This window comes from Taudactylus pleione, unplaced genomic scaffold, assembly GCF_031769625.1.
Source record: "Taudactylus pleione unplaced genomic scaffold, aTauple2 ptg000393l, whole genome shotgun sequence".
NCBI lineage: Eukaryota > Metazoa > Chordata > Amphibia > Anura > Myobatrachidae > Taudactylus > Taudactylus pleione.
This window is the reverse complement of record NW_028284794.1, coordinates 9463181-9584443: the sequence shown is the minus strand read 5'-3', so window position 1 is coordinate 9584443 and position 121263 is coordinate 9463181. Positions and strand designations below refer to the sequence as shown.

The 121263-nt window shown below is 49.8% G+C and overlaps 2 protein-coding genes across 2 annotated transcripts; both read right to left on the bottom strand.

The window, feature by feature from the left end:
* Positions 1-26304: 26304 nt before the first annotated feature.
* LOC148507465 (2-acylglycerol O-acyltransferase 3-like) lies at positions 26305-76425 on the bottom strand. Its single transcript, XM_088446109.1, has 9 exons — positions 76401-76425; positions 73951-74025; positions 68392-68484; positions 64960-65067; positions 62918-62988; positions 60202-60406; positions 53801-53975; positions 53199-53401; positions 26305-26459 (listed from the first exon to the last, which is right to left on the bottom strand). Exons 1-9 carry the CDS (start codon positions 76423-76425, stop codon positions 26305-26307), a joined length of 1110 nt encoding a protein of 369 aa, XP_088302235.1.
* Positions 76426-85852: 9427 nt separating this feature from the next.
* Positions 85853-97311, bottom strand: LOC148507464 (2-acylglycerol O-acyltransferase 2-B-like). Its single transcript, XM_088446046.1, has 6 exons — positions 97218-97311; positions 93727-93905; positions 92971-93175; positions 87840-88014; positions 87550-87749; positions 85853-86007 (listed from the first exon to the last, which is right to left on the bottom strand). The coding sequence occupies exons 1-6, from the start codon at positions 97309-97311 to the stop codon at positions 85853-85855; spliced, it is 1008 nt and encodes a 335-aa protein (XP_088302172.1).
* Between the last annotated feature and the right edge of the window lie 23952 nt (positions 97312-121263).

The window sequence follows — 121263 nt, the reverse complement described above, 5'->3', positions numbered from 1 at the left end:
GCAGCCAATTTCTTTATCCTTTGCGTATGCAGCATAGCGCATGCGTGTGATCGGATCGCACTGCAACCACATTGCGATGGCACTCACAAGCCAGCGAACACGTAGAAAGTCAGACTAGCTGCAAGTGGTCGATGGTGGCCGATGTTCCCGATGTGTGCGCTGGTCTGCGTTGTGCGTTGGCAGAAGAGGAGGCAGTAGATATTCACAGATGCAATTGCGATTTGAGCTGAATCAGGCCCAATATTCGCCTCATGCGACTAAATGCTTCTGGCCGACGCACAGCGGAGTCGCCCCAGCCCTGTGCATAGGCTACGGTATACATTTATAATTTTGCAAATACGGTGCGGGAAGGAGAATCTGAAGCAGAAATGGAAGATTGCATTGCCGGATAGTCGCAGCCGGCCAGACGGCCTGAGTGACTGCGACCCCATGCATGTCTCATCGTCCTAATCCAGATAAGGGGACCAACGCCATACATTGGGGTCTATTCATTAAGATTTGCGGTATTGAATTGTTACTTATTACTATAGATCGCATCACTTTGATGCCGTTATACTTTTGTATACTTGTATAGTGTAGCGATATGTCCACGGTAGGCGGTCCAGTCTTTTCATCTTTTTTTCCGCGCCTTTGGGTCTTTCTTTCATCCCCCGCATTTTCGGGATTTGACCGCATTTCTCCCGTTGCTGCAAACTCTGCCTGACTCAAAGTATAAACTACTGTATAATGATATAGGGCTGGCCATCGACAGTTATCATCTATCGATGGTTAACCACCGATGGCTGATGATTTTACCACCTATGGACCATATCCAATTAGAGGCAAAAAGCCGTAATCAGGAAAAAGTTTCACCTTTTCGCCTGGTCGGAACTTATCTCCAAATTCAAATCCAGCTGGAATTCGCCTAGGCGGAAACTCAATGCCATGTAATAGGCGAAAAGTATCTTCTATGAATAGCAAGAGAAAAGTGCAAAATCTTTATTTTGGGGTGCAAACATGGGGAAATTACCCAGAACCCTTGGCACAGACCCCTGAAAGGGCAAATCTTGAAAAAAAATTAAAAAAAATAAACCAAACACCCCAAAACAGTACTTTCATTTTTGGGACAAAAAAGTAAAAAGTGGGGAGACAAGCATAAAAACTAGCGAAATAGACTGCTCGGGGGTCTGCAAGGATGGGTCAGGTGTTTTTGGGATTGCAGGTGAAAAGCGGGGACACGCATGAAAAGTTTTCGCCTCTGAAACAGACGAAGGAGGCAGAAATGTTGGACAGGCGAAACCTCTCTGACTTTTCACCTCTAATTGAATACGGGCCTATGGCGGTGGTTCATCACCATTGATGGCACAAAGCCACACCTCAGTGTGGCGCCAGGGACACAGAGCCTAGCTCCGCCCCCCATGTCCCCACCTCTGATTGGCACATTGCACTGTGACTAAGGGATGGCCATTGGTGGGGCGAAACCATCGATAGTTCCCCACTTATGGTTTCCTACCATCGATGTTAACCACCAATGGTTCCATCAATGGTGACCCTCGATGGTTTTACCACCGATGGCCATCCTTATAGTGATATGAAGCAGACTGTTGGCTGTAATGCTACACAGCAGGACTATTGCCTTCTCATTTCTGCAGCATTTGGGGGTCTATTCTTCATTACTAAAATAATATTTTCTGTTAATTAAGTTTTCAACTCGCATCGAGTTCAGCCTCAGGCCTTCATTCAGAGGCGGCCGTACGGTCTACGACCGCACGACCGCCTCAATGTTTGTCAAGTGCGTATGCGCACGAGGGAGCCGGCTCCTTCGTGCGCATGCGTGAGACCCGCTACGACCGACAGCGACGGTCGTAGCGGGTCTCTTTCCAAAGGGGGCGAGCTGTCGATGTTGATTGACAGCTTGCCCCGTTTGGAAGGCGGGCCGGGGGGGTGGCAGCCCAAACGGAGGCGTTCCCATGGGAACGCCTACCGTTTGGGGGAGGCCCCACTGACATCACTAGTGATGTCAGTGGAGAGCTTCCAGCTCTGACAGAGCCAGAAGCTCTCCGGGGCTTACGACAAGTGAGACCCTACCTTAGGGTCTCGTCGTAAGCCCCGATGGTCACGATGGTCTCTGACCATCGCGACCATCACCCTAGCGGTCGTTAGAGCTGTGGGTGTAAACCCACAGCCTAACGACCGAAACAGAGGCGGGCGGTCAGGATGCAAGCGGCCGCCCAGTTTCTGAGCGACCGCTTGCATCCTCCGACCGCCTCTGAAGGAGGCCCTCAATATCGGAGGTATTCATCATACCTAGTTTACATAAGTATATTCCGGCTGGATCTTTTGGCGTCCCTCACATGTGTAGGGATTTAGAGGGTTACATTTTCAGCACACAAGGTAACCGGCTGATCAAGGTTTTGCAGCTTAAGTAGCAGACGGTAACGATGCAAACTAAGCAGACGGGTGACTTTGCATATGTCTCTGGGAGGCATCCAGAAATTGGCACAGTAGATGCCCATGCAAGTACTGAGGCTGCTAGAACTATGACTATCATATCATCTGTAATTCCATAAAAACTCTGGGGTCTATTTACTAAGCCTTGGATGGAGATAAAGTGGATATAGATAAAGTACCAGCCAATCAGCTCTTAACTGCCATGTCACAGGCTGTGCTTGAAAATTGACAGTTAGGAGCTGGTTGGCTGGTACTTTATCTATGTCCACGTTATCTCCATCCAAGGCTTGGCAAATCTGTCCCTTCCCATCCCCTGAGTGCCTGGCAGCTCTAAAGTTCTAGGCCAACCGGAAACCCTCTACACTCCCGTTAAAACCACCTCTCCATTGTGGGGCATGCTTCACCATAGATTTGTCAGAGGGGCAAAACCAAAAATCGGAACTGTCCGGCCTAAATCTGGGCATTTTGGATGTATGGATTTGGTGACACATCTAATGCGAATTCTTAGACAAGTGAAATTAAGACAAATAAGACCCTCCCCAAATCAGGATGGTTGAATGTTATGGCGTAGTGGGCAGGTCACTTCTAACACACCTCTGCCTGGTCATCCGATTCCATCTTCCGACTAAATGTACCGACATGTCCATCAATGATCCGATTTTCTTTGGATTATTATCGGACATTGTTGTCATTTTCGGGCCACGCACTCTGGGACGTCAGACATATCGCATATGACGGACAGCGCCATAGCGGCCTTTAAGGCCAGCATTCGATATTAAAGAGGGTATTTATAAACATGAGAGCACAGATATAACAAATGAGGTGCTTGTTTGCCTTCTCTTACCTGTAATAGAGAAATGACTCCTAGAACGGAATTGGTTGCTATGGGTTACTGCACCTGTTCTTCAATCGTTTATATCTTCACCATTTCCCTCAGCCCGCCGACTGTCAAAATTTCCAAACTGAAACGTGAAGGTGTAGTGTCTCTTTAAGCCCTGTGTGAGCAGATGGATCTCTGCTTTCACTAGCTGTCACACTCGCACGGCTCATCAAACTTTTACATACCAGTGAAAGTGGATCCATCACCGACACAGCGGAGGCAGCCATCTTGCCCGCTGAACTGATATGCAACCTAAAAATATTCCAAGGGGGAAATCTGCTAAAGCTCCATTTTCTACCTTTTTTCTTATCAAAATTGCTATAAATGACACAAAAAAAACAATATGTCACGTTCTTACATACAGTACTAAACACAACTAAACACATACAGTACTTGTCTAACCTCCCAGAATGCCTGGGTTATCCTGGACTGGGAGAACAGGGCACTCTCCCCCTAACTGGCCATGACATGGACGGAAAGGGGACTACATGACGCTATTCACAGGCAATTGCGTTATCTTGGATCCGCCCCAGCTGTACGATGGCGTACATGGTAATGTAAACCATGTCACTGAGAGGTCTATTTACTAAGCAGTGTTAGGAGACAGAGTGAAAAGTGATAAGGTACAAGCCAATCAGCTCCCAACTGCCATCTCACAGGCTGTGTTTGAAAAATGACAGGAGCTGATTGGCTGGTACCTTATCTCTTTTCACTCTGTCTCCTAACACTGCTAAGTAAGTAATCCCCTAAGTCGGGTACTCTACAGTTGCATGTTGTATGTCGGAATCCCGACAGCAGTCGGAATGCCGGCTCCAGAGTTCCAACCGCTGACATCCCACCAATAAGTATTAAGCTTGGGGTTAGAGGTTAGGGTTAGGCAGTAGGGGGAGGGTTAGAGTTAGCCTCTGTGAAGGGGGAGGGGGGTTAGGGTTAGTCTCCAGGAGGGGAGTGTTAGACTGCGGGAAAAGTGGGTTAGGGTGATGGTTAGGGGTAAGGGTACTTACCTGCAGGCGCTGGGATCCTGGCTGTAAGGAAGATGCTGTTGCTATTCTGACAGCAGGGATTCCATACCCAACCCATAATAAGCACAGGTAGTGAGAATTACACCCAGCAGACAGGACAAGAGAAGTGGTACTGTGCAGCTGTATACTCATAAAAGATTAGGAACAGGTAGTGATAATTGCATTTAGCATACAGAACAAGAGAAGTGGTACTGTCCCAGCTGTATGATCATATAGTGTACAATAAGATCAGACAATGCGAATTACAGCTAGCATACAGAACAAGAGAAGTGATACTGTACAGCTGTATCATTATATACAATAAAATCAGATACTGAGAATTCTATCTAGCATATAGAACAAAAGAAGTCGTACTGTGTAGCTGTATATTTAACTAAGAGCAGATACTGAGCATAATATGCACACAAAGAACAGGAGAAGTGGTGTTGTGCAGGTGTATAGTCATATAGAATAGCAACTGGCAGTGAGAATACAGATTAAGAGAAGTGGTACTGTGCAGCTATATAACTTTACAGAATAAACATAGGTAGTGAGAATTACATCTAGAAGTAGACAGTGGTACTGTGCCACTGTATCATCATATACAATAAGATCAGACACTGATAATTATGACTAGCATACAGAACAAGAGAAGTGGTACTGTGCAGCTGTATTGTGATATAGAATAAAAGCAGACTCTAAGCATTACATGCAGCATACAGAACTGAGAAGTGGCACTGTGCAACTATATTATCATACACAATAAGATCAGACAATTAGAATTATTAGCATACAGAACAAGTGGTACTGTACAGCTGTATATTATTTATATTGAATCACAATAGACACTGATCATTACATTTACTAGACAGAACGAGAGAAGTGGTATTGTGCAGCTGTATCGTCATAAATGGGCCCATTTATCAATGATTGGCATCCTAGTACCGCCCAGGATCGCATTGCAAATCACAATGTATCATCCGGGACATGCAGGGACACGGGTGATACAGAACAAGAGTAGTGGTACTGTGCAGCTGTATATTCAAATAGAGTAAAAGCAAGCATACACTGAGAATTACATCTAGCATACAGAACAAGAGAAGTGGTACTGTGTAGCTAATCATATATAATCAGAGCAGATACTGAGCATTATTTTCACACAAAGAACAACAGAAGTGGTACTGTGCCGATGTATAGTCATACAGAAGAGCAACCAGTGGTGAGAATACAATAGGTATAAGAATAAGACTAGGTAGTGAGAATTACATCTAGAGCAAGAGAATTGTCACTGGGCACCTAATTGCTTTGCGTCTCTGTCCGCACAGGGGAACCATTCACAAAGTGGGTGACAGTCAGCGTTTGGGGGTGGTAGCGGGGGGAGGGGTTACAAAAACGCAGACCGTATAACCGCCGTTTCATGGGCGTGCATAGATTAGGCTTTGCGATCCCTTTAGCAGCACGGGAGCTGGAGGAACAAGTGGAGGTGACAGAGGTACCAGAGTTGCCTCTGCCCAATTCCAGAGCTGCTGGAGACAATCAGATATATAAAGCATGTATATACAGCGAGAGGGGGGGGCAAGGGTGGGCTGCAGGGGTGAGTGAGTCACATACAGCAGGCTGAGGGACTCATGCGGGGGAGACATCAGAAGGACACAAAGCAGAGGAATGCGACAGAGGCACTGAGGGAGGAATAAATAGCAGCGCACAGAGAATAGGGGAGAGGGACAGCGGGGAGAGGTAGAGACTGAGCATATATTAGCTCTACAATAAAACATATTACTCTGCATTCCTCTGCAGGCAGCAGCAATGGTCACTGAGAGAGCAGAGACGCTATCCCTGAATCATAATGTTATAATCTGTCCCATGGGAACGACTTTTGTCCCAGTTCACAGCCCCGGCTCTCACGATTCACTGAATCAAAATGCTCGGAGTTATAGATGTGCCCGTACACATCTTTACTGCAGTCACGCTAAAAAGCCCCGAGTTGAGCGATATTGTTATCGTTCATATCGTTCATAGATATCGTACGGTGTGTACGCACCTTAGGATGCACCAGGAGACTGCTGACTAATGTGATATATGCGACACTTGTATGTCTGTGTGCGTCTGAGTCTCTGAGTCTGTATAGGAAGTTCTACAATGTAGCGGCCGCAGATTTTTTCAGTCCAAGTTCCGTTGTGCCTCATGTGGTGCATACACACGGTCAGATTTAAAGGACGATTTAAACGATAATGATATAGCGATTATTTTGATTGTTTAAATCGTCCTTTTTTTGCCCCCTCAAACGGCCAAATGATGCGCGGGCACGGATAGCCAATATCGATATCGACCATCGCCCGTGCATGCAGGCCAACCTGGTCGATATCGACCAGGCTAGCCTGGTTACTATAGGGACCCTCGATATTAACGGCATTGTGAAGCAGGGGGCAAGGCCATGATGACACGATTCAGCGTGAATCGCGTCACCGCCCCCCCTCACCCCACTCCAGGGGTTTCTAGTGGTACACTGCTTCGGGGTGGGGGGGAATGGGGTTTCAGCTGGGTCAGTGGCCACCGGGAGGCCTGCCTGCCATCCTGGGGGACCAGGAGCGGCACCCAATTTTTGGGGAGGCTTTCGGACAAATTGGGAGGGTAGGCAAGTATGATGAGGATATAGAGGGTGGGGTACGGAAGATGCGCTCACCCTGTGGGTGCAATGATGATAGGGGAGTGTTTGACTGTGTATGTGGTTGCTAGTGTGTGTGGTGTGAATGAGTGGGGTGGGGTGGACCAATGGAATGACAGAGGCGGGCACAAGGTGGGAGTAAATGGTTTTATTGGAGTAGTCACAGTGCTTCTCCTATATAGTCCCGGGCAACAAGGTGGGTGTGGTGGTGGGTGAGAGAGGTGGGGGGGAGAGAATGGGAAGGTGGGTCGACCCTTTCAGGGGGCTCCTTTCCCTGCGGTTCAATAGACCGGCACGTTACCCCTGGCGGACACTATGGTTGACAGTCTTGGGAGTCTTGGTGGGTGAGGGGGGGGGGAGAGCGAGAGGGGTATGGTGTGGTGGGTGGGTGTAGTACACCTGGCGGTGTTCCGCATATGAATGAAATGTCTCAAAGTCTTGTACCTACAGGTAGGTAAGGCCTGAGGTCGGTAGGCCGTAGGGGTGTTGCGTTGCTGCAGTTCCTTGTTGACTGACTGAAGCTGCTGCAGTGGTAAAGATGAGTAGCTGTTGTTCAAGAGGATCTTCTATTTTGCAGCGGTCAGCGACCGGGTGGTGCTGGTGGTTGTGAATGCAGCAGTGGTGCCGGGTCACTGGGGTGGGTCCCCCAGTGAGAGCCACGGGTGTGGTGTGGATCATCTTTCTGGCAGGTAGATGGACTGCCCGGGACGGGCTTGATGTGTGACGATCTGTGGTCTGTATGGTTAGGGTGGAGGCGCTTGCAGCAGCAAGTGCGGGGGCGATGCAAATGGGACGGCTGAGGCCAACCGGAGGTCCCCGTGGTGATGAGGAGCTTCAGTGGGAATAGGCCGTGGGTCTGGAATGTGGGAGTATGGAGTCTCCAACGCGTTTCGGCAGGGGTTCTGCCTTCTTCAAGGAGGTAAGGAGAATGGTGTTGCAGGTATGGGGTTTAAATCCTGTGTCTGGTGGTGGTCATGTGATGTGGGTGGCCAATGGTGGACAGGGACATTCTTCTTACCTCCTTGAAGAAGGCAGAACCCCTGCCGAAACGCGTTGGAGGGAAGGAGGTAAGCAGAATGTAGTACTCCATAGTAGCTGTGGGAGCAATCCATGGACAGTCAGCAATGTAGCTAAGTATAAATAAAACACAAATGAACAGACATGTTTTTTTAAACAACACTCTTTATTTTCTTGAGCATTGTTAGTGTTACTGTATCTACTACCTTATTTTAACCCGTATTTTTCACTGAACATATGACTTAACTGCGGTGATATGTGTTAAGTCTTATTTTTTTTTTTTTTAAATAATGAATAAAAGTGATATTTTATTATTACCTATATTGTGCGCCTACCTAGTACAACCCATTTGTTTCTTTCTTGTGATTGCTGAATTTACTGGTTGTCCTGGCTGCGCCCCCATATTGAGCAGTTAACATATATTTAATGAGGTCCATATGAGTGTGTAGATAATATATACCCTCTGTACCTCAAATGTTAGGTCTCTATTTATTTATTTATGAAAGCATTTAGTATTATATGTTTGTTCTTATTTGAATGTTATATCTAAACATAGTCTCTATTTATTTATCATAACATTTATTAGTATACGTTTGTTCTTATTTGAATGTCATGTCTAAACAAGGTGCCTATTTATATTTATAGACCTTGTTTAGGCAAAACATTCAAATAAGAACAAACCTATAATCCTAAATGCTATAATAAATAAATAGAGACCTTGTTTAGACATAACATTCAAATAAGAATAACCGTATTATACTAAATTAGCGCCAGCACGGGAGCAATTTTATCTCGCCACAGCCCCCTGCATCTCATAGCAACCTACGCCATGTCACCACAGTCCCCTGCATCTCACCATGACCCCCTGTTTCTCACTCCTGCCCCCTGCATCTCACCAGTGTCACCACTACCCCCACTCCTGCCCCCTGCATCTCACCAGTGTCACCACTATCCCCACTCCTGTCTCCTGCATCTCACCAGTGTCACCGCAACCCCACTCCTGCCCCCTGCATCTCACCAGTGTCACCACTACCCCCACTGCTGCCCCCTGCATCTCACCAGTTTCACCACTACCCCCACTGCTGCCCCCTGCATCTCACCAGTGTCACCGCAACCCCACTCCTGCCCCCTGCATCTCACCAGTGTCACCAATACCCCCACTGCTGCCCCCTGCATCTCACCATTGAGGGATGGACTTCGATACCCAATGGTTACTAACCATCAATGTTTTTGTTCCGATGCTAGTGTTTTTGCTATTTGATGGTGGCAGTTTGATGTTTGCCATCATCAAATGGAAATAATTCGATTGTGTACCTATGGTTGTTTGTTTGTTTTTTTAGTTCCTGATAGCTATGCCTCCCCTGGCTCCTTCCTGCCTACTGTGTCTGCATCAGGGCAGCTTCATAGGTTCATTGGGGGCTCTCTCTCATTCTCTGTCTGCTCGGTCTCTGACTTCCTCCCCTCTCTAGGCTGCTGGCAAGCAACAGGGCACATTGCTATGTCTAATTGACTCTCACTGTCTCAGAGAGCCAATCAGAGTGCAGCCAGTCAGTCACTCATACAGCACAAGTTATTTATGTGACTTTCTTCATTCCAAGTCTCAGTTTCAAATGGTCTCTTGCTGTTTCAGCACCCTAACCAGCTCCTATACAGCAGCTTGGTGCAAGATTTTTTTTCTCCTGTGAATTGCTTTACTAAAATGATCACTGTTCGTCTCCCTTTTGTCACAGATAAAGCTTCCTCGACCAATGCTATATAGAATAGTTAAAACCCTATCAAAATACAACCAGTGGTTTAAGAGATTAGCCAGAATGAACAGACAGACCCCTATACCAGGGACATTATTTAGAGATACTATAATAAATAATGAAATTCAAAGTTGGAACAATTTTGTTATTGTTTTTCAAATTTTTCCCAAGTTCTATCATATATAACGTTTTGTGCGCTACTAATAGACAAACATTTATTTTTTCTTTGCTCTGTATATATGTTTTTTACATTAGTGTTGTCAGTAGGTCGCACCCCCGAACTCATTATACACTTACCCGAGATATAGATGTTAATATGGGGTTACATTATTAAAATATATAATATTCTAATGTGTGCATATGATCCAATTCCTTTGTACCTTTCTATTAAAACACTCAAGAAAGATTAAAATGCTATTACAAAGGTGTCAGACTAGGGGGAGGGGGTTAATTATAATGAATATAAAGGATTACAATAAAAAAAAATTAAATAGACAATTGCAGAACGGAGTTAACAAGGAAAGGCTCAAGGATTACACTAGTGAGGGGATTATAAAAGACTTGGGCATATTTATTAATGAATATAAATTAAAAGGAATAATTGCAAAGAAAGAAAGTGACTTTTTCTTATATTCCAAATGGGTTAGCAGCTACTGCTTTCATGTGCGTGTGTGTGTGTGCATGTGCGTGTGTGTGCATGTGTGCATGTGTGCGTGCATGTGCATGTGTGTGCATGCGTGCGTGCACGAGTGTGTGTGCATGTGTGCATGCATGTGCGTGTGTGCATGTGTGTGTGTGTGCGTGCGTGTCAATGTCCATTTAGAAAGCTGCGGGCCTTGTTTGTGTTTTCAACGTGGCACTGTGTGTGAGTACCTGGCACTATGGGGTATGTGTAACTGCAGGCATTGCGTGTCCGTAGATGTTTGTTTATATGTGTGAAAATGTGTGTATTTATATGTGTGAAAATGTGTGTATGTACCTGACACTATCCATTTTGGTGGCTGTGGGCACTGTTTGTGTATATAAATATGTGTGTAAAAATGTGTGAATGTACCTGACACCATCCATTTAGGTAGCTGTGTGCACTGTGTGTGTACGTAAACATTTGAGTATGTGTGTATGTACCTAGAGATGAGTGGTTCGGATTCTGTGGAATCCGAACCGCTCCGAACATTTGGGATCCGAGTCCACCCGAACCCTGTTCGGGTGTTCACCGCCTGACTCGGATCCCCGTTCGGGGCTGGACGGCGGCCGCCTGATGTCGGATTCTCACTAGAGAATCCGACATCAGGGCTCCTATTGTGTAGGGCAGAGCGCTGTGATAGCTACACAGACACAAACACACAGCCGCCAGAGGCAGCTATGTGTTTGTTACAGCAGCCAATGAGAGTCACACAGACTCTCATTGGCTGCTGCACGGAGGGAGCCGGCTGGAGCTCACACATGAGCTCCGTCTTCCGGCTCCCTCCTCAGCGTGTGACAGCAGAGCGGACGGCGCGGGAGCGGGGATACAGGTAAGTTTTTTTTTTGTTTTTTTTTACTTGTGCAAGGGCCGGGGGCGTTACTGGGGGGGAGTCTGCTACTGGGGGGTTCTGCTACTGGGGATGCGGGGGGGCCATACTACTGGGGGGGCCTGCTACTGGGGGTGGCTATACTACTGGGGGGGTCTGCTACTGGGGGGGCTATACTACTGGGGGGGTCTGCTACTGGGGGGGGTCTGCTACTGGTGGTCCATACTACTGAGGGGCCTGCTACTGGGGGGGGCTATACTACTGGGGGGTTCTGCTACTGGGGGGGTCTGCTACTGGGCGTCCATACTACTGAGGGGCCTGCTACTGGGGGGGGGGCTATACTACTGGGGGGTCTGCTACTGGGGGGGTCTGATACTGGGGGGGCCATACTACTGAGGGGCCTGCTACTGGGGGGCCATACTACTGGGGGGGCATACTACTGGGGGGGCTTACTACTACTGGGGGGGCATACTACTGGGGGGGGCATACTACTGGGGAGGGGCATACTACTGGGGGGCTTACTGCTACTGGGGGGGCATACTACTGGGGAGGGGCTTACTACTACTGGGGGGGCATACTACAGGGGGAGGGGCATACTACAGGGGGGCTACTACTGGGGCAGCCTACTACTGGGGGGGGCCTGCTACTGGGGCAGCCTACTACTGGGGGGGCATACTACTGGGGGGGCATACTACTGGGGGGGCCATACTACTGGGGGGCTGCTAATGGGGGGCATACTACTGGGGGGGCCTGCTAATGGGGGGCATACTACTGGGTGGCATGCTAATGGGGGGCATACTACTGGGGGGGCCTGCTAATGGGGGGCATACTACTGGGGGGCATTCTACTGGGGGCACTGCATAGGGGACCCTACTACTAAGGGGACTGCATAGGGGGCACCACTGCTGGGGGCATTGTGTAAGGGACACCGCTACAGTGGGCATTGTGTAAAAGGGGCACTACTGTGGGCATTGTGTAAAAGGGGCACTACTGTGTGTCGTAACATAAATAAGAGACACTACTTTATGGTGTAATGTGAATCAGGCCCTATGTGCGGTGTAATGTGAATAAGATTGTGCACTGTGACTCCTTGGGCCGTAGCCTACTTTGTAAACAAGTACTGTGACTCTGCTGGGCGTACCCCACTGGATGGGTGCACTACTTTTCATTTTTGCCACTGCTGTGTGGCAATGTGTCATAGATGTGCTTTATACTGTGGTGTCTGTGTTGTTGTGCCGCTGCTTTGTCGCTTAGTAACCAGTCAGCTCACTGCAACCTTTGGCCAATAATGTTGAAAACAATATTATAAGCTGTGATATGGTCTAAATTGACTGGAAATTAATGTTATTGAGGTTAATAATACTCTAGGAAGAAAAAAAAGACCAATTTATGTGATTTTAGCTTTTTTTGTCAATTTTTGTAAAAAAATCCAAATCCAAATCCAAATCCAAAGCCAGTCACCGCAGTTTGGCAAACCCAAATCCAAATCCAAAGCCGGACGACGAATTAGAACCAAATCCGGCAAAAATGGTCCGGCGCACATCCCTATATGTACCTGACCCTGTCCATTTAGGTAGCTGTGTGCACTGTTGCCCTGATTCAGAGCCGGACGCTCTTTCAGAGCGCTCGCTCTGAATCAGTGCCCTCCCTCTCTTTTTTTAGAGCGGCCTCCTGGCCGCTCGCATAGCCGTGGGTGACTACCCACAGCTATAGCGAGCGGCCAAAAAGATGGTCGCGATGGTCAAGACCATCGCAACCATCGGGATTGCGACGAGACCCTTGTAGTAGGGTCTCGGCTGCCACAAGCCCTGAAGTGCGTTTGGCTCTATCAGAGCCAAAAGCACTCCCACTGACATCACTTGTGATGTCAGTGGGGCCGGCCCCAGACGGTAGGCGTTCCCATGGGATCGCCTCCGTCTGGCCAGCTACGCCCCTGGCGCGCCCACCAAAGGGGGTGTGCTGTCACTCACCATCGACAGCACGCACCCTCTGTAGCGAGACCCTTAGCGACGGCTTGCCCGTCGCTATCCGGGTCTCGCGCATGCACTTGACAGAGCCGGGTGCGTCGTGCGCATACGCACTGGCCCAACATCGACCCGCTTGCGAGTGCTCAGGCACTGTGTGTGTACATAAACATTTGTGTATGTGTGTAAATATGTGTATGTAACTGACACCATCCATATAGGTAGCTGTGTGCACTGTGGGCCTGATTCAGAGCCGGATGCTATTTGCTGACGGCCGTTCCAAAAAAGGGGATGGTTATTTAAATTGAGCACTAGCTCTTTGCGGTTTGTTGATGCCTCTATGTCTGAGCGAGCGAACGAAAAATTAGTTCGCTATTTCGTAAATACGCCCCTTTGCCGTTCGCATCACACGTCATCTTCGGTATTTAATAGATTAATCGGGTACATCGAAAGGCATCTGAACTGCTCGCAGTGCTTGTGGTAGGATTTACTTCCCGCTATCACTGTGAGCAGTTCAGGCTAAAAGACAACCAAGTGACGTGGTCGATGACGCTCCTTTACTAATTATGCACACCCATTAAACGCCCTTTTGACCTTTAGGAACGCCTGCGTTCGGATCTCCACTCCCCAGTTTTCAAGCACCTTCCCCTGTTACCACCCACAAACGGTACATTCTGTCAATCAAATTAGCAGCCCCTCGCTGTTTTGCGAGTGCACGATTTCCTACGGCAAAGACTGGTTTGCGTATACGCATTACAAGTTTACAACCCATGCGCATGCGCAGTTGTGCGAACATCGCTCAGAGCGAACGAGCGGCCTCTTACGGGCGGCTCTGAATCAGGCTCTGTGTGTGTACATAATAGGTCTGTATGTGTATGTACCTGACACCATCCATTTACGTGGCTGTGGGCACTGTGAGTGTGAATTCCTGGCACCATGCCCCGTCCTATCTTGGAATAAAATGACACTTGTTTAATCTGAGTCACTTTCCACTTGTCAATAATGAATTTGGAAACACAATCTTGTTAAAAAATAATGACTGATCCCATCACCCGTCCGACTCTGTGCATCTTAGGATACGCACATCGATGAACCGGCAGCCGCAGGACAATTTGTACGGTCTCCATTATAGCTCCATGGAGAAGTCTCAGTACTGTAAGTCACCATCTCGCTGCTCACACATGGAACTATGGGGTGCAGAATAGAAAAGTCACTATTTAGCAGGGTATCTGTATGTAAATAGGTTCATGTGCAGTGGGACCCAATGGCAATATGCACGCAGTACTGGAAGTACTGTGCATGCGTCCAAGTCGCACTACGCACGCGTCCTGGTGAGTACGGAGTCACAGAACAAATTTGGACACAAGAGCCTTTGATTTCAGTAGGTGTACCCTGTATGTAACAGGGGGGTGATGGGCCAGAAGCAGGCGCGACACTAACAGCGTCTGGTTCCAAAGACACAGTAACGCTGACGGACAACACCACGTTCAGACGGAGAAATTGCGTCTGCCATAGGCATCTTTAAATCAGGCTCAATGTGCGGTGTTGCAGACTAGGATCTTTTGCCTCCCAGGATGCTGGGAGTCGTTCCCCAATAGTGAGAACAAGAGATGTGCGCGGACCTTTTGGCAAAACCAACCTCAAGTGTTTTAGTTCTGTTTTGGTTGTCTTAAAATTTTTTATACAATCAGCTAAAATCATGTAGCTTGGGTCTGAATCAGGGCCGGGTTTTTTGTTTTTTAGAATGGCCTCCTGGCCGCTCACATAGCTGTGGGTGACTACCCACAGCTACAGCCAGCGGCCATGATGATGGTCGCGATGGTCAAGACCATCGTGACCATCGGGCTTGTGACGAGACCCAGAGAGATTTTGGCTCTAACAGAGCCGGAATCTCTCCACCGACATCACTTGTGATGTTAGTGGGGCCGGCCCCAAACGGTAGGCGTTCTCATGGGAACACCTCCATTTGGGCATCCACCCCCCCGGCCCGCCCACCAAAGGGGGTGAGCTGTAACTCAACATCGACAGCACGCCCCCTTTGGTGCGAGACCCGGAGCGACGGATTGCCCGTCGCTATCCGGGTCTCGCGCATGCGCTCTGGGCCACCATCGACCCGGTTGCGAGCGCACAGGCCCTGTGTTTGTTCCTATAATATTATTAACATCAATAACATTAATATCCAGTCATTTCCTGTCTATTTTGACCAAATATGGCACCAGAAATCCTGGAGGAGGAAACAATCTCTCGGACACCAGTTTTTCGTGGGTTGTATGAGGAGAAAAAGGCCTGTGGATGCTCTGTGACTATAAGTAGCTACTGTACAGTCCTGTGGTGGGCACGCTGCATTTGCTGTGTAGACAGTACTGCGGCAGTGCCCATTATTTTTGGTACTTGTCATTAACGCCATTATAGGTAGAGGATAATTTACCATTTCTACTCACGTTGCAGTGGATAATCTGAATGTATGTTCAGTGCTGAGAGTGGAATTGTAACCATAACACAAAATAAATTATCTCCAAAAAAAAAAGTGCAAATGTATATATATAAACCTCAGAGATATTAAACTGCATGTGCAAAAATTTTGTTTCCAGAATTTTTTCATTGTCCAGCAAATGCTCTTGAGATAAGTTGACTTGATCACTTAGGAGGCTGTTTCCCATGGACATATCTGCAGTGGCGCATTGCATGAACCTCTTTGGTGACTTCATGGTCCTCATTTTGTGCTGGGGCATCTATTTTTCTACCAAAGTGCTTACGTTTGTGGGGCAAGATGGTGGCACTTCCATGGACTGATGGCAGGAGCAGGGTGGAGCAAGGGAATGGAAGATGAGGTTTAGTTACGCGGGTACCATGGGGCAGTGGAGCTGCCACCCCAGAGCTCTGTGCCTGTGCCATGGCAACGCTCAAACACCAATAGTTACCGCCCTAGTTGAGGAGAAGCCAAGTAGTTTTTTTCAAGCTGAGAAACTTTAAAACTTTATTTTACGGTTGGACTTAAATGTAACAGTCACACTTCTCTTTTCTGGATGGGAATGTAGACAGGCACCTCAAAATGTGCTGGGCAGTCCAGATTGGCACAAGGAATGAAAATAGCAAAGTGGTGGCAAAAATGAGAAGCAAAATGCGTCATTAGAATAAGAACAAATAGAATTCTTGATGCACACTATGTAAATAAAAGTGATTGGACGGTGACAGCAAATAGATCAACGAGATTTAATTGACGTCAGAACTTTTTAGGTCCACCTGTATATGTTTACTACCCTGTATTCTTTACAATGATTGTGCCAGCTTTAACTAATACCGTATATTAGGAATATATTTATTCCACAAAATTGCCATAATCTAATGTGCTTAGTTCAGCTTAAAAACTTTTTCTTGGTAAAGCCAAACGCATCACAAATACAAAATGACCTTCAGGTTATTAAGGTGCGAAGTACCTCCAGTCACTAGTTATCTGGCTTACCCATTGCTTATGTACACAGCCTATTATTCTGCTTATTTAATGACATGGTGAAATTTAAGCAATGTGATGTAACCCTCAGTGACCAGAGTCATTTTTCTAGAGCGGTATTTGATATGTTTGTAGAGCTCTCCGTATATTTGTAGAGCTTCTATATCGCGAAATCGTGCTTTTCCCGTTAGTGAATGAATTGCTCAGAATGATGCATTTATTTTATTTATAGTGTTTGGTAAATAATCCAGGAGTTCACCTTTTGTGGATGGAACTCAAACTTCTGTTAATCAGTGACATGTGGATTTATTGCCAAGCAATAATCTCTCTCCTTTGAATTACATTAGTTATGCTTAGAGTATAAATATATATATAGTTTTAAAAAATGATTAGGAAATACAGGACATGAGGACACAAAGGCTTATAAAAACAAAATTTTGGAGGACAAGGGTTGTATATTGCAGGGCAATAATGTTGGGCAGGCTTCCATTGGGGAGATCTAATAAAGCTTGGATAGGGATAAAATTGTGAGAGTTAAAGCACCAACCAATCAGCTCCTAACTGTCATTTTACAGGCTATGGGGCCTATTCATCAACACTAAAATAAAGTTTTTAAGGACATTTTCCTTAAATAACGTTATTTTGGTATTCATGTAGCCACTTAGCACAGGAGATATCACAGATATCTCCTTGCTAAGTTCCCCTGTGTTAATTTCCACACTCCCCATACATTAGTATGGGGATGTGGAAATTGTGGTATTCATCAAATTCCAAAAATTATAAATTTTCGTAATTTGATGCAGTTACTATTCGCCACTGTGAGGTGGCGAATAGCAGGTGAAACTTACCTGTATCCGCGTGTGCAGGTCCCCCGACGAGTCACTCCGACGCTCTGCTCTGTCCTCAGGCTCCGGAGGCTGGTCGGACATTTGTGCTCCCCAGCAGAGCACAAGAAAGTTTAGACAAAAAAAAAAAATTTTTTCTTTTCTAATCTGTCATGTGGTCTGTACACAAACGTAACGCATCTGTAGGCAGTGCTGCGCATGCGCTGGTTTTACAGATGTAACAGCGCATGCGCAGCACTGTTTCCAGATGCGATAAGGTAGTGTAGGCAGGGAAAAGTATCTATTTCCCGAAAAGCTGTCATCGCAAAAATGACAGTTTTTCGGAATAGATACTTATGGAGAGGTGGAATGATTAATTCCACCTATAATTAGCTAGAACTCCAAGCAAGTTCTAAAGCTAATTATCTCCATCGAATTTTTAGGTTTAATGAATAGGCCCCTATATTTGAAAAAATACAGCTTGGAGCAGATTGGTTGGTTGTTTATTTCTCACAATTTATCTCTCTAAAAGCTTTATTAAGTATCCCCCAATTTATCCCAGAGCAGAACAAACTCTGGGTTCACTTTAGTAGAAGTCACGAGACTTATGTGATCAGAACTTCAGCACCATGGACAGAGGGAGTGAAATACTCACACAGACGTCTATTTATTATCACTTAATTTCTACAAAAGCAGGTGAAAATGACCGAAAATGAAAATTAACATTTCATTCACAGATATCTCCTGCTTACCTTCCTCTTCCGGAATGGCCGCTGTCCCCATACACTAGTATCACTGATATATCCTGCTTACCTTTCTCTCCCGGAATGGGCCGCTGTCCCCATACACTAGTATCACAGATATCTCCTGTTTACCTTCCTGTCCCGGAATGGCCCGCTGTCCCCATACACTAGTATCACAGATATCTCCTGCTTACCTTTCTCTCCCAGAATGGCCCGCTGTCCCCATACACTAGTATCACAGATATCTCCTGCTTACCTTTCTCTCCCGGAATGGCCCGCTGTCCCCATACACTAATATCTCATATATCTCCTGCTTACCTTCCTCTCCCAGAATGGCCCGCTGTCCCCATACACTAGTATCACAGATATCTCCTGCTTACCTTTCTCTCCCAGAATGGCCCACTGTCCCCATACACTAGTATCACAGATATCTCCTACTTACCTTCCTCTCCCAGAATGGCCCGCTGTCCCCATACACTAGTATCACAGATATCTCCTGCTTACCTTTCTCTCCCGATGTGGCCCGCTGTCCCCATACACTAGTATCACAGATATCTCCTGCTTACCTTTCTCTCCCAGAATGGCCCACTGTCCCCATACACTAGTATCACAGATATCTCCTACTTACCTTCCTCTCCCAGAATGGCCCGCTGTCCCCATACACTAGTATCACAGATATCTCCTGCTTACCTTTCTTTCCCGGAATGACCCGCAGTCCCCATACACTAGTATCACAGATATCTCCTGCTTACCTTTCCCTCCTGGAATGGCCCGCTGTCCCCATACACTAGTATCACAGATATCTCCTGCTTACCTTTCTCTCCTGGAATGGCCCACTGTCCCCATACACTAGTATCACAGATATCTCCTGCTTACCTTTTTCTCCCGGAATGGCCGCTGTCCCCATACACTAATATCACTGATATATCCTGCTTACCTTTCTCTCCCGGAATGGGCAGCTGTCCCCATACACTAGTATCACAGATATCTCCTGCTTACCTTCCTCTCCCGGAATGGCCAGCTGTCCCCATACACTAGTATCACAGATATCTCCTGCTTAAATTTCTCTCCCGGAATGGCCCGCTGTCCCCATACACTAGTATCACAGATATCTCCTGCTTACCTTTCTCTCCCGGAATGGTCCGCTGTCCCCATACACTAATATCTCATATATCTCCTGCTTACCTTCCTCTCCCAGAATGGCCCACTGTCCCCATACACTAGTATCACAGATATCTCCTACTTACCTTCCTCTCCCAGAATGGCCCGCTGTCCCCATACACTAATATCACAGATATCTCCTGCTTACCTTTCTCTCCCAATGTGGCCCGCTGTCCCCATACACTAGTATCACAGATATCTCCTGCTTACCTTTCTTTTCCGGAATGACCCGCAGTCCCCATACACTAGTATCACAGATATCTCCTGCTTACCTTTCCCTCCCGGAATGGAACGCTGTCCCCATACACTAGTATCACAGATATCTCCTGCTTACCTTTCTCTCCCGGATGGCCCACTGTCCCCATACACAAGTATCACAGATATCTCCTGCTTACCTTCCTCTCCCGGAATGGCCCGCTGTCCCCATGCACTAATATCACAGATATCTCCTGCTTACCTTTTCTCCCAGAATGGCCCGCTGTCCCCATACACTAGTATCACAGATATCTCCTGCTTACCTTCCTCTCCCGGAATGGCCGCTGTCCGCATACACTAGTAGCACAGATATCTCCTGCTTACCTTCCTCTCCCGGAATGGCCCACTGACCCATACACTAGTATCACAAATATCTCCTGCTTACCTTTCTCTCCCGGAATGGCCCTCTGTCCCCATACACTAGTATCACAGATATCTCCTACTTACTTTTCTCTCCCGGAATGGCCCTCTGTCCCTATACACTAGTATCACAGATATCTCCTGCTTACCTTTCTCTCCCAGAATGGTCCTCTGTCCCTATACACTAGTATCACAGATATCTCCTGCTTACCTTCCTCTCCCGGAATGGCCGCTGTCCGCATACACTAGTATCACAGATATCTCCTGCTTACCTTCGTCTCCCGGAATGGCCCGCTGTCCCCATACACTAGTGTCACAGATATCTCCTGCTAACCTTTCTCTCCCAGAATGGCCCCCTGTCCCCATACACTAGTATCACAGATATCTCCTGCTTACCTTCGTCTCCCGGAATGGCCCGCTGTCCCCATGCACTAATATCACAGATATCTCCTGCTAACCTTTCTCTCCCAGAATGGCCCCCTGTCCCCATACACTATTAATACAGATATCTCCTGCTTACCTTTGTCTCCTGGGATGGTCTGCTGTCCCCGTACACTAGTATCACAGATATCTCTTGCTTACCTTCGTCCCCCGGAATGTCCGCTGTCCCCATACACTAGTATCACAGATATCTCCTGCTTACCTTTCTCTCCCGGAATGGTCGCTGTCCCCATACACTAGTATCACAGATATCTCCTGCTTACCTTCCTATCCCGGAATGGCCCGCTGTCCCCATGCACTAATATCACAGATATCTCCTGCTAACCTTTCTCTCCCAGAATGGCCCCCTGTCCCCATACACTATTATCACAGATATCTCCTGCTTACCTTTCTCTCCCGGAATGGCCCGCTGTCCCCATACACTAGCATCACAGATATCTCCTACTTACCTTCCTCTCCCGGAATGGCCGCTGTCCCCATACACTTGTATCACAGATATCTCCTGCTTACCTTCGTCTCCCGGAATGGCCCGCTGTCCCCATACACTAGTATCACAGATATTTCCTTCTTACCTTCGTCTCCCGGAATGGCCCGCTGTCCCCATATACTAGTATCACAGATATCTCCTGCTTACCTTCGTCTCCCGGAATGGCCAGCTGTCCCCATACACTAGTATGGGGACAGAATTCATCAAGCTCAGAAAATACAATAATTTCGGAGCTTGACTGCGAGATTCACCACCTTCAGATAGTGCTTGCTCCTGTAAAGGTGCTCCCCCACTCCCTCCCTACTGGAAGGAGTCCTGGTTTACGAGGAGGGATCCTTTTGAATCTGAACCTCATTCAAAATGCGAGCGCTTGCTCTGAATGAGGGCGGCCGCATCTATTTTCTGAGCCGGACTCCTGGCCGCTCGCTAGGCTGTGGGTGACCACCCACAGCTTTATCGAGCGGCCAGGTTGATGGTTGCGATGGTCAAGACCATCGCGACCATCGGGGCTTGCAACAAGACCCTTGTGGTAGGGTCACGTCTGCTGCAAGCCCCAGTGAGCTTTCGGCTCTATTAGAGCCGGAGGCTCACCACTGACATCACGAGTGATGTCAGTGGGGCCGCCCCAAACGGCAGGCATTCCGTTGCGAACGCCTCCGTTTGGCAAGCCACCCCCCCCGCCTCGCCTACAAAATGGCCGCTCCTTTTGTAGTAAGCCCTGGAGCAAGAGAATTTCTCTCTCGCTCTGGGGCTTGCGCACGCACAGTGTGGCCGCTGCGCATGCGCAGGGCCTCTACAGTGACCCGCTTGCAAGTGCATCGGTGATTGCAAGCGGGTCTGAATGAGACCCCCAATCCACCCCTGTCCGCCTCCTTCTGCCAGATGCCGGAGCTTTGTGTGCCTGCGTGAACTCGCAGCATGAGAGCTCACTGCGTGCAAGGAGACCTGCAGTGTCTGCGGCTGGTCAGAGATGGTAAAAATGCTGCGAGATTGGCTAGGAACATCGATGGAACCGATTTTTACGCAGAAGAGCGACATTGGATGGATATGACAAAGCAGCAGTGGGCATCTTTATGCTGGCTGAGCTTTTGGCAGACATTAGCTTATTTTCTCAGCTGCGTTCTGTGTGAATTCGCAGCTTTGATCGCAGGATTATGTAACTCCCAAATTGCAAGGACCTTGGACATAGGAAACCCAGGATTGAGGAGATGGGAACTCATCTGACATTGGAATTACCTAATTTATCTCTTTTCAGGTGTTTAAGCCGGGTTGGGTATGAAATACCGGCGACTGTATAGTTCATATCCCGATACCGTAAGCCCGAATGCTGAAGATCCCGACATTGGAGGTAAGTAACCTAACTCTCCCCCTCTCCGCCCCCTTAACCCTCCCTTAGGGGTGCCTATCCCTAACCTCCCTCCGGTGGTGCCTAACCCTAACCTCCCCCCGGTGATGCCTAACCCTAGCCCCCCTACCCACAACCTAAACCTAACACTCCCAGGGGAGTGCCTAACCCTACCCCCCCCCCCGCTGCCTAACCCTGATCCTCCCTGTGGGTAACCCAAAATCCCCCCGGGGGTGACTAAACCTACCCCCCCTCCCCCCCGCTGCTAACACCTAAGATTGGCAGGTTTACCTTAGTTCGGGAAGCCATCTGTTGGGATTCCGGCATTGGGATCTAGATAGGCATTGGGATTTCGACATCTAACTTTAGTCCCGAGTCGGGATTGCGACGCCGGGATTTAGACAGATGGCTTCCCAGTCGTCGGTATTTTGACTACATCCCGTTTAAGCCACTACTCTTCTAGCCCTATATCCATTCATACATCGACCTTGATACCTTTGGGGCTGGCTCTGTGTCGGAGGCATTTCAAGTAGCGTGTTTTAGCATACAGCACATGCGCAAAAGCGAATTTACACATTTTTGCATGTCAGACGGATCTTGTCCCGATCCCTCCATTCGTACGTTGAAGCCCATTTTTGACCGATCCCTTGCGAGTAGAAATTATTACACCTGCGGTATTCACACCTAACTGGAGCAACAATTGAATTGCTCCAACAGGCGCCCACTGGTAACAGCCACCTAGAAAAACAATTGAATCGCCCCTTATATATCTTAACCTTTTTCCATATATTTAATATTAACTCCTACATCAACCCTTCATCCTTTATGAAGAAGTTACCTATAGCTCTACAGTATAGCACCATTTAGACTTTTGCTCAATATTGATTTTATTTTTTATTCCTTCTTCAACCTTCAAACTTGTATCAGCCTTTACCCTCTTATCTTGTCAACCCATAGACCTTCATTCCAACATCATTCCATAGCAGATTATAATTGTTAATAATAGTTTATTAAATGGTCAATATCTTCTGTCATGCTGTACAGAGTTAAGAAATAGGTTGCGTTACATCAATCACTTGACTTCAACGTCTACACAAGTATGTGACAATAGGAGTGGAAAACCTGTCCAAAGAGCTTACAGTCTAACTCAAGAGTCCACCTATTGCTAATCAGACTTTGTTGTGAGAAGTTCTCTGGAGAGTGCGATAGGACAGGTTATAACAGGATCACGATATAGGCTCAAGTCGCTAATTTTTCGAGTTCCAGAAGATGTGTGCAGTACATCCGGGAAGAGTTAGTGGGAGGAAGTATGGAGAGAGGTCTAGTGGATGTTTAGTAATAAAAAAAGTACCTGGCTGTTAGTGTGGAGAGCTAAGGAGGCGCAAGATTAATTTTAAGATCAATATTTTCAATTGCATCCTATGGCAGAAGCCAGAGTAGGAATTGGAAGGAAATGTATAAGTTAGGCTAATAAATGTATACGGTGTAGACAAAAGTGATTGGATACTGAAATCAAATAGATGAATGAGATGTTACTGATGTCAGTACGTTGTAGGTCCACCACGTGCAGTGATTACTGCAGACGCCCTTCTTGGCAAACTGTCCACAAGTTCCTGACAGCAGCAGGCGGTATGTTCTGCCATTCTGCCTTAAGTACAGTGACCAACTGTGACACTGAAGAAGGTCGAGTCGGCCTAGGATGCACCATCACTCCAATTAGTCCCAGAGGTTCTCAATGGGGTTAACATCTGGACTCTGAGCTGGCCAGTCCATCCGGGATACCAAATCTTCCGTATACCAGACCAGCCTCGCCCTGGAAACATGACAGGTGGCATTGTCATCCTAATAAAAACATTGGTTGTTTCCATAGAACTGCAAGTGCATGGGCCTCCCTACAAAGTGTTCTTGTCGAAACTGGCACATTAGTGGCCATTTGGAACTTGTGTGCAATGATATGCATGTGACCATTTCACTTGTGCGGGGGTGTCCAATCACTTTTGTCTACATAGTATATAACAGGCCATTCTGCTCTGTGGTAGGGTCAGAGGAAAGTAGTCTATCCTGGACAAGAGCAGGGCAGGCACCAATATTTTTATACATATCATGTCATGAGAAATAGATGGGTTTAGAGATATGAAAAGCAACTCAGTAAAGAAAACAGATAGTCCTATGGTGGCCTTTAGTATGTTATTAGATATTAGCTCCTCTTATCTCTTTATTCCAATGCAGGGATTTGTCCATGTCAGTAAGTCCCACTCTTGATGAAGTGGCGTCTGCCAGGGTAAACTCTTGTTCAAGATCAAATTTATTCCAAACAAAGTGGTGGAAGCCTCATCAGCTATTGGAAGAGAGACGTACAGTATCATATGGAAAGGTCTACAGAAGGGGTTCTCAACCCTAATCCTCAAGTACCACCAACAGGTCATGTTTTGTGGATTTATTTAATCATGCACAGTTGAGTTCATCTCTTCTGCTGGGTCAGTCATTATCCCACCTGATTCTAAAGACAGAAATCCACAAAACATGACCTGTTAGTGGTACTTGAGTATTATGATTGAGAACCCCTGGTTTACAGACCAGGTGGCCAGGATGGAATAGGCCACAGGTCTTCAAACTTGGTCCTCAGGACCCCATACAGTGCATGTTTTCTAGGTCTCCTCACAAAATCACAAGTGAAATAATTAGCTCCACCAGTGGAGCTTTTAAAATGTGTCAGTGAGTAATGAGTACACCTGTGCACCTGCTGGGGGACCTGGAAAACGTAACCTGTGTGTGGTCCTGAGGACCAAGTTTGAGAACCACTGGACTAGGCCATCTTAAAAAGAGTTGTAGGGAATGACCTAGAACCCAGGCTGTGTATGTCTAGTCCTACAGTAGGCAGAATTACGAACTTGGGTTGCAGCTCGGTAGATTTGCTCTCCTAAATCAGGGCCAGTGACTTTATGATGCCTCTTAAGTCATCTACCTCTATGTCTTAAGGATCATCAAGAGACACAAACTGGGCGCCAAAGGTTTTCAGTTTAATTTTATTGACACCATCAAGAATAGTCCGGACACAGCATGGAAATGCGGTTCTGTAGCTCAGAGTGTAACTGTTTCCTTCTCAAATCCAGTCCTCGGGATCCACAAACATTCAGGTCAATAGAGAGCTGTTTCGAACCCGGGTAATTTCAGAGGGTATGGCCTAATGTAAGGAGACATGGCCACACCTTCTTATAAAAAAAAAAAAAGAAAATAGGGGGGCACCACATGCAAATCCAGGGGAGGTGGTTTGGGGGAGGGGCGATCGCATTTCTCCCCTACTGCAAAGTCAGAGAAAACTGTTCCCTGCCTCCCTGGACCCACCGCATCCCCGCACACAGCAGCGTGTGCTGGGCTGGGGAGACACAGGCTGCTGCCACTGATAGGTTGGGAGTACCCGGGCCCCTCCTTCAAGCCCAGGCCTGGGTAATTAGTTCCTACTCCCGTCCTCACACCCTCTAGACGCGCCTGCTAACAGATCTCCTAGCTGGTGCACAGGTGTATTCATTACAGACTGACACATTTTAAAAGATCCACAACTGGTTCTAATTATTTAACTTGCGATTTTGTGAGAAGAACTGGAAAACATGCACTGTTAGTGTGTCCCGAGGACTAGCTCTGAGAACCACTGGTGTCATCAACCTAGTCCAGGAATAACCCATGTCTGGGCTAATGTAGACCTCATTCAACACTCTATAAAAAGTTTTCCAACTCTGGGTAACTGCTGGATTGTAATGAGATCCTTGCACCATTAGGACACAATCAAGGTAACGAGCAACTGTGTAGCTGACGTTCTCCCCTGTGGCCATAGGTTAAATGAACATATGGAAATGCCACATATAAGCTACATGTAGCTGTATTGAATCCTCATACTCAGTTATGTTTCCCCTAAATGTGGCTCAAGTCAGTAACCATATTTATTTATAACCGCAGAACATCACACTTTTTTCTCCTGCCTGCAGAGCATCGCTTCATCTACCCTACACAACGGGTAAAAGGGTCAGACAATCTGCAGGGTGTCGGAGGGAGATAGTCCACAGGAGACCTTGTACTCATCGAAAAGCTGCTGCAGTCCCTGGATATAGAGTTTGTGATAGTGCGACACTTCCTCCTCTGAGGGGACCGGACAATAGGGGACACGGATGAGCCTGCCCACTGCAGGGAAGAGGAGCAGAGCATTAATCGGGCAAGTCAATGAGAGATAGGGGTTAGTTAGTTGGAATTAAAATAGCACCACGTTCACGGTAGTGGGGATACACAGTAAATATAATAGATATAATTACATTTTGTGATGGTCATTGAAAAATATTTAAAACCTGATGTACTAAGGCCAACAGAGGATTTACCAAAATGCATATGAGGAGGCACAGTGCAGGGTCAGTGTCACATCAGTATTAATTGCATTAATCACGGGGGATCGTGGTAATCATCGTCATCTCAAACTCTCTCTGTGCATGTATGCTCAGCCCTAAACATCGTGCCCTTATATTTACTGAATGTAACCCCTCACCCCCCCCTCGTATATTTATAATCCTCCCTCTTTATTTTATCATCTATATTTCCTGTCTTCTGTCATTTTCTGTCTTTTTCTTGTTTCCCTTCTTCTATCTCATCTGTGTCTATTCCATCTGTTTTTCTTCCACCCCCTCCCATCTCTTAATCCCCCCTCCCTGTCTATTCAACCAGACACCAGCTCTCCCTCCCAGCATCTCTGCCTGTTCCTCTTACACCCCCTCCCCCCTCTCTCACTCCCTCACCCTGTCTATCCTCCCCTCCACCAGCTCTCCCTCCCAGTATCTCTGCCTGTTCAACTTACACCCCGTCCCCTCTCTCACTCCCCCACCAAGTCTATCCTCCCCTCCACCAGCTTTCCCTCCAAGCATCTATACCTGTTCCTCTTACATCCCCTCCCCTCTCTCACTCCCCCACCCAGTCTATCCTCCCCTCCACCAGTTCTCCCTCCCAGCAACTCTGACTGTTCTTCTTACACCCCCTCCACTCTCTCACTCCCCCACCCAGTCTGTCTATGCTCCCCACCACCAGCTCTCCCTCCCAGTATCTCTGCCAGTTCCTCTTACACCCCCTCCCCCCTCTCTCACTCCCCCACCCAGTCTATCCTCCCCTCCACCAGCTCTCCCTCCCAGTATCTCTACCAGTTCCTCCTACACCCCCTCCCCCCTCTCTCACTCCCCCACCCAGTCTATCCTCCCCTCCACCAGCTCTCCCTCCAAGTATCTCTGCCTGTTCCTCTTACACCCCCTCCCCTCTCTCACTCCCCCACCCAGTCTATCCACCCCTCCACCAGCTCTCCCTCCCAGTATCTCCACCTGTTCCTCTTACACCCCCTACCCTCTCTCACTCCCCCACTCAGTCTATCCTCCCCTCCACCAGTTCTCACTCCCAGCATCTCTGCCTATTCCTCTTACACCCCCTCCCCTCGCTCACTCCCACACCCAGTCTATCCTCCCCTCCACCAGCTCTACCTCCCAGTATCTCTTCCTGTTCCTCTTACACCCCCACCCCTCTCTCACTCCCCCACCCAGTCTATCCTCCCCTCCACCAGCTCTCCCTCCCAGCATCTCTGCCTGTTCCTCTTACACCTCCGCCCCTCTCTCACTCCCCCACCCAGTCTATCCACCCCTCCACCAGCTCTCCCTCCCAGTATCTCTGCCTGTTCCTCTTACACCCCCTCCCCTCTCTCACTCCCCCACCCAGTCTATCCTCCCCTCTACCAGCAATCCCTAACAGCATCTCCGCCTGTTCCGCTTACACCCCCTCCCCTCTCTCACTCCCCCACCCAGTCTATCCTCCCCTCCACCAGCTCTACCTCCCAGCATCTCTGTCTGTTCCACTTACACCACCTCCCCCCAATCTCACTCCCCCACCCAGTCTATCCTCCCCTCCTCCAGCTCTCCCTCCCAGAATCTCTGCCTGTTCCTCTTACACCCTGTCCCCTTTCTCACACCCCTACCCAGTCTATCCTCCCCTCCACCAGCTCTCCCTCCCAGTATCTCTGTCTGTTCTTCTTACACCCCCTCCCCTCTCTCACTCCCCCACCCAGTCTATCCTCCCCTCCACCAGCTCTCCCTCCCAGCATCTCTGCCTGTTCCTCCTACACCCCCTCCACTCTCTCACTCCCCCACCCAGTCTATCCTCCCCTCCACCAGCTCTCCCTCCCAGCATCTCTGCCTGTTCCTCTTACACCCCTTCCCCCCTCTCTCACTCCCTCACCCAGTCTATCCTCCCCTCCAGCATATCTCCCTCCCAGCATCTCTGCCTGTTCCTCTTACACCTCCTCCCCCCTCTCTCTCAATCCCCCACCCAGTCTATCCTCCCTTCCACCAGCTCTCCCTCCCAGCATCTCTGCATGTTCCTCCTACACCCCGTCCCCTCTCTCACTCCCCCACCCAGTCAATCCTCCCCTCCACCAGCTCTCCCTCCCAGCATCTCTGCCTGTTCCTCTTACACCCCCTCCCCCCTCTCTCACTCCCTCACCCAGTCTATCCTCCCCTCCACCAGCTCTCCCTCCCAGCATCTCTGCCTGTTCCTCTTACACCCCCTCCCCCCTCTCTCACTCCCCCACCCAGTCTATCCTCCCCTCCACCAGCTCTCCCTCCCAGCATCTCTGCCTGTTCCTCTTACACCCCCTCCAGTCTCTCACTCCCCCACCCATTCTATCCTCCCCTCCTCCAGCTCTCCCTCCCAGCATCTCTGCCTGTTCCTCTTACACCCCCTCCCCTCTCTCACTCCCCCACCCAGTCTATCCTCCCCTCCACCAGCTCTACCTCCCAGCATCTCTGCCTGTTCCTCTTACACCCCCGTCCCCTCTCTCACACCCCCACCCAGTCTATCCTCCCCTCCACCAGCTCTCCCTCTCAGCATCTCTGCCTGTTGCTCTTACACCCCCTCCCCCCTTTCTCACTCCCCCACCCAGTCTATCCTCCCCTCCTCCAGCTCTCCATCCCAGCATCTCTGCCTGTTCCTCTTACACCCTGTCCCCTCTCTCACACCCCCACCCAGCTCTCCCTCCCAGCATCTCTGCCTGTTCTTCTTACACCCCCTCCCCTCTCTCACTCCCTCACCCAGTCTATCCTCCCCTCCACCAGCTCTCCCTCCCAGCATCTCTGCCTGTTCCTCTTACACCCCCTCCCCACTCTCTCACTCCCCCACCCAGTCTATCCTCCCTTCCACCAGCTCTCCCTCCCAGCATCTCATTGCCTGTTCCTCCTACACCCCCTCCCCTCTCTCATTCCCCCACCCAGTCTATCCTCCCCTCCACCAGCTCTCCCTCCCAGCATCTCTGCCTGTTCCTCTTACACCCCCTCCCCCTCTCACACACTCCCACCCAGTCTATCCTCCCCTCCACCAGCTCTCCCTCCAAGTATCTCTGCCTGTTCCTCTTACACCCCCTCTCCCCTCTGTCTCACTCCCCCACCCAGTCTATCCTCCCTTCCACCAGCTCTCCCTCCCAGCATCTCTGCATGTTCCTCCTACACCCCGTCCCCTCTCTCACTCCCCCACCCAGTCTATCCTCCCCTCCACCAGCTCCCCCTCCCAGCATCTCTGCCTGTTCCTCCTACACCCCCTCCCCTCTCTCACTCCCCCACCCAGTCAATCCTCCCCTCCACCAGCTCTCCCTCCCAGCATCTCTGCCTGTTCCTCTTACACCCCCTCCCCCCTCTTTCACAGCCCCACACAGTCTATCCTCCCCTCCACCAGCTCTCCCTCCCAGCATCTCTGCCTGTTCCTCTTACACCCCCTCCCCCCTCTCTCACTCCCTCACCCAGTCTATCATCCCTTCCACCAGCTCTCCCTCCCAGCATCTCTGCCTGTTCTTCTTACACCCCCTCCCCCCTCTCTCACTCCCCCACCCAGTCTATCCTCCCCTCCAGCATCTCTCCCTCCCAGCATCTCTGCCTGTTCCTCTTACATCCCCTCCCCCCTCTCTCTCACTCCCCCACCCAGTCTATCCTCCCTTCCACCAGCTCTCCCTCCCAGCATCTCTGCCTGTTCCTCCTACACCCCATCCCCTCTCTCACTCTCCCACCAAGTCTATCCTCCCCTCCACCAGCTCTCCCTACCAGCATCTCTGCCTGTTCCTCTTACACCCCCTCCCCCCTCTCTCACTCCCTCACCCAGTCTATCCTCCCCTCCAGCATCTCTCCTTCCCAGCATCTCTGCCTGTTCCTCTTACACCCCCTCCCCCTTCGCTCTCACTCCCCCACCCAGTCTATCCTCCCTCCACCAGCTCTCCCTCCCAGTATCTCTGCCTGTTCTTCTTACACCCCCTCCAGTCTTTCACTCCCCAACCCAGTCTATCCTCCCCTCCTCCAGCTCTCCCTCCCAGCATCTCTGCCTGTTCCTCTTACACCCCATCCCCTCTCTCACACCCCCACCCAGTCTATCCTCCCCTCCACCAGCTCTCCCTCCCAGCATCTCTGCCTGTTCCTCTTACACCCCCTCCCCTCTCTCACTCCCCCACCCAGTCTATCCTCCCCTCCACCAGCTCTACCTCCCAGCATCTCTGCCTGTTCCTCTAACACCCCCTCCCCCCTCTCTCACTCCCCCACCCAGTTTATCCTCCCATCCTCCAGCTCTCCCTCCCAGCATCTCTGCCTGTTCCTCTTACACCCCGTCCCCTCTCTCACACCCCCACCCAGTCTATCCTCCCCTCCACCAGCTCTCCCTCAGCGTATCTCTGTCTGTTCTTTTTACACCCCCTCCCCTCTCTCACTCCCCCACCCAGTCAATCCTCCCCTCCACCAGCTCTCCCTCCCAGCATCTCTGCCTGTTCCTCTTACACCCCCTCCCCCCTCTCTCACTCCCTCACCCAGTCTATCCTCCCCTCCTCCAGCTCTCCCTCCCAGTATCTCTGCCTGTTCCTCTTACACCCCGTCCCCTCTCTCACTCCCCCACCAAGTCTATCCTCCCCTCCACCAGCTTTCCCTCCAAGCATCTATACCTGTTCCTCTTACATCCCCTCCCCTCTCTCACTCCCCCACCCAGTCTATCCTCCCCTCCACCAGTTCTCCCTCCCAGCAACTCTGACTGTTCTTCTTACACCCCCTCCACTCTCTCACTCCCCCACCCAGTCTGTCTATGCTCCCCACCACCAGCTCTCCCTCCCAGTATCTCTGCCAGTTCCTCTTACACCCCCTCCCCCCTCTCTCACTCCCCCACCCAGTCTATCCTCCCCTCCACCAGCTCTCCCTCCCAGTATCTCTACCAGTTCCTCCTACACCCCCTCCCCCCTCTCTCACTCCCCCACCCAGTCTATCCTCCCCTCCACCAGCTCTCCCTCCAAGTATCTCTGCCTGTTCCTCTTACACCCCCTCCCCTCTCTCACTCCCCCACCCAGTCTATCCACCACCTCCACCAGCTCTCCCTCCCAGTATCTCCACCTGTTCCTCTTACACCCCCTACCCTCTCTCACTCCCCCACTCAGTCTATCCTCCCCTCCACCAGTTCTCACTCCCAGCATCTCTGCCTATTCCTCTTACACCCCCTCCCCTCTCTCACTCCCACACCCAGTCTATCCTCCCCTCCACCAGCTCTACCTCCCAGTATCTCTTCCTGTTCCTCTTACACCCCCACCCCTCTCTCACTCCCCCACCCAGTCTATCCTCCCCTCCACCAGCTCTCCCTCCCAGCATCTCTGCCTGTTCCTCTTACACCTCCCCCGCCCCTCTCTCAACTCCCCCACCCAGTCTATCCACCCCTCCACCAGCTCTCCCTCCCAGTATCTCTGCCTGTTCCTCTTACACCCCCTCCCCTCTCTCACTCCCCCACCCAGTCTATCCTCCCCTCTACCAGCTCTCCCTAACAGCATCTCCGCCTGTTCCTCTTACAACCCCCTCCCCTCTCTCACTCCCCCACCCAGTCTATCCTCCCCTCAACCAGCTCTACCCTCCCAGCATCTCTGTCTGTTCCACTTACACCACCTCCCCCCAATCTCACTCCCCCACCCAGTCTATCCTCCCCTCCTCCAGCTCTCCCTCCCAGAATCTCTGCCTGTTCCTCTTACACCCTGTCCCCTCTCTCACACCCCTAACCATTCTATCCTCCCCTCCACCAGCTCTCCCTCCCAGTATCTCTGTCTGTTCTTCTTACACCCCCTCCCCTCTCTCACTCCCCCCACCCAGTCTATCCTCCCCTCCACCAGCTCTCCCTCCCAGCATCTCTGCCTGTTCCTCCTACACCCCCTCCCCTCTCTCACTCCCCCACCCAGTCTATCCTCCCCCCTCCACCAGCTCTCCCTCCCAGCATCTCTGCCTGTTCCTCTTACACCCCTTCCCCCCCTCTCTCACTCCCTCACCCAGTCTATCCTCCCCTCCAGCATATCTCCCAACCAGCATCTCTGCCTGTTCCTCTTACACCTCCTCCCCCCTCTCTCTCAATCCCCCACCCAGTCTATCCTCCCTTCCACCAGCTCTCCCTCCCAGCATCTCTGCATGTTCCTCCTACACCCCGTCCCCTCTCTCACTCCCCCCACCCAGTCAATCCTCCCCTCCACCAGCTCTCCCTCCCAGCATCTCTGCCTGTTCCTCTTACACCCCCTCCCCCTCTCTCACTCCCTCACCCAGTCTATCCTCCCCTCCACCAGCTCTCCCTCCCAGCATCTCTGCCTGTTCCTCTTACACCCCCCACCCCCTCTCTCACTCCCCCACCCAGTCTATCCTCCCCTCCACCAGCTCTCCCTCCCAGCATCTCTGCCTGTTCCTCTTACACCCCCCTCCAGTCTCTCACTCCCCCACCCATTCTATCCTCCCCTCCTCCAGCTCTCCCTCCCAGCATCTCTGCCTGTTCCTCTTACACCCCCTCCCCTCTCTCACTCCCCCACCCAGTCTATCCTCCCCCTCCACCAGCTCTACCTCCCAGCATCTCTGCCTGTTCCTCTTACTCCCCCGTCCCCTCTCTCACACCCCCACCCAGTCTATCCTCCCCTCCACCAGCTCTCCCACTCAGCATCTCTGCCTGTTGCTCTTACACCCCCTCCCCCCTTTCTCACTCCCCCACCCAGTCTATCCTCCCCTCCTCCAGCTCTCCATCCCAGCATCTCTGCTGTTCCTCTTACATCCTGTCCCCTCTCTCACACCCCCACCCAGTCTATCCTCCCCTCCACCAGCTCTCCCTCCCAGCATCTCTGCCTGTTCTTCTTACACCCCCTCCCCTCTCTCACTCCCCTCACCAGTCTATCCTCCCTCCACCAGCTCTCCCTCCCAGCATCTCTGCCTGTTCCTCATACACCCCCTCCCCCCTCTCTCACTCCCCCTACCCAGTCTATCCTCCCTTCCACCAGCTCTCCCTCCCAGCATCTCTGTCTGTTCCTCCTACACCCCCTCCCCTCTCTCATTTCCCCACCCAGTCTATCCTCCCCTCCACCAGCTCTCCCTCCCCAGCATCTCTGCCTGTTCCTCTTACACCCCCTCCCCCCTCTCACACACTCCCACCCAGTCTATCCTCCCCTCCACCAGCTCTCCCTCCAAGTATCTCTGCCTGTTCCTCTTACACCCCTCCCCTCTCTCACTTCCCCACCGAGTCTATCCACCCCTCCACCAGCAATCCCTCCCAGCATCTCTGCCTGTTCCTCTTACACCCCCTCTCCCCTCTCTCTCACTCCCCCACCCAGTCTATCCTCCCTTCCACCAGCCTCTCCCTCCCAGCATCTCTGCATGTTCCTCCTACACCCCGTCCCCTCTCTCACTCCCCCACCCAGTCTATCCTCCCCTCCACCAGCTCCCCCTCCCAGCATCTCTGCCTGTTCCTCCTACACCCCCTCCCCTCTCTCACTCCCCACCCAGTCAATCCTCCCCTCCACCAGCTCTCCTCCCAGCATCTCTGCCTGTTCCTCTTACACCCCCTCCCCCCTCTTTCACAGCCCCACCCAGTCTATCCTCCCTTCCACCAGCTCTCCCTCCCAGCATCTCTGCATGTTCCCTCCTACACCCCGTCCCCTCTCTCACTGCCCTCACCCAGTCTATCATCCCTTCCACCAGCTCTCCCTCCAGCATCTCTGCCTGTTCCTCTTACACCCCCTCCCCCCTCTCTCACTCCCCCACCCAGTCTATCCCTCCCCTCCAGCATCTCTCCCTCCCAGCATCTCTGCCTGTTCCTCTTACATCCCCTCCCCCCTCTCTCTCACTCCCCCCACCCCAGTCTATCCTCCCTTCCACCAGCTCTCCCTCCCAGCATCTCTGCCTGTTCCTCCTACACCCCATCCCCTCTCTCCACTCTCCCACCAAGTCTATCCTCCCCCTCCACCAGCTCTCCCTACCAGCATCTCTGCCTGTTCCTCTTACACCCCCTCCCCTCTCTCACTCCCTCACCCAGTCTATCCTCCCCTCCAGCATCTCTCCTTCCCAGCATCTCTGCGCTGTTCCTCTTACACCCCCTCCCCCTTCGCTCTCACTCCCCCCACCCAGTCTATCCTCCCTCCACCAGCTCTCCCTCCAGTATCTCTGCCTGTTCTTCTTACACCCCCTCCAGTCTTTCACTCCCCCACCCAGTCTATCCTCCCCTCCTCCAGCTCTCCCTCCCAGCATCTCTGCCTGTTCCTCTTACACCCCATCCCCTCTCTCACAACCCCCACCCAGTCTATCCTCCCCTCCACCAGCTCTCCCTCCCAGCATCTCTGCCTGTTCCTCTTACACCCCCTCCCCTCTCTCACTCCCCCACCCAGTCTATCCTCCCCTCCACCAGCTCTACCTCCCAGCATCTCTGCCTGTTCCTCTTACACCCCCTCCCCCCTCTCTCACTCCCCCACCCAGTTTATCCTCCCATCCTCCAGCTCTCCCTCCCAGCATCTCTGCCTGTTCCTCTTACACCCCCGTCCCCTCTCTCACACCCCGACCCAGTCTATCCTCCCCTCCACCAGCTCTCCCTCAACGTATCTCTGTCTGTTCTTCTTACACCCCCCTCCCCTCTCTCACTCCCCCACCCAGTCAATCCTCCCCTCCACCAGCTCTCCCTCCCAGCATCTCTGCCTGTTCCTCTTACACCTCCTCCCCCCTCTCTCACACCCCCACCCAGTCTATCCTCCCTTCCACCAGCTCTCCCTCCCAGCATCTCTGCCTGTTCCTCCTACACCCCGTCCCCTCTCTCACTCACCCACCCAATCTATCCTCCCCTCCACCAGCTCTCCCTCACAGAATCTCTGCCTGTTCCTCTTACACCCCCTCGCCCCTCTCTCACTCCCTCACCCAGTCTATCCGCCCCTCCAGCATCTCTCCCTCCCAGCATCTCTGCCTGTTCCTCTAACACCTCCTCCCCCCTCTCTCACTCCCCCTCCAGTCTTTCCTCCCTTCCACCAGCTCTCCCTCCCAGCATCTCTGCCTGTTCCTCCTACACCCCGTCCCCTCTCTCACTCCCCACCCCAGTCTATCCTCCCCTCCACCAGCTCTCCCTCCCAGAATCTCTACCTGTTCCTCTTACACCCCCTCGCCCCATCTCTCACTCCCTCACCCAGTCTATCCTCCCCCTCCAGCATCTCTCCCTCCCCGCATCTCTGCCTGTTCCTCTTACACCCCCTCCCACCTCTCTCACTCCCCTCACCCAGTCTATCCTCCCCTCCAGCATCTCTCCCTCCCAGCATCTCTGTCTGTTCCTCTTACACACCCTCCCCCTTCTCTCTCACTCCCCCACCCAGTCTATCCTCCCTCCACCAGCTCTCCCTCCCAGTATCTCTGCCTGTTCTTCTTACACCCCCTCCTGTCTCTCACTCCCCACCCAGTCTATCCTCCCCTCCTCCAGCTCTCCATCCCAGCATCTCTGCCTGTTCCTCTTACACCCTGTCCCCTCTCTCACACCCCCACCCAGTCTATCCTCCCCTCCACCAGCTCTCCCTCCAGCATCTCTGCCTGTTCTTCTTACACCCCCTCCCCTCTCTCACTCCCTCACCCAGTCTATCCTCCCCCTCCACCAGCTCTCCCTCCCAGCATCTCTGCCTGTTCCACTTAAACCCCCTCCCCCCTCTCTCACTCCCCCACCCAGTCTATCCTCCCTTCCACCAGCTCTCCCTCCCAGCATCTCTGCCTGTTCCTCCTACACCCCCCCCCTCTCTCACTCCCCCACCCAGTCTATCCTCCCCTCCACCAGCTCTCCCCTCCCAGCATCTCTGCCTGTTCCTCTTACACCCCCCTCCCCCTCTCACACACTCCCACCCAGTCTATCCTCCCCTCCACCAGCTCTCCCTCCAAGTATCTCTGCCTATTCCTCTTACACCCCCTCCCCTCTCTCACACCCCCCACCGAGTCTATCCACCCCTCCACCAGCAATCCCTCCCAGCATCTCTGCCTGTTCCTCTTACACCCCCTCTCCCCTCTCTCTCACTCCCCCACACAGTCTATCCTCCCTTCCACCAGCTCTCCCTCCCAGCATCTCTGCATGTTCCTCCTACACCCCGTCCCCTCTCTCACTCCCCCCACCCAGTCTATCCTCCCCTCCACAAGCTCCCCCTCCCAGCATCTCTGCCTGTTCCTCTTCCACCCCCTCCCCCCTCTCTCACTCCCTCACCCAGTCTAATCCTCCCCTCCAGCATCTCTCCCTCCCAGCATCTCTGCCTGTTCCTCTTACATCCCCTCCCCCTCTCTCTCACTCCCCCACCCAGTCTATCCTCCCTTCCACCAGCTCTCCCTCCCAGCATCTCTGCCTGTTCCTGCTACACCCCATCCCCCTCTCTCACTCTCCCACCCAGTCTATCCTCCCCTCCACCAGCTCTCCCTCCCAGCATCTCTGCCTGTTCCTCTTACACCCCCTCCCCCCTCTCTCACTCCCTCACCCAGTCTATCCTCCCCTCCACCAGCTCTCCCTCCCAGCATCTCTGCCTGTTCCTCTTACACCCCCACCCCTCTCTCACTCCCCCACCCAGTCTATCCTCCCCTCCACCAGCTCTCCCTCCCAGCATCTCTGCCTGTTCCTCTTACACCCCCTCCAGTCTCTCACTCCCCCACCCATTCTATCCTCCCCTCCTCCTGCTCTCCCTCCCAGCATCTCTGCCTGTTCCTCTTACCAACCCCCTCCCCTCTCTCACTCCCCCACCCAGTCTATCCTCCCCTCCACCAGCTCTACCTCCCAGCATCTCTGCCTGTTCCTCTTACTCCCCCGTCCCCTCTCTCACACCCCCACCCAGTCTATCCTCCCCTCCACCAGCTCTCCCACTCAGCATCTCTGCCTGTTGCTCTTACACCCCCTCCCCCCTTTCTCACTCCCCCACCCAGTCTATCCTCCCCTCCTCCAGCTCCTCCATCCCAGCATCTCTGCCTGTTCCTCTTACATCCTGTCCCCTCTCTCACACCCCCACCCAGTCTATCCTCCCCTCCACCAGCTCTCCCTCCCAGCATCTCTGCCTGTTCTTCTTACACCCCCTCCCCTCTCTCACTCCCTCACCCAGTCTATCCTCCCCTCCACCAGCTCTCCCTCCCAGCATCTCTGCCTGTTCCTCTTACACCCCCTCCCCCCTCTCTCACTCCCCCACCCAGTCTATCCTCCCTTCCACCAGCTCTCCCTCCCAGCATCTCTGTCTGTTCCTCCTACACCCCCTCCCCTCTCTCATTTCCCCACCCAGTCTATCCTCCCCTCCACCAGCTCTCCCTCCCAGCATCTCTGCCTGTTCCTCTTACACCCCCTCCCCCTCTCACACACTCCCACCCAGTCTATCCTCCCCTCCACCAGCTCTCCCTCCAAGTATCTCTGCCTGTTCCTCTTACACCCCCTCCCCTCTCTCACTTCCCCACCGAGTCTATCCACCCCTCCACCAGCAATCCCTCCCAGCATCTCTGCCTGTTCCTCTTACACCCCCTCTCCCCTCTCTCTCACTCCCCCACCCAGTCTATCCTCCCTTCCACCAGCTCTCCCTCCCAGCATCTCTGCATGTTCCTCCTACACCCCGTCCCTCTCTCACTCCCCCACCCAGTCTATCCTCCCCTCCACCAGCTCCCCCTCCCAGCATCTCTGCCTGTTCCTCCTACACCCCCTCCCCCTCTCTCACTCCCCCACCCAGTCAATCCTCCCCTCCACCAGCTCTCCCTCCCAGCATCTCTGCCTGTTCCTCTTACACCCCCTCCCCCCTCTTTCACAGCCCCACCCAGTCTATCCTCCCTTCCACCAGCTCTCCCTCCCAGCATCTCTGCATGTTCCTCCTACACCCCCGTCCCCTCTCTCACTCCCCTCACCCAGTCTATCATCCCTTCCACCAGCTCTCCCTCCCAGCATCTCTGCCTGTTCCTCTTACACCCCCTCCCCCCTCTCTCACTCCCCCACCCCAGTCTATCCTCCCCTCCAGCATCTCTCCCTCCCAGCATCTCTGCCTGTTCCTCTTACATCCCCTCCCCCCTCTCTCTCACTCCCCCACCCAGTCTATCCTCCCTTCCACCAGCTCTCCCTCCCAGCATCTCTGCCTGTTCCTCCTACACCCCATCCCCTCTCTCACCTCTCCCACCAAGTCTATCCTCCCCTCCACCAGCTCTCCCTACCAGCATCTCTGCCTGTTTCCTCTTACACCCCCTCCCCTCTCTCACTCCCTCACCCAGTCTATCCTCCCCTCCAGCATCTCTCCTTCCCAGCATCTCTGCCTGTTCCTCTTACACCCCCTCCCCCTTCGCTCTCACTCCCCCACCCAGTCTATCCTCCCTCCACCAGCTCTCCCTCCCAGTATCTCTGCCTGTTCTTCTTACACCCCCTCCAGTCTTTCACTCCCCCACCCAGTCTATCCTCCCCTCCTCCAGCTCTCCCTCCCAGCATCTCTGCCTGTTCCTCTTACACCCCATCCCCTCTCTCACACCCCCACCCAGTCTATCCTCCCCTCCACCAGCTCTCCTCCCAGCATCTCTGCCTGTTCCTCTTACACCCCCTCCCCTCTCTCACTCCCCCACCCAGTCTATCCTCCCCTCCACCAGCTCTACCTCCCAGCATCTCTGCCTGTTCCTCTTACACCCCCTCCCCCCTCTCTCACTCCCCCACCCAGTTTATCCTCCCATCCTCCAGCTCTCCCTCCCAGCATCTCTGCCTGTTCCTCTTACACCCCGTCCCCTCTCTCACACCCCGACCCAGTCTATCCTCCCCTCCACCAGCTCTCCCTCAACGTATCTCTGTCTGTTCTTCTTACACCCCCTCCCCTCTCTCACTCCCCCACCCAGTCAATCCTCCCCTCCACCCAGCTCTCCCCTCCCAGCATCTCTGCCTGTTCCTCTTACACCTCCTCCCCCCTCTCTCACTCCCCCACCCAGTCTATCCTCCCTTCCACCAGCTCTCCCTCCCAGCATCTCTGCCTGTTCCTCCTACACCCCGTCCCCTCTCTCACTCACCCACCCAATCTATCCTCCCCTCCACCAGCTCTCCCTCACAGAATCTCTGCCTGTTCCTCTTACACCCCCTCGCCCCTCTCTCACTCCCTCACCCAGTCTATCCGCCCCTCCAGCATCTCTCCCTCCCAGCATCTCTGCCTGTTCCTCTAACACCTCCTCCCCCCTCTCTCACTCCCCCCTCCCAGTCTTTCCTCCCTTCCACCAGCTCTCCCTCCCAGCATCTCTGCCTGTTCCTCCTACACCCCGTCCCCTCTCTCACTCCCCCACCCAGTCTATCCTCCCCTCCACCAGCTCTCCCTCCCAGAATCTCTGCCTGTTCCTCTTACACCCCCTCGCCCATCTCTCACTCCCTCACCCAGTCTATCCTCCCCTCCAGCATCTCTCCCTCCCCGCATCTCTGCCTGTTCCTCTTACACCCCCTCCCACCTCTCTCACTCCCTCACCCAGTCTATCCTCCCCTCCAGCATCTCTCCCTCCCAGCATCTCTGTCCTGTTCCTCTTACACACCCTCCCCCTTCTCTCTCACTCCCCCACCCAGTCTATCCTCCCTCCACCAGCTCTCCCCTCCCAGTATCTCTGCCTGTTCTTCTTACACCCCCTCCTGTCTCTCACTCCCCCACCCAGTCTATCCTCCCCTCCTCCAGCTCTCCATCCCAGCATCTCTGACTGTTCCTCTTACACCCTGTCCCCTCTCTCACACCCCCACCCAGTCTATCCTCCCCTCCACCAGCTCTCCCTCCCAGCATCTCTGCCTGTTCTTCTTACACCCCCCTCCCCTCTCTCACTCCCTCACCCAGTCTATCCTCCCCTCCACCAGCTCTCCCTCCCAGCATCTCTGCCTGTTCCACTTAAACCCCCTCCCCCCTCTCTCACTCCCCCACCCAGTCTATCCTCCCTTCCACCAGCTCTCCTCCCAGCATCTCTGCCTGTTCCTCCTACACCCCCCTCCCCTCTCACGTCCCCCACCCAGTCTATCCTCCCCTCCACCAGCTCTCCCTCCCAGCATCTCTGCCTGTTCCTCTTACACCCCCTCCCCCTCTCACACACTCCCACCAGTCTATCCTCCCCTCCACCAGCTCTCCCTCCAAGTATCTCTGCCTATTCCTCTTACACCCCCCTCCCCTCTCTCACTCCCCCACCGAGTCTATCCACCCCTCCACCAGCAATCCCTCCCAGCATCTCTGCCTGTTCCTCTTACACCCCCTCTCCCCCTCTCTCTCACTCCCCCCACACAGTCTATCCTCCCTTCCACCAGCTCTCCCTCCCAGCATCTCTGCATGTTCCTCCTACACCCCGTCCCCCTCTCTCACTCCCCACCCAGTCTATCCTCCCCTCCACAAGCTCCCCCTCCAGCATCTCTGCCTGTTCCTCTTCCACCCCCTCCCCCCTCTCTCACTCCCCTCACCCAGTCTATCCTCCCCTCCAGCATCTCTCCCTCCCAGCATCTCTGCCTGTTCCTCTTACATCCCCTCCCCCTCTCTCTCACTCCCCCACCCAGTCTATCCTCCCTTCCACCAGCTCTCCCTCCCAGCATCTCTGCCTGTTCCTGCTACACCCCATCCCCTCTCTCACTCTCCCACCCAGTCTATCCTCCCCTCCACCAGCTCTCCCTCCCAGCATCTCTGCCTGTTCCTCTTACACCCCCCTCCCCCCCTCTCTCACTCCCTCACCCAGTCTATCCTCCCCTCCAGCATCTCTCCTTCCCAGCATCTCTGCCTGTTCCTCTTACACCCCCTCCCCCTTCGCTCTCACTCCCCACCCAGTCTATCCTCCCTCCACCAGCTCTCCCTCCCTGTATCTCTGCCTGTTCTTCTTACACCCCCTCCAGTCTTTCACTCTCTCCCACCCAGTCTATCCTCCCCTCCTCCAGCTCTCCCTCCCAGCATCTCTGCCTGTTCCTCTTACACCCCATCCCCTCTCTCACACCCCCACCCAGTCTATCCTCCCGTCCACCAGCTCTCCCTCCCAGCATCTCTGCCTGTTCCTCTTACACCCGCTCCCCTCTCTCACTCCCCCACCCAGTCTATCCTCCCCTCCACCAGCTCTACCTCCCAGCATCTCTGCTTGTTCCTCTTACACCCCCCTCCCCCCTCTCTCACTCCCCCACCCAGTCTATCCTCCCCTCCTCCAGCTCTCCCTCCCAGCATCTCTGCCTGTTCCTCTTACACCCCGTCCCCTCTCTCACACCCCCACCCAGTCTATCCTCCCCTCCACCAGCTCTCCCTCAACGTATCTCTGTCTGTTCTTCTTACACACCCTCCCCTCTCTCACTCCCCCACCCAGTCTATCCTCCCCTCCACCAGCTCTCCTTCCCAGCATCTCTGCCTGTTCCACTTACACCTCCTCCCCCCTCTCTCACTCCCCCACCCAGTCTATCCTCCCTTCCACCAGCTCTCCCTCCCAGCATCTCTGCCTGTTCCTCCTACACCCCATCCCCTCTCTCACTCCCCACCCAATCTATCCTCCCCTCCACCAGCTCTCCCTCGCAGAATCTCTGCCTGTTCCTTTTACACCCCCTCGCCCCTCTCTCACTCCCTCACCCAGTCTATCCGCCCTTCCAGCATCTCTCCCTCCCAGCATCTCTGCCTGTTCCTCTTACACCTCCTCCCCCCTCTCTCACTCCCCCACCCAGTCTTTCCTCCCTTCCACCAGCTCTCCCTCCCAGCATCTCTGCCTGTTCCTCCTACAACCCGTCCCCTCTCTCACTCCCCCACCCAGTCTATCCTCCCCTCCACCAGCTCTCCCTCCCAGAATCTCTGCTGTTCCTCTTACACCCCCTCACCCATCTCTCACTCCCTCACCCAGTCTATCCTCCCCTCCAGCATCTCTCCCTCCCAGCATGTCTGTCTGTTCCTCTTACACACCCTCCCCCTTCTCTCTCACTCCCCCACCCAGTCTATCCTCCCTCCACCAGCTCTCCCTCCCAGTATCTATGCCTGTTCTTCTTACACCCCCTCCAGTCTCTTACTCCCCCACCCAGTCTATCCTCCCCTCCAGCAGCTCTCCCTCCCAGCATCTCTGCCTTTTCCTCCTACACCCCGTCCCCTCTCTCACCCCCCCACCCAGTCTATCCTCCCCTCCACCAGCTTTCCCTCCAAGCATCTCTGCCTGTTCCTCTTACATCCCCTCCCCTCTCTCACTACCCCACCCAGTCTATCCTCCCCTCCACCAGTTCTCCCTCCCAGCATCTCTGCCTGTTCCTCTTTCACCCCCTCCCCTCGCTCACTCCCCCCACCCAGTCTATCCTCCCCTCCACCTGCTCTCCCTCCAAGCATCTCTGCCTGTTCCTCTTACACCCCCTCCCCTCTCTTTCTCACTCCCCCCACCCAGTCTATCCTCCCCTCTAGCAGCTCTTCCTCCCAGTATCTCTGCCTGTTCCTCTTACTCCCCGTCCCCTCTCTCACTCCCCCACCCAGTCTATCCTCCCCTCCACCAGCTTTCCCTCCCAGCATCTCTGCCTGTTCCTCCTACACCCCCTCCCCTCTCTCACTCCCCCACCCAGTCTATCCTCCCCTCCACCAGCTCTCCCTCCCAGCATCTATGCCTGTTCCTCTTACACCCCCTCCCCCCTCTTTCACTCCCCCACCCAGTCTATCCTCCCCTCCACCAGCTTTCCCTCCCAGCATCTCTGCCTGTTCCTCCTACACCCCCTCCAATCTCACACTCCCCCACCCAGTCAATCCTCCCCTCCACCAGCTCTCCCTCCCAGCATCTCTGCCTGTTCCTCTTACACCCCCTCCCCCCTCTTTCACTCCCTCACCCAGTCTATCCTCCCCTCCACCAGCTCTCCCTCCCAGCATCTCTGCCTGTTCCTCTTACACCCCCTCCCCCCTCTCTCACTTCCTCACCCAGTCTATCATCCCTTCCACCAGCTCTCCCTCCCAGCATCTCTGCCTGTTCCTCTTACACCCCCTCCCCCCTCTCTCACTCTCCCACCCAGTCTATCCTCCCCTCCACCAGCTCTCCCTCCCAGCATCTCTGCCTGTTCCTCTTACACCCCCTCCCCCCTCTCTCACTCCCTCACCCAGTCTATCATCCCTTCCACCAGCTCTCCCTCCCAGCATCTCTGCCTGTTCCTCTTACACCCCCTCCCCCCTCTCTCACTCCCCCACCCAGTCTATCCTCCCCTCCACCAGCTCTCCCTCCAGCATCTCTGCCTGTTCCTCTTACACCCCCTCCCCCCTCTCTCACTCCCTCACCCAGTGTATCCTCCCTTCCACCAGCTTTCCCTCCCAGCATCTCTGCCTGTTCCTCCTACACCCCCTCCCCTGTCACACTCCTCCACCCAGTCAATCCTCCCCTCCACCAGCTCTCCCTCCCAGCATCTCTGCCTGTTCCTCTTACACCCCCTCCCCCCTCTTTCACTCCCCCACCCAGTCTATCCTCCCCTCCACCAGCTCTCCCTCCCAGCATCTCTGCCTGTTCCTCTTACACCCCCTCCCCCCTCTCTCACTCCCTCACCCAGTCTATCATCCCTTCCACCAGCTCTCCCTCCCAGCATCTCTGCCTGTTCCTCTTACACTCCCTCCCCCCTCTCTCACTCCCCCACCCAGTCAATCCTCCCCTCCACCAGCTCTCCCTCCCAGCATCTCTGCCTGTTCCTCTTACACCCCCTCCCCCCTCTTTCACTCCCCCACCCAGTCTATCCTCCCCTCCACCAGCTCTCCCTCCCAGCATCTCTGCCTGTTCCACTTACACCCCCTCCCCCCTCTCTCACTCCCTCACCCAGTCTATCATCCCTTCCACCAGCTCTCCCTCCCAGCATCTCTGCCTGTTCCTCTTACACCCCCTCCCCCCTCTCTCACTCCCCCACCCAGTCTATCCTCCCCTCCACCAGCTCTCCCTCCCAGCATCTATGCCTGTTCCTCTTACACCCCCTCCCCCCTCTTTCACTCCCCCACCCAGTCTCTCCTCCCCTCCACCAGCTTTCCCTCCCAGCATCTCTGCCTGTTCCTCCTACACCCCCTCCCCTCTCTCACTCCCCCACCCAGTCAATCCTCCCCTCCACCAGCTCTCCCTCCCAGCATCTCTGCCTGTTCCTCTTACACCCCTCCCCCCTCTTTCACTCCCCCACCAAGTCTATCCTCCCCTCCACCAGCTCTCCCTCCCAGCATCTCTGCCTGTTCCTCTTACACCCCCTCCCCCCTCTCTCACTTCCTCACCCAGTCTATCATCCCTTCCACCAGCTCTCCCTCCCAGCATCTCTGCCTGTTCCTCTTACACCCCCTCCCCCCTCTTTCACTCCCCCACCCAGTCTATCCTCCCCTCCACCTGCTCTCCCTCCCAGCATCTCTGCCTGTTCCTCTTACACCCCCTCCCCCCTCTCTCACTCCCTCACCCAGTCTATCATCCCTTCCACCAGCTCTCCCTCCCAGCATCTCTGCCTGTTCCTCTTACACCCCCTCCCCCCTCTCTCACTCCCCCACCCAGTCTATCCTCCCCTCCACCAGCTCTCCCTCCCAGCATCTCTGCCTGTTCCTCTTTCACCCCCTCCCCCCTCTCTCACTCCCTCACCCAGTCTATCCTCCCTTCCACCAGCTTTCCCTCCCAGCATCTCTGCCTGTTCCTCTTACACCCCCTCCCCCCTCTTTCACTCCCCCACCAAGTCTATCCTCCCCTCCACCAGCTCTCCCTCCAGCATCTCTGCCTGTTCCTCTTACACCCCCTCCCCCCTCTCTCACTTCCTCACCCAGTCTATCATCCCTTCCACCAGCTCTCCCTCCCAGCATCTCTGCCTGTTCCTCTTACACCCCCTCCCCCCTCTTTCACTCCCCCACCCAGTCTATCCTCCCCTCCACCTGCTCTCCCTCCCAGCATCTCTGCCTGTTCCTCTTACACCCCCTCCCCCCTCTCTCACTTCCTCACCCAGTCTATCATCCCTTCCACCAGCTCTCCCTCCCAGCATCTCTGCCTGTTCCTCTTACACCCCCTCCCCCCTCTCTCACTCCCTCACCCAGTCTATCATCCCTTCCACCAGCTCTCCCTCCCAGCATCTCTGCCTGTTCCTCTTACACCCCCTCCCCCCTCTCTCACTCCCCCACCCAGTCTATCCTCCCCTCCACCAGCTCTCCCTCCCAGCATCTCTGCCTGTTCCTCTTTCACCCCCTCCCCCCTCTCTCACTCCCTCACCCAGTCTATCCTCCCTTCCACCAGCTTTCCCTCCCAGCATCTCTGCCTGTTCCTCCTACACCCCCTCCCCTCTCTCACTCCCCCACCCAGTCAATCCTCCCCTCCACCAGCTCTCCCTCCCAGCATCTCTGCCTGTTCCTCTTACACCCCCTCCCCCCTCTTTCACTCCCCCACCCTGTCTATCCTCCCCTCCACCAGCTCTCCCTCCCAGCATCTCTGCCTGTTCCTCTTACACCCCCTCCCCCCTCTCTCACTCCCTCACCCAGTCTATCATCCCTTCCACCAGCTCTCCCTCCCAGCTTCTCTGCCTGTTCCTCTTACACCCCCTCCCCCCTCTCTCACTCCCTCACCCAGTCTATCATCCCTTCCACCAGCTCTCCCTCCCAGCATCTCTGCCTGTTCCTCTTACACCCCCTCCCCCCTCTCTCACTCCCCCACCCAGTCTATCCTCCCCTCCACCAGCTCTTCCTCCCAGCATCTCTGCCTGTTCCTCTTACACCCCCTCTCTCACTCCCTCACCCAGTCTATCCTCCCTTCCACCAGCTTTCCCTCCCAGCATCTCTGCCTGTTCCTCCTACACCCCCTCCCCTCTCTCACTCCCCCACCCAGTCAATCCTCCCCTCCACCAGCTCTCCCTCCCAGCATCTCTGCCTGTTCCTCTTACACCCCCTCCCCCCCTCTTTCACTCCCCCACCCAGTCTATCCTCCCTCCACCAGCTCTCCCTCCCAGCATCTCTGCCTGTTCCTCTTACACCCCCTCCCCCCTCTCTCACTCCCTCACCCAGTCTATCATCCCTTCCACCAGCTCTCCCTCCCAGCATCTCTGCCTGTTCCTCTTACACCCCCTCCCCCCTCTCTCACTCCCCCACCCAGTCTATCCTCCCCTCCACCAGCTCTCCCTCCCAGCATCTCTGCCTGTTCCTCTTACACCCCCTCCCCTCTCTCACTCCCCCACCCAGTCTATCCTCCCCTCCTCCAGCTCTCGCTCCCAGCATCTCTGCCTGTTCCTCTTACACCCCCTCCCCTCTCTCACTCCCCCACCCAGTCTATCCTCCCCTCCACCAGCTCTCCCTCCCAGCATCTCTGCCTGTTCCTCTTACACCCCCTCCCCCCTCTCTCACTCCCCCACCCAGTCTATCCTCCCTTCCACCAGCTCTCCCTCCCAGCATCTCTGCCTGTTCTTCCTCAGTCTCTGCAGCTAAAGCTCTGTCTTCTGCACATTGCTTCTTCTCTGCTCTCCATCCTCCACCCGCTCCCCCCACCCCCCCTCCCCGTCCTTTTCTTTCCATTGGCCTCTTTGTGTACTGTACCTGGTCCTCTCATCCTCACTATCACGATGTCCTCTAAATATATATATATATATATCTCGCCTGGGTCTCCTGGTATCTGTGTAACCAGATGACACAGAATCTGCATCTAATGTTACCATAACCTAGAATTACACTCTCTAAGCATCTCAGCCAGGCACAATGTAGTTCACCTCCCCCCGGGCTTTCTGAAGGTCATTTAACCCAGGCACTCTGCAGAGCATCTTACCCAGACACAATGTAGCTCACCACTAAGTCATCTCACGCAGGCACACTGCAGAGCATCTCACCCAGATACAATGCAGTTTATCTCCAACTGCTATTCCGCAGATCATCTCACCCAGGAACTCTGAATATCATCTCACCCAGACACAATTTAGATCACCTCCCTGCATATCATCTTATGCAAAAGCACACCGCAGATCATCTCACTTGCCAAATGGCGTAAGCTGCAGGGACCAAATTCCGGGAATTCTGCTCATTCCGGCACTTGGTAAATCTGAGAGCATCGCATTCCCCATAGACACCTATGGAGGTTGCGGTGCTGGCGGAAATGGAGAGACAGCAACAGATATCGGTGATCCCTCCATAATACTTTAGGGGGATACTTAATATTTGCGGGAATACACTGCAAATATTAAATGATAAATAGGCACCTTAGGGACACTCTAGATTTTTTTATCTAGTCACGGTGCAGATCATTTCATCCTAATACACAGTATCTGGATCATATTTCTCAGGCACTTTGCAGAGCATCTCACCCAGATGTAATGTAGATTGTCTACCCCACCCCTGGTATTTGGCAAATTATCGCACCAAAGCACCCTACAGATCATCTCACCCAGACACAAAATAGATCATCTGCCACTGGTATTCTGCAGATAAGTTTATCCAGGCACTCTACAGATCATCTCACCCAGGCACAATGTAGATTGCTTCCCCCAGGTATTCTGCAGATCATCTCACCCTGGCATTATGCAGATCATCTCACTAAGGCAATGTGCAGATCATCTCACTCTGACACAAAGTACTGGAGATTCTGCCACTCAGGCATTATGCAGATGATCTCACCCAGACACAATGTACATCACCTCTCTATTGTATTCTACAGATCATCTCACCCAGACACAGATTGCCTCCCACAGGTATTCTGCAGATCAACTCACCCAGAAAAAAAATACAGATCATCTCACTCTGACACAATGTAGATCAGTCACCTCCCCAAGGTATTCTGCAGACCATCTCAGCCAGGCACTCCCCAGATCATTTTATCTCAACACAAAGTAAATTGTCTCACCCAGACACTCTGCAGATCATCTCACCCAGGCACTCTGTAGTCACCTCAGCCAGACACAATATACTGTAGATTGCCTCACTCAGATATTCTGCAGATTACCTCATCCTAACCCAAAGTAGAGTGTCTCACCCAGACACACTGCAGATCATCTCACCCAGACACAATGTAGATCATCTCACCCAGGCACTTTGCAGATCATCTCAGTAATACATAGCACAGAGAATCTCACGCAGTGGTTCGTAATACACAGAGCAGAGCATCTCACTCAAATGTCAGAAATATACAGTGCAGAGCATCTCTGGCCCTGATTCAGAGCCGGACGCTCTGACAGAGCGCTCACTCTGAATCAGGGCCGTCCTTCTCTTTTTTTAGAGCGGCCAAAAAGATGGTCACGATGGTCAAGACCATCGCGACCATCGGGTTTGCGACGAGACCCTTGTGGTTGGGTCTCGTTGCCACAAGCCCTGAAGTGCTTTCGGCTCTATCAGAGCCGAGAGCACTCCCACTGACATCACTTGTGATATCAGTGTGGCCGGCCCCAGGCGGTAGACGTTCCCATGGGAACGCCTCCATCTGGGCAGCCACGCCCCCGTCACGCCCACCAAAGGGGGCGTGCTGTCACTTACCATCGACAGCACGCCCCCTTTGTAGCGAGGCCCAGAGTGACGGCTTGGCCGTCGCTATCCGGGTCACGCGCATGCGCACGACGGACCCGGCTCCCTCGTGCGCATGCGCACTGGGCCAACATCAACCCGCTTGCGAGCGATCAGCGCTCGCAAGCAGGTCTGACTTAGGCCCTCTCTCCCTAGTCTATACAGTACAGCACCAGACTGACATTTACTACGTGATTCTCTGAACAATTGTCTGTTCTCTGAACTATAGTCTAAGATTCAGAGCACTCTCAGCCAGTCAGCTGGTGCTGCCATAGAAACCGCCCACTGATTGGCTGAGAGCAGTCTGACTCTTAGCCAATCAGCTCTATAGTGCAGAGAACCATGGGCCCGATTCAGAGCCGCTCGATGTTAATGCCCTGCGCATGCGCCACGTCCGGCGTGCGCATGCGCGAGCCCTGCTGAGTGGCTGTCGATGTTGATTGACAGCTCACCGCGTTTTGCTTTGGCCAGACAGACTCAGGTGTTCCCTTAGGAACGCCTGGCGTTTGTTGGGAGGGGTTACTGACATCACTAGTGATGTCAGTAGTGGACTTCCTGCTCTATTAGAGCAGGAAGTTCTCTCGCCCTTGCGGCAGCCTAGACCCTACCGTAGGGTCTCGACGCAAGGCCGATGGTCACGATGGTCTCCTGGCCGCTCGCACAATCCGTGGGTGGTCTCCCACAGCTTAGCGAGCGGCCGGAGAAAAAAAAAAACGCCCACATTCAGAGTGAGCGCCCACCAGCAGCGAGCGGCTCTGAAGGAGGTCCTATGTGTGAACTGTCATTCGGGTGCTGTACTGTATAGACAGTACAGTGTGTCCGTGGGCTCGGGACAAGGCATTTTAATTTTACCAAGAGTGGATTTCTACAGGACAAGCTTGGATCACAGCTGCTAATACACACTCAATTGGCCGATTGTTGCGTGCTGTGCATGCGTATGCATCCCAATGCGCCTGCGCGTTCCAGTCACTCGGGACTGCGATTGTATTGACCGCGGAGACCCATCCCAGATTAATTGACAGGAAGTGCCGTTTGTGGGTGGTGACGAGGGGATGGTTGGCGAAACGCAGGCGTGCCAGTGCATTTGAAGAACGCTGTTGCAGGGGCGTGCATATATTATACACTGTGATGGACAGCCTGAGGACTCATAGCGTGCGCTGAGGTTAGTCATTCCTGAGTATGGTCAAGTGTGCGTGAGGCTGCGATGGTACTCGATTGCATCGATGGTTTTGCAGTTTTGCTAAACATTACTGATGTGTGTGAGGTAAAGCGGGCATCCTTATGTAGTGCTGCAGTGGCCTAGCGATCCTTACCGAATCAGGCCCCGAGTGTGAAGTGTGTGTAATAAAGGATTAAAATATTCGGTGTGTGAGTCCTATGGTTTTTGTAATATTTTCTTTACAATGTCAGGGCATGCTGGCTATTGTGGTTCTCCAAGTGCCTTGCATGCCGGGGCAGGCTTGCTGGGACCTGTGTTTCCATTGTAAATAACAATATTGATTCTATATTTTACACCAATACCCCCATACCCAATGCCACCAGTGGTGTGGGGAAGAGCCCCAGGCTTTCAGGCCAGATCCTCAGGAGGAGGGGTCCCAATTTTATTGTTGGTGTCCCCGCTATCTGAGGATTTCCAGCCCTGGGCTGACCAGTTTGGGGTTGGTTTACATTATGACAGGGGGGCCCCATGTTCTGTGTCTCCCTGCTATAGTGTGAGCACACTCCCCCCCCCCGCCAGATTCAGCCCCGTGCTGGTTACCGGAAAATAGGGGGGACCCCACACCGGTTGTTTCCCCGATTTTCCAGTACCAGACCATGCTCAGAAGTCTGGGACTGGTTATGTATTTTGGGGAAGAAACCCACATATTTTTTTCTAATAATTTATTACCAGTTATTTATATAGCGCACACATATTCCGTAGCGCTTTACAGAGAATATTTGGCCATTCACATCAGTCCCTGTCCCAGTGGAGCTTACAATCTATGTTCCCTATCACATGCTCACACGCATACACACTAGGGTTAATTTATTTGTCGGGAGCCAATTAACCTACCAGTATATTTTTGGAGTGTGGGAGTAAACTCCAGTACCCGGAGGACACCCACGCAAGCATAGAGAGGATATACAAACTCCACACAATTAACCTTTTAATTACACACTTTAACACCAAAGTCTGCACAGATCCTACTGATCTGTGCAGTGCTCCCATCAAACACGCTGCTCACAGGCAGGTCTATTTATTTTGTGCATTGTGCTGCGATTTTGGTGTGATCGAGTTTGACAACAGGATTCTTAGCAAATCCGTGCTTTGTATTTGAGTGAGTGTTAATGATACAATGTTTGGTCCGTTGGTGCATTGTGCCGAATTGGTTTAAGTCGTGTTTCACCTGCGAGTTGCCATCGGTTTGGGCTTTAGTAAATCTCCGAATTGCAAAATCACACCCGAATGGCATAAGTACACTAAATCGACCGAATACAAATCTTAATAAATTAACCTCCCTGCTTTCGATTTTTTGGTTTATGTCTTCTACTTGAATATTCAACTGAACTATTCATTCATCTCTCAGTTGTCATCACTGTGATTCCTACTCGTCCCTAGCCACCGCAATAAGTGCAGGCTTTTAGAAGTGGAGATGTTGCCCATAGCAACCAATCAGATTCTAGCTATTATCTTCTAGAAGGTGCTAGATAAATGTTAAGTAGAATCTGATTGGTTGCTATGGGAAACATATCCACCTCTAAAAACCTACACTTTAGCAAATATACCCCTAATAGTCAATATTGCTTGTAACTTCCGCACTGCATCCAAGCTGGCACAAAACAAGCCCAGGTTCTAATGGGTATAAAAAGGGAATTAATCAGAATAGGGATCTGGAGTCAGCCATCGCCAGTGCTACACATTTCAAGAAAGAACGAGATATGTTACAAGAAAGTACAGTACCAGTTATTGTTCATAGAGGTTAACCCTGCCCGTTACACCCTCTCTGTCCTCTGCAGCTAAGTAATTTTTAATATCCATGTGGGTCTTTAATGGACTATGAGATTTGTCCATAACCTGTTACAGGATGATTATTCCTGTATCTACGTTCCATTCCCCTTAGATCACTGACTGTAGTCAGGTCGGGCCATTATTCACAAAAACTCTTGTTCCCAGAATCCAGCTTAAACTCTCACCAGTCACCTCAGGGGGCCCTGAGGAGAACAGAAGCTTTACAGACTTCACTCCGCAAATGCAACCCCTGTGTGGGAAATGATGGATGATTGGAAGGCAGTCAGCTTGCCTGGCTTACTCGCCATGTATAATGGTATTGTGTAGTTACATCCGACACACCAGCAAACGAGACGATGGTAAAGGTCTGACAGTTTTTTAAACTGTGTGCTTGGCAAATGTCGGGTGACGTCTGGGCTGGACAGACCAGTGGGGTCTCCATTACGGTGAAATTCTTCCTAACAGCTCAGGTCACCGACAAGGCCTCTCTCATGTGTTCTCTTACCGGATCTGTGTGCCTCTTCGTACACTATTATTGTCATGTTTTGCTTGGCATTGTAACAAAGTGATGTTTGTAACTTCCTTGTTAAATAAAGTAGCTTCGAATTTCTAATTGACTGTCTGCCTAGGTGATATCTGAGGATTAGCACATCACATATGCATCCCCATATGTACGAATAAGGACACAGCAGTCCGAGTAGGTTTAAGCTGCGGAAAGCGTAACTTTCCGGCGCTTGTGTCCGCTAGCTAATGTCAGATAGAGAGAGATATCTGCTACCCTGGTATATTGGAACATTCTTAACTCTCAACTCTTTGCCCTCTATCCACATTTCTTCCCAGTTCACCTCCCAGCTAGATCCTGATTCCCCTAGTCTGTAAGCTCTCATGAGCAGGGCCCTCTGTCCTCTTCCTCTCCACCTGCACAATCCCTGTCTAATATTTCCTGTCTACCCTTCCCAGAACATTGGGCCATTGAGTGTTACTGGTACTCTTTGCTGTTTAAATATTTCACTGTTTGGGTTTATTCCCCCTGTACTATCGGTTTGTACTTTTCTATATTGCATTATTTGTGTGTCAGTGTACTTTATCCCTGTATAGTGATAGGGATATACTGTACTTACTATATTATTGTGTAGCCTTGTCTTGTTTTCTATGCCATTTGGCTCCACCCAGATATACAATTGGCCAATAAACCACCTCATCGCTACCTGTTACTCACCCACAGTAGTGAGGGGTCGAGGAAAAGGGTTAAGACCCCACGTGCCCTCGCCGAATACCCCCGTGCCTATAAAAAGACAGGGGGCAAAGCCCATGTAATTCTTGAAGAAGATCTGCAGCTTCCGGCGCCAGGAATTCTCCGGGAAATGGAGTTGCTCATAGATATCAGTCTCGCCAAAGGAATACACCGGAACCAGGTCTGCCCTGAAAGAAAATACAGAGTGGGTCAGCTTATAGGTTCATTTGGCCCTTTACGTTACAGTGCGTCCATTTACAACCACTCGATTGCTAGAACATTCCCTAATACATGTGTAAAGGCAAAACAGAAGTCAAAGCTTCAGCAAAACATTGCAGTGGAAGCATTTCTTTTTTGCATTGCATAGTCAACTGTTCTATAAGGTTATTGAAGAACACAGCGGGATCGCTGGCAAAGCTATTTATGGAGTGTTACAGAAAACGGTTATGTGTGCGCTGTCCCCGCTGCATGCAGAGCGTTACGCTCACTCTTTCACCTTTAAAAAAATTACCGACAATTATTTTGACGTGAGTTTTGTTGCAGCATGTTACCCGGTAATTCTGTCATCTCTGGCCTTTGTTACATACCCATTCTCCAGGGCCAGTCTAACAAAGCCCTTTCTTCCGCTCAGCGTCACCACGTGCTCCCCGGGGTTGCTGTGCAAGGATTCTGCCGCTCCCCCCACCACGATGAAAACAGCGTTTCCTGTACCGCAGCGGGAGAGGAGGTACTTTATGCTGTCCTTACTTACAGGAGCTATTCCTAGGAGAGAGGGGAAGAGAAATGATGATTAGATGGGTAGAGAAAGATTGTATCGGGTGACCCAAAATGGGTGGATGGAAGACCATGGTGGAGAAGGTCAGAAACTAAATGCAGAATGAAGATTTGGAGCAGAAGAATGAGTAAGACAGAATGTGCCCAACATGCGTTCCTACGTACAGTACGTAGCCTATATTTCCCTCTGTCCCACAGTTATGGTCTTCTGAAGACCTGTCCAGCTATTGCACTCATGCATTGACTTCTGCTACTAAACACTTAGGGCCTGATACTAAGAAAACGCATCTGTGACCGTTTCTAAATGCGGCAGCGGCAAGCTCGTTCGCTATCTTATGGTAATGCTAGTATCAGCCTGTCTATGACGAATATCCGTCCGTCTTCATGCAGAAGGCCTGGACCTCCCGCTGTTTTTCTGTCGACACCCGAAGCCATCATCATTAGTATCAAGACTTGCCACCCCCATCCCATGCTGGGTGCAAACGACCCGTCAGGTACAGGTGGCCCATCTCCGTCAGCACGCTGCAAAACGAGCACGGAAGCCCGCCTACACGCACCTGATGCTCCCACGGCATCTCCCAATTGATGCCCAGAAACGGAAAGAGTGATCCATCAATGAACGGACTGATCCGTCCGCACTTTCAATCTTCGCCCGTTTGCAGATGTCCGCGAGATCCGTTCCGCATTCGGCTCAGAATCAGGCCTCTTCAACTTGCGCTTGGCCAATATTTTTTTTAATTACAGTGGTTATAGATAGGGACTCTTTCCACCCAGATAGTAATAAGGTACTTTGGGCCCAGTGGGTTTTTATTTGTCATGTGCAGAGCTCTATTTCCATGTGACTTCACAATCCCCCAAATCGTGCAGTCTCAACAGTTGGTCGGAATCATTCTACATTGGCCAGAACTTCTGGGTGTAGGGGACATGAAAATGACTCAAGGGCCAAAGTTGCAGGTAGCCAAAGGCCAATATTCCCCACTTTAATTACTTGGTAATGTGTTCTCAGACCAAGTCCCAGGCTAATAGGAGGGAACCAAAAGCCATCCAGATAATGTAATCCAATAGGGAACCTTCCCCCGGGGAAGCTGAACTGTTCATGAAACGGAATGCTAAGCTTGGGAAGAAAAGAGGTCTCTCTTCCCTACTCCAACCTGCAGAAAGTGGGAAGGCACCTGGGTTTGTCTGTTGCCAAAGCAAGAGTAGACCTGTGTGTAGTGGGGAACAAGTTTAAGAGTTTGATGGTGGACAATTTGCTGTCTAAATAAACACTAGTTAATGGGCATTGACCATCTTTCTGCCATCTTTCGGAGCATGTGTTTCTACCACCGTGACGTGCCCAAGATCCTTGTTTCGGTATGCAACCGGGAAGCCGACTGCCTAAATACCGGCAGCCGGCTTCCCGACTGTCATATCCCGGCAAGGGTGAAATGCCGGCCGTCTAGATGTAGACGCCCGCATTTCCCCGACGCCGGGAGACTGGCACCCGGCATCCCGATCGTAGTGATGCCGGGCGCCGCGAGCGGACAGCCGTGGGGGGGGAAGGGTTAGGTTTTGGGCTCCCGGGGGGACTTAGGGTTAGGCACACCCCCGGGAGGGTGAGGGTAAGGCTAGGGGGAGGGAGCGTTAGGCACCCCCGGGGGGGACTTAGGGTTAGGCACCCGCCGGGGGACTTAGGTTTAGGCAGCGGGGAAGGGGGTGGTTAGGGTTAGGCACTTAGAGGGGGGATTAGGGTTAGGCACTTGGGGGGGTAGTTAGGGTTAGGCACCCCTAAGGAGGGTTAGGGTTATGGGGGTTAGGTTAGGTTAGTAGATACTTACCTATCCACGATCGGGATTTCCAGCGCTGTCGGGCTTCCGCTGCTCGGAACTCTGCTGATGTCGGGCTGCCACTGACGGCCGGCGGTATTTCATACCCTTTCCCTTGTTTCCTAGACCAGGCAGAGCCTCCCCTGTCATACTCCCGAGATTTTATATAAAAATGATTAAGATAATACAAAGAAGATACTTATAACTTCTTCCTCGTTTATTGTAATCATTTTTATAGTTAACACTCACCAGCTTTGTGGAGCTCCCTAGGACTGCTGGGAGACAGGAGATGAGGCAGCAATAGCTCAGCCTCACTTCGTGTAAGATATACTTCTGTATAGTCAGACACTACTTGCAGAGCTGGGGGTGGGCCCACACCACAGACAGTAAGCTGCACAGAGAGAGAGGTAATAGAGGCATGCCTCTGAGTATGGGGGGGGGGCATGCCTTTAGCACTGATGGACACCTTGGATGTGTAATGTGACCAGGAAGTGCACTGCAGTGTTTACAGATCGGAGATCAGTCAGCAGAAGCAAGAGAAGACAGTGATGCATATATGAAAATCTAGGGACACTGAATCCTAGTGAAGTGAGGAGAGAGTTACAGTGAGTAGGGGGTGAGACAGGCTCCCAGCACTCAGACCCATCTCCATGTGTGCCCCTCTAGCCATTGACCTCACAGGACATCACTGCCCTAGACACTCATCAGGTGTGCATCCTGGTTGAGTGGCCACTCAGAGATAGTTTAGGAAACATTTGCCTAATAAAATCCTGCGATAATCCACTCCCTCCTTGGGTATCATCACAAGGATGTATCTTACTTCCTGTGATAGTTATAGCAAGGCTGTCACGCTCCGGACTACTAAAACCACTTTCTTACCGCACCGGTGCCTGTCCAGGATAGCACAGAGGTTCGCTCATGCTGCACATTGCTCCTGGCTGGTGCTGAGGTCTGTCTGTGCTGCTCCTGCCCCGTCTGCTCAGTGTCCTGTTACAGAGCATGGAGATGGCTCTCTGCAGCCTCTTGCTCACAGCGTTTCTTCTCAGCATGATGGCACACAGGCTACACACCAGAGTTCCCTCATAAACAACAGTGTGGGTGCAGCCATGTTGGACTCTGTCACCTGACACTCTTTCTCCACTCAGAGCGCTGCTCCCAGACCAGCTGATCGCAGCATCCAATCCCTGGGGATCCTCCCCTATAAATTCCATTTCCAGATTGGCCTCTGTTGCCAGTACAACGTCGCTTCTTGCTGAAGTTAGAGCTCTGTGCTGAGCTCCCGGGTACAATGTATCTGAATGGTCCCAGTCCATTATATCCAGTCCCTATATCTGGTAAACAAGTCTCCTATACCAGTCTGGTTTTTACCACTGAGACTTATTCTTACAGCCACCATCGGTTCCAGACAATACCTCCTACCATTGGTCTCATCTGATGCTTCCAACATTGGACACATATCAATTAAGTTAATCAATTCTTCAACCTCAGTCCCAAGCGATCAAGTTCATCATTTCATCAACATCAGACGCCTATCAATTAAGTTCTTCAATTCATCAACATTGGTCCCAACTGATCAAAATCATCAATTCATCAACATTGGACTCTTATGAATTGTGGGCCTGATTCAGAGCCGGACGCTCTGACCAGAGCACTCGCTCTGAATCAGGACCCTCCTACCTAAACTTGGAGCGACCTCCTGGCCGCTCGCATAGCTGTGGGTGACCACCCACAGCATATGCGAGCGGCCAAAAAGATGGTCACGATGGTCAAGACCATCGCGACCATCGGGCTTGCGACGAGCCAAAATCACTCCCACTGACATCACTAGTGATGTCAGTGGGGCCGGACCCAGACGGTAGGCATTCCCATGGGAACGCCTTCGTCTGGCAGCCACGCCCCCTTTGGTGCGAGAACCATAACGACGGCTACCCCGTCGTTATTCGGGTCTCGCGCATGCGCACGACGGAGCTCCCTTCGTCGTGCGCATGCGCACTAGGGCACCATCGATCCGCTTGCGAGCGCTCAGCACTCGCGAGCGGGTCTGAATCAGGCCCTAAGTTCTTCAATTCATCAACATCGGTTCCAACCGATCAAGTTCATCAATTAATTAATATCGGTCTCAAATCTATCAAATTCTTCAAATCATCAACATTAGTCTCAAACCGATCCAGCTCTCAATCCAGCATCATCGGTCTCAATCCAATTCTGCTCATTCATTCAGTATTATCATCTCCAGTTCTCATTCCAACCTGCTGTTTAATAATGACAGTCTATTCCTGTCCTCACCTTCGGCCCATCATCCTCTCTGGCTCCTCTACCTCCTCACAGCATTACATGAGGAAGTCTTGACTCCAGCCACCCAGGTTTATTCACACCTCCCAAGTCTCCTCTTCAGCCTCCCACACCTGTACCAGCCCAAACCAACCCTCAAGTGCGACAATGTCTCCTTGAGGATTTCACCATCTAGCAGATTTGGGCATATAATCAGGGCCGGTTCTACCCATACGCATGGTATGCAGCTAAATAGGACACCACTTTAGTGGAGGGCGCCTCAGCTGCGTCTATGCGGGCCGCGGGCAGACTGTGTCTCTGTGACAGAGCTGCACCGTGTGTGTAGCGCTGACCGGACGGAGTTCGGTCAGCGCTACACAGTGACAAACACACAGCCGCCGGCGCTGGCACCTGTGTGTTTGTTTTAATTAGCAGCCAATGAGAGTCTGTCAGATTCTCATTGGCTACTGCGCCCACTCATGAGCTCCATCTTCCGGCTCTCACAGTAGGTAATGGGAGAGACATCATGATGTAGGGGGTACCCCTACTAGGGGCACTGCATAGGGTGGAGTACTACTGGGGGCACTCTATAAGGGGCTTACTACTGGGGGCATAAAGGGCACTGCACAGGGGGACCACTACAGGGGGCACTGCATAGGGGGTACCACTACTGGGGGCACTGCATAGGGGGGACTACTACTGGGGGCACTATATAAGGGGCTTACTACTGGGGGCACAAGGGGCACTACACAGGGTGGACCACTACTGGGGGCACTGTAAAAAGGGGCAATGCATAGGGGGGATCACTACAGGGGGCACTGCATATGGGGGACTACTACTGGGGGCACTATATAAGGGGCTTACTACTGGGGGCACAAGGATACTGCACAGGGGGGACAACTACTGGGGGCACTGTATATGGGGCACTGCATAGGGGGGATCACTACTGGGGGCACTACTGGAGTCCTGCACAAGGGTGACCACTACTGGGGGCAATGTATAAGGGGCACTACTTGGGGCCTGCATAAGAGGGACCACTACTGGGGGGCATTGCATACTAGAGGTACTGTATAAGGGGCACCACTGGGGGGACTGCATTAAAGTGCATATGGAATGTAAAGGACTGTTCCCATAGTGACGAGAAAGGGGTGTGTGTCATCGTTATGGCTTTTTCCATGAGACCACGGCCCCTTAATTTGTTTTGGGCACGCGCAACAATATGCCTGGGGGCGCCCAATAATATACTCGCTTACTAAAAAATTTAGGCTAGGGCCGGCCCTGCATATGATGGGGACATAATCTTACCGCACTAGTTGACCTCTTGGCTAGTAATATGCATGATGTCACTGCTGAGGGAGGGATAGGTTCTTGTGGCAATGCCAGGCCCAGGGAAGACTGAATATAACAGAGAACAGACAGTGTGATGGAGGACACGACTTCTTAGGCTTGTTCCTAGCCTGTACAGATGACTATCATAAACCCATGTCTGGTTTACAACACATGTCCCTGATGTACAAAGAACAATCTTGAGGTTAGTTTCCCTTTGAAGAAGAAAATCTGTATTTTAACAGCCCCACCATGCAGAGGCCAGGACAGGAAATAAATGTCATTCACAATAGTTTAGACTAAAAAGAACTAAATTATTCTATGCATACTTCCAACACCACAAGTCCGGGCAGAACAGGGTTCAGAGGGGAACCAATCTGTGCTTAGTACTATGCTATAGAAAAGAGAACAAGGGCTAAAGGATAGAGAATTAGAGACAAGGGTAAAAAGCATTTAAAGAAGAGGAAGCAGCAAGATCGGTGGAAGATGTATCAAATCTTCTAAGGAGGACAAGTCATGAAGCTACCTATAGCAGCCAATCAAATTCTAGCTATCATTTTATAGAACATACTTGATAAATGAAAACTAGAAGCTCATTGGTTGCTATGGGCAACACCTACATTTGCCCTCTTTAGAAGGTTTGATGCATCTCCCAATAAATCTTCACCATCATTACCAATGCTGGCTTATGGGCAGAGTTTCCGTAAGGCAGAGGCAAAAGGGTGTGTCCGCACAGACCAAGAGGAAGCCACAAACCAGATGATCTTAATCCAGCTCTGGTCATTTAAACTATTAATCTGTCATCTCCTCACCTGCAGACATGATATAATCACGGTAAATAGGCAGCCTGAAGACCCCTGCAAGGACAGCCAGCCAGGGCCGCACCCCGGGGTTCAGGTCAGAGAAACCATTGGCCTCGGTAGCGAAGTTGCAGAAGGAGGCGGTTGAGAGAATGCCATGTGGGTGACACCCGAGGACATAGTTCCTGTCCGGGCTGAGTTGGCTGCACTGTAAAAGCTGTTGAGATTCAATAAAGAAGATGAAATAAATAGGCACAAACATTTCCTGCACCAGAAAATGCACAAGAGTGATTCAAATGCAGCAGTAGAGAAGAGACCGGACACCATAATAAATAGCCAGAGATTACCGGTTCATCATTTGTTCCGGTGCCAAATGTAAACCAGTCTCAGGCAGGGTCAAATTAGTAAAGGGGTAAAAAGAGCATTTGCCCCAGGCCCACGAGAGACTTCCTCGTAGCGGAGTCTGTATAGTAGGGACTCTCAAAATAGATTCAGTTGCTGCCCTCTTGCCCCCTAGACAGTCAATTAGGCATTGTATAAAAACAGGGAGGGCCCCATTTTTTTAATTAATGTTTATTTATATAAGTATTTTACTGCCTTCGGTGATTAGCATGTCCTGCTGAAAAGAGCAGAAAAACTTAACTACCTTAACCCAACATTACTTTTCTTAAATCTTACAACAGTGGCTTAAATCCTAAATATGAATTTATACCACGGGGTCCATCATATTAGGTGCGAGTTGCTATTTTCTCTTCGAAGTCGCACAGCGAATTCATTTTGCAATCCAATTAGCAACTCGCACTGCACCAGTCAGACTGAATTTGCATTTTTCCATTCGCACCTCTCTGAGGGTGAGAGATGGAAATGGAAATCTTTATTTTAAGGTTAAAATGTGCTGAACCACTTGGACACCCCCGTAAAGACTAATTAGGCAATTGGAAGATTCCAATTAGCTTAATTAGTCCAATAATTACATGTAATTTTGGGGGGTAAAAGAAATGTCCTCAAATACCCCCAAATCAACTTTTTCATTAGTTTAGGCACCCCAAATTTAATTGCAATATTTTTTGTAATTGAAGTATAATTGTTTTTGTAAAATCAACTTTTTGCCTTCTTTTTTTTGCATTTTTTATTTAATTCGTTTGAGATTAAACTAAAAAAGTTTGCTCTTTGTCACTTTTTTGCATTAAAACCCCCCCCACAAATCAGCCATTTGACACCATGCCCACCAACAGCCTTCTATAGGGTCCTGCTAACAAAATGATCAATTTTGGAGGGTCCAGGATGGTCTCCCCACTTCAGAACACTACGACAACATAGGATCACTAACAAAATGTTTTGGTGTTGGAAGAAATGTATTAAAGCAACCGATGCTTGTGCTATGAAACTAAGGGCCTGATTCAGAGCTGAACGCTCTGACCAGAGCGCTCGCTCTGAATCAGGGCCCTCCTACCTGAAAATGGAGCGGCCTCCTGGCCGCTCACATAGCTGTGGGTGACCACCCACAGCATATGCGAGCGGCCAAAAAGAGGGTCGCGATGGTCTTTGACCATCGCGACCATCGGGCCTGCAACGAGACCCTGCGGTAGGGTCTCGCTGCCGCAAGCCCAGGAGTGATTTTGGCTCTATCAGAGATGTCAGTGGGGCCGGCTTCAGACGGTAGGCGTTCCCATGGGAGTGCCTCCGTCTGGCAGCCACGCCCCCGACACGCCCACCAAAGGGGGCGTACTGTCAATCAACATCGACAGCACGCCCCCTTTGGTGCGAGACCAGGAGCGACGGAGAGCCCGTCGCTATCCGGGTCTCGCGCATGCACATGACGGAGCTCCCTCCGTCGTGTGCATGCGCAGTGGGGCAACATCGACCCGCTTGCAAGCGTCCTTTGCTCGCGAGCGGGTCTGAATGACCCGCTAAGAGGATGGTAACTCTTGTATGTTACATACGGATGTTAAGCAGTCCACTGACATTGTACATGATCCCCCGTTTCTCCTTATCCGGGCTATGCTTATAGGTTTCATCTGCCTCATTTACGTATATCCAGCTGGACTTTTATTTACCACCATTTATATGGTTCCTATTTTATGTTGTTGGTATGGTTTATGTGTCATTATTTGTATATGCTAGTTCATTGAATGATCAGCAGCACTAATTCTATGTATATTCTAATCTACTGAACACAGATACATTGTTGCAGTGACTAGTCAGTTTGTTTGTTTTTTTTTACTGTGTAGCACAATATCTTTATCGTTACAATAAATGATTACACTGTGTCAATTGGTGGCTGCCTCTTTCCAGCGCAGTTTTTCTTTTTAATGAGGGTCATAATGTCGTCAGTTATTATGCAAATAAAATGTACAGTACAACACCCAGGGTGGGATGCATAACGAACACCGTAAAGGACCGCTCTCTCAGTAAGAGCGGCCCTTTGCGGTGAGGGGATTTCTGGGTCCATGGCCCAGAAGCCCCTCTGGCATCCTTCTGCAAATGCGCAGAAGGGGGGGTTCTGAGAGGGATCCCTCTCACAGCACTCTCCCAATAGAAGCCCATAGGCTTTTATAGGGTTAACGCCATTAGAAGATGGTGTTACCCACCGCCACCAGACCCCAGAGTGCATTGCATTTTGTGGCTTGGTGCATTTTCAGGGATTGACGGCATTTCTACCTTTGCTGCATCCCGCCCCCAATGAGACGGTTACAGCATGAATCCTAAATAATATGACTATAGGCACCTTTATAGGGAAATAATCTCTGAAATACTTCCACACTGTCCACCTCCGAACCCATTCAGTTCTACGGCCACCTGCAGGAAGAAAAACAACCAGCATACCTGATTAATTAATAAATGCAAATAGTGTTCCCTCTCAGCTGAGTGATCTGGATATAATAATAAATATTCATCACTGCTCTGGCGCGGAGACAGCTGATGCGAAAATCATTTTCTCCCTGAGGGCTCTATTTACTACAATCCGCATATTGAATGCAGATTGTAGTGTGATATTAACGACTGAATTCACATTGTGAATTCAGGCAATATCACAGGGATTTACTACAAATCCCTTGCAGGGACAGAGCTTGTCCCTGCGAATGCCCTCCACATACTAGTCATGGTATTTTCGCAAAAAATACCATGACAAAGTGCCCGCGCATGCACCGACAGGCCACCGCTGCTACCTCCCCCCAGCGCTAAGCTCCGCCCCCCGGTGCTAAGCCCTGGACCCCCCGCGACCCCCTCCCTTAATTACACTTACCTGCATGATCCAGGCCTCCGGTGATGTCTTCCATGCCTCCGGTCAGGTGATATCCCATACTGCACTGGGACCCGATCACCTGATGACCGGGCCGCAGTGCAGCATGGGAGACCAGCTGACCGGAGGGAGGACATCACCCGGAGCCCCGAGTGGTCTGTTTAGACCATTCAGCTGATTACTGGGACCGACTCCCAGCTCTGCTTTCCCCGTTAGCGCAGAGTAGGTAACCAAGGGGAGACCCTGGATAACGCCACCTCCAGGTGGCGTTATCACAGGGCCTCCCTAGGTATTTTTTTTCACAATTTATTTTTAGTAACTACCAGACAGATCACATTTCCCATTACAATTATGGGAAATGCGATCTGATTACTAAAAATAAGTGATACTTAGGGGTTGGAGTAGAATTTTACGAATTCTACTCCAATTGCCCTTTAGTAACTATAGGTGATACTAAAATAATGTGAAACGGGTGTGAAAACACCCTTTTTCACTTTATTTTAGTCAAAATAATGTTAATAAATAGAGCCCTTAGTCTTTTCACTGCTCCTTTCAGAGCAGTGAAACAAGTGCCCATACATGACCTACAGGTCACGCATGCACACAAAAGCCTCAGTGTCAGGCGGAAGGAGCCGGACAGGGGCGGAGGGATCCGAAAGGTTGCGAGAACAACCGCCATCTGAAGATGGCGAATGCTCCCTCGGTCAAGCGCAGAAAATATTGTATTTTCGGAGCTTGATGAATTCTGTCCCCGTACTAGTGTATGGGAACAGAGGGCCACATTGGGAGGGAAAGGTGATGAACGTCCCGAAAACTTAATTTCTACAAAAGCAGGTGAAAATTAAAATTTTCACCTGCTTTTGTAGAAATTCAGTGATGATATTTGTTTTGTTTCCATGGTTTACATTTACTAAAGTTCGATTTTAATCAATTTTGATCGATTTAAAATAATTGAAAATCGATCATTATCGATGTTGTGTTCCTGGGGCTAAATCCCACATTTACTAACAGACAATTTTTGACTTGGTTTTTTAAGTATTCAGAAATGTGTGATTTAGCCCCAGAAACACAACATCTATCACTTATTTTAAATCGATTAAAATCGACCTTTAGTAAATATAGCCCCAAATCTTATGGTGCATACACACGATCAGATTTTTCCTTCAGATATGAACGATAACGATTTAAAAATCGTTCAGTCGTTCATATCTGATGGAAAATCGTTCATATCTGACATGCCTGAACGATGGACGATCAACGATGCGCGTTCCCGATGGTCAGATAACGATTTCTGACATCTGATGTGTTTGCAGTCAGACTTGGACGATTCCATTCATTTTAATGCAGTCAAAAATCGTTCAATCGTTCAAATCGTTCAATCGTTCAGTCGTTCATCTGACAAATCTGACAAGTCTGACAAATCTGACCGTGTGTATGCTCCATTAGAGGGAAAGTGATAAATGAGGCAAGTAGATTTATCGGTGGTGGTGTTGTCTGACAGGCAGTGAAATAAACAGTGTCAATACCTCTTTCTGGAGTGTCCCAATCGATTAGCAGATAGGTGAAGTAGACCACAGGGATCAGCCACAAGGAAGTGAACAACAAATACACAAGGGCTACGGTGAAAAAGATTCCTGGTGGGAGACGGGAACATTAGGCAATTCTTCATGACAATGCTACACTTCAATGACAGGTAAATGCCCGTTGTAGGGTTAATGTAGACTTGGACACAATTTACGCCAGAACCATTACCCTGGGTATCATTTACCAATTTATTGCTCACCTAATCCCTGTGGTGCAGGGGTGGGTCCTGTTCTGTATAAAATAGAGCCCAGCCCCCTTTATCTCCATGCGATTCATTGAAGTGGCATGTTTCAGCTGCATACATTTCCTAACTGTCCTGTCCGGATCCGTGAGATAGTTTGCTGGTAGATCAGACTGGACTATAAAATCCTCCAAAGTGAAATTGTAACTAAGGCCCTCATTCAGACCCGCTTGCAAGCGGGTCGATGGTGAGGGCCTGCGCACGCGCAGCGCTCGCAGTGCACGTGCGCAAGCCCCGGAGCGAGTGACAAATTAACTCGCTCCGGGGCTCGCTGCAAACGGGGCGGCTGTCGATGTTGATCGACAGCTCTCCCCGTTTTGTAGGCGGGGTGGCCGGACAAATGGAGGCGTTCCTGAAGGAACGCCTGCCGTTTGTAGGCGGCCCTACTGACATCACCAGTGATGTCAGTAGGGAGCTTCCTGCTCTGTTAGAGCAGGAAGCTACCTGGGGCTTGCGGTAGACGAGACAGCGTCACAGCTTAGCGAGTGGCCAGGAGGCCGGCTTTCAAAACAAAAGCGGCCGTCCTCATTCAGAGCGAGCGCTCGCTTTTTGCGAGCGGTTCTGAATGAGGGCCTAAGTGTAATAAGCATGTCCAGAAGTAGATTAGAGTTCCCTACGGTCCATCTAGTGTATAAGATTAAATGGAAGGCTAACCTTCAAGCCTCACAAAATTCCTTACTACTAATATTATTACTATGTTATACAGTATGTATGTTAGTCCGTCGTTACTCCCAATGGAATCATTTTAAATAAGTAAAATAAAGGTTATGTTCTAAATAAAATAAGAGTGGCCCACGCAGGGAGTTATTTCTTCTCGCTCTCCCTCTGTTTCAATAACGTATCCTACGCCCAGGGTGCAACACCAGTGTATCTTTATATTTTGAGAACTATAACTATATCATGGAGAAAACATTGGGCCTGATTCAGACCCACTCGCAAGCGGCTGTCCGCTCGCAAGTGGGTCGATGTTGTGCACTGCGCATGCGCACGACGGCGGGAGCTCCGTCATGCGCATGCGCAAGATGCGACGAGCGCAGGAAAGTCCTTCGCTCGTTGTGTCTGATCAAAGGGGGCGTGCTGTCGATGTTGATTGACAGCACGCCCCCTTTGGTGGGCGTGCCGGGGGCGTGCCTCCCTGACGGGGGCGTTCCCAAGGGAACGCCTACCGTCAGAAGCCGGCCCACTGACATCACTAGTGATGTCAGTGGGAGTGATTTTGGCTCTGATAGAGCCAAAATCACTCCGGGCCTTGCGGTTGAAAACCTCAACCGCAGGCTCCGGCTCGCAGTTTCGATGGTCGCGATGGTCACGACCATCGCGGCCATCAAACTGCACGCTCGTATAGGCTGTGGGTGGTGACCCACAGCTATACGAGCGTCCAGGAGGACGCTCCAGAATTATGGAGGGCGGCCCTCATTCAGAGCGTACGGCTCTGAATGAGGGCCATTGTCGGTTGTCATTGCAAAGCAAGAGGTGGCTAACACGATATGTACTAAAAACAGACCCATCGGGGAGAGCGAGTGTTACGTCAGCCCCTCGGTGGTGACAGCAGAGACGCATACTGCGACTGACTGCGCTGAGTACTCTCACCCGTCACCTCTCCGGTCTCCTCTCCAGTCCCCGAGTCCCGTGCAGCTTCAGCTGTGTTTTTTTTTAACAAACAGACAAGTGTTATTCACTTCACCTCCTGCAACCTGCTTCTCATTGGTCTTCACATGAGGAGAGGCAGATTACGGCAGGTAACAGTGCCAAACCCAGCGCTGGAGCAGACAGTAGACGGTAAGTGATAATCTAGCCTGCCCTTAGTCCTAGCAGGCTGAAGGCAGAGAGAACCCTTTAGTACATATCAAGTGGCGATATGTACAAGAATTTTCTCTGCCTTTTTCATTTGGTTCCCTTATCTCCACTTAATACATGGACCTATAAGTCAGGGGCGTATTTATAATGGGTGCAGGGTGGGCGGTGCACACGAGCCCCCGTGTCCAGGGGGCCCCCGCACAGCACATCCTGCACCCATATTATTTAAAACACCTCTCCGAGGTCTCGCGTCTGGTCTCACAGCGCAGCTGAAAATGTCTGGAAAAAGGCCGCCGCAGCCATTATTCTGGCGTTTTTGCGCATGTGCTGAGGAAAACGCCAGGAAAATGGCAGCCATGCCATTTCCCAGGGCGATTTGCGCATGCGCAGTAGGCTCTGGGCACACTCACTTCAGTCGGCTGCCAGGGTGAGAGGAGGGGGCCTGTGATGGGGTTTGCACACGGGCCCCCTCCTCTCTAAATACGCCCCTGCTATAAGTCTTATAGGAATACTGGTCTTTCAGAAAAAGGACTACTATATTAACCCAGTGCTGTGATCCCCTTTTCCCTACATTTGCTACGATGTCATCTACTGTAGCTGACAGTTTTCTGTACATTGGCTAAGGGGGAGATGTATCAAGGTTTAGATAGAGATGAAGACATAAAGTACCAACCAATCAGCTCCTAACTGTCATGTTACAGGCTGTGTTTGAAAAATGATAGAAGCTGATTGGTTGGTGCTTTATCTCTCTCCAAAGTTTGATACATCTCCCCTTAAGAATGACCACATGAAATTAGTTCCAAAAAGTCTCCTAAGTCAACACCATTTAAATAATGCCTAAAAGTGACTTAGGTGTAGCTGTACTAAGTTTTGGAGAGAGCTAAAGTGGAGAGAGATAAAATACCAACCAATCAGCTCCTAACTGTCATATTACAGGCTTACTAAGCTCTGAGCAGTGATATATTGGAGAGTGATAAACTACCAGCCAATCGACTCCTAACTGTCATGTTACAGGCTGTGTTGGAAACATTACAGTTAGGACCGAGTGGCTGGTAGTTTATCACTCTCCAATTTAGCACTTTCTAGAGCTTAGTACATCTGTCCCTGTGTTTGAAAAGTGACAGTTAGGAACTGATTGGTTGGTACTTTATCACTCACTGCTTTATCTCTCTCAAAGGCTTAGTCCATCTCCCCCACAGAGAGGTAGGGGCACATCTTTCTAGGTGCTTCTTCCCAAGGGTGGTATTATGTGTGGTTCTGGCTTTAAATTGCATCGTTAGGTTTCACAGAAAGCACAGGACAGGTACAGATACACTCTAACCTTTGCCCCACTTACCCATCAGAAGAAAGGTCAGCACCCATTGAAAAACGCTAATGGCCAGCAAATGCTTCCTCATAGGTTCCATCGCAAACGTCATCCCGGAGTCACCTGCACACAAGCATGACAAGCTGTCAGTCGTCATCGTCACATGCGCCACTTTGTGTCACTTTTGTTTATGCTGAATTAAGGGCAGTCGTGCGCTCATTTCGCAGGCATGAGCATGGCTTAATGCTTACACACAGATATACACAAAGTGAGCTCAGGGGAGAACAGCTCTGAACGAGCGCCCGCTCTGAATCAGGGCATGTTTTTTTTTTTTTTTTGCGGCCTCTTGGACGCTCGCATAGCTGTGGGTTACCACCCACAGCTTATGCAAGCGTCCATGATGATGGTCGCGATGGTCAAGACCATCGCGACCATCGGGCTTGCGACGGGGCCCTTGCGGTAGGGTCTCGTTGCCGCAAGCCCTGGAGTGCTATTGGCTCTATCAGAGCCAAAATCACTCCCACTGACATCACTAGTGATGTCAGTGGGGCCGGCCCCAGACGGTAGGCGTTCCCATGGGAACGCCTCCGTCTGGGCAGCAACGCCCCCAGCACGCCCACCAAAGGGGACGTGCTGTCTCTCACCATCGACAGCACGCCCCCTTTGGTGCGAGACCCATAACGACGGCTTGGCTTGGCCGTCGTTATTCGGGTCTCGCGCATGCGCACTTGGCCAACATCGACCCGCTTGCGATCACTCAGCGCTCGCGAGCGGGTCTGAATTAGGCCCAGTATTCCTATGATGAGGCGCACATATCTTTCTCAGTGGGACTTAGAAAACATAACTATTATTATTTTGGTTAAAACTGTGGTATGTAAAGTAAAAATGAAAATGGACATTAATATCTGTTAAAAACAAACAAAACAAAAAACAAAGGGTACAGGGGAAATACCCAGTAGGACCCAGTCACCCCACCCCAGCTGATTGGCTGACCAAAGTGTCTTTCACTCTGTCAGCAGCAGCAGAGATGGAGGATAATTCTGCAAATGTCGCAGCTCGGGATTTGTATTGAGACGCCCACCGACGGCTTCGCCAATCCAAGCAACTGCATACAAAGTCATAGCATCGGTCGCGGATCTATGTACTAAGCCTTGGATGGAGATAAAGGGGGTCATTCAGACCTGGTCGTTAGCGCCGATGCGCTCGGACTGGGTCGATGGCCCCCCACAGAGCATGCGCACGACGGTGCCGGCACCGTCGTGCGCATGCGTGAGACCCGCTACAACCGACAGCGCCGGTCGTAGCGGGTCTCGATCCAAAGGGGGCGAGCTGTCGATGTTGATTGACAGCTCGCCCCGTTTGGAAGGCGGGCCGGGGGGGGAGGCAGCCTAAACGGGGGCGTTCCCATGGGAACGCCTACCGTTTGGGGGCGGCCCCACTGACATCACTAGTGATGTCAGTGGAGAGCTTCCGGCTCAGACAGAGCCAAAAGCTCTCCGGGGCTTACGACAAGGTAGACCCTACCCTAGGGTCTCGTCGTAAGCCCCGATGGTCGCGATGGTCTAGACCATCGCGACCATCACCTTAGGCGGTCGTAAGGCTGTGGGTGTTAACCCACAGCCTTACCACCGCAAAGGAGGTCGTCTTGAAAATTCAAGAGGTCCTCCCCTCATTCAGACCGACCACACGCTCTGTGCGACCAGCTCTGAATGAGGTCCAAAGTCCCAACCAGTCAGCTCCTACCCGCCATGTCACAGGATGTGTTTGATAAAAAATGATAGTTAGGAGCTGATTGGTTGGTACTTTAATCTCCATCCACATTAACTCTCTCTCCAAGGCTTAACACATACACCCAACAGAGACAGCCAGCAGCCACGCAGTGTCTGTAGCGGCATTTGCATAGAGTCGCAGATGGGCGACAGCCAATAGACACTTCTGCAGCAATTTTGCGTGCAACTTTTTGGGCTATGGGAATATGGCCAAAGCTTGGACTATTTGTTTAAAATATTCAAAAAAAATTCAGTTTAATGTGGGGAGATTGCAAAATATTGTTACTGCCGTAGTTATATAATGCAAGTGGATATCTAGACAAAAGAAATCACCCTTCCTAACTTAATTTAAGGGTTAAAAAAAATGATTCAAGTTGCTGCTGTACGGCATTCAGTTATCAAATAAGAGCATATTAGCACTTTCCCAATAATCCTTTGGAACCCAGCAGACCAGGGAGATCCCTGGAGACAGAATGCTGAGGGTACTTTGCCATCCTGCTCCAGTGATTGAGTTACGTTACTTTTATCTTATCACTTATAGACTTTGCCTTGTGTGATCATACATATATTGGGGTTTAAGGTTGTGCTAACGCTACTCTGCTAGTTTGTTTTGCTCTTCATTCTTCCATGGTTTGCGACCAGGAGCAGTTTCTCCAGGACAGAACCTAGCACACCATATAGTGTTTTGTAGCGATGGCACTGCTGGTTACACGATCTACAGTAATGTGACGCAGCCATCATTTCCTAGCAGTGTCTGCTGAGCCCTATATATCACTCTTGTCCTTGAGGATCTCTGTACTTTGCTACTTTATCAATACTGTAGCTGTCTGGTTTTTACCATGCAACTCAAGAAAACACTTGTGAGGATGAGCTCACGGCAATAATCATCCTTCGGAGTAGTTCAGTGGCAGCTATACAGCTATGTGTACTCATACCGTCTCAATGAAACGCGTAGGGTCTGTTGATGTTCATAGAAAACTCTAGCTATCATTTCTATTCTCTTCGCTGGGGAAATGGAGCAGTTGCGCTTCACAATGGCCTTCATTGCACAGTTACAGATGTGGCCTTTTATACTGTAGCTTCAGTCGCGCCAAAATAAACCCTCTTGGCGCACCAGGGAATCGGTATGAAATACCGTCGGCCGCAAGGCCGGCGTTTCGATTCCCGTCAGCAGCGGCCCGACAGGAGCAGAGTGCGACGCTGAGGAAGCCCAACAGCGCTGGAAATCCCGATCGTGGATAGGTAAGTATCCACTAACCTAACCTAACCCCCCTAACCCTAACCCTCCTTAGGGATGCCTAACCCTAACTTCCCCCCCAAGTGCCTAACCCTAACTTCCCCCCCAAGTGCCTAACCCTAACCACCCCCTTCCCCGCTGCCTAAACCTAAGTCCCCCGGGGGGGTGCCTAACCCTAAGTCCCCCCCGGGGGTGCCTAACTCTAACCCTCCCTCCCCCTAGCCTAACCCTAACCCTCCCGGGGGGTGCCTAACCCTAAGTCCCCCACGGGAGCCCTAAACCTAACCCTCCCCCCCGCAGCTGTCAGCTCGCGGAGCCCGGAATCACTATGATCGTGATGCCGGGCGCCGGTCTCCCGGCGTCGGGGAAATGCGGGCGTCTACATCTAGACGCCCGCATTTCACCCTTGCCGGGATAAGACAGTCGGGAAGCCGGCTGCCGGTATTTAGACAGTCGGCTTCCCGATTGCCTCCCCGCACCAGTACCCGGGTGCCTTGGCCATGCTGAGCATTAGTCGTGCAGGGTGTCTCACTCCGTATGTTGTATAGACACATGGGGGTATGCTTACTGAAGTGAGAGTTTTTAGAATTGGAGATGTTGCCCTTAGCAACCAATTAGAATCTAGCTATTATCTTCTAGAACAGGGATGGGGAGCCTCCAGTCCGGGGGCCTTATAAGGCCCGCGGAATCATTTGGTCTGGCCCTCTGAGCTTTTTTCTGTTACCCTCATCTGGCTAGTAGGGTGCCTAGAATGGTACCCTGCAGCCAGAATCTATGCAGCAGTTCCGCCAGGAGCGTCCTTAGGACACTAAAGACGGTCACACCGCTGCCCTTACAGCTCCCTGGAGCATCCTCAGGATGCTCCGGGCATTGCTGTAATCACCGATGATTGTGGCCCCACCTCGTGTGACATCACACGGAGGGGGCGTGGCCTGCACTGGGCCCGCGAATAATGTTATATATATCAAAATGGCCCATGGCAGAAAAAAGGTTCCCCACCCCTGTTCTAGAAGGTGCTAGATAAATGTTAAGTAGAATCTGATTGGTTGCTATGGGCAACATCTCCAGTTTTAAAAACTCTCACTTTAGTAAATATACCCCCTAGGTATAAGAGGACACATCTATACTCCTTTTTGGAGACCCAGAAACATCAAGCATTCCCCATAGGAAGGGTCTCCCAGAGATCATCCCACTATTCCATTACTGGGGTGGGTAAGTCCTACGTATCATTACCTGAACATGAAGAGATGCTTACTGAGAATGAATGACTGTAACTCACAGAGGGTTGATGTACTAAGCCTTGGAAGATAGATAAAGGGGTTAATTTACTAAGATGGGAATTCTATTAAGAAGTGATGTTGCCCATAGCAACCAATCAGATTCCAGGTATTATCTTCTAGAAGGTGCTAGATAAATGAGAAGTAGAATCTGATTGGTTGCTGTGGGCGACATCGCTTCTTTTATAGAGCTCCCAGCTTAGTAAATTTACCCCAAAGTGTAGAGAGATAAAGGGCCTGAATTAGCGCTGGACGCAATGGCGATTATGTACGCAGATTGAGCGATTGTTTGCCATTTGCGCATTGCATATAAGCCGCACTGCACATGCAAAGCTTTTGCATTGTGATGGAGGACGCCCATAGGAATTCACCACAAAGTGAGTGACAGGTAGTCAGCGTTTGGGAGTGGTAATAGGGGGGTGGTTAGAAAACCGCAGGCGTGTCAGGACCGATTAAACGCCGTCACATGGGGGTGCATAAATTAGCCCTTGCTATGAGAGCTCTCTGCGTGTCAGGAGAGCTGCTGAGTCTGCAGCTGGTCAGACCTTCCGCAAGGGAAAGATGGGCGCTCGATGTGTGTCGATGTTACGATATTTACGCAGGTAAGCGATGTTGTATGCATATGAGAAGGCAGCAGTGGACGTCTTTATGCCGGCTGTGCTTTGGCCGGCATTAGCGTATTTTTGCCATTGCACAGCTGCAATCGCATTAATCAGGCCCAAATTACCAACCAATCAGTTCCAAACTGTCATTTTACAAACACGGCCTATAACATGACAGTTAGGAGCTGATTGGTTGGTACTTTATCTCTCTCAACGTTATCTCTCTTCATGGCTTAGTACATCTCACCCCCTAAGCATTGCATCCGCGATGTGGTACATCCCACCTCTAATCGGGTACTTACCGCCGTCGATTACCGCGGTATGTACTTAGAATATCGGACTGGACAGCTTTTCCGATAATATCTCTCCTTTGCGATGCCCCCAGATAGAGGGTATTCCGGGTTTTACACCCAGATGTCTATCTGGCGCCCTTCTGCGCAAGTGTAGAAAGACGCAGGCCATCGGGGTAGATGGGAGGGATCCGATTGGATCCCTCTCTGGGGAGTGTCCTGGGGGGAGATGTACTAAGCTCTGAAAAGTGATAAACTGGAGAGTGATAAACCAGCAGCCACTCAGCTCCCAACTGTCATCTCACAGGCGGTGTTTGCAAAATGACAGTTGGGAGCTAATTGGCTGGTAGTTTATCACTCTGCATTTATCACTTTTCTAAGCTTAGTACATCTGGCCCCTGAATAGAAGACCACCTGAAGATGGCGTTACCCACCGGTGCTTTGTACATATGGAAACTGCGGTAAAACCCCAGATGGTATCTTTGGGGGCTTTACCACAATTTTGCACTTTATGACATACAGATGTGTCCTCATACACCTAGCGCCCATTCACCATACATCGCTAGACGCAGCGTATAACTGAGCCACTCTGAGGGGTGAAGTGTACCGTCTTTTCTTTAAATGTCTTTAAATTTAGCATCTTATTTGCATCACAGACGCAGCGAAACACCCCTCGCCGTGTACTAGGGAGGCTGGGCTGCGACTTTTACTGCACAGAAATGAGTTATACTTGTGTACAAAGTCGCAGATGAAGCACAACGTGATTGGACGTGAGAAAAGCCGCGGCCCCTGCATCGGAGACCTTCATACGCAGATTCAGGCTCCGTCGCACCCCGGTGTACAAATGTCGCACATCAAAATGATGACTATAATGTAGCAAAGTAGAATAAGATGCACATTATGAGCAAAAGAAGACGCTCTGCGCGGCCGAGTCACCTGGCACCTGAGAGGGGCGGTCTGGCGCCAATAGAGCCACAGCATTATGAGGACACATCTGTTTATGGCGTTGTAACAGCATGGTTAGAATTCTAAAGCTACATTGTCAGTGAGGATTTAAAAAAACACACCCATAATTGCTACGGCATTGCGTGCATGGAACTACATGCGCATTTCTGCCCGGATGCGGTGTCGTATGAATCTCTGCTGTCAGACTGCCTCTATTAGTAAGGCTTGGTGTCATCATCACCATCTCCATCAGAGCGCAGTTGTGCCAGGACTATTCTTTGCACAAAACATAGGTACATACTGTATACATGTGTTTACTGTACACAGGGAGTGATGTCATCTGTCATATACATGTAGCTACTGTATACAGGGAGTGATATCTCACATGTACATATACATGTATCTACTGTATCTACTGTACACAGGGAGTGGTGTCACCTGTACATAGAGATGTATCACCTGGACACAGGGAGTGATGTCACCTGTACATAGAGGTATCACCTGGACACAGGGAGTGATGTCACCTGTACATAGACTCTATGTACAGGTGACATCACTCCCTGTGTCCAGGTGATACATCTCTATGTACAGGTGACCTCACTCCCTGTGTCCAGGTGATACATCTCTATGTACAGGTGACCTCACACCCTGTGTCCAGGTGATACATCTCTATGGCATAATCTGTACATAGAGATGTATCACCTGGACACAGGGAGTGATGTCATCTGTACATAGAGATTTATCACCTGGACACAGGCAATGATGTTATCTGTACATAGAGATGTATCACCTTTACACAGGCAGTGATGTTATCTGTACATAGAGATGTATCACGTGGACATAAGGAGTGATGTCATCTGTACATAGAGATGTATCACCTGGACACAGGCAATGATGTCATCTGTACATAGAGATTTGTGTCCTGAACACAGACAATGATGTCACCCGTACAAAGAGATGCATCACCTCAATACAGTGAGGGTCCCATTTAAAGTTAGGTGTTAGGAGCAAATCCAACCAAATGGGTCAAGAAGAGCCAACCAGCTTTGGCATTCAGCAATGAAAGTGCCCTGAGCTTCCCCCGCCCCCAGCGCAGTAAATTTATTGTGTCACAAAAGAGAAGGCTGTGAGTAGGAATACGGTCATTAGCTGTAATCTAAGGACATGCCTGGCGCCTCTCCAAGCCTTTCTAGGGCTATGCAGTCACCTTGTCAGCGGCCAGAAGGTCAACATTGTTGATGTCGCCATGGTAAAGATGTAGACGTCATTAATGCGACATCTGACATAATGTCGACATTTTCAGGAGGGTTAGCGCTAGGGTTAGGGTTGCCGTTATACTTAGTGCTGCCGTTTGGGTTTAGGGCACAATTAGAACAAAACTACCATATCGACCTGCTAACTACATTGACACAACATTCGTCTCGCAGCTACCGTGATTTTTATAGAGGCGCCCATTGGCTGTGTCTCTGATCCGCCATTGGTGCACAACGATGCGCCATCGGTTGCGCCATCATGGTTGCTCAGAATGTCCATTGGAATTCAGCCCAGGGAGCCTTTGCAACTGCGCACACAGACACAGTCGCTGGCCAGGACGCGCACCCAAAACGGTCGCGACACGCCTGCCTTTGACTCGCCACCTCCCCGTTTCCGACCCACAAACGCTCACCGACTGTCAATCACTCTGCATCCAAATCCTCAGCGCGGCCGCCGTCGGTAATCAAACTTGGCGCGTGTGCAGTGCGCCTCTGACGCATACTTTGTATCAGGCCCTGAGTTACGTGCACGCCATGCGAGCACCTTGCAGCTGCCTGGCCTGCAATTCCCAATCAGCCCCATATGGAAAACATCAACAAATATCAGGCGTGAATGTTACAAAGGACACATGACACATACAGTGTATACATGCAGAACACACTCACCGTCCAGCAGTAACTTCTCTCCCATGTATTCCCTCTGTGGAGTTTACCATCCACCCATCAGTGTGTGCGGCCCGGGTGCCACATAGGCTGTGCGCTGCCCGCGTGTCTCTCTCAGTGTGTCTGTGTGTCTTTGTATTTCCGCAGATCAGTGTCACACTGAGTGTATGTGTGCTGAGTGTGTGTTCTTGTGCTTGGTGTGTAGCAACCTTCCAGTATCTCACTATCTGATGCTTTGAACTTTGTTCATGTTACTGATGGACTGAAAGGACTGTGACCTATAAACACACAGAGATTTAACCCTTGTGTCGCTGCAGCAGCGAACAGCTCCCGCTCCAAGCATCTCCAGCCTAAAATGAGACATTCCCTCCTTCTGTCACCATTATACCTGCAATACATAGGTCATTATTTAACCGTTCTTCTCCCTACCCTTATCTATCCTCCTGCAATACAGCAGCAATGCATTCCTAATTTAACCCTTCCTGTGCCTGGTAGGTCCGGGCCTACATTTTAACAATTTGTCTGCCCTTTGCTTTTATTACGTTGTGTGTGTTTTGCAGAGAGTTGCCCTGATAACCTCTGTCCCTACACAACCTTTAAACTTATTACTCATTCAATATTAATCTTCAACATATCTGCCAGCAATTGACTGAATTATCTGACCTGCAAAATGGTTAAAAAAAAACACAAAAACCTTTCAATCAAAATTTGAATAGTTGGTTTTCCAATAAACCACTGTAGCCTATAAAATAGAGCTTTGCACGCTGTGAGGAAGCTCAGAGATTCACTGAAGGTGGTGAGTTGTCTATATTAAGGCTAGTTACTTTTGTTAATGAGCCCTTAATTGCATCGTAAAGTTACTGCGTCTAGACAATGAGGCCTCTGTTCTCCAGACTTGTAAAGACAGTCAGTTCTCTCTCCCTGGTCGTCTCCAGTGTTTGTCTATGAGTACCCCACGCGTTTGTAGAAGTGTACAATTGTCACCGGATCGGTTGTGGCAGAGTGATTGACAGGAAGTGCCGTTTGTGGGTGGTGACGGGGGGGTGGTCGGCCGAACGCAGGCATGCCAGTGCGTTTCAGTGGTGTTGCAGGGGCATGCATAAATTAGCCACTGCGATGCCCTACGCAGCCTGTGGCCTCGTACCGTGCGCTGAAGTAAGCAATTCCTAAGTGAGTTCTGACCTGCCTTAACTGTGCGCATGGGTCCGATGTTACGCGATGTTACCGATTGTTTCGCTGTGCTGCCCAAGTATACGGATGTGTGTAAAGGGAAGTGGGCGTCCTAATGTTTGGCTGCGATCGCAATGCGAATGCAATTATTTACATATCACCGCTCATATTAGCAACTGCATATAAGCAGAATAGCGAACCGTAGTGAATCAGGCACACAGGACCTCATTCAGAGCATACTTGCCTACCCTCCCAATTTGGTCGGGAGCCTCCAGAAAATTGGGTGCCGCTCCCGACCTCCCGGGAAGGCAGGCAATTCTCCCGGCTGCCGCTCACCCCTCCTGTCCCCCCCGCTATAACCCTTGTAACCCCCGCAGCGGGGGGGGGCGGTGACGCGATTTGCACGCATGCGTATGGTTTGGAAACGCATGTGCGCATGTGCGTACGAGACCTTGCGATCCAAAATGCCGTTGATCGTACGGCTTACGATCAGGAAGTGGCTTCCGAGAGTTGATTGACATGAAAGGCCATTTGTGGGTGTTGACGGGGGTGGTGGTCTTAAAACGCAGGTGTTCCTCACCGTTTTCAGGGCGTTTTAGGGGCGTACATAAATTACCTGCTACGACCGACATAGAAGGCCGGAAGTAGTAAAACGTCACTCTGCGAGCAGGTTAGAGGCCTGGCTGATCGTACAGCTTGAGGTTGGGTATGTGCTCTCTCAAGCACCAGAGTACAATCGATACTATCGAATGTGACTGATGTTATGTCTGATGTTTCTATTTTGGGCCACACAATGCAAGCAGCTAATAATCATTTGTTGTTGCTATTAACACTGCTAATTGACTTGTATTTGATATAGTTGCGTTTGCATTAGAGAATAATAAGAAGAAATATATTTCAGGGGGATGGCTTATTCTATGCGATTTTTTTGATAATTTTTGGTGTAATTTGCAAACAACACAAGCGGCAGCAGGAGAAAATTAACATACAGCGACTGACAGCGACTGACAACGACTGACTCGATCGCTAGCTGCTATCACTCGTTAGCTAGAGGAGGTGCATTGTTCATGTATGGGCGTCACTTTGGTTGCGACCGACCGGCTGTGCGATTGCTTCCTTTTTCAGTTTTGCGGTCGTTAGGCGTACGACCGACTCTGAACGAGGGCCACAGTCCCTGGGGCTTTTGTAATAGGGTACGATCTTCAGCTGCTGCGGGAACTCTTGCAAGTCTTCCAGTATTTTTAAAGCAGCGATGATTTTTAAGGTAAAACCAAGCTGGTTTTACCTTTAAAATAGTTGCTGCTTTAAAAATTGAGAATTGAGAATGACACAAGTATTGGTTTTCACACTCTGCTGCTTCAGTTTTTATGATGGCAATTTGCAGGGCCGTAACTAGGGTAGTGCCACCTGTGCCATGGCACAGGGCACCGCAGGACAGGGGGCACTGTTTGGGCCTGTCAATTTTCCTGTTTATGATCATTCTCACTTGTAGCTTCCTCTTCTTTTATCTCCAGCATCTCCTGCCCTCCCCTATCTCTTCCCTGGTACTTCCCCATGAGGCCATGGCCCTTTTTCAGGTGCACTATCTTATGTCCCCATTTAAAAAAATCGGGAGGGGGCGCCAATGCTCTCTCTGGCACAGGGCACCAAAAAGTCTAGTTACAGTTCTGGCAATTTGCATACACTCCAGAATGTTATGAAGAGTAATCAGATGAATTGCAATTAATTGCAAAGTTCCTCTTTGCCATGACAATGAACTTAGGGCTTGATTCAGACCCATTAGCAAGCAGCCGCTCGCTCGTATGCGGCCGATGTTATGCATTTGCGCATGCATTGCAGTGCACATGCGCAAACTAGTTTGAGCAATCCGGTAGCGCTCTCTTGCCCAGCAAAGACAGCCCAGTGGAATGAGTGACAGGAGAGACTATTTGTGGGTGGTAACAGGGGCAGGGCAGTAGTAACGGGGGAGTGGAGTTGCGGACGCAGGCGTGCCTGAGTGTTTCAATGACGTTTCAGAGGCATGCATAATTAACAGGCAGCGTCAGAGTACATGTCACCTGCTTGATTTTTACACAGAACTGCTCGCAATGCTTGCAGTAGGGTACAGTCAACCATAAGCGCTGTGGTCTGATCCGATGTTTCCCGATGTACTGATGGATGTGTATACTTCCTGGAGATGACGTACGCTAGTGGGCGGATAAAGACAGGCTGGTGGGCGTCTATAAATGCGAAGTGATCGCTCGCCAAGACAAAGTGGGCGTGCTTATGCTTTGTCGTGCGATCGCCTGACTTGATGTCACTTAGCTGAATTTGCATACGCGGGGAGCAAGGAATGCAGAACTCAAATCTAATGGCCTCTGCTAAGACGCAGCCTGTGACCGGCCGTCTTTTATTATTCACGAAGCCGGCATCTGAGAATAAGGGAGAAAAAGTGATTTTACATAAAGAGGACCCATGGAATTAGCCATTACATACTTAAAGGAAACCAAAAAGAGTGCCCGGGACTGTGGGTAAATACAAGTGTGATATATCGGTGCTTAAGCACACATAAAAATAATCTCTATTTCAGCCTGCTAGACTGGATCAGTTTTTAGGAGCCCTAATTATACTCTGAAAGGGGCTGGAGGAGCATTACAACGACTAAAGACATTTCAAGCCATTTGCCATTAAAAGTGCTCTTAAATTGTGAGACTTTTTTGTGGAACAAATAAGAGCTTTCATACTAAGGATATATTTAAAACTTCTACAGCATTTGAATAGCTAATGTCTCCTGCGAGCAGCTATGAATAGAGGAAGAAGTGTAACAGTATAATGTAACTACAGTCATTTTTATATGAGTTTATTTCTTTGTATCTAATTGAAAGCTGGTACTGATAATTACTTTTGTTCCTATAGGAAGTTAGGATATAGTAATACCAGGGTGTAGTAGGTATTACCGCCAGACACATGGCCGGCGGTTCAAATCTCAACAGTGGCAGCCCGGCAAGGGTGAAAATCCCGATCGTCCCTAAGGTAAGTATCACAAACCTAATTCTACCCCCTAACCCTCCCTTAGGGGTGCCTAACCCTAACACTATCCCCCCCAGTGCCTAACCCTAATCCCCCCTCTAAGTGCCTAAACCTAACCCCCCCTTCCCCTAGCCTAAATCTAAATCCCCTGGGGGGGTGCATAACCCTAACCCTCCCTTCCCCTAGCCTAACCCTAACCCTCCCTTCCCCTAGCCTAACCCTAACCTCCCCCAGGGGGTGCCTAACCCTAACCCCCCTTCCCCTAGCCTAACCCTAACCTCCCCCTGGGGCTGCCTAACCCTAACCCCCCTTCCCCTAGCCTAACCTTCCCTTCTCCTAGCCTAACCCTAACCTCCCGGGGGGTGCCTAACCCTCCCTTCCCCTAGCCTAACCCTAACCTCCCAGGGGGGTGCCTAACCCTAACCCTCCCTTCCCCTAGCCTAACCCTAACCTCCCAGGGGGGTGCCTAACCCTTCCCCTAACCTAACCCTAACCTCCCGGGGGGGTGCCTAACCCTCCCTTCCCCTAGCCTAACCCTAACCTCCCCCAGTGGGTGCCTAACCCTAACCCTCCCTTCCCCTAGCCTAACCCTAACCTCCCGGGGGGGTGCCTAACCCTAACCCTCCCTTCCCCTAGCCTAACCCTAACTTCCCGGGGGGGTGTCTAACCCTAACCCTCCCTTCCCCTTGCCTAACCCTAACCTCCCCCAGTGGGTGCCTAACCCTAACCCTCCCTTCCCCTAACCTAACCCTTACCTCCCGGGGGGTGCCTAACCCTCCCTTCCCCTAGCCTAACCCTAACCTCCCCCAGTGGGTGCCTAACCCTAACCCTCCCTTCCCCTAGCCTAACCCTAACCTCCCGGGGGGGTGCCTAACCCTAACCCTCCCTTCCCCTAGCCTAACCCTAACTTCCCGGGGGGGTGCCTAACCTTAACCCTAACCTCCCCCAGTGGGTGCCTAACCCTAACCTCCCGGGGGGGGCCTAACCCTAAGTCCCCCAGGGAGCCCTAAACCTAACCCTCCCTCCCCCCATCTGCCCGCGCCCGGCTTACCTTCGTTCGGTATGCCGGGTGTCAGTCTTCTGGCATCTGGTTAATGACAGGCATCGAAAACTAGTACCACGCCGGGATTAGAGAGTCTGGAAGCCGGTGGTCGCATTTAGACCGTCGGCTTCCAAACTACATCCCTAATACCACGTGTGTAGTTATATGTCCATGTTTTATTACTTGTTCTTTTAATACTTGTTCATTTAATAAATAATATAAAAGTTTTATATATGTAAAATATATGAGTGGTATCATGCCAGCCCAGTTATTTTCTTAGTTATTGCACATTTCTCTAGCTGTTGACAATTCCTCTAATTATCTGCTGCAGGTGTTTATCGGGTGGGGGGTGGAATATGGGGAGGGGGAATATGGGGGGAGTGGGGACAGATCCAAATGGATAGATTGATTTTGCAGAACAGGCGCTGAGGTTTTTGTAGTTTATTGATATCTGTGATAATCCCCAGTATAATATAACATGCCAGTTATAATCCCCAGTATAATGTAATATGCCAGTGATAATGCCCAGTATAATGTAATATGCCAGTGATAATGCCCAGTATAATGTAATATGCCAGTGATAATGCCCAGTATAATGTAATATTTCTGTATAATGCCCAGTACAATGTAATATTTCTGTATAATGCCCAGTATAATGTAATATTTCTGTATAATGCCCAGTACAATGTAACATGCCAGTTATAATGCCTATAGTAATGTAACATGCTGGTTATAATGCCCAGTATAATATTACATCCCAGTTATAATGCCCAGTATAATGTAATATGCCAGTAATAATGCCCAGTACAATGTAACATGCCAGTTATAATGCATATAGTAATGTAACATGCTGGTTATAATGCCCAGTATAATATAACATGCCAGTTATAATCCCCAGTATAATGTAATATGCCAGTGATAATGCCCAGTATAATGTAATATTTCTGTATAATGCCCAGTACAATGTAACATGCCAGTTATAATGCCTATAGTAATGTAACATGCTGGTTATAATGCCCAGTATAATATAACATGCCAGTTATAATCCCCAGTATAATGTAATATGCCAGTGATAATGCCCAGTATAATGTAATATTTCTGTATAATGCCCAGTACAATGTAACATGCCAGTTATAATGCCTATAGTAATGTAACATGCTGGTTATAATGCCCAGTATAATATAACATGCCAGTTATAATCCCCAGTATAATGTAATATGCCAGTGATAATGCCCAGTATAATGTAATATTTCTGTATAATGCCCAGTACAATGTAACATGCCAGTTATAATGCCTATAGTAATGTAACATGCTGGTTATAATGCCCAGTATAATATTACATCCCAGTTATAATGCCCAGTATAATGTAATATGCCAGTAATAATGCCCAGTACAATGTAACATGCCAGTTATAATGCCTATAGTAATGTAACATGCTGGTTATAATGCCCAGTATAATATAACATGCCAGTTATAATCCCCAGTATAATGTAATATGCCAGTGATAATGCCCAGTATAATGTAATATTTCTGTATAATGCCCAGTACAATGTAGCATGCCAGTTATAATGCCTATAGTAATGTAACATGCTGGTTATAATGCCCAGTATAATATTACATCCCAGTTATAATGCCCAGTATAATGTAATATGCCAGTAATAATGCCCAGTACAATGTAACATGCCAGTTATAATGCATATAGTAATGTAACATGCTGGTTATAATGCCCAGTATAATATAACATGCCAGTTATAATCCCCAGTATAATGTAATATGCCAGTGATAATGCCCAGTATAATGTAATATTTCTGTATAATGCCCAGTACAATGTAACATGCCAGTTATAATGCCTATAGTAATGTAACATGCTGGTTATAATGCCCAGTATAATATAACATGCCAGTTATAATCCCCAGTATAATGTAATATGCCAGTGATAATGCCCAGTATAATGTAATATTTCTGTATAATGCCCAGTACAATGTAACATGCCAGTTATAATGCCTATAGTAATGTAACATGCTGGTTATAATGCCCAGTATAATATTACATCCCAGTTATAATGCCCAGTATAATGTAATATGCCAGTAATAATGCCCAGTACAATGTAACATGCCAGTTATAATGCATATAGTAATGTAACATGCCAGTTATAATGCCCAGTATAATATAACATGCCAGTGATAATGCCCAGTATAATGTAATATATTTGTATATTGCCCAGTACAATGTAACATGCCAGTGATAATGCCAAGTATAATGTAACAGGCGGGTTATAATGGCCAGTATAATGTAACATGCCAGTGATAATGCCAAGTATAATGTAACATGCCAGTTATAATGCCCAGTATAATGTAACATGCCAGTGATAATGCCACGTATAATGTAACATGCCAGTGATAATGCCAAGTATAATGTAACATGCCAGTGACAATGTCCAGTATAATGTAACATGCCAGTGATAATGCCAAGTATAATGTAACATGCCAGTGACAATGTCCAGTAAAATGTAACATGCCAGTGATAATGCCAAGTATAATGTAACATGCCAGTTATAATGCCCAGTATAATGTAACATGCCAGTGATAATGCCAAGTATAATGTAACATGCCAGTGACAATGTCCAGTATAATGTAATATGCTGGTTATAATGCCCTGTATAATGTAACATGCCAGTTATAATGCCCAATATAATGTAATATGCCAGTTGTAATGCCCAGTATAAAGTTATATGCTGGTTATAATGGCCAGTATAATGTAACAGGCGGGTTATAATGCCCAGTATAATGTAACATGCCAGTTATAATGCCAAGTATAATGTAACATGCCAGTTATAATGCCCAGTATAATGTAATATATCTGTAAATAGAGCAAGTTTTTTTGTTGCTCTCATTTTCCTCCTTATGTATGGCAGCAGATGACATGGCACATGGCAGGCTTACTAGGTACATTGTGTCTCTGTGCTCTGTATAATCTTAGCAGATGCGATGTGCTGCTCGGTTCTGACATAAATACAAATAAAGTAAAAGACATTTATACAACAACCAGATCAGATCATTTCCAAAAATAGACTTTATTTCCATAACAAATCACAGAAAGCTTTCTTACTACACTGTATGACTTGTACTACTATACTGTAGTGATACTTTTATATGTACGAGTGTCTCCTGGCAGAGATGATACATAGCACAATCCTGGTATTCTACCAGTTCTGGATCACAGGTGGCACCAGATCTTCCTGGCCCTGATACCCATTATGTTCTTACTAGAGACAGGAGAACCGTTTCTGTTTGTTTCAGATTTAGCTGAACCACCAGATGTTGTGTACAAAGCATGCAGGGCCGTAACTAGGGTAGTGCGACCAGTGCCATGGCACAGGGCACCGCAGGGCAGGGGGCGCTGTTTGGCCTGTCAATTTTCCTGTTTATTATCATTCTCACTTGTAGCTTCCTCTTCTTTTATCCCCAGCATCTCCTGCCCTCCCCTATCTCCTCCCTGGCCCTTCTCCATGAGGTCATGGCCCTTTTTCAGGTGCACTATCGTATGTCCCTATTTAAAAAATGGGGGGGCGGGACGCGCCAATGCTCTCTCTGGCACAGGGCACCAGAAAGGCTAGTTACGGCTCTGAAAGCATGCATCATGTAGCTGCATCCCCCTCGCTTTATGTAATTGGTGTAAGAAATTACACGCCAGTGATGGCGCGTAATTGACAATGGAAAATGGCCAATGGCAACGGCAATGTTTTTCCAATCTGTTCCTGGGAGGCTAACAGTGCATGTTTTCCAGATCTCTTTACAGATTCATTAGTGAACCTATTGTGTCGGTCAGTAATAAACACTACTTTGTTCTATATAGGATGTATGGCAGACATCTCGTCCTGACTTGTTAACGTTCTTGGTTGGCTTTGCTGCTGATGAATTTTTTTTTCCTTTTAAATCATGGCTACGAGAATTGTTCATCTGAGGACTGTAGGAAACAGCTGCCAATGTAGAGAAAAACTACTGGCTGGCCCAGCCTCATCTTGTGATAATTGGCACAGGGTGGCTTCCTGTATACTTACGTAAAGCCACCAGCGACAGGTGGACTATACCGTAAATCCCATGCCACCTAATTAGTGAGCACCATGGATGAGGTCCTCCAAGACTTTTCTGCGGCCCTCAAAAACTCCATAGATTGTGCAGTATACCATAATGTTGGATACCTATTTGACATCACCATCATCGTCAGATTTGTCTCAACACAGCACAAGCTGGCGCTCTTTCGGTATTCCGTACACAGTCTTGTGAGCTTCAAAGAGCTCCTTCAGTTTCTCGACATAGAGAGAATGTAGAGATGAGATTTCCTCTGCAGACGGGGAGGTCGTTTTTACCACCGGGATAGGAGACCCCACTGGGGAAGAAAGACAACGATGAAGCATAAGACAGTGACAAATACAAGAGAGGGCTGGAATGTTCTGAAGAACAAGAGATCAAACCACAAATGAGATACAAAGAAACCGTACAGGTAAAAAAATATTTTGCCCTTGTCTTCACCCTCAGCGGGAAGCACAACCTATGTTCAGTGACACCAACTGGGTCAGTATATTCCATAGGTAACTGCCTTCTTTGGGGCCTCGAAGCCATGACACCCTGACACATGGCGCTTAATCTGGAACAGGGTTGTGACAAGTTTTTGGAATATTTTTATTGTAAGCAGCCAATCAGAAAAGAAGCTTCTCTGTTGCCATGGGTGCAATGTCCTCATCACTTTCTGTGAGTGCTATTTAAAGAGACCTCATTGGGCATCAATAAAATAACACATAAAGGCTTAGTACATCTCTCCCGATAGGTGCGATGTACTAAGCATCGCATCTGCGATGCGGTACATCCCATCCGTCTTTGGGTACATAGCGCGATTGTTTACCGGGCCATGTACCTAGAATATCACAAAGGACAGCTATGCCGATAAGAGCGGTCCTTTGCGATGGCTCCGGAGAGAGAGACTTACGGGGTTTAACACCTAGAAGTCTCTCTGGCGTCCTTCTGCGCATGCGTGCCATGGGAGGGATCCGATTGGATCCCACTCAGGAGAGGCATCCCAAAAAGAAGCCCACAGGCTTCTACTGGGTAACGCCACCTGATTATGGCGTTACCCATCGGGACGAAGCGGTGCTTAGTACATATGGGGCATGCGGTAAAATCCACGAAAATGGCATTTTCTCATATGCACCAACCCCCGGAGTGTGAGGCACTCAGGGGCTTGGTTGTGGTGGGTATGGGCTTCTATTGGTAGAGAGAAATCCGACTGGATCCCTCCCAGCACCCCCCACGGCACTCGCTTTCTTCTGCGCATGTACAGAAGGACGCCAGAGAGGCTTCTTGGTCATAGACCCGGAAGTCCCTCCATCGCAAAGCTTTGCTCTTACCGAAAGAGCAGTCCTTTGCGGTGTTCATCATGTAAACCAGTGTTACCGATGCCGTCATGCATGTGAAGAGCGGCGGGATCCATAGTGTGCTGAATGTGAAGCGTCGTTCATACCACCCAAGATATGATAACATTGATATTGAAATCACTCACCACCTCCATCAGACCATTGATGGTTATTAACCATTGATGGTCGATGGCCACCCCTACTGCTACCATACTCTACTCTCACCCTCTGTTTGGGAAAACAAAGGGTCAGAGTTTGGGAAACCACAGATGAGCAACATTGTGCCCCGTGGTGGTCCTCTTGCCATGTTAGAAGGGATTAAGAAGAATATGAGAAAAATAATTATGATTGAGAGAAAGAAGTTATTAGGAATGAGAGGGATGGTAGCATCCAAATGGGATATCACGTAACATTAACATATAAATGAGCTTAGAAACAAGCACATTTTTGACTATATGTATTACTTAGTTGGTGCGATGCCTTAAATGGAACACAGCAAATTGTTTTATCTGCAAACTTACCCACAGTATACACTGGTCGCCTGTGCGGAAGCAGCCCCAAGCTGTACTGGAACACACCACGGCCGTGGAACAGGGGAACTGCCAGTCCCACAATCCGCTGCAGCTTCTCCTGCGTGGTTCGGAGCAAAGACCCTGGAGGGTTGCTCACCTGATGGTAGAGGTCATTTTCCCCAAACGATAAAACCGGGACGAGGTGAGCTCTGAGAGGGGGGAGTGAGAGAGACTGGTCAGCTCAGCTCAGGGGAAGTGAGAAGACTCCACTGTCTCTCCCTGACTCTCCATTTCCTTACCCATGGGTCAGGGCCAGCTTAATGAACCCAGTCCTCTTCAGTATTTGAAGGGTCAGCTCTCCAGGCTTTGCATCCAGAGCCTCAGGAGGACCCCCAACTGCAATCACCAAAGCCTGCCCTCCACCCTTCTGTGAGAGGAGGTGAGAGGCGCTGCTCTTGTCGGAGGACACCAGACCTGGAAATGAGTGGGAGGACAGCAGGGTTAAAGAGTTATGTTTAGAATGATTTGCAAGAAAAAATTGTTGAATGATGAGCTGATTTGGTGGTCTCTAGGACCTGTCGGAGCTCAGCCAACAGCCCGACTTCTGTCAGGCACTAAAGCACATGCACGGTGTTTCCAATCCATGCATGTTTTCAAATGTACCTGTTATATCCCTGTGTCATTTGCCATCTGCTGTTCTACTTGGTTGAATAAACCTAAGAACTGGTTAAGCTGTATCACCTGTGGACTAACCGCCACCAGCACCAAACAACTGCGCAACACATAACTGACTAAGGGGTCTATTTACTAAGCAGTGTTAGGAGACAGAGTGAAAAGTGATAAGAAAGTGATAAGGTGCCAGCCAATCACCTCCCAACTGTCATCTCACAGGCTGTGTTTGAAAAATGACAGTTGGGAACTGATTGGCTGGTACCTTATCACTTTCTTATCACTTTTCACTCTGTCTCCTAACACCGCTTAGTAACTAGACCCCTAATATTTTTTCCAAACGCCGCTCAGCAATTCACATTTTTTTTATGTTTGAATTAGGTCAAGAACATCTACAATTTTAAAAAATATATATTTTTTTTTTTGTGGAATCACATATCATTAATATCTGAACATCGATGATCGGAACATAGCGACATCGAGACTTTGCATTTCCCCAGCAGCTGCACCTCTGATCAACCGCAAGGTATACACTGGGGGGGGGCTGTGGGCTGCTTTACATTTCCTCTGCAGCAGCTGGGCGTGGGCAATTACACGACCCAATTACAATATGTAAGCAGCACAGCTCTCAAGAACTCTTTCCCCCTTTCATGTCCCCTCCCTCTCACCTCACTCCAAAACCATCCGAAAGTAGGGTGGGTGGGTGATGCTTTGCGTGCTGCTCCCATTCAGGGCGCACGATGGATGTTGCCGGCGGGGAACATGGCACCCTCTTCTTGCTGGTGCCCTATACGCCTGCGTACTATAACTAATGGACGGGTCAGCCCTGGGTGGGGGGTACCGCCGGGCTGCCCGATCAGCAGTGATCACCAGCACAGCAGACACTGGGGGAGGGTGCAGGAATGCAGAGGGTCCGGTAGTTCCCTCTGCACATTGGAAGCTGCTGGAAGATTAAATTCCGGCATCCGCCCAGTGTGCCCTTTCTGACTGCTCACATTGTCTGAGACCAGGTAACGCACAGCCTGGCGCTGTCGGAAACGGAAAACAACCATGCCAGGCAAGTGGGTAATATTTGCAGGCTATCCCACAAAAACACCCGGTTAAAGAATTGAGGGGTACCCACAAATACGAAATATCCCCAGAATGTGTGTACCGGGGTCCACAGCAGATATGGAAGATATCAGGTGCAGTTCTCCGTTTCGACTACAAGAGCAACCCGGGGTGAGCGGGTTCGGTTCTACTCGGTTCCGTTCGGTTTTAAAAACCGAATCTTATTGGCTATCAGCTGTCACAAGTTTTGGATAGCCAATAAGATTAGTTTTTTAAATCCGAACGGAACTGAGTAGAACCGAACCCGCTCACCCCTTCTATAGGGGGCTTTATCGCAGAATTTACCAAGCTACTGAATGCAAAGCATTCCAAGGCCTGGTACAGCTGACAGCTTTGCATCCCCCATAGAAACCTTTGTGGCTTTGCGACTGATGTCGGAAATGGAGGGACCATAGCAGATATCTTCTATATTTATTGGGGTGATACTTAATATGTATTTCATATACGGGTGTTTTCGGGGAATATGTTGCAAATATTTAATGATAAATCGGCCCCTAAGTTTTCCGATCATTATTCTCAATATCATTTTTGTTTCCAATCCTGCCCCAACTACAACATAGGGCAGAATGATATGACACAATCAAATAACTGTATTCACAGACTATGAATTCCCAGATCTCAAAATGTGTAATGCGGAATTCCTAAACCGTGCGAATGTCAGTGTGATCGCCAGGAGCGTCGCTCCTCTGTGTAGCTGCCTGTAATGCTGCAAAATTCGAGAGAGTTAGAGAGAGAGAGAGAGAGAGAGAGAGAGAGAGAGAGAGATATACAGGGTCTATGTACTAAGCCTTGGAAAGAGATAAAGTACCAACCAATCAGCTCCTGTCATGTTATCTCTGTCAACTTTATCAACTTTATCTCTCTCCAAGCTTTAGAACATAGACCCGATAGAAAGGGGGGAGAATCAGAGAGAAGGAGAGATAGAGTCTATGGACTAAGCGAAAGCTGACAGAGATACAGGAGTCCATTCATGTAGAACACAGGTTCTCAAACTCGGTCCTCAGGACCCCAAACAGTGCATGTTTTCCAGGTCTCCTCACAGAATCATAAGTGAAATAATTAGCTCCACCTGCGGATCTTTTAAAATTTGTCAGTGAGTAATGAATATACCTGTGCACCTGCTAGATGACATGGAAAATGTGACCTGTGTGGGGTCCTGAGGACCCAGTTTGAGAACCACTGATGTAGAACATGAAGTGGCTAACAAAAAATATCACTATGTATCGCATCAGATTGATGCAATATATAATGAGGTTTAGTAGCCATTCATGTACACTTACCTGTCCGGCGTCTTCGTGCGGTATCTGGCCCCTCTGCAATCCCTGGAAGCAGTGAGAAGACAGATATATTGGGTGTCCGGTGTCTGAGAGCAGCAGGTCATGTCAGACCTGCTGCAAATACCGCTGGGCAAAAAGGGGCTGAGCCGGGCAGACAGCAGGGAAGTGCGCAACTTCCCTGCTCTTTCAGTTCGCAGTACAGATTACGCCATTCTGAGATGGTGAATCTGTACACAGCAGAGAAAGCTGAGCTTTCCGTTCTTCTATGAAGAACTTTTGTATGGTGATAGAAACATAGAAACATAGAATTTGATGACAAATAAGAATCACTTGGCCCATCTAGTCTGCCCCATTTTCAAACATATTGTTACTTCAACCCTTATTGATCCATACTTCTTTTGAAGGATATCCTTATGTCTATCCCATGCATGTTTAAATTACTCTACTGTCTTAGCCTCTACCACCTCTGATGGGAGGCTATTCCACTCATCCACTACCGTTTCTGTGAAGTAATTTTTTCGAAAATTTCCCCTGAACCTACCACCCTCCAGTTTCAGAACATGTCCTCTGGTTCTAATACTTCTCTTTCTTTGAAGAATGTCTCCTTCCTTTACCTTGTTAAAACCCTTTATATAATTGAACGTTTCTATCATGTCCCCCCTTTCCCTTCTCTGCTCCAAACTATACATATTAAGATCTTTTAGTCTTTCCTGGTACGTTTTGTGGTGTAGACCTTGCACCATTTTAGTTGCCCTTCTTTGTACAGTCTCTAATGTATTAATATCCTTCTGGAGATATGGCCTCCAGAACTGAATACAGTATTCGCGATGAGGACGTACCAATAACCTATACAGTGGTATTATCACTTCTATCTTTCCTCTCCCTATGCAACCAAGCATCAGACTTGCCTTCCTCATTGCTTTGTTACAATGTTTGCCTTTAAGTCACCTGAAATAGTGACTCCTAGATTCCTTTCCTCTTCAGTAGTTTCCAGTATAGTGCCATTAATACTATATTTAGCCATTGGATTTTTGAGACCCAAGGGCATGATTTTGCATTTTTTGGCATTAAACTGTAGTTGCCACATTCTTGACCATTCCTCTAGTCTACCTAGATCATCAATCATTTGTTTTACCCCTCCTGGTGTGTCTACCCTGTTGCAAACCTTTGTGTTGTCTCCAAAAAGTTGTAGTTTTAATACCATTTGCAATGTCACAAATAAAGATATTAAAAAGCACTGGTCCAAGTACAGATCCCTCAGTTACTCCACTGGTAACATTTCCCTATGAAGACTGCACTTTCCGTTTACTACAACTCTCTGTTTCCTATCCTGCAGCCATGATCTTATCCATTCAACCATCTTTGTATGCAATCCCATGCTTTCCAGTTTATTTAAGAGTCTGCGATGTGGAACAGTGTCAAAAGCCTTACTAAAGTCTAGATAAGCTATATCTATGCCCCCCCTTTATCTATTTCCTTAGTCACCCAGTCAAAAAAGTCAATAAGATTTGTTTGACATGATCTCCCCCCAGTAAATCCATGCTGTTTGGGGTCCTGCAAATTGCTGGATATGAGATAATCTATGACTCTTTTAAGAGTGTTTCCATCAATTTCCCATATACTGATGTCAGGCTCACTGGTCGGTAGTTGCTTGCCTCTTCCTTGCTTCCACTTATTTGCACTTGCAGTGGGACAACGTTTGCTCTTTTCCCGTCCTCTGGTATTACTCCAGTAGCTAGTGACTGGTTGAATAATTCTGTTAATGGTGTTACCAGCACCCCTTTAAGCTCTTTTAGTATCCTTGGGTGTATCCCATCTGGCCCCACTGATTTATCCACTTTCAGTTTGAGAGTTCTGATAGGATCTTCTCCTCTGTAAATGTGCTTGTTCCTACCTCATTCTTCTGATTACACCTGCAACTATACTGTGGCCCCTTTCCCTCTCTCTCTGTAGTGAATACTGAACATACATGATATCATACACGAGAACTCTTTACATGAATTGTAAAACGCAGTGAAAAGCCCTGTTTGTGAGGAGGTGGCACAAGGATCCACTCGGATCCCTCTTCGCATCCCGGAACTCCTTTCCATAGGGAGGAGCGGGGCTACGAGAACAAGTTTCATCAGGCAAACTCCGAAAACTTTTTGGCAAGGTTTACGGGCCATTTATAGTATAATGAATAGGCCCCACAGAGAGAGAGAGAGATTGTGAGAGCCACAGAGACAGGGAGAGTGTGAGAGCGTTACAGGCAGCCAGAGAGAGTGTCAGAGAGTCACAGGTAAGCCAGAGAGTCACAGAGAGTCTCTTACACTTAGGGAAATGTTACTGTGAATCACAGGGAGAGTAATGATGAATAACATGATAGGGTACTTACTGCCGCTCATGATGTACTCCCGGAAGAATGGGATCCGGAACCAGGCCGGCAGCATTAAGAGATGGGGGGTGAGACCTGGAAAGAGACTGGAGAATCCTGTACCCTCAGTACAGAAATTCCCAAATGCTCCAACCACGAGAACCCCATGAGGATGGAATCCAAAGATATAATTATAGCCGGGGTCCAATGGGGCCGTCCGTACCAACTGCGAGAGAGGCAAATTAGAGGATAGGTCAGTTATATAAAATAAAAATAAAAAAAATATTTCCCAGCTTCAAGGAAATTCCCAGGTTGGGTTATTGCACCGATAGACAAAGCTTTTATTACCAAAATCTGATTTATGGGGTGCAGTCACTTCTGCATCAGAGGTAGGCAACCTGCGGCTTCCTTGCTACTGTAGAACTAAAAGCCCCAGCATGCTCGACTTGACCTTCAAAAATAGCTGGAGACCCACATGTTGCCTCAGACATGCATACATATATAACCAACAGTATACACTGCTGGTACAGAACGTGGAAAAAAATATTCTATTTACTAACACAGGGCAAGTGTGTAATAAATAATCAAATCAGCAATTAGCTTTTACTGCTTCCACTGCACCTTAGACACTGACATCGCTGAATGGTGCAAATCAGCACTAAAACCAGAGCAACCAATCAGACATTTGCAGTCTTGTACTGTCTAGGCAGATAAAAGCTAGCTGTTGATTGGCTCCTTTTATAACATAAATGTCATATATTATCCTGTTGTACTCACTTTGATAGGGAAGTAATCAGCAAAGTACTTCCACACAGTCCAACTCCGCACCCACTCCGACCTCCGCCCCCCTTGGGATGGGGTGTCCCAGTCTACGTACAGCCAGACCGTATAGAGGAGAACCAGGGACCAATATTGCGAGCAAACCAGGAGGATGTATAGAACAATACAGCACTGAGCTAGAGAGAGAAAGGGAGATTCTGCTGTAATACTCAGCTTCACTTTTACTGTAAAATAGGTTAGGATTAAAGACACTGGAGCTACTGGTGGAGTTGACTTCAGTGCACATGTTATGTCACTTTGCACTGCATAGTATAGGATATGTCATAGCATATCACAGCTTATCAAATTAATAGTGAGCCTAATTGACCAGGGACATAAATATATTTAATGTTACAATAAAGACCGCTTCATCTGCGTGACCGGAGAGCCTGTCATTGTTTAGTAATATTGTACATTACAGTCTTCACAGCTCTCTGAGGACCTAACGTTAAGCTGCTTCGTATAGAATCGCCTGTAAGTTTCACAAATGTCTTTAGAAGCCAATCAGATTCTACTTAACAGTCTAGCACCTTCTAGAAAATAATAGCTAGAATCTGATTGGCTGCTATGGGCAACATCTCTTCTAAAACTCACTTCTAAAAACTCTCACTTTGTTAAATTTACCCCTAAATCTAAATCTATTTTAGATGAAGCAAAAAGAATGGGGGAAGATTACAGGGAGCCAATAACAACCGAAAATGGCTCATTGCATAGATTGATTAGTAGTTTGAATTAAGATGCACAAACCTAGTGCAAACCTAATGGAGATATCCACATAATCAGGTAATGAATAGTATTGCCAAAATCACTGTACTAAATAGAATGCTATAGCCTAGGGCTGCAGTTTGTCTACACGAGAATGCGCTGCCTGCCTGGGTCTGTTTGAATTTGTTTAACCTGGTTGCCAGGGGAAACCACCCTACTGTACAAGATACAGTAGAACTATTACCTACAGTAAGACAGCGCTGCAGGACTCTGTAATAAAGTAAACAGCACAGGAACTTTGGATAATATAACTATTTAACGTTCACCCATGAAGCTAATCAAATCACACGTCAATAAAAAAAATTAGCACAAATGCAGGTAAATATTGAATAGAAGGATTATCCAAAATCCATTTGCCGTTTGCTTTATTACAGAGACTGAGATATTGTATAAAGGGAATCGGTATGAAATACCGATGGACGGGAAGCCGGCTGTGAGTACACTGACAGCGGCAACCCGAAGCCTCAAATCCCGACAGGGGAACAGTGAGTACTGTTTCCCTGTCCTATTTACCCCCTAACCCTAAACACTCCTTTCCTGCACCCTAATACTAACCCTCCATACCCTGCACCCTAACCTCCCCGGTAAGTGCCTAAACCCAACCCTTCCCCCTTAGTGCCTAACCCTAAACCACCACGGGTGGTGACTGAACCTAATCCCCTCTGCCCGGAGCCTAACCCTAACCCCCCCCCCCCTCCCGCAGCCTAACACTAACACCCCCCTGGGGCGCCTAAACCTAAGTCTGTTTTCTCTTGTAGGATCATTTAGAGCAGTGGTCGCCAACCTTAAGTGAGGTGTGAGCTACTTTAGTAAAATGAAACCTCCTAAAATTGTAGAAAAAAAATCTGGCTAATTACACTGTACAGCAAATTAATACTTTTAATTTGTTTCCTTTCTAAAAATAGTCATACATTACTAATTTGAGGTCAAGAAAAACTAAAATGATTTTAGAATGTTTTTACTAGCTCTATTTTTTGAGCTACACTACTTGCACTATACTGTATGTACATTAGTAATACAGTCATAGTGAAAAGCTATTTTAAAATAATCTGATATTTTCTTGATAGAAAATAAATAACAGTTGTTTTAATTCAATCAATCACAAATAAGAACACAAAACGAAACAAACATACAGCATACGTAACTAACATACAGCATACGAAACAAACATACAGCATACGTAACAAACATACAGCATAGGAAACAAACATACAGCATACGTAACAAACATACAGCATACGAAACAAACATACAGCATACGTAACAAACATACAGCATACGAAACAAACATACAGCATACGAAACAAACATACATCATACGAAACAAACATACAGCATATGAAACAAACATACAGCATAGGAAAGTACTATGTAATATAGTGGCCTATACATGGGGGTGCTTTCTCTTTGCTTGTCGCTTGTACTCCTCTTCTGGGGCTTCTCTTGTCACTGTTCAACAGTAGTGATCACCTCCCCTGATATCTTTGTTCCATTGCTGAAATGTCTTGGTGGAATCGCTCACTATGCTGTCACTCAGTGCACCACAGTTATCTTGTGTGGGGAATCCCGTGAATCGCATATATTTGAATAGGGGAGGGGACAAATAACTGATTCATTTAATTGGGTCATTAGGCCCCGCCCCCTCTGCGCGGAACGCAGATTGCTGGTAAGATTCTCTCCATTCTGCCCACTTCACTAGAAATACCCCAACATCAGCATAAATGGGCTATATCTCGGAACTCAGAGCTAACTGAGAGTTTTAAATGTCATATTCATTCTATGCATGCTGACATCAATTAGAAGGAACTATTTTCACATCGGAAACATTTTCATTGTTGTGCAGTGTAACCAAACAATTTAAGGTCATTTAAGGAAAATTAAAGAAAAAAATGTTTCATAGAAAACAACAATGCATTTAATTATTACAGTGAGATTGTTGTAGTTTGTAAATAAAATGTAAGCAAAGGCGCAGTTCACTGCTAATTACCGGCTCCAAGGAGGTACGTGCAGTAGAGGAGCAAAAGATAATATATAGGCAGGGCTGCTATGTGGTTTTCCGGCAGGGCTGGGCGGGAGTCACTCGCTATGCCATAGCGTAGACGCCGTGGGTGGAAGCACAGCTGCGGCATATAGCTGACGTGCTTCCCTGTGGCTCCACCCATGGCGTCGACACCACGGGGGAGCACGTGTCAGAGGTTAGTTCCTCTTAGTTTATTCGGCAGTGCTGCAGCTAGGTGAGCTACCAAAATTAAGACCGCGAGCTACCGGTAGCTCGCGAGCTACAGGTTGGAGACCATTGATTTGGAGGATTGGTGTGCCTCATTATTGCCATCAGCTGATTTATCCTTATAAATGTGGATATAATTTTTTAATAAGGCCCTTTAGTAATTCCTATTTTTAGGCGAAGGCGAAGCCGCCTGCCTCGGCCAGGCAGATGGGAGCTGCGCTATGGCTACAATATAGTAAGTGGCAAAAGGGCAGAGGTAGGAAAGTGATTAATTACCAACCAATCAGCTCCTAACTGTCATTTTTCAAACACAGCTTGTAACATGACAGGAGCTGAATGGCTGGTAGTTTGTCACTTTCCAATATAACACTTTTCAGAGCTTAGTACATCTGCCCCAAAGTAATCTACAAAGAACCTGCAGAAACTGGAAAGTGGGGCAATATGCTGCAGGACTTACCCATAGCCAGGAAGGAGAAAGTCCACTGTAAGACAGCAGCAGTCTGCAGCCTCCTACTCATTGGGATCCTGAGGGGGGCAAACTGGACCCACATTATTCTAGAAGAGGGGTCTGCGTGGCTGATAGAGCAGATGAATGACAGAGAGGGGAATAGCAGGGGGAGCAATAGGTGGGGTATACAGAAAAGACACACACTAACCAGGCAGTCACAATACACAGGGCAGTGAGACAAGGAGAGGCAATGCAGCAGCAGCAGAGGACGACTGGCTCTATTGCCACCTCATATATACTGTAATGTGTCGCCCGTCCCCTGGGGTCATTCAGTCTGGACCACCAGGACACAAGGCGGTGGGGTCTCCACCTCCCCTCTGCAGATTTTTATTGGCTGCCTGTTGTAGTCTATGAGGGTTTTGCACAATTTCTGGGTCTCTGGGAGAGGAGTGATTGGCACAGGCTAAAAAAATATTGAGAAAAGACAGGAGGCAGAGCCAAAGGGGGTATAGGCGGTAGACCCGAGATATTCATGTGGTTGTATGGACTTATGGATGTCAATGGCTTTTAGGCTGTTGGGGAACGACATGCCACACGCTTCTGTAGGGTAACGCCAACAGGAAAATGGCGTTACCCACTACAACCATGCTCAGGGTGCATCACACTCCGGGGTTTGGGGCATATGAGAAATGCGCATTTTCGTGGTTTGACCACATTTCTCTCCCTGCTGCATCCTGCCCATTATATGAAAACGCATGTAGCCATAGGGATCATTTTGCCTTATAGCCAGTGCAGGGAAATGGCACTGATTATACCATTGGAATGCATACTGTATATCTCTGATTCTTTTTCTCTTTCCATGTACATAACAGTCACATAATGGGGGTAAGGTGCCATTAGGGAGATCGCCAGACTCTGCAGGGAGTCAGGGAGATTGCTGCTATGTCAGGGAGTCTCCCTGACAATCAGGGAGAGATGGCAAGTATGGCCTCATGGCTTCCAGAAAGTGTCATTTTAAAAGACACAGAATGTAAATGGAATCTGAAAGGTCCTCTCGTCACTGTAACTAATGCAGTCTCCGCTTACAGACACATCTGCGCACCAAATGTAAGTAGAAAAATACACACACCAGAAACAAAGCATCATATGTACGACACATGTTTGTAGCATTGCCATTTTAGGTACATACCAGCGTATTTAACGCAGAAAGAGTATGAACAAAACAATCAAAAAAAGTCACTTACAGTACAGAACATAGCAGGACATGGGCATGGTTATAAACATTGCTGCATCAGCGGTTATAATTACCAAGTAAAGGCCGGTATCCACTAACCAATTAAAAAGAACGACTGAACGATAACAACATAGTTATCGTTCAATGGCTCATTAATCGGGCACAAATCGGGCATGCAAATGTTGGAAACGACCAGTGATGCGCGCTCCCACTGGTCCTTTCCGACATCAATCATCGCCCGAACATGCCGGTCAATCTGCCGATAACAACAGATTGCCCATGTTCTGGGATGATGGAGTGTGCCTGCACTGAATGACTGATCGTTCAGTGTAGGCACCAGGGCCGGATTATAGGGGGGGCGAAAGGGGCGGTCGTCCCGGGGCCCCCACACCTACAGGGCCCCCACACAGCAGCTGCACAAGAGCAGGCATCGTTATTAAGCCCCGCCCACCTCGCGGCAAAATGCTGCAATTCGCGGGTCAATCAGTTGGAGGCGGAGCCAGTATGATGCATTTCCATTACAATTGTGTCACTTGGCTCTGCCCCTTTCCGATTGACCTGCGAATCACGGCCAAAGCCGCGGGGGGGCGTAGCTTAATAACATGGTGCCTTCCTGCCAAGTCCCCTCCCCATCCACAACATGCAGTGCAGATGGTGCAAGGTAAGTGTGTGGGTGTGTGTGTGACTTTTGTGTGTGTGTGTGTGTGTGTGTATGTTTGTGTCTAATGTACAGTATGTGTGACACATGCATGTGTGGTGTATATATGTGTTTTTCTGTGTGAATGTATGTATGTGTGTAAGTATATAACTATAATCATATTGATAGCGGCCCCCACAAAGTTGTTGCCCCAGGGTGCCTTAATCCGGCTCTGGTAGGCACTGCAGGGGATGGGGAACGACGGTACGATTACGATGTCGTAATCGTACTGTCTTTCCCTAGTCGGCATGTGGATGTGCGCCTTAAGCATACAGGTGGCAGGACCCAAGGATTAGGTGCCGCTGTATACAGGCAGAGGAGATGATGGTATAAGTGACGGAAGGAAAGGCACAAGAGGGAAGAGGGCCCTGCTGATGACAGCTTACAATCTAAGGGATCTATTTACTAAGCAGTGTTAGGAGACAGAGTGAAAAGTGATAAGAAAGTGATAAGGTGCCAGCCAATCAGCTCCCAACTGTCATTTTTCAAACACAGCCTGTGAGATGACAGTTGGGAGCTGATTGGCTGGCACCTTATCACTTTCTTATCACATTTCACTCTGTCTCCTAACACTGCTTAGTACATAGACCCCTAAAGGAGGTAACTCTAAAATAGTATTTGCATCAGACGTAAAGAGCAACACGATTGCTGACCCTGGCTGCACCTATCTCCGTCTTGTGGTTGTGATTTCAGCAGTGCCCAGCCGACTGCCCCCGACCTCCTCTTTGCAGCGCACATGATGTTATGACATCACCATCGATATTTTAAGAGAGGGGGGCGCCTGCGTGCAGTTTCCATGTCGCAGCATTTTCCTGGTAATTCCTCTACGGCGTATGTGGTGATTTCTGCAGCATCAGGGGAAGGGTTGGCGTAGTCTCTGAGTGTGGGGTGAGCTGTGTGTGCCCCCCTGGACTCATGGGCATTTGTGCCCCCTGCCCATGGGCAGGGGGGATGACTAGTGCTCTGTAGTGTGCATACTTGAGCAAAGAAATCATGCAGAGCAGTGCATACCAGGGCACTTCAGTGCCCTGGGCAGGACCCTGCTGCCCATCCCATGCCCCTCAAAGAAGAGCAGCCTGAGAATAGGAACAAGCTGAGCACTGCGCTCCTACACCAAGCCCCTCATAGAGAGTAGATAAGCAAAAGATGGGGTGCCCTCTAGTGGTAGGCATGTTTCTACACATCAGCTATTTAGGGCAAGGAGCAGATCAGAGTTAAGCTGGGTACACACTAGACGATATTTTGGACGAATTGACGATTTCCCAAGGATCGGAACGCCGAATCGTTCAAATCGTCCAGTGTGTACACACTATCGCGCGCTCCCGTGAGTCGTTGTTCGCATCTTCAGGTCTCCCCTACATGTGGCTCAATCTGACAATCTCGTTAACGATTTCCTACAAATCGTGCAGTGTGTGCGCTCTACCGGACGACCAAGCGATATGTTAACATTATAAGGTTAACAATCTAACCCACCAAACAATGCACGATATATAGCGTTCCGTCATTTGTAAGATTGCACAGTTTGTATAGCACTACAGTATATCGTTTGTCAGGGAGCTCAAGGGAAATAGTTGACGATAGCGCATTGTTTGCACATCGGCTAATGTGTACCCTGCTTTAGGGGTCTATTTACTAAGCAGTGTTTAGGAGACAGAGTGAAAAGTGATAAGGTACCAGCCAATCAGCTCCCAACTGTCATCCCACAGGCTGTGTTTGAAAAATGACAGTTGGGACCTTATCACTTTTCACTCTGTCTCCTAACACTGCTTAGTAAATAGACCCCTTAGAGAAGAGGGTCTGTCTGCATTCCCTAACACAACCTATAAATAGATCCTCTATAAATATACTGCTAATCCTACAGAGAGATCCTATATACTAATACTGTTAATTCCAAATACAAAGCGGATGGAAATGTTCTATGCACAGGCTGTAAATCCCCTGTAAATCCTGTACAGAGTCTACCACTTGTATATACCCAGTAATACAGACAGCCGGCACTGCATGTAAATACACTGTTCATTACAATGACATTAATTGTATATGGAAAATCTAAAGTAATAAAGACAGGGAGGGATCCACGTGTAGAGTCCAGTACCAGCCCTGTCCTCTGTAATAGCAACGCGTGTACTAGGCCCCGGTCCCAGGATTTAAAGATTTGTCCCCAGAAATGTTGTCCTCTGACATGCCCCTACTCTCAGCATTGACCATTTGCACAATAAAGGTCTGATGAGGAGTTGAATAGAAATCGCATAAAGGTGTGTATATTCGCTGTATGCAGCGTCATACTCATCTTGTGGTGCGTGCGCTTACTATCCCTTACTTGGATTGCTACTTGCCCTCATCATCAGTGCATCTTCCCACTAGCCTACAGTATACTTGCAGATGATATGCCTGAAAACAGAAGTGTGTACGCTTCTGCCAGTGGCGGTTTTCCAGAGGTGGTGGGGCTGCAGGGCAGGATTGGAAATTACTCTGTAATGGTGCACAGAGGGGCCCAACACAATTTTGCTTTGGGGTCCCGACATTTCCAGTTACGCCCCTTGCCCCAGTACATACTGGTGAGGTCACAGTCACAAGCTGGGACACAGGAGGCTGATTTACTGGTGCATCGCCATCCAGTTAGGCTTCTGTCAGCTAATACTATTGAAGCACAGCCTATAAACAAGTGATCGGAGAGACCATCATTCCTGCTGCGGTCACATAAACAGGGCGAGCTGGTGCCAGCCTAATGCACTCAACCAGCTGTGAGTGGCACCATGCCCAGGACACAGCATTGTGGACGAGGGGTTGCCGATGAAAAGAGAATGGCCTGTAGGCATTACACAATACCTGGGCAGCGCTGAGGGTTTTGGGGGAAGAGATTATCTGGGAAAGCCGACAGGATCAGTTCACAGAATTTATTTATTTCCTTGTCCTCGTTATTATATGTTTAAGCCGTAGGCTTTGTGTTATTTAATATATGACTGAAGCTAGCGTGCACCTGTCATAGGCACACAGGGCCTGATTCAGAGCTGTGCCCAAGTCGGCCCGACCGCCTCTATCACCAGGTGCAAGACATTGCGACCCGTGTGCCCCTCTGACCAAGCCCCGACTGAGGGGCTGGTTTATGTCACCCATCTGATCGCCTCCAGAGGTGTATCAGCGTATCGGCGATGTCACAGGTTTCCTAGTGCCCGACATTTCATTGTTGCAACATTGGTCACCTCTAACACCAACATGTAACTGGTGAATTAGTGCAGGTACTCCCGCAATGCTAACAGGTGCAGGGCTCAATGTACAATTATAAGTCATTTTGCACCAGGCCCCTAGCAATCCCTGAATCATAGCGTAACTCGCCCCACACTGTGTTTAATTCAGTAACCAGCCAACAGCTCTTCAGGTGTGATCCGGTTATTCAAATTTTCTCTTACTATTGTCCCTACAAACAGACACTGGACCTGATTCAGACCCGATCGGTAGATGTGGCCGCTCGCTCCCTGCGTATGCAAATTCGGCTAAGTAACGGCATGGCAAGCGCTCGCTCGGCAAGGCATAAGCACGCCCACTATATTTTGGCGAGCGATCACTTTGTGTAGGCAGAGGCCCATTAGCGTACGCCCACTAGCGCACGTCATCTCTAGGAAGTGTATTAAAACATTGGTACATCGAGGACTATCGGAAGCCATTGCAGCGCTTGTGGTTGCCTTTACCCTACCGCAAGCACTGCGAGGATTTCAGGGTTAAAAAAAAAGGCTGGTGACGTGTACTATGACGCTGCGTGTTAATTATGCACGCCTCTGAAACGTCGTTGAAACACTCAGGCACGCCTGCGTTCGCACCTCCACTCCCCCGTTATTAGAGTCCTGCCCCTGTTACCATCCACAAACGGGCTCTCCTGTCACTCATTACACTGGGATGTCTTTGCAGGGCGAGCGAGTGGTTCCCGATTGCTATGAGTAGTTCGCGCACGCGCACTGTGATGCTTATGCATGTGCAGATTAGAGAATATCGGCAGCAGCGAGCGGACACTTGCTAGCGACCGGGCCTGAATCAGGCCCACAGTGTGTTGCTGGTAATGCTTCTGTGACGTCATGCAAATCCCACTACAAGCCCTTCCCCTGCTCTATGTCCGCGTATGTGAATGTGCAAGGCCACCTTGTGCCTCTTTAGGCGCTCAAATACCGCTCGGTGCTTCTTTAGACACAACCATTGGACGCACCATCGAAACTTGCGCCAGCCCCCCGGCTAGGAGCGGATTGTCCATTAGAGAACGGTATCCAAAGGGATCGATTATGCTTCTGAGTTCGCAATTACCATCAGCGACCCGGCCGTAGCACGCTCTTAAGGCCAGCCATCTCTGTGCGTCCGCATAGCCACCTCCCTCTCGCCTGCCAGTCACCGTCCAGAAACACCCAATATTTCAGCCATATTTAAAATACAAACATTCCCCAACCTTCTCTGTCTTCCCCATCATACACAGCTTCCTGAAGTTTGCGCCATCGCTGCCTTAATTATAGGAGCCCATAGCTGAGCTGGACCGAGGTTGCGAGAGTTCCTCGTGGGAGTGTTTTACATAATTAGTTCTTAGCTGGGTGGGGCCTAGAGGTAAGCAGGTTAGGCTATTAAACTGTAAACCTTTTTAAAATAATGTTTCTTGTAGTTATTAAGGGGACTATTTACTAAGGCTTGGATGGAGATAAAGTGGACGGAGGTAAAGTGCCAGCCAACCAGCTGCTGTCATTTTTCAAACACAGCCTGTGACATGGCAGTTAGGAGCTGATTGGCTGGTACATTATCTCCGTTCACGTTAGCTCCATGCAAAGCTTAGTTAATAGACCCCTAAGGATTGGCATTCCAGTAGTTGGAATTTACATAGACTAAATGTACTCTATATATTAATTTATACAGCTGTGGAATTGGTCAGTTTTTTATTTTAATTGGTGTGATAATCCAGATTTGTGGTCTTAAAGGCATTGACAACAAAGGGGAATGGGGATTATTCTATCACTATTTTGCCTTCACACCTGTTTTGTTGTATGGCTATGTTTTATTTCCTTCCATGCAATTGTAGGAGTTCTCGTCACGGCAATGTTTCCTGGGTTCTTGCCAACTACTGGAATGTTTTTGTTATTTTTTTTTTTTTAATTCAATGATTACTTAATATTAGATATATTGGAAGTGGAACATTTTACTTCTCTGGGAGACGATGGATGGTTTGTGTTGGTAAATGATGTTACAACAAGGGCCGTCCTTTAGAACCCACCCGGCCGGTGAAATGGGCGCGGAGAGTGGCTGTTATGACTGACCTCCAATGTTACTTATGGCATTTTCCATTCAATAGCAACCTGGGAATTGTTTAAAATATTAAATATAGCTACTCGTTTATAATGAATTCATTTGAAGTCACTTGAAAATGTGATGCTTGTATTTCTGTGTGAAGTAATTGCCTCGGCCACTGTCATCCAGCAGAATGTCACACTTCATGTATATTTATAGGACAGGTTATAGCAGAGCTCTGTGCTAGCGTTGCCCGTGTATCCGCCTGATGTAAGCTGTGAAGAAGGCGAAAGGTGGGGTTGGATGAGGAACAGACATAGCCAAGAGAAGACTTCACCCTTACAAACAACAGTGGCTGCTTTAGTAAAGGCAGGGTTGCCTACCCTCACGATTTTAGCGGGAGTCTTCCGGTTTTTAATACACCCTCCCGCTCCCCCGCAAACATTACTTGAACTCCCGGTTTCTTCAACCCTTTGTATTGCTCATGTCGGGGGGCGGAGTCTGCAAGGGGGAACGTCATGACGTTACAACGCCTGACGCAATGATACTTAATGGTCGCCCACCACGGGGTTGTGGGTAGCGGTGGGCGGCGGGCCGATCGGATCGGAGCCGAGCCAGCAGCGCTGCACTGTACAGGGACATCAGCGCAGGACAGGTGTGGTGGCCTTTTCTCCCCCCACGGTGGCCTCAATGTAATTATAAGCGGCCAATGAGACCTGTCACCTGCGTCATATACATACTTACATACTCTCCCGGGACTGTCGGGAGCCTCCCGAAAATCGGGTGCCACTCCCGATACCCCGCAAGAGGAGACAAGTCTCCCGCATCGTCCGCTGCCCCACCGCGACCGCATGTAAAAGTGGGTGGTTCGGGTGACGATGACTTGATTCGCGCTAAATCGCGTCATCGTAACCCCGACCTCTGCTTTGTAATGCCGGTAATATCGGCATTATAAAGCAGGGGCAGGACCGCGATGACGCAAATGCACGGACACGCCCCCGCTCCGCCCTTTACAGCCACCCGCACCCTCCCTGCTGGACCGACCTGGCAGGGGCTGCTAGAAAGTTGTCACAGGCATTATTAACTGCACTTTGAAAGGGCACTCACTGACAGCCAATAAATGGATGGCTGTCAGTGAGTAGACAGTAAATGGATGGCTGTCAGTGAGTAGCCAATAAATGGATGGCTGTCAGTGAGTAGCCAATAAATGGATGGCTGTCAGTGAGTAGCCAATAAATGGATGGCTGTCAGTGAGTAGCCAATAAATGGATGGCTGTCAGTGAGTAGCCAATAAATGGATGGCTGTCAGTGAGTAGCCAATAAATGGATGGCTGTCAGTGAGTAGCCAATAAATGGATGGCTGTCAGTGAGTATCCATTAAATGGATGGCTGTCAGTGAGTAGCCAATAAATGGATGGCTGTCAGTGAGTAGCCAATAAATGGATGGCTGTCAGTGAGTAGCCAATAAATGGATGGCTCTCAGTGAGTAGCCAATAAATGGATGGCTGTCAGTGAGTTCCCTTTCAGAGTGCAGTTAGTGCTTGTAACTGGTCACTGGATATATATCACAATAAGGGAGCTCTGACTAAAAATACAGCTGCCCCTAATCATTGGAAACTATTGTCTGAGGACATTTCATGGTTAACAATAGTCAATATTTGATTTATATATTTGTTATTTAAACGGGCAGCTGCACTTTCAGGAACCTCCTGCTAAAATTGGGAGGGCAGGTAAGCCTGATATTAACCATAAAATGTCCTCAAACAATAGTATGGTAGTATGATACCCATAGAAAAACTAGCTCTGGTAGCATGCTGCCGTTAGTACTATAGTTTTCACCGGCCACTGCAAAAATGTTGCTCCCCCTTGCCAAAAAGTTTCTGACCACCCCCCCCTATGGCATTTTTGTAAAATGAATTCAGGGCTGTTGATACGCAATTTGGCTCCCAGTGCAAAGCTTAAAAATGTGCCCCCACCCCCATAGACAATCAAGGGGCATTACATTTTTCCTCATTATAGTAATGCCCCTTAAACATTATGCCACACACCGTAATGCCCCTTGCACTGCCCTGCAGCCTGGAATTGGCTGCAGAGACTCTCCATACATCCTACCCCCAATGCAGTGCACCAGAGGTTAACAGCAATGGAGTCACTTGGAGCCAGCTATCCCGGTCCCCCCAAAACCATGCACAGTTCTGGGGGTTAAATCTCTTGATTACCTGCCCATGGCACTGGTGTGCTGAGGTGCCTGGAGCCAAAGCCCCAGACCCCAGCGGCTTTTTGTTCACAGTCTCCCCGGTGCAGTGCACAAGGGGTCAACAGGCGCCGCACAGGGAGTCAGTTAGCCCGATTTATGCTGGGGAACCGGGAGCTAAGATCCCGGGATTTTGACAACTGTCTTTAGTCCTGCGTCGGGATTTAGACACCGGGATTTAGTCAACCTAAATCTAACCTCCCCACCTAACAGCAACTTTATTTTCCGGAAAAGCAATAAGGAGATGCGGGAAGAGTCGCCATACCCCCTCCCCTCTCCGTTTCCCCATCATGTATCCTCATACCGTCATTTGTAGGAAGAGGGGAGGGTCCAGGGAAAAAGTCCTGAAAGTTGAAAGTGTTTTGTTGAAGAGAATTGTTACAGTAATGAAAGAATATTTTGGCACAGCTGACATTGCAAACAGATGACAGCAAAGCAGCCTATGGGTGGCGCGAGGAGCTACCATGGGGACACCACCTGTAATTTGTGGTTTGAAGCACTTAACATTACCCATGCGGGTTCCCCTTTGTGCAAACCCAAGGAAAACTGGTTGGGATCAACTGGGCCTAGTTCTGGGGTCGGGTGGCCATTCCCAAATGGTTTACGGTATGGCTGGCTCTGGCATTTGCAGTGCCGTGTTTGTGCCACTGTGTTCCTGAGTTTCGTTAAATAAAGCTATAACCGCAGCACACGCTCTTTGGGCTAAAAGTTGTTGGCTGGCGTCATTTGGTTGGGAGATAAGAGCGGGCATCACCTGTTAGGCGGTTTAAATTATACATTGATTGAAATGATTATTGCTGATTGCTCTTGGATTAATAACGAGTAACGCCATGACTACGACTAAGGGTTCGATGCTCATTGTGCACCTGTGTAGTTCATACGTGCCGACTATCTGGCTGCCCCTTCCGTGAGGGAGCAGCCAGATCGGTATAACTGGGGGGCGTGGCCAGCAAACGGGGGTGGGGCCGGCCAGATGACAAGGGTTTGCGGGCGGGATGGGGGCGGAGCCACGTGATTGCATCATTTTGGCCCCACCCCCGCTACACACTGTCGATATTACAGGCAGTGTGAAGCAGGGGGCGGGGCCAAAATGATGCGATTCCGCGTGAATCGCGTCACCGCTCCCCCCCGCTGCGGGGGTTTTACATGGAATTGTGGGGGGGACAGGAGGGGTGGGCGGCAGCCGGGAAGATTGCCTGCCTTTCCGGGAGGCCGGGAGCAGCACCCGATTTTCGGGAGGCTCCCGACCAAATCGGGAGGGTAGGCAAGTATGGTGTAGTTGTAGCATCCCTTTAATTTGGACATGGAGCAAATCATCTAAATATAACCAGACTTTCTAATGCTGCTCTCTCAGGTGTCTTCTGTATCACATTTACATTTGTCGTTGTTTTGCCCATGTGCCCATTTCCATACCCAGGTGCAGGTGTTTTCCGTTGAGGGACACTTGGACGTACATATCCAGAATTTGACTAATCGACGATGGGTATTTTCCAGAGCCGATCTGTGCTCTGTGATCATCGGGGTGGAAGCAACCTGCGTTTGGCAGCCATCCTGATACATTTGTCAGGGTCAGTGGAAGATCATCTGCATTATAACGTGTTAAATCCATGGTAATCCTTTCTAGGATGCCAGCTCTTCTGATGGATTGTGCTGCCGGACACACAGTGAGCTTCCAAATCAATGTCAACAAACAAACCCAGGGGCTTCACTAACGGATACACAAATCTCTTCTCTGTGCCCGGATAATGGGAGCGGAGTGATTTCACTGTGTGGCTTGTGGCCATATTTATCATGAGGCCAAAAAAAGCGACAGGGCTTTTTTTTTTTTTTTTCCCCCACTTGGCGCTATATATCTTAAAGGGTTAACTGCCCAGCTGGCAAGTGCCCATTTCTGCAGACTCAGGGGGAGATGTATCAAACTTTGGGGAGAGGATAAAGTGGAGTGGTTAACCCAAGCAGCCAATCAGCTTCTAACTGTCATTTCATAGACGGTGCTAAAACAAATGACCGTTAGAAGCTGATTAGTTGGTCCACTTTATCTCTCTCCAATGCGTGGTCCATCTCCCCCATTCACTTGTCCAATAACACATAGGGTCGCATTCAGACCCGGTCGCAAGCGCCGATGCGCTCGCAACCGGGTCGATGGTCCCCACAGAGCATGGGCACGACGGAGCCGGCTCCGTCGTGCGCATGCGCGAGACCCGGCTAGCGACAGGCAATCCATCGCTAGGGGTCTTGTAGCAGACGGGGTGAGCTGTCGATGTTGAGTGACAGCTCGCCCCGTTTGCTGGGTGGGCCGGGGACGTGCCTGGCCAAACTGAGGCATTCCAGTTGGAACGCTTGCCGTTTGGGGGCGGCCCCACTGACATCATTGATGATGTCAGTGGGGAACTTCCTGCTCAAACAGAGCAGGAAGTTCCCTGGGGCTTACGAGAGCCCAGACCCAACCTTAGGGTCTGGTCATAAGCCCCGATGGTCGCGATGGTGATGACACCACACCTTTCAGTCCACCCTCCTGCCTTGTTTTTTTATTGTGAGTAGGATTATCACGTGCTATTTACCAGAGGCGGCACTGGGGTCGACGACATCCAGTGCGACCAGTAAAGGACCTGCGCGCGTCTAAGGCGCAAACGCCCAAAAAAAGGGAGCACGGCCTTGCATCACTCTGGGGGAGTGCCTAGCACTCCCGGACATGCAGGGCTACCCACAGAGACGCACTGTTGGCTCCTCCTGGCGCTGCACTGTGATGCTAGCGTGCAGGCCCGGCTCTCTGCCATGAGGAGGAACTAGCGCTTTGGTGTCACCTCTGCGGAGGGTGACACCCGGTTTGGTCCACACCCCCCGCACCCCCCTAGCCACTGCCAATTACTCTGGCAGAAGAGATCAAAGGATTATGGGTAAGAGAAAGCAAATAATGGAACTGTACTAAACGGTGAGCTCAAAAGACAGACCTAATTGCAACGTCACAGAAGCTAGGTAAAGTCCTTACCTTACAAAAGATATTTTCTATACTCTTTACTTCTATTAGACAAATACAAACAGAAATCTAAAAAAAAAATAAGGTTTTAAAACTTTTCAGGCTGCGGCAGAGTTACCATTATCACTTTATGTGTATATAATTTATGAACATATGAATAAGTTTATATAGAACTATCAGGGCCGAAACTAGGATATTTATCACCCGGGGCAAGGCAGCAATTTGCGCCCCCTCCCTTCACGTACCTGGATTTTGTCATTGCTCCTCCATAAGGCAGTGCACTAGTCAGACGTCCCTGGTATAGTGACTTACATTATTCCACACACCATAATGCCCATTACACATTATGCCACACACTGTAATGTCTATTACCAAAGTGCCACTTACATATTTGCCCGACACCATTTTCTGCCCCACAGTAAGGCTTCTAATTACTTTAAAATTACCTGCTCATTGCCAGGGGGTTTCATGCTCGTTGCTATGGGGTTTATGCTCGTTGCGAGGGGTTACATGCTTGTTGCCATGGGATTTATGCTCGTTGCTATGGGGTTTATGCTCATTGCCAGGGGGTTTCCCTGGAGAAGATGCAGCTTTCAGCATCTTCTCCCAGCACTTCTGTGTGCATTGAGCTGGCCTAACAGACATTAGAGGTCCAATAGGACCTCTAGCATCTGTCTCCTCCTTGGCGGTGGCCATTTTTGGATGGCCATTTTCAGCAGAGTCTATGCGGATGGCTAGTCCAAATGGAATCTGCTAAAAACGGCCATCCAAAAATGGCCGCCGCCAAGGAGGAGACAGACACTAGAGGTCCAGTAAGGACCTCTAGCATCTGTCTCCTCCTTGGCTGCGTCCATTTTTGGATGGCCGTTTTCTGAATCTGCAACCCCCAAGCCACCGCAAGTCAGCCTCTAGCACCCCCTAGTTGCGGCCCTGGAACTATATATGTAAGGTGGGTATTTTGATGTAGGGTTTATACTGGTGTCTCTGTAATTAAGGCAGCCTTCTATAGCTGGAGTCTTACACTAATGACACACTTGTTTTTCTTTAGAGCAGATGTACTGTACTAATGTCGCTGGAAAGAGGGCCTGTAACTAGGGTAGTGCGACCAGTGCCCTGGCACAGGGCACCACAGGGTAGGGGGCGCTGTTTGGGCCTCTCAATTTTCCTGTTTAGTTTCATTCTCACTTGTAGCTTCCTCTTTCCTGGCCCTTCCCCATGAGTCCATGTCTCTGTTTCAGGTGAACTATCTTAAATCCCTATTTAAAAAATGGGCTGGGGGGGGTGCCAAAAAGTCTAGTTACGGCTCTGGCTGGAAATATTCTGTATTTCTACATAAGACACCCTTAGTCTACACTGACTTACTCAAAGAGTCGTCTGAGCCAAGGGAAGGGAGTTGTGGGTCTGTACAAAGTGCAGTGTGTCAGTCACAGCTACAAATGGTCTCTCCTCATCACAATGTCTGGGAATTATACATTACAACACAGAGCCTGTCTGATTCTGGGGAGAATTAATGAACTCGGGGAAGGAGGTGGGAGCGATAATGAGAACAAAGTTGGGGGGGGGGGAGTGTAAGCAGCAAAGCAAAAATAGCATCCGAGGGTGGGGGAGAAATGACTCAATTAATTAGAGATATTTATATACTCACAGGGGGCTGGTTTTGAGATCAGAGGAAAGCAAAAAAGAGCAAATAACTGTGCACCTGGGCAAACTATGCTGCAATGTACGGGGGGCAAATACATAAAAATAATGTGCATGCAGGCCGCATACTTACCTACTCTCCTGGAAGTTGTGAGAGACTCCCTTCTTTTTTGGGTAGCCCCCCACACCCCCGGAACAGTAGGTGGAATTCCCACATCCCATCCACTTCCTAGTAGGACAGGCTGGGTAGATAATTGCTGGGAATTGTGAATCTGTAGGGAGGGGGGAGGGACGCTGGTCCACCGCATGGACCTGTAAATCGCTGCATTTTACCGCACCGGGCTTGTCCCGGGGAGGAGAATTGAAATGTTGGCAACCACGATGTAGGGTAAATACTGACTGCTTCTGCATGCAGACCACAAATACTGCTCCTACTGCACAGTTTATTATTGCACTGCAAATTAGATACATCACTCCCAAATCTAAATCTATGGGTGCCTAACCCTCCCCTCCCATAGCCTAAACCTAACCCTCCCCTCCCATAGCCTAAACCTACCCATTCCCTCCAACAGCCTAACCCTCCCCTCCTGTAACATAACCCTCCCCTCCCATAGCCTAACCCTCCCCTCCCGTAGCCTAAACCTACCCATTCCCTCCAACAGCCTAACCCTCCCCTCCTGTAGCCTAACCCTCCCCTCCTGTAGCCTAACCCTCCCCTCCCATATCCTAACCCTCCCCTCCCGTAGCCTAGCCCTAACCCTCCCATAGCCTAAACCTAACCCTCCCCTCCCGTAGCCTAGCCCTAACCCTCCCATAGCCTAAACCTAACACTCCCCTCCCGTAGCCTAGCCCTAACCCTCCCCTCCCGTAGCCTAGTCCTAACCCTCCTGTAGCCTAAACCTAACCCTCCCCTCCCGTAGCCTAAACCTAACCCTCCCCTCCCGTATACAAGCCCTAACCCTCCCCTCCCATAGCCTAAACCTAACCATTCCCTCCCATAGCCTAACCCTCCCCTCCCGTAGCCTAGCCCTAACATTCCATCTCATAGCCTAACCTCCCCTCCCGTAGCCTAAACCTAACCCTCCCCTCCCACAGCCTAACTCTAACCTTCCCATCCTAACTCTCACCTTCCCTTTTTGGATGGCCATTTTCAGCAGAGTCTATGCGGCGGGCTAGTCCGAATGGAATCTGCTAAAAACGGCCATCCAAAAATGGCCTTCCCATCCTATAGCCTAACCTCCATTAGCCTAACCTCCCCTCCTGGGAACCTAAAACCTAACCATCCCTTCCTGTAGCCTAACCCTCCCCTCCCATAACCTAGTGTAATACCCTGGTAGGGATAATCACGGTGTGTATACAATTCACTAACCTCTTGATTCTTCAGCCAAGTTGTTTCCACTTCAGGTTCGCTAATGATGGCGGAGCTATGGAAGTACACTTTATACACTTTGGGGGTATCACATTCCTCCCTGCTAGAATGATGCATGTCCCCATGCATCTGCTTTCCTTTACAAGTTTACACAAACTGTTTTCACAATTATAAACTTTTAGTTACATTTATAGCAACAACACTAGTCACAGATATTACCAACAATAACTTTACAAGCAACAATTTAGTTTGATACTTTTAAGCAGCTACAACATATACTGAACATTCTATTGCCTGTACTTAATGGGTAAAGTTTCCTTTGCGTCTCTTCCCTGACTTGTTACATGCTTGTTTCAGAATCGCTGCTACCTCTTGGGAGCTTATCGTGATGTACTCGCAGTCTGCGCGATGCCACTCTGGGAAGAGATGTGTCACTTCTTCTTTAGCTGCACTTGGAGTGTCGGTAGGGATGTCGGATTCAGATTTCAATATGACTGAGTCCGGACAATGAAGTTTACAAGGTTCCAATGCTTTTGCCGTGGCCATGTGGTTCACCCTTTTACTGCCCGTTTCTGGTTCAGCGGCCTTTGAATTTCCCTGATTAAAGCTATTTTCCCGAGAATGGATGTCCCCCGCTCTAAATTTGCTCTCGAATTCTGGAGAGGGTGGTGGCCCAATTACATTCTGCCGACTCTGAAACACTGCCTCACATTTTATCTCTTCAGGCTCTTTTCCATCTTCATGATATCGGTCATTTTGCTGGTAATTACGTGGAGGACATCTTTGATGTGATTGATGCCAATAATGCTTGCAATCTGCTGCATATCTACTACCTTGAACTGGGACACCACCAGGACCAGTTACATTAGCTGCTTGTAGACCTCTCTTCCCATTCACCACCTCAAACTGAACTATCTCTCCATCTCCCAAACTGCGGAGGTACTTTCTTGGGTTGTTCTTTTTGATAGCAGTATAATGGATGAACAGGTCTTCCTTGGTGTCATCCCGGTTAATGAATCCATATCCTCGCCACACGTGGAACCATACGACCTTTCCTGTAATCCTTCTTGCACTGGTTGATGTAACATTCCCTGCAGTTGGTGTGCTCACAAATTTTATTTGGCTTTGTAATATTGGGGCTGGATTCGCATATCTGATTTACCCTCCTTTCAACAATGGACCTATTACGTCTGTCCCTCCTGAGGGCTGGTCCTCGGCCCCTGGACATCTAAGTGTAACGGCTTTCTCTGGTTGTAATACCGCTCAATGTGGCCACTCCGGTTACATCCTTGACAGATCGGTCTTCCTTGGGAATCAAATTTATCTGTGATTCTCCTCCCATTTCCTTGAAGAGGTTCCCACCAATCATCACTGGCATGCCTTCGATCCGAGTTTCCTCTGGATCCAGAGGAGTCGTTAGGTCTGTGACGAGAGAATTTACGTATCTCTTTGTGCAGTTCTGTTATTTCCACTGCTAATCTTTCTAGCTGACCTTGGAAAATTTGTATCGAATTAAGGTTGGCCATGGCTGGACGAGTGTTGGACTAGTCTCTCGCAGCTTATTCGTCGACGGATGATATGACTTGCTCAAATTCTGTTTGTATGATGCCAAATGTAATACCGTGGTAGGGATAATTCACAGTGTGTATACAATTCACTAACCTCTTCATTCTTCAGCCAAGTTGTTTCCACTTCAGGTTCGCTAATGATGGCAGAGCTATGGAAGTACACTTTATACACTTTGGGGGTATCACACTAGCCCTAACCCTCCCCTCCCATAGCCTAACTCTAACTCTCCCCTCCCATAGCCTAAACCTAACCCTTCACTCCCGTATCCTAGCCCTAACCCTCCCCTCCTGTAGCCTAGTCCTAACCCTCCCCTCCTGTAGCCTAACTCTAACCCTTCCCTCCCATAGCCTAACTCTAACCCTCCACTCCCGTAGCCTAACTCTAACCCTCCCCTCCCGTATCCTAGCCCTAACCCTCCCCTCCTGTAGCCTAGCCCTAACCCTCCCCTCCCATAGCCTAGCCCTAACCCTCCCCTCCCATAGCCTAGCCCTAACCCTCCTGTCCAGTAGCCTAGTCGTAACCCTCCCCTCCCATAGCCTAGCCCTAACCCTCCCCTCCCACAGCCTAACTCTAACCCTCCCCTCCTGTAGCCTACCCCTAACACTCCACTTCCGTAGCCTAACCCTCCCCTCCCGTAGCCTAGCCCTAACCCTCCCCTCCCATAGCCTAACTCTAACCCTCCCCTCCCATAGCCTAACTCTAACCCTCCTCTCCCGTAGCCTAGCCCTAACCCTCCCCTCCCATAGCCTAACTCTAACCCTCCTCTCCCGTAGCCTAGCCCTAACCCTCCCTTCCCATAGCCTAGCCCTAACCTTCCCCTCCCGTAGCCTAGCCCTAACCCTCCCGTAGCCTAACTCTAACCCTCCCCTCCCGTAACCTAGCCCTAACCCTCCACTCCCGTAGCCTAGCCCTAACCCTCCACTCCCGTAGCCTAGCCCTAACCCTCCCCTCAGGTGAGGAGCTGTGTGTGTGTGTCAGGTGAGGAGCTGTGTGCATGTCAATGAGGAGCTGTGTGTGTGTGTGTGTGTCAGGTGAGAAGCTGTGTGTGTGTCAGTGAGGAGCTGTGTGTGTGTGTGTGTGTGTGTGTGTGTGTGTGTGTGTGTGTGTGTGTGTGTGTGTGTGTGTGTGTGTGTGTGTGTGTGTGTCAATGAGGAGCTGTGTGTGTGTGTGTGTGTGTGTCAGGTGAGAAGCTGTGTGTGTGTCAGTGAGGAGCTGTGTGTGTGTGTGTGTGTGTGTGTGTGTGTGTGTGTGTGTCAGTGAGGAGCTGTGTGTGTGTGTGTGTGTGTCAGTGAGGAGCTGTGTGTGTGTCAGTGAGCAGTGGAGAGAGAGGCTATGAAGCAAATCACTGTATGTCAGGCCGTCTGCTGGCTATACGGGAATACAGTAGCGTCAGGTGACCAGTGCGGGGGTGTAGTCTGGGACAGTGGAAGGATATAGGGGGGTGGTGGGGGCATAATATTGACATGAGAGTTGTAGTTGCTGTGACATGCAGGACCAGCATTTGTCCCATGTCCCAGGGTGTTGGGTTAGGACTGTGAACGCATAAGCTAAAAATGAGACAATGCTAAATTTCACAGCCATATGTAGAACAAGGTGGATATGGGGCCTATTCATCATACGTTAAATGGCCCGGTAACCGTGCGGAAATGCTAGTATTCGCATATTTAAGTTACCGGGCCATTCATCATCAGAGGTCCGAATAGGACCACCTGATATTCAGCAAACCCTGAAAACTGAATGTTTTCGGAGTTTGCCTGTGAGTACAAGTGTCACCTTCAGACGGCGCTCATTCTCGTAGCCCCGCCCCCCCACCTCCCCAGCATCTTCGTGCATGCATGACCTCAGGTCACACATGTGCAGAAGCCGGCCACATTGGAACAGGTAAGTAACGCAGCTACTTCGGTGGCTGCGCTACTAAACGTGGGGAGAGTGGCTTTTCAGAGCAGCTGTCCTCGCACCGAAGCAATGATGAATTGTTCCGGTGATAAGTATCCCCCGCTGCGAGGTGAATACTTCATCATTGCATGCCATACGACCCCCGATGATGAATAGGCCCTTATGGGGCCTATTCATTATGATAAAAAAAGCTGATAATCCTGGTTTGAACTCGCAGCGAGTTCAGTGCAAATATTTCAGGCATCCATCATGTCTCTTTTACATAATTATCACTTCTGAAAAGCTGCTCTTATTGCGGTGACAGCTTTTCGAAAGTGCGAGTTATTTCCCCTGCTTCCTCCATGCTCACCAGCATCTGGCTGCCAGCCTAATCATTCCCCAGTGCCCGCTCCCTCACAGCCTCCTCCGCACACTGCCCGCTCCTTCCCCACAGCCTCTCCCCAGTGCCCGCTCCCTCACAGCCTCCTCTGCCCACTGCCCACTCCTTCCCCACAGTCTCTTCCCCAGTGCCTCCTTCCTCATAGCCTCCTCTGCCCACTCCCCACTCCCTCCCTACAGTCTCCCCCCCAGCCTCCCTCACAGCCTGCCTAGCCCAGTGCCCGCTCCTTCCTCACAGCCTCTTCTACACACTGCCCACTCCTTCCCCACAGTTTCTCCTCCAGTGCCCACTCCCTCACAGCCTCCTCTGCCCACTACACACTCCTTCCCCACAGCCTCTCCCCCAGTGCCCACTCCCACACAGCCTAGTCAGCCCAGTTCCAGCTCCTTCCCCATAGTCTCTCCCCCACTGCCTGCTCCCTAACAGCCTCCTCCGCACACTGCCCGCTCCTTCCCCACAGTCTCCCCCCAGTGCCCACTCCCTCACAGCCTCCTCTACACACTGCCCACTCCTTCCCCACAGTTTCTCCTCCAGTGCCCACTCCCTCACAGCCTCCTCTGCCCACTACACACTCCTTCCCCACAGCCTCTCCCCCAGTGCCCACTCCCACACAGCCTAGTCAGCCCAGTTCCAGCTCCTTCCCCATAGTCTCTCCCCCAGTGCCTGCTCCCTAACAGCCTCCTCCGCACACTGCCCGCTCCTTCCCCACAGTCTCCCCCCAGTGCCCACTCCCTCGCAGCCTAGTCAGCCCAGTTCCAGCTCCTTCCCCATAGTCTCTCCCCCAGTGCCCGCTCCCTAACAGCCTCCTCTGCACACTGCCCGCTCCTTCCCCACAGTTTCCCACCAGTGCCCGCTCCCTCACAGCCTCCTCTGCACACTGCCTGCTCCTTCCCCACAAGCTTTTCCCCAGTGCCCGCTCATTCATAGCCCTCTCAGCCCAGTGCCTGCTACTTCCCCACATCCTCTCCACAGTGCCCGCTCCCTCACAGCTTACTATCTCCGTTGTCCGCTACATCCTCGCAACCTTTCCCCCAGTGCCCGCTCCCGCACAGCCTCCTCTGCCCACTGCCCCTCTTTAGACTGACAGCTGTGTGTCCCAGTCTACAGCCATGATGCCGCTTCTCCCCCGGCTCCATGTAGTACAGGTGAGTCCCGGACTGACTGGGCATGCACGATGGGTGCAGTGGCATAAGGAGGAGCTTGGAGGTCAAGCTGACTGCCGCAAGGAGTTCACAGATCTTTTACACTGCATAGTCTGCAGTGTAAAAGGCATGTTGTGATGAGATTCGGGGGCTGTACGCCATCTCAGGGTGGCATACAGTTTCACTGTTAAGTTCAGAAAAAAAAGAGCATTTTTGGAACTTGATGAATTACATAATTTCTACATTCCCATTCTCAGGAGATCAGCCCTGGCAGTCCGCCCTGTGCACGCGCCTTAGGCGTGGGCGCCCGCGAAGGGGGCGTGGTTATGTTTCAAGGGGGCGTGCCACGAGTCACAGGGGCCTGGCCTCACGGCACGCCCTCGTCTATTCCTGACCAAGCAGAGTGCACTGACCTGTCACTGCCGCAACCTCATCCCTCCCCCGGAGCTCATATCATGTATCCGGCGGCGTGGGGTGAAGGGCGGGGGCACTTCTGCCCTTCTCGAGACGGCCCCGAGGCCATAGGCCCTTCTGGCATTAGTCAGAAGTGCCAGACGGCCAATCCGGCCCTGCCCATACTAAATTATGGGGACTGTGGAAAGTATCGGGGCAGATTTGTAACCAGGAGATACCGGTGATATCTTCTGCATTACAGGACTGATGAATGGCCCTGACACTTAATTTATACAAAAGTAGGTGAAAATGTTAATTTTCACCTGATTTTCTATAAAGTAAGTGATGATGAATATGCCCCTATGTCACAGAATAGTTAGTGAAAATGATGCTTCTCTCAGTGCCATTCATGCTATTCAGGAAATGGCCACTAGGTGGCAGCAGTTGTCCAGCAGCAGCTAGTGAAAAAAAACAAAACAGAACTTATTATTAGAGAGAGAGGTGCTCGGACACCAGTATTTTGGTTTTGGCAAAACCACCATTAATTGTCTGGGTTCGGTTTCTTTAAAATGGATAAAAAGTTAATATCATCATTTGGTCATTTACACCGGTTTACATGCAATCTAAAACCCCAGATTCAGTTTTTAAATGCAAGTTCCGAGCCGACAGCAGACTCGAGCTGGGACTCTGGGCCTGATTCAGAGCCGGACGCTCTGACAAGAGCGCTCGCTCTGAATCAAGCCCTCCTAGCTGAAAATGGAGCGGCCTCCTGGCCGCTCGCATAGCTGTGGGTGACCACCCACAGCTTATGCGAGCGGCCAAAAAGATGATCGCGATGGTCAAGACCATCGCGACCATCGGGCTTGCGACGAGACCCTTGTGGTAGGGTCTCGTCTGCCGCAAGCCCGGAGTGCTTTTGGCTCTATCAGAGCCAAAAGCACTCCCACTAACATCACTAGTGATGTCAGTGGGGCCGGACCCAGACGGTAGGCGTTCCCATGGGAACGCCTTTGTCTGGGCAGCCACGCCCCCAGCATGCCCACCAAAGGGGGCGTGCTGTCACTCACCATTGACAGCACGCCCCCTTTGATGCGAGACCCATAGCGACGGCTTGGCCGTCGTTATTCGGGTCTCGTGCATGCGCACGACGGAGCTCCCTCCGTCGTGCGCATGCGCACTTGGGCACCATCAACCCGCTTGCGAGCGCTCAGCGATCGCGAGCGGGTCTGAATTAGGCCCTCTGTTCTACTTGGAACCCCAAAAGTGATCCGAGCTGGGACTGAATTAATCTCGGAACCCCTAAGTTCGGGTGCGTTCGGTTTTTAGGAAAACCGAACCGCACATCTCTACCAATTAGTGGTGAAACGTGCAACTGAAGGGTCTGCATGGTCTCGGTCAGCTGCCAGGCCCCCACACCCATCGAAACAGGGGTATTGGGAATAGTCCTAGTGCTATCAGTACGGGGCTGGTTCTACCTAGGGACAGGCAATTTTGCAGACCTGATTCCCCTAAGGGTTTCAGCCCCGTGCTGACTAGATGAGTGCTGTTTGGCACTATGATGAGGGGACCATGTGCTACTTGCCCCCCCTGCTATAGTGCCACCAGCCATGGCTAGTAAATTCTAGTGCTAGTTGCTGAAAAATTTGGAAGGAGTCCGTACCCCATGTCCCCCAAATTTTCCACTACAGGCTTAGGCTTAAAGGTCTAGCGCCGGCTTAAATTTTTTTAAAAAGGTCTAGTGTCCACTATTTATTAACAAAAGTATAACTAGAACGCTGCACAGATCCTAGGGACCTACAGCATCTTTGCGGTGGGATCTGGGTTTAGAGGCCGCACGTACTAGAACAGCGGGTTCAGTGTAGGGATGTGCAGGCTCGGATAGGTTCGAGTTTGCACGTGGAGTTCGGATTTTTCCCTCCAAAAAAACGGAACTCAGAAAGAGGCAAAACGTCATCTTACATGGACGAACATCATCATTCCTGGATATTGTACAGCCGGGGGGTGGGGGTGGGAGGGAAGTTCTCCATCCTCCTTTTCCAAAATAAATTCTGCATTATTCTCATGAAAAGAGATTTTCGGGGGTTTGTTACTAGATCATTTCTATCCCTGAGAGGATGTTTTGTGACATTCAGCTGAATTTCATTGTTGCATCCAATACTTCCGACCAGAGGTTATTGTGACCACACTGACACTGTTATCCTCTGCCATTTCTCTTTATTTCTTTCTTGCCAATGTGTAACTCCCGATGCTTGTGGAACAAATACACCAGTACTTAATTTCTCGACGAGCTTTAATAAAGAAGCTACTGGCTGCCCCATGTCATCGGTTGGCGCTCCATCCAGTGTTTTAGGTGACCGTGCCCCAAAACCAGGGAAGGGAAAAGCACTTACATGTAATGTGCTACATTCTGGGTGTCAGGAAAATATTTTAGGATCTTAAAAATTTTAATTCAGCTGCTGTAATTACACAGAGTGACCACTAGGTGGCACTGGATGGTACTGCAGTAACTAGAAATGACACATTCTACAAAACTGTTCTGCAAAATATTCACTTGTTTTGTAATTGGCCATAAAATTCTGCAGAGTGTTCGCAGCCCTACACCACCCACATCACATAGCAGAGGCAACTGACTGCCAACATCCTTCCTGTGTTCATAGACTACAGATTACACAAAATGTATTTCTTTATTAAGTTATTTATACAGAGATTATTTCAGTCATTCACAGCAATTCCTGCCCCGCTGGAGTTTACAATCTATATTCCCTACCACATGGCCACACATACACACGAGGGTTCATTTTAAGTCAGACACCAGCTACCAGTATGTTTTTAGGATGTCAGAAAAAAAACAGAGCACCCAGAGGAAACCCACGCAAATACTGGGAGAACATACAAACTCCACACACACTCCTGACCAGTGAGTTGGTCAGGAATTGAACTCAGGGCTGTGAGGCAGTAATGCTAACGACTAGACACAAACGCTCCCCGAAACCTTCAGTACCATTTTTATTCTCTTACTTCCTTAATCCATGGGGATCTTCGTGTCTTCCGTCCTGATGTAATACAAAATTAATCCAGGTATCGCACAACGCGTTTATAGAGGAGTCACGATGGAACTAATGACAAGGAAACTCCTCTGAGACTTTTAGTCAATTAACCTATTATTGGCTGATACTGGAGCATGAGTGGGTGGCTCTGATTGGTCAGTACGGATCGACCCCTCATGCGCTATGAATCTTCCTCACTGTCAG

Coding starts and splice junctions, on each gene's coding strand:
- LOC148507465 (XM_088446109.1), bottom strand. CDS start 76,425: ATGGGAGAGAAGTTACTGCTGGACG. Junction 68,485..73,950: donor GTGGGTAACGCCATCTTCAG/GTGGTCTTCTAT, acceptor GCTTGTGTGCAG/GTGACTCCGGGATGACGTTT. Junction 60,407..62,917: donor GAGATTATTTCCCTATAAAG/GTGCCTATAGTC, acceptor GAATCTCAACAG/CTTTTACAGTGCAGCCAACT.
- LOC148507464 (XM_088446046.1), bottom strand. CDS start 97,311: ATGTGGGTCCAGTTTGCCCCCCTCAGGATCCCAATGAGTAGGAGGCTG. Junction 93,906..97,217: donor TTTCTCCTTCCTGGCTATGG/GTAAGTCCTGCA, acceptor TTCTCTCTCTAG/CTCAGTGCTGTATTGTTCTA. Junction 87,750..87,839: donor AAGCTGGCCCTGACCCATGG/GTAAGGAAATGG, acceptor CCCCCCTCTCAG/AGCTCACCTCGTCCCGGTTT.